Source organism: Teleopsis dalmanni, chromosome X, assembly GCF_002237135.1.
Source record: "Teleopsis dalmanni isolate 2A chromosome X, ASM223713v2, whole genome shotgun sequence".
NCBI classification, from domain to species: domain Eukaryota; kingdom Metazoa; phylum Arthropoda; class Insecta; order Diptera; family Diopsidae; genus Teleopsis; species Teleopsis dalmanni.
The window spans coordinates 43,331,345-43,475,523 of NC_051848.1; the positions used below are offsets into that span (position 1 = coordinate 43,331,345).

At 27.8% G+C, this 144,179-nt stretch overlaps 7 protein-coding genes and 1 long non-coding RNA gene across 12 annotated transcripts; 4 read left to right on the forward strand and 4 right to left on the reverse strand.

Annotated features, from left to right (window-relative positions):
* Positions 1–9,984: 9,984 nt before the first annotated feature.
* LOC119687167 (protein timeless) lies at positions 9,985–62,522 on the reverse strand. Its single transcript, XM_038101383.1, has 17 exons — positions 61,914–62,522; positions 42,474–42,707; positions 41,610–42,386; positions 40,655–41,543; positions 40,446–40,587; positions 40,097–40,384; positions 39,814–40,034; positions 38,139–38,337; positions 37,938–38,065; positions 36,903–37,056; positions 36,687–36,830; positions 34,982–35,156; positions 34,512–34,712; positions 34,148–34,430; positions 32,472–32,600; positions 18,857–19,426; positions 9,985–10,301 (listed from the first exon to the last, which is right to left on the reverse strand). The coding sequence occupies exons 2-17, from the start codon at positions 42,568–42,570 to the stop codon at positions 10,208–10,210; spliced, it is 4,491 nt and encodes a 1,496-aa protein (XP_037957311.1). The 5' UTR covers positions 42,571–42,707; positions 61,914–62,522; the 3' UTR covers positions 9,985–10,207.
* Positions 62,523–78,931: 16,409 nt separating this feature from the next.
* LOC119688347 (trypsin-1) lies at positions 78,932–79,928 on the reverse strand. Its single transcript, XM_038103026.1, has 3 exons — positions 79,862–79,928; positions 79,604–79,805; positions 78,932–79,487 (listed from the first exon to the last, which is right to left on the reverse strand). Exons 1-3 carry the CDS (start codon positions 79,926–79,928, stop codon positions 78,932–78,934), a joined length of 825 nt encoding a protein of 274 aa, XP_037958954.1.
* A 2,844-nt stretch (positions 79,929–82,772) lies between these two features.
* Positions 82,773–88,322, reverse strand: LOC119687562 (leucine--tRNA ligase, cytoplasmic). The gene is made up of 8 exons (XM_038101910.1): positions 88,160–88,322; positions 87,408–88,001; positions 87,107–87,348; positions 86,478–87,049; positions 85,953–86,411; positions 84,651–85,891; positions 83,450–83,681; positions 82,773–83,381 (listed from the first exon to the last, which is right to left on the reverse strand). The coding sequence occupies exons 1-8, from the start codon at positions 88,160–88,162 to the stop codon at positions 83,176–83,178; spliced, it is 3,549 nt and encodes a 1,182-aa protein (XP_037957838.1). The 5' UTR covers positions 88,163–88,322; the 3' UTR covers positions 82,773–83,175.
* A 2,755-nt stretch (positions 88,323–91,077) lies between these two features.
* Positions 91,078–91,928, forward strand: LOC119689026 (thioredoxin-like protein 4A). The gene is made up of 2 exons (XM_038103760.1): positions 91,078–91,442; positions 91,502–91,928. The coding sequence occupies exons 1-2, from the start codon at positions 91,365–91,367 to the stop codon at positions 91,850–91,852; spliced, it is 429 nt and encodes a 142-aa protein (XP_037959688.1). The 5' UTR covers positions 91,078–91,364; the 3' UTR covers positions 91,853–91,928.
* Positions 91,929–93,921: 1,993 nt separating this feature from the next.
* On the forward strand, positions 93,922–94,887 carry LOC119689095 (thioredoxin-like protein 4A). The gene is made up of 3 exons (XM_038103833.1): positions 93,922–94,087; positions 94,159–94,578; positions 94,646–94,887. The coding sequence occupies exons 1-2, from the start codon at positions 94,010–94,012 to the stop codon at positions 94,507–94,509; spliced, it is 429 nt and encodes a 142-aa protein (XP_037959761.1). The 5' UTR covers positions 93,922–94,009; the 3' UTR covers positions 94,510–94,578; positions 94,646–94,887.
* A 3,795-nt stretch (positions 94,888–98,682) lies between these two features.
* LOC119689169 (thioredoxin-like protein 4A) lies at positions 98,683–99,719 on the forward strand. Its single transcript, XM_038103934.1, has 3 exons — positions 98,683–98,936; positions 99,009–99,428; positions 99,496–99,719. The coding sequence occupies exons 1-2, from the start codon at positions 98,859–98,861 to the stop codon at positions 99,357–99,359; spliced, it is 429 nt and encodes a 142-aa protein (XP_037959862.1). The 5' UTR covers positions 98,683–98,858; the 3' UTR covers positions 99,360–99,428; positions 99,496–99,719.
* Positions 99,720–101,745: 2,026 nt separating this feature from the next.
* Positions 101,746–102,551, reverse strand: LOC119689950. The gene is made up of 3 exons (XR_005253518.1): positions 102,465–102,551; positions 101,938–102,032; positions 101,746–101,855 (listed from the first exon to the last, which is right to left on the reverse strand). It is a non-coding gene; the product is annotated as an uncharacterized LOC119689950 (long non-coding RNA).
* LOC119689948 (general transcription factor IIE subunit 2-like) lies at positions 102,511–112,461 on the forward strand. Of its 5 annotated transcripts, XM_038104897.1 has the most exons (11): positions 102,511–102,636; positions 102,691–102,798; positions 110,004–110,111; positions 110,218–110,325; positions 110,432–110,539; positions 110,646–110,753; positions 110,860–110,967; positions 111,124–111,286; positions 111,344–111,634; positions 111,694–111,781; positions 112,269–112,461. In XM_038104897.1, the coding sequence occupies exons 1-11, from the start codon at positions 102,575–102,577 to the stop codon at positions 112,457–112,459; spliced, it is 1,443 nt and encodes a 480-aa protein (XP_037960825.1). In that variant the 5' UTR covers positions 102,511–102,574; the 3' UTR covers positions 112,460–112,461. The 5 variants fall into 5 exon arrangements, with proteins under 5 accessions (XP_037960825.1, XP_037960828.1, XP_037960826.1 ...); XM_038104898.1 differs by lacking the exons at positions 102,511–102,636; positions 102,691–102,798 and adding an exon at positions 109,788–109,954; XM_038104899.1 differs by lacking the exons at positions 102,511–102,636; positions 102,691–102,798; positions 110,004–110,111; positions 110,218–110,325 and adding an exon at positions 109,788–109,954.
* Positions 112,462–144,179: the final 31,718 nt, after the last annotated feature.

Here is a 144,179-nt window from a genome sequence, read left to right on the forward strand (position 1 = left end):
ACTTCCAACTCTATGAATCCGCTTCTTTTCATTTAAAATTTATAGAAACTTTATAGACAACACATCAATAAAGGGTTTTCCTAATCGACGTATGAAATTTTTAATAGGTGTCATTACTGGAAACACCTATTTATAAAAAGTCGTAAAAACGCATTTTGTAAATGGTAAAAAAAATTTTTTGTCTTTGGAAATGGAAATGATATCTCCATTTAAAAATTATAATCATATTTTATACTTTTATTTTATACTCAATTTAAAACGAATTGAACTTATATTTCAATAATAGTAATTAAACGAAATTATATGCAATATTAAATACTTTAAATTTCCTTCATATTTTTTTATTATATATGTTATTATATATTTAACTTAAAGACTTTTCCACAACATATATTATTATTATTAATTTTATTATTATGATATTTTGTTATTATTTTTATATATATATATTTTTATTATTTTTTGTCGATTTCTTATGACATTTTATAATTATGACATTTTTGTTATTAATTTTTTATTAATTTTTTTTTTTTAATTTTTAATTCGTAGTTGGTTCCATTATTTATTGTGTTATTAATATATGCCATAGTATTAACAAAATTTTATTAAGATAATAAACACACAACAAATGAATTAACAATTATATAAAAAATTGTCTAATGTCAAAATACTAATAATTAAAAAAAAATAATTTAAAAACTGAAAATTCATTTAATGGGAATATATTTATTAAATTAATTATCTTAATTAATTAATTACCTTTGTATTTTTAATCAATAAAACTTCACTTAATTTTATGTAAACTGCTACTGCACAATTTAAATTTTTAATTTGTTTCTAATTTTGCAATTAATTGATTTATTAATTTATCAAAAAAAAAATAAATTTTTAAAGTATTGTTTAATTTTGAATTTTTTTTTTCTTCACGCAACAAGGACTCTAGAGATAATGCAAGTCATAATCACACTAGTCACTAAAAATATACGCAAAATCAAAATCAAAATGAAACGCAAGGCAACGAGGCAACAAGGAACAAATCGTGTTAGCAGCTTCCTTTCGAGCCGACAAACCGTTCGACCGCTTTACGAATTAACGATACACACTTGTTGAAGCCGTTTGCTCCACTGAACCACTTTTTATGCAACGCAGCGCAAAAATAAGTACGAAAATATCAAATGGAAGAAAAATAAAATTAATATAAAAACAATAAAAAAAATTCAAACAACAAACAAACAAGAGCTTAGTTGAACGTATGCGCTGGCTTTGTGTTAACTGCTGACAGCCTCCTAAATAATGCCAAAACGCAGTCGCAGCGACGCAGATCTCAAGATGCAAACTGAGACGCTGCTGAGCCAACAACAATAACGTCTGCAGTGCCAACTTCTCGTATTTATGTTCGTATTCGTGTTCGAGTTCGTGTTCGTTCATTTGGCGCTTGTCGTTGGGATTTCGATTCGTCGTGTTCGCTGTGCGAAAGCAGCTCAAATGATTTATAAATATTAACTAAGCCGGTAAATGTAACAATGTGGCTGCTGCACTTATAAGTACACAGTTTAAATGGCAACAAAAACAATAAAAGTCAAATGTATGCGCATGAACATGAAATAACATTGCTACGCTTATACTTTAATTGGTGAGCTTTGCTTAAATTAAGCATTGTTGTGCGCTTAAGAAAATCTATCTTAAAAGCGCCTATGTTCTTTACTTTAGCCGGTCTTCAGTTTTGTCACCACTAAGTACGACTTGGTTAGTATTCATTTATAAACAAACTAAACAAATGTCTTAACGTTCACTTACTTTAATGAGGAAATGTTTTTATATATGTATGGTAAGTGAAGTGCATATTTAATGAATATTTAATTTATTAAATGCCTTCACTTCATTAATTAAAATTGAGTTCATAAAGCTTTTCATATAAATTATTAAATTTAAATTTAATTTAACTTAACTTAATTTAATTTAAATTAATTAAATTTAATTTCATTAAAATTTAATTTAATTTTATTTAATTTAAATTCAATTTAATTTAATTTAACTCAATTTAATTTAATTCAAATTCAATTTAATTTATTTTGATTTAATTTAATTTAAATTAATTTAATTTAATTTAAATTTAATTTAATTAATTTTATTTTATTTTATTTTATATAAATTAGTTTAATTTTATATAATTTAATTTAATTTAATTTAAATTCAATTTAATTTAACTCAATTTAATTTAATTTAATTCAATTTAATTTAATTTAAATTGAATTTAAATTTATTTTATTTTATTTTATTTTATTTTATTTTATTTTATTTATTTATTTTATATTATTTAGCAAAAGTAACAAAACTCCAGCAAAAATATGCGAACATAAAAAGTCAAGTACGGCTTTGGATCAGTTGGTTAAGGTGCGCTGATTCTGAGCTTCATATTTGGCAGGACCCGAGTTCAATTCCTGGTACTTGCAGTCTCAAAAATAATTATTTACGAATAATTAAATATAAGAATTATTTCCAAGACCACTGATGAAGGGTATTTGACAATACTCGAAACAGCTGTATGGTCAGCCAAAAATTCAATTAATTAAAATAATGTAAAAAATAAATTTTGGTTGTTGTTTCACTTCTGTTCGAAAACCTCTTTATGTAAATATTATTTAATGTAATATAATTTAATTTAAGTAAGTTTTATTTAATTTAATATAATTCAACTTTACTTAACTTAACCCTACTTAACTTAACTCCATTTAATTTGATTTAATTTAATTTAAAGGGATTTAAATAGCAAAGAAAAGACAAGATCAAATATTTATTTAATCTATTTAAATTTGGCTGACCATACATCGCTGTTGGCAATACTCGAAACAGCGTTTAGTTTAATTTTAGCAATGTGCTGACTCAGAAATCTATAACCCAGGAACCCAAATATCTGTCAGTCGAGGGGAATAGGATCAGTGTTACAAACTGAAGTCCATGTGATAAATTTGTTTAGTAAACATCTACTATCAGAAAGCTTAAGACACAAAAGAAAAATCCTTATGTCAGATTTGATACTAGGATTGAACTGAGCCTTCACTCTTCACCTTCACAAAGTTGTTTGGATATCAGTAAAGTGGTGGAAGACTTGGCTACGGGAGCTAATCCATGACAACTATATAGACTGAAGCCAATACTCCGTGTTAGCAAAAATTACTTTAAATGTAATTTTATTTAATTTTTTATGATATTCATTAATTTACTCTAATTTTTAAATTAATTTTTTTTACATATTTGTTCTTACCTGATAACGTTATTTTAATCCATCGGTACATAGCAAAGTCTTCATCTTTTACGTAATTGAAAGTTAGACCATACGAATTTTTTTTTTTATCATGAAAATTTGTATACTTGAGTTTCCTGTCACCAAAGTTTAGCATTCATAAATTGTTATGATCCATTCTCAATAAACATATGAATGTAATTAATAAAAATAAAGAGTGATTAGATACAAATATACGTACCGTGCAAAGTGTCATTATTTATGGTTTATGTGAAGCTAACAATGTCGGTTACATTTAGGTCTATTCTTACGTGACAGCTTTGAGCTCAGTTATAAAAATATTATAGTAAACATACAGGTATCTACATAAATGTAGAGGATTGGCTCGACATTTGAAGACTCAGTTGCAACAATATTTAGTTATGCAAATTACTCGGATTTATTGTACTTTTTCATTTAAAATTTAATTTAAATATTTGCCTTTTAAAAGTAATAATTGCTTCTAATATTATATATAAACAATTAATGTAAAGTATGTATGTATAATATTAAGTACATAAACTGTACACATTATTCAGAATAAGAAACAACGTATTTGAAAAGTAGATGCTACTTTTTTTCGCCTTTTTAGGTTTAATTTCCTCGCTTTGAGGACTTTAATCACATGTGACGCTATTGTTCGCAAATCTGAGGTATTATTCTAAATGTGAGCCGCCTATTACAATAAAATAAGGTGAGCTCTGCCTCGTCACAATCTCCGCTGCCATAAAAGCAGCCGTGTAGAACACCCTTTTTCATATGGTACAGGTACTTACAAAAATATCCATGTCCGATCGAAATCTGAATGAGATAGTATTTTATGTCTCCCGATTTCCGTTTGAGCCAGATGATTATGTTTTGCATCAGTCTAAATGCCCATCTTCTTTGAGTAGTGTTATTCTATCTTTGTTGCCACATTTCGATGCCATTTGTTGACAATAATAGTCTATTATTGATTCATTCCATCTAACCATTGTAGTTTATGGTATGCAAAACTGTTTTCATCTTAAAACTCTGTTCTTGGTTAACTTAAAAATTGTCATATATTAGATAAACAATTAAATTGGGAATATATATAAGACAATGAAAACAATGATTTCAAATTGGGTTTACTTACATTTTATTAAAGATGTTAGCAGCTCAATAAGGAATATTGGTTAAAATTGCTTAAATAGCTATAAAAAAGTCAATATGTGACAAAAATATTTTTTAATTTATATAACAAAACCATTTAATATTAGAGAACTCAATATTAACCAATAGTAATATAGGAAAGGATACATCCCGCATAAAATTATATCCCTGCATTTTGAATGGACTCACAGCACATGAGTCCTTCAACAATATTGAATCCATATACAATATTGCACTGTACTTGAAGTAAAAAGAATCTTGTGATCCATAACCAAAAGCTACTAGAGTGGGACCTCAACATCCTTCACATGTGGGCAACATTGAACAGAATCAATCATTCATACGCTCACACAGACTGGCTGTAGAATTAGAGAGACTTATAATAAATAGCGCTTATATAAATGCATAAATTTGCATACTTATATATGTAGTCATATCCATAGAGTTCTCAGAAAATTCAAAGCCAAAGCTGAACTTTGAAAAATGTAATTAAAAAATATCACGCTTGATGATTTTTTGTATAAAGGGACTTTCACTGTGTTTTAAAAATCAAAACACATACTATATTTGTTTATTAGTAAATTATGAATTTAATTATTCCGATGTTTCCACATTATTATTATAGTTAAATAGATTAAACATATACTGTCTGTGATACTGTGTCCATTATTGGTCTATTGTGTCCTGCACTTATTCACTTAAGATTTTTTTTCGCTTTATCTATGTCCATAAAAGTCTTAATCTTTTATTTGTCGTTGTTTGATCACTCTTATTCGTGGATTAATTTTTGTAGAACAATTTTTTTTTTCTGTATTCAAAAAGACTTTCTTCAAGAGTTTAAAGAAGTATTTCTGTATCTTCTGTTTGTTTAAAAAGCAGTGACCAGTTATTATAGAAATCAATGTTTATAGATTTGATCTATTTAAATTAAATAAATATTTGTTTTTTTTTTCAAAGTATTTTCAGAGAAAAAATTTAACGTAGTATGTTCCTTCCCCGTAAGACTATTTATAATTAGCTTTACTTATAAAATTCAGAATACCTAAGCATTTTAAGTAATATTAGCTACCACATGACACCCAGAATTGACTCCAGTCCATATGGTGACCATAAATCGGCATCTGTAGACAATTCGTTTACCACTTCAGGGTCATCAAGACAACTGTGTACAGGTATAGAGTGTAAAATTACTTATTTCCTAGTAGCAAGGTTGTGTAAGGTTCACTTCCAAAACAGTGGAGATTTTGTAGAGGTCGGTTGCCATGAATCAACTTCCGTTGTCAATTTCTTCAACACTTCAGTGATACCAAAAGAACTGTGTTCAGGTATCGAGTTGAGAGTTTGTTGAGGTTGAGTCTATTAACCTAATGCTGTAATGGCAGCCTGACTATCTGGCATGAGGATTATTTTTTTGGGTCTTGAGTTTTTTGATAGTATCTATTTAGATATCTATCTATATCTACTACACATATTTATAGAATCGATTTTAGTTTGAAATAATGAAGGTATTCTTCCTAGACTGGAGGATACTTAGTACTCTGTAGATTTCCAAGCTAGAACCTTGTTCAGTTGTAGAACCAGCTACGTACTTAACAATAATATTAGTTCCGATAACAATCAACAGAATATATTTAGATATTTATATTGTGATTTTTGCAAAATATATTGTTTTTTTTTTCAAACAAATCATTAAGTACGCCTTTTTGTTTGGTATTTTAAAGTTAATTATTTTAGAGCAGAAAAGTCTCGCTTTTGAATGTAAACAAATTATTAATATAATGTTCTGAGAATGCAGATTTCTTAAGAAAATGCACTGCTCACTGGGTTTAAAATAGTTTCTTGAACAAAACTATAAATTCATTGTTTTTTTGTTTTGTTTTTTTGACTTCACGCAATCTCAGAATGGTAATAAAAATAAAAATCAACAAAGTTCAGATTAATTTGCAACTCAATTTCGCGTTCTCCACGACTTCGCCAAATTTGGCAGTGGGTGCATCTTCGGTACTGGCAATTTGTTTGGCATGTAAAAGATGCAGTAAATTGTATTGCTTCGATTTCGTTTCCTATTGATCTGAGGTGTGGTTCTTGTTGGGCCCCTGCACATTTATCGATGTTGACTGAAATGCATTTATTTACGGATTTAAATATTTTCGATTGCTTGATGCAACTGTATCTCATAGTTAGAGGTTTGTAGTTATTCGGTTTTATATTTTTAAAAATCATTTTTTTAACAGAGAAAAATGTGTTCTATTATGTGTGATTGACAGCTATTAAAAGCTATGCCAATGAAATATTTTATTTTTAATTTTTAAACTTTATGTTTTGTGCGGCCAAATAGAAAAACTCAAAAGGCGTGTCATCGAGCTGGTAAATTCAATTATTTTTAAAAGTATTAAATTATCAATTCAAATAACCATTTAATTTTAATTTTAATTTTATTTTCTAACCAAAGATATAAACCGATTGCAACACTAACACTACAATAGCAGGTAGAAATTCAACAAAGATTTTTATTTTTCAGTGGGTAAATTTAAGTCCACTGTATTTGCTGATCGTAATTTTTGCAATTAATATTTTTGCTTAAATATTTTTTATTTACCTATATATGTATTAAAATTTTCAATATAAAATCCATGAAGAAAATCCAAACTGTTGACGGTACCTCATTTCTCTTTATCTAAAATAGTATCAGTTGAATAGTCCCTAATCTAAATAGTTCTCTATATGAAACTGTTTCCGGTGATTATTAGCTGCTAACATATTGGTATATATAAGTAAATTTTCTTAATTTTTTACATACTTAACATATATTAGCGGCCTATGCTATTCCTAGGAGTTCAAGAATTAAATAAATAAATATATATTTTAAAATATGTTTATAAATATGTATATATTTATTTGTACATTATTATATTCTATGTGTGTATACATTTTTATTATCCCATCCTACTCAGACTGCAGATACTTTACAGAAGAGAGAAAAACCGCATACCATCTGCAAAGGAAGTGCCCGGCACTCTAATCCGACTATGATAGTGTACTATTCTATTTTCATAATAATAATACATAGTAATTAATAAAATTGTAGAGATTTTTATAAAAATAGTAAATATATTTTCCTCTTATTACTTATGTTACAAGTATGTGGCCCTAAAAGTTGTAATTTTAAGTACTAGGCTTATGAGCTATAGTCTCAGGAAGCAAATCTCTGAAGTGCAGCAATTTTTATTGGTATTGTAATGTATGCAATATTCTTGTTATTTTTAGATATAATTCATACAATTTCGTCTAACAATAATGGACCTATTCTGAATACAAAAAGAAATAATATATCATATATATTAAACTTATATGTTGGGGTTTAATAATAAATAATTGTATACTCAGAACCACCTTCATCCTTCAAGTTTAGCCATACATTTTCTAATGTACATATATTCTATTTTTATATGCATTGTAAAATTTGTAGATTTTTTGTTGATAAAAGAAACAGTTAGTCCGCTTTAAGAAACTATCACAGCAAAATAGTGCGTGATAGCAGAAAAAATCATGAGTACGAAATATTTGTACGATATTAGCATGTTAATTCTCAGACTGTAGATACTGTAGAGAAAAGAGAGAAACTGCATACCATGTGCTTGAGGAGTTCCCGGCACTGATGCACAACCGGAAGAAACACCTAGGAGGGTGTTTCATACACATCCAAGACTAAGAAAGATAGGCTCTATATTGTTTTTCATTAAAGAAATCCGACTTCGAGAAACACTCTTATCCGACTAAGTGCTACAATAGATCCTTTAGGTCACAGTGCACTATCCCTTCTTTTTAACAATAATAATAACATTAATATACATAAAATGACGAGTAAAATATTATAAAAAATTTGAGAATAGTATTTTCGTAAAAATGTATGAAAAATTAAAAAAAAAAATTTAATTTCAAACCGTTATAGCTTTTAAATCAAGATTTTTAATTAACTGAAAATAAATAAATAAACACAGTTTTTGGAATAATTAATGTTTAATGACTACAAGTTTATTTCTGGAATAGCCAGCTTTAACATACTGAATCTCGGTTAATAATAAAACGGGACACCAGTCAAACCATTTTTTCCGAAACACACTACATATAATAAATTTATTTAAATTAAAATTAGGAATAATATTTTTAAGGTAAATAAGGATAATTATTTAATAAAATTAATACCAATAATTCAAAGGTATCGTATTTAAATTAATCATTGAATGAAAATCAAGAAGTTATAAAGTTATTATAGTTTCGTTATCTATAGATGTCTTAATAAATTATATTTACTTGTAATGTATATCAATTATAAGTTGTTTTATTTAAAATCACAATAACTTCATTTCATGAAAAAGAGGGGTCTCAAGTACCTACTTTGAAAATATCTTGAACTGATGAAAATATACCTATAAGTAATGCAAGTTTTTATTCATATAAGTGGCAACTGGAACATATTGCTGATGTCCTGTTTTTAGAACTGTTACCATTAATTTTAATCATATTATATCTAATAAGACTTTAAATACTCATAAGATCAACGATGCACTATATAAGTATACTAGAATTATATGTCCGATTTCTAATAATATCTTCATTTATATAGTATTCTTCTTAACTTAAAACAGCACTCATATTTTCTTTTACTTAAAACTGTAAAGATAGTAAGGAATCCATGGAAAATTTAAGATTTGACTTATAATTGACTAATATTTTCTGTTTCATTATAACAAATTATTCATTAAAAGTCTCCAAAAAAAGTATCATTTTTCTTTATAACAATATGTACATATACAATAATATATGGGTACGGATCTGACCTCAGACTAAGTTTTTTGCCATAACTACATAATATTTTGAAGTTTCTTTAAGTTTTAAGCAAAACAAATATTTCAAATTGGGAAATTAATATTTACTATTTATAATTAAATTAAAATTATAGTAAGAAAATTTTTACATTGGTGTTGGCAAAACTTATTTAAATATAATTAATTTAAAATATTAGTAAAATAGTATTAGTAAAATAATATTAGTAAAATAATATAATTAAAATAATATTAGTAAAATAATATTATATGTGAAAATAATTATTGAAAAATAAAACACTTTGAAATTTTTTTATAATATAATATTATTATTGTATAAATTTATATCCCTCATTGTGTTATGTTGAATAATTTTTTTATAAAATTTTTAATGCAAAAGCAGTAATGACTTAAAATCGTTAAAACGATATATAAATAAATCTAACATATAACGTATTAATGTATGTGTTTACATCAGTAATAGCCATCATTTTAAATTCATTCTACTATACATAGTATTTCCCATTTCACAATTGTTTAATTAATAATTTTAGATTTACAATCTTCTAATAAAAAAATATATATCTTACATTGATAAATTTAATTTTTTGAAATATTTTATTTTTTAATTATACCAAATTATACCAATTTTTTGGAACAATTTCAATTATTTGAAAAATAATCATTATCATAAAAAATACACACATAAATAATAATTTCCATATTTTTAAGCCAATAAAACAAAAAAAAAATTAATAAGTAAAAATATTTACTCTGTAACGAATTGGAAAAATATTTTTAACAGCAATTACAAGATGGCATCGCCTATCTCACATACAATTTGACTATTTTTACTATAATAAATTTTACTGAAGGCAAACGGTTCCTTGTACCACGATTTCAGATATTTGTTACATTTAATATTAATAATTAACTTTTGTATTCATAAATAGTAAAAATGTCCTCAATGGAAGTGCGTAACTTGAAATTCTGGCTTCTCATCTTCATCACTGACGTACATGCGGGTCAAATCTGATGCCACAGATGCACTATCACTACTGCAAAAATAAACAAAATGTTGTGAATTAGTATATTTTTATATATCACATATTTTATATATATATATTCAAATAAAATTAAAATTTAAATTCCATATAATATACCTGCCAAAAATATAGAGCGAATGCTCTATATTTGAAAACTTGTACTGCACGCACTTAATAAACTTCGAGAGAATATTCAAAAATGAAAAGTTTCTATCTACTTTTGCATCATTTACATATACATTTATTAAAAATTTCAATATAAATACCATGAACCAATTCCAGATTCTTGATGGTACCTCATTTCTCATTATCTGAAATAGTATCAGCTGGATAGTCCTTAAACTGAACAGTTCTTTATATGAAACTGTTCATAAAATATGTTTTCTGCCTAAGACAAATATGAAAGAGAGAATTCCTTCATCTCCGTCACTAGTAAACATATTACCGATTTCCTAATCCTCATAATTTAATGACTAATTTATATTAACATAGCTTTGTTTTGTACTTTGTACTTCTTGTCAACAAGCAAATCTCCTGAGCGTCTTGGGAACCACGTCACTGTCGACAATTATAAGTCCGAAATTGTGAAAGTCCGACTTTGTTTATTTTGAAACCAGCTTAAACATTAAAAATTACGTCAGCCTAGAGATTCAACGAAGGATCACTCTTGCCAAGAGATGTTATTTCGGGTTAAGCAGGCAATTGAGAAATTAAGCCCTCTCCTGACAAACAAAAGTCACGCTCTACAAATCTTTTAACATGCCTGATATTAGGAGGATTCGAGAGCAAAATTTTTCGAAAGAGGTATGGTCCCTTGTCGTGCGAATAGAAGAAAGTGTTCCGGTTAGAACGGAGCTTGCCACAGGTAGAAAATATGATAGAGGACATTCGCATCTTCGGTGGAAGGACCAGGTGACCAACGATTTGAGGAGCGCTCGGTACTACCAATTGGCGACAGTAAGCAATAAATCAGGCTGGCTGGCGGAGACTACTAGACGCGGCCAAGGATGACTCACGTCTCTAATGGCCATCTAATGAAATGAAATAGCTTAGTATAATCATTATAAAAGTTTATACTTTAAATCAAATATCTCAAAGACCAGACTACGTTAATATATATACCGTAGGAAAAAGAGTTCCTCAGAATACTAAGCTCTACAAAACTATTTACCGAATTGCCGCACTTAGTAAATTATAATTATACTCATTTTGTAAACCAAAATTTCGAAAAGTTAGCTAAGTCTATCGAGTGAAAAAAAAAAATATAAATGAAGTGATCTTAGTATCTGTGGTGAAGAAACTTTTTAATGGTATCAGAAGTTTTTTTTTCAGTTATAAGTATCCTGTTATAGGAATGTCAATTTCGTTTAAAACTTTCTTTGGTACTAGATATAGAGATATATTCAAGTTGAGATATTTTAACATTCGAGGGCTCTAACAATATCAAAGGCCTGTACCAGGTATTTTTTAACTGCTTCACCTATACGATCAAATACAGTGTTGTTGTCTTATTGTTTATCATTTCATATCATTAGTTTTATTTTATAGTTAAAATATAGTTGAAATGTGCATTCAATCAGGGTTCGAGGTTACTCTATTAAAAACTGTATGACGAACACAATACTGTTATAGAAAACATCTTATTTACCTAGGCAGGTAGGTAAAGTTGAATGAGGATCCAATCTTCTTCAATTAACTAAGAATTATTAGTGAATTGATTAGCACTTTCCACATTTCTCGTAATTGTACGTAGAATTATGGGCATTCTAAAACCAGCCGGACGCATTAATAATTGCAAGTATCTGATCAATATTAATGTTGAAAATATCAGCGAGTGTATTAAAGCATTGGGCACCAAAATGCTTCAGCCTGGTTTTGAACAAACCTGGACAAAAACATAAAAGGTGCTCTGGTATCTCTTTTTTAAATGCCGGTAGGTATGGATTACAAGAGGTTCGACAGGGCAGGCCGAGTTTGACTCCATGACTGTTAAAATAGCTTTAATAGCTGCTTGACTATCAGTGAGAATATAGACCTTCCTTTTATGAAAGACCATGCTTACAGTAAAAAAAACAAGCGGGAAAATAGCATGGCAAAAAATTGTGCCTAAAATATTGAAGTAGAGTCGCCAAGGTAGTAGAATTTACAAATGCCTTGCTTTACGGTATAGATTTCGGCTCGTGTACATTTATCTATCTTTGACCCGTCAAAGACTCTCAATCCTTTCTTGAGTGAGTTCTAAAGGCAAAGCTATTATGAAAGTATGAACAAGGATATACATAATCCTATTCGTTATTCCAATTTCTCGATGAGAATGGTACTTCAAAATGTTAATCTTGAAATTAATATTTGTAGTGAAATCCCTTCTATATTAATGTATAAAATATTATTGAATGGCTATTACAATATTTCTTGCGAAAAAATTGTTTTGTAAATATTATATAAATTCCGCTTATTTATATAACTTATATATATAAATTTATATATATATATTTATATAGATATATTTATATAGGTATTTATATGGAATGAGCATAATTTGAAATTTTTCATAAAACTAGAAAAACACATTTTAATCGCACTTTTACAATTCGTACTGAAAGCCTTTATGTGTTCATTTTGACCTCATAAATTAAGTCCACACCATTTTTAGATTTAATTGTGTCGTATATGGAGTACAAATTATAATCAAATATTTATTTTGCAAAAAGCAATTCAAATGACAATTCCTATACTAATACGTACATGACCAAGAATATAATTTGAATGTAATTTGCGTCCAAATTTGGTACTTCATCAGCCAAATAAGAGATAAGTTATTAAAAAAACACTCCAATTTTAGAATTTTTACATAATTTTGGTTTAAATCGCACGCAATGAAAAAATAAAAAAAAAAATTGTTAATTAAGCTTTCCTTCAAAATGGATTCATAAAGTTTTATTGGCATTTTTTTTTAATCCAAACAATCTAGATTTCCATTAATCCAGAATGAGATGAAATAGCCAAGGCTAATCAAATCAATAATTCTAACGAAAAAAATCATTTAAGATTTAATATATCCAACACTTGAAACATGGATAAGACAGAGATAGAGAGATAAATTATTAAATTATTTATATTAAATTAAATAAGTACATAAATCTTATTTAATTAAGATTAATAGACCAGCCTATAAATTGGACAGACGACTAAAGTTGCTAGCAGCAAGCATATGCAATATGAATATCTAGTATATAACTAGTATCTCAGTTTTGATCTAATGGCATAAGAAAGCAAATAAATAGATAATTTCTTAATCTTTGAAGCTACATGATGTATGTATAATAAAATATATTAAAACTTTTAAAGAGAAGCTCTGATATCTCCACACAGATTGCAGATATTGTACTAGATGCATTTTTGGAAGAAACTCTAATAACAGAGTTAAAAGACAATAATAATTAAGAAAATAGGAACCCAAATTATTCTATACATATGATGAAGTCTAATCATCATAATTTATAGTTCTCTGTAAAAATAGAACATAACAATATCTTGACATACCTCAAGATAAAAATATACGAAATAAACAAAATAATAAAATTTGACTTGCATAGAAGGGAATGGCCTAAATTCGAAAAAAATTTAAAAGGATGTAGTAGAAGATACTTAATTTATATTGCAAGCTGTAAACGAATAAGTCAAAAATATATATTAATATAAAAATTATTATATAAAAACTATATATATAGCTAACATAGTAATAAGCGTAGGTTTTATTTTTTACAAATAAAAAACTTGAAATATATATCTTCCTTAGGGTGATTCCTTAGGAAAGCTAACTTTTGTATCGGAGGTGGTCTAAACTCTCAAGATAGATAAATAAATGAATGTGTTTATGTCATAAACCTTTTTATGCCAATATTTCGTTTTATAAAAAACTTTAATTTTGTGTGGAAAATGTTAATACATAGAATATGTCCTTATAATGTTCAAACAAAGTTTTATAATAAAAAATAATATAAGCCTCGTTCATATAAATATATATAATATCAGATCAAATAAATAAATAAAAATTATAAATAAATAAAAATAATAAATAAATAAAAATTATAAATAAATAAAAATTATAAATAAATAAAAATAATAAATAAATAAAAATAATAAATAAATAAAAATAATAAATAAATAAAAATAGATTTTGGCCTAAAACTGAACTTCAACGGTAAAATAAGGTTAAGTTAAGATAAGGTTAGACCATTAAGGTCCATTGCGATACCAGATCAGAGTCTCATTTCTAGCAATAATATGCATCACTCACAGAATGCACGTGGTATTACTAGTGAATTGTATTAAGAGTTCAATATAAATATAAATAAAATATAAATAAATAAAAAAAAATTCTATATTTACTGAAGTATTAGTATTAACTACTAACTCAGAAAATGATAATTAAAAAATCCGTGGAGCAGGTTTTTAAGATATCGATAGATATCAGTTTTTTGATTTGTGGTCAAAAGGAAAGTTTTAAAATCGTAACTAAATTTCCAATTACGAATTTGATTTAAACATAAGAAATACACAGTCAAACTTCCATTACTCGAACATGTGTAACTCAAATTTTGTGTAATTTAAACTAAATGGAGTGCAACAGGGTTTAGAGGCCCTTACACACAATTCTTTAACTCGAAGTATACATAATAGCAACCTTTTCTTTGCAGAATGGCATTTCGAGTTATGAGATTGTGAATGTATTTTGGTTTTTATATGAAAAGAAGAAAATTGAAGATTTTTATATAAAGAAGAAAATTATTTGAAATATTTTAGATTGCCTCTAATACGAATCCTTGAATTCAAATAAACATATTTAAGAACCATCAAAATTCCTAAGAGAAGTTATAAGGTTAGTCCAAATAAATTCTTCTCTAATCAGATTGTCAAATTGTCTTTATTAAATAATTAAAATATTTAATATTTTGTTTTTAAATAAAATAAATTATTATAATATAAATAATTAAGAAATTAATCAATAATTCTGTAGGTTTAAGAATCTTACTACGAAAACGATTGTGAAATTGGAAGCCTTTTTATATTCTCAATAATATGTGTAAAGTATTCTAGTTTTTAATTTTAAAATTAAATATATATATGAAAATGTCCAATTTGAACCGCTAAAATAATAGTTCTAGGTTTTAAATTAATAAACGATGTTTTAAGTATTACAGTATTTTAAATATAATTAATAATAAAAGTATATTAAATATAATTTATAATAATTCAAATATTATTTAATTTGAACTGATGTCTGAAAAATTCATTTTACTTCTAAGTTAAGGTTTATATAGCTCTAAAACGTCCTTTTCTTTCTTTAGTAAAGAAATTGTTGAGTTATAAAAGTTGTTTGACATAAATAACACTTATTTATTTTACTGACCATAACAAACCCTTTCTGTTTTCGATCTGACTTAGCATTTCTCTTCAGGCGCTTTCGCTATGTTTAGTATTATTAGTGCTGCCCAAACACCCACAAACATACAGGAATATGTGTTAATTTTTATACAAAATGTATACAAAATTCATAAATTTAAGGGTAAACATAGTATTACTCTCTGTTTACACTGGCTTAACTTTTTTAAATTTGTGCACATACTCTCACTTTTTCAATAGCACATACAAGTCTAGGTTTGCAGACAAGACTTAAAAGAGATACCCAATTTCGTTCGAACATGAAAATTTCCAAGGCCTAGCCAATGTAGATGCCCAGCTATTCTTCAACGAGATCCTAAATGTGAATTTTAAACTGATTATTTAACTATTTATTTAATTATTTCATAAGGGCATTGAAATTCCTTCAATCCAATTTTAAAATTTATTTTTAAACGCAAATTCTATAAAATTAAAGTCTCTTATAAGAAATTTAAATTTCTTCCTCGTTAGAAAAAAGTGAAGAAGACGAAAAACAAGGTCAATTGAGCACAAATTTGTATTAAAATATTTTTACAATTGTATACTCAACCTAGCTGATGTATTTATAAACCAAAGTGTTACAACATAATGAGAATTATAAATACAATTAGTAATCAATTTTTAATTGTATATTGTGAACTAGCTTTAATCTAGTTGAGGATTATAAATATATCATTAATAGTGTTTATTATATTAACACAATTTACAATAATACATAGATATAAATTTTGATTAATCATATATGTATGTCATACTTGTTCGCGTCAAAATTTTTTTTCAGTCTTGAATATTCAAATGTACATATATATTTAAACAAATTTATATAACATAATATGTAACTAAACCTTCATTTTTAATACTTCAGTAAGATTAGTGTGAACGTACAAAGTGATCTATATATATAAAAGGGCGATGAACTATATTTTTTTTTTCAAAAGTCCTTACATATAAAAACTAAGATGTTGAAGTATGTTTGTATAAGATGTTTATATATAAAATATTACAGATATTAGAAAAAGTAATATCTTCTTTTCGAACGTTGGTACACAAACATAATATATATAAATAAAAGTAGAATTCACATAAGGATAAATATCTGCTTTTAAATTAAAAATTATAATTAAAAACTATAATTAAAAATTATTTTTATCTCATCACAAAAAATCTGTAAGAGAGGGAAAAATTTTTAAAATTAAAAAATTTTTTCAAATGTTTATTTAAGTGAATACTATGGCTGCTCATAGAGCTGTTTCGGATATCGCCAATAATGCATCATCAGTGGCCTTTAAAAAATATATTAATTTAATTGTTAATATATAATTATTAATTATTACTATTAGTGTCAGAAATTGAACTCTATCAATTTCGAACCGTGGACTCGCATATTAACACACTAATCAAATATGCACTCAATTCACTTTATTCACATTTAGAATTTAACAACTTTATTTAAAATTATTTATATTATATACTTATTTATATACCATATACTTATTTATATACATATTAACAATTACTGTGTTATTAATTTGAACTAACGCGTAAACCACAGCTACACAAATTACCTTAATCGTTGTAAAATTGTTATTTTTAAAATTTGAACACTATAGTTTATAAAAATCATTTCTGCATATTTACTCTAGATCTAGATGTTTAAAGACTTCTGCATATTGTCGAATTTTACTGTCGTTTTTTGCGAGACGAAGAAGCAAGAAAATTATAACTTTGATAAACCAGAAAAATGAGGTATTTAACAAACTGTCAAAATTAAAACCAGCGTAGACCGAGAGTAATACCATGTTCACATTTAAAATTTCCTAAATTTTCTTGAGAATTTATATATGTAAGAATATAGCTTATAGAATAAGTATAGCTTAAGATGCTTTTTTATTAGTACTACCAAAAGTGGAGGTATGTTCGGTTCCCAGTCATTTCTGTTTGGTATTAGTACTAGGAACTTTGGTTGAAGTTAAATTTAGGTGAGCAAATATCATATATGGTGATGTTTAGTCCTTCCTCGCTTTGCATTTTCTTACCTAAAAGGAATGTTAGGTTATCGAGTGTTATCGAGTGATATTGTTAATTGATTACTATTCAACTATAGCTTGGCTATTAGGGTCATTGCGAAGTGGGGGAAGTGAAGTGGGGGGAGCCCCAATGCAATTCAAGGGCTGCTGTTCGGGGTGGTTTTCATCGTTCCACTTGTCATTATGCTGGCTAGTCTCTGCAGCTTTCGTAGCTTTCGTAGATGAATGATTCATATGTGACAATTAGCGTAGCAATAAAGGTGTATATCCAGTGGCTGAGTTTAGGATTTAGGTACCAGTGTTTTTTAATGAGGTTTGTGCTTATTAATAATGGTGCTCAGACTCTTCGGATAACGCTGTATATATAAGAATTCCACATTCCAGTTTTTTAGTATATAAAGAATAGACTTTATTTTGACATGATGAGAATTTATCGTTGTAAGCATTTATTATAGAAGGCCCTATGTACAATTTTTAAATTAACTAGACACGTATTTTAAAATTACATATATTGACCTTTGAATAACACGGATCGAGTGTTGATAAGTATGTAATTGCCTTTTTTATTATTGTAATTATTTATTATTGTCTTTTCTGATGTAAAATTCTATTTTTCTTTAGGATTCCATAAGATTTTATAGGAGACCCCAAATTTTTGTTCTGTTTTTGATTGTGTAGTTATAGTTTTACTATAATTTTGTCAGAGACTAATAGTGTTATTGTACATATTCCAGTCGGTTTGTAGAAGTTAAGTCAACATTAGCATTATTTTGAGACTAACGTATTGTCAAAAAGATTTAAAATTGTCTAGTTTAGCGCGGACTATGCTAATAAAACTAATAAAGACTGATTCGACAACTTCTATAAGCAAAAAGATAACTATTACTGTTTTTATTGCATCTACAGAACAGATATTTTACACCACTGCACAAAAATATTGAACCACTTCAAAAATTTATACAATAATTATTTAAATGAAAATTTATTTATCTACGGCCCAGGTAGAAACAAGTTTCATAAGTGCGGGGAGAAATGTAACTAAAATTGAATATGCGTTCACAAGGTAAGAGTGCCTTTCAGGAGAGGTGTACTTACTTGGCCATTTCGTTTTGATAGACCGATGCCACCATTGCACTGTATTCACTTTCCATAGTTGCGCTGCAGCCGCTACGTGTATAAAAGCCGCTTGAGCTGGAATCACGGCGTTCAAATGATTGCATCGCGGAATCATCATCGCTGCTAGTGCTTTGCCGTAGCAATTTAAGTTGTTGCTGTGTTAGCTGTTGTTGTTCTTGTTGATGTTCTTCAATTGTTGCCGGAATATTCAGTGTTGTTGCATTTAGCTTGTTATCATTTATATTGTTATTGTTGCTGTTGTTAGTATTGTTGCTTTTTTTGTCATTGTTGCCGCTGTTAACAACATCATTGTTATCGATGCCACTGCTATTGCTCTTGCTGTTGCTGTTATTATTGCTACTGCAAGATTTGTCGTTGCACTTGTTTTTTGTTACAATTATGTTGCTGATGGAAGTATGTGGTAATTGTGTTGTAGGATGTGTTATTCCAGTTGCAACTGTTGTCATTAAATGTGATGTCGTTGCAGCAACAGACGAAATTATTGCTGACAGTTCTCTGCTGTTGGGCATACAAAAGTCACCATCATTTCTACGGCAAAAAAAAAAGAGTAAATAGTTAGTCATTGTGTAATTGTGTAAATTAAAATATTGTAAATATAAAGGTTTGCTTTGGCTTAGCCGAAGTTTGAATACCCTTCAAACAAATTTATTTATTATTTATAATAATAAATTTTTTTTATTTATACGCTTAAATATATTTCTTAATATTGAAGCTACATAATAGAATACGCTAATTTTAACCATTAAAAAATTAAACCATTAATATTAAAACATAATAACCACAGTTTTTATCTAAATACCTCCACAAACAGTGACTTTGCTTGATTGCATCCGATTAGTTCAGAAGCTACTTTGAATATTTAAAGCACCTAGAGGGATCAATAAATCGATGCTGCTTCTCATTTTAGTTAAGTTTGTATTAGTACTATAGGATGTCTCGCACTGTGACGGATTTAATATTATATACATACGCTTTTAAAAATATGTATATAAAGTTGTCAAAAAAAATGTTGCTGACAATTTCAATTGCTTTTTGCGCTTCCTTTAAAAAAACAACAAAATTTTATTTATCTGCAAAATATTAAAAAGATGGTCAAATCATGTCTGAATATTATGTAAAATGCAAGCTTCCTGATTTCAACTTTAAGAGTGGTTATTGTGGAAAATTAAACTAACCCACGTTATGACAAAAAGTCATAATTGATAAATAAACAGCAATAAAATAATACTTTCATCTAGAAAGTATAAGTATATTATATAGAAAATATATTATATGTTTATTTCTTCATCAAATTGCAATATGCACAATTAAATTTCCCTTGAAAATCTCTATATAATATATACGAGTATAGACAACAGATTTCCCTCAAACTCAAACTTCATTGACCAAAATTGTTGAACAAATTCTTAGTGGATTTATCCCAGAATGCAAGTTTATTTGTATAAAATTCGATAAAAAATTGTCATCCGTTAATTTCAATAACAAGTTAAAATGAGCTAAGAATATATCAGTTTATACTATAAAACTCTTACTACTACTAATGTGTCTAGTCTTGTGAAATGTTCTTCTATTATTCTCTTCTCCTTGTAAAGCATAGGGCTACCACCATCCCTTTGTATCGAACTCTATTGCGTGCTTCTCGGCTGATGTCATTTCAAAAATAATTTACTGGAGATTTACTGGGGACTCCATTTAAGTGCTTGACGTGTAATGTTGTCAGGGGTCTGTAAAGGGTATGACGGGTCTAATACCATTTGCGCATGGATACTTCTTTAGAAGTTGCCATTTTTTTGGTGACACCCCAAAGATTAACATTGCTGATACGATAAGGCGACCAGATGTTGAGAACTTGAAGCAAGCATTTGTTGAAAAAGGTTTTTAGTTGTGTGTCGATGACGGAAGACACACGTCTGACATCCATAAAAGAGCACTGGTTTGATATTGAAGTTATAGATGGGTAGTTTGATTTTTACAGAGATTTCCAGAGAGAGTGTAGCGTTCTAAATTAAGCATAAATGAAGCTAAGCTTTCAATTGGACTTAGCCATATAACTTAGACTTAGACATATATGATATTTGAATCTCAAAAAAGTAAAACTAGTCAACTTAATTTTTTCCATTTGATCACAACCTAGCACCTCATCGAAAAATAATTGACGTTCTGACAAACATTTCTTAATCCATTTGCCTAATAAATTATCCCAATTTAATATTTATCAACCCAAAAAATTCAGACCGTAGCATTTTGAAAATTATTAACGTAACGTCACTAAAATGAGTTTGACTTGTAAACGTCGGATTATTATGAAGTTTTGATATATTCATATACTAGTTACTTCATAAAAAAAAGCCACAAATCGTAAAAACCGTACAAAAAAATTTTTTTCAATGGTATATCTAAGAATAGTGCCCTAACAATATATCTAAGAAATATTTTGATTATGCGATTTAGTAAAAATCTTTAATCAATTGATTTATAGTAATTAATCGCAGAGTCGTAGCCAAGTATGTGTTGATGACTCTCCTAAAAGTATGTCGAAAGGATTATTTAATAGTAGAAAAGAGATATGGAATGGAAGACGGAATAATGGAATAATAATAATATGGAGAAATGTGTAACTTAAATTTAATAAAGCAATGTCGAAGGTCGAAGGAAATATCTAATAATAGAAAAGTACTTATAGAATAATGAATGGTTAAAAAAAAACAAGAAAAATTAAAAAAGTAATTCCAGCATGGGGTTACAAATGTATTCTTTGATTTAATAGTTCTCTATAGAGAGCCCTCAACATAAGAATATTTTGTATTTGTCATTGCATATTTATCATATTAATTAATAATATTAATAATTATCATTAATAGGATACAAAGAAAATATAATATAAAATAAAATATAATATAATTTTTGCCGATTTCTATTAGCTTTTTTATTATGTTCATTACATATAACAATGAAAAATATATAAAAAATATCGCTTTGATTAGAAAAAAATTAACATTTAACACTTCAAATTTAGATAATACCACTTCACAAGCAATATTAAATTGTTGGTTAAGTAAACAAACAATACTCATCTGAGTTCCTGGACATAGGAGCATCGAAGGAAATAGAAAGCTGACAGTTTAACCCGTCCTGATGCTTTTCTCTTTGTGTCCACAGCGATACCGGATTATATTACTCTAAGGACCATTAAGAGAAGTACCTACTTCTACGTTATTCAACTTATGAATTACAGTTAAGTCATGTGCAACTTCCAGGTTAACATGGTCCATCTATAATAAAAATAAATCCGCGGAACTCATCTAAAGACACCGCGTGAACACTGCAAGACTTAGTGCAGTTCTTTCTGGTCTTTGGTGTATAGGAACCCACGCAAAGAAACTGCACATTCCTGACAAAAAAAAACTATAATAGATTTTTAGGAAAATACTTCTTCGACAGTTTATTAGACTGTTCATCGGTGAAGACAACAGACTTATTAAATTATCTAAATTCTACGGGATGGATTTAGTCTCTACTCTTCTATATTAGGGGTTCTTGCGAGGAATGTGGTGGCAAAATGGCGATAAATCGCTAATTGTGGTATGTGGGAGCTATCGAATGGCCTGCCACTGCAACCAACCAACCAAGTATGAATGTTTTGAATGTAAAATGATCGATTACCGTCATGGTTAATATTAGCGCGAATTGTTAACAAAAATAAAATCAAAAAACAACCATTAACCATTTACTTCTTCTTCTTCAATTATGTTGTAAAATATTTTAACCTTTATGCCGCAGTCAATGCTAATATTAAAACTCATAATGGTTTGCATGTAAAGTGTCGGTAAAGGCACAGAATACGTGACAATCGCAAGGAAATTGTTTCAAATAATTTTTAATGGCATTTTATTGCATTTTCATTACTAAGTAAATATAAAAGCGCTTCAAGAACAGAATCTAATAATAATAAATCTCGACACGATTTTGGTGCTAACACATGTACCCAAAAATGAAGAATGGTAGGTTGGCTACTAACTTGACTTACTAGAGGCAGCCAGCTAGGCAGCTAGGTAGTCAGGCAGCCTCTAGTAGGTTTTGCAATGTCAGCCAAAATGTGACCTTCTCGTTATCGCCTAACTTCTAGCCAAACTGAACAAATGGGTTTGGTATAATATAAAATTATATTATTATTTCCTATTGCAGTGGGAATTGCTTTAAAATTTATAAAGCAGTTGTTAGCTACGATTAATTTCTTATGCCAATAGAAATTAAAATTTGGGAAAAAAAAACAAACAAGTATGACGAAAAACACTTCCATCAAATTAAGGTATCAATCGGTCACACAAATTTAATTTAATTATAAAATAAGCAACACTTTGGACTCATAGTTTGGCTGCAATTATCTCATTTCAATTTATAAGCCATTGTTAGTGGAACTAAAAGCAAAAAAAAATATGTAAATACAACCAAATATGAGATATAATAGTTATATGAAACATAAAAAAGCTATAGTAGTGGATATAATAAATTTAATTTTTTATTTAGTCTCAACTAACACTAATTTAAACTTTAAAATTAGAAGTTCCAAACTGTTATTCTTTTCACAATGACATTGTATCTATTAGAATGGTTACGATCTTTTGAAACTTCCGTAATAAAAACTCTGACTAAAAAGTATCCAACAAAAGCAATAATACAAACAATGAAAAACCAAAATAATAAAACTATTGTGGTTTATTAAAATAAAGTTATTATAATGTATTATACTAAGTGAATAAAAAGTAAGACCATAAATTCATCATAATCAGGTTTTAACAACAAAGAAATATATAACATATATGTTTTGTTTGTAAGCACATAAGGAAGATTTGTCAACTTAAAGATTCTTGAGCGAACCATTTTCAAAAATAGGTTAAAGTTTCTTTTTGCTTATTGATAGCTTTGTATTCTTCTATTTCGAAATATTTCTTAAATCTTAAATTATTTCCAAGACCACAGATGATGGGTATTTGGCAATACTCGAAACAGCTATATGGTAAGCCAAAAATTCAATGAATAAAAATAATATAAAATTAATTTTTGTTGTTGTAGCTCACTAATATTCTAAAAAACTTAAAAACCTTAAATTCTTGAATCATTATGTATAAATATAAAATTTTATAAATATTTTAAAACAATTATTATTTTTAAGTTATTAATAACATTAATAATTTTTTGCAAAACACGAGTTATTCTATAAGAGCGGCACTTTAATGAATTTAGTACTTAACAAAACTTATTCACAAAAAATAATTGATCTTGATCAAAATTGTATTTCAAACCATGTTGTCATTCTCGAAGACCAGGTTCTAGTACTTGAGTTACAACAGTATTTATATTATTTTATTCCAAAATGAAACAGAGAAAAAGTGAAATGCATAATTTAAACAGTAATTCTCAGAGACATTTTTTTGAAATAAAGTTGCAATACTTTAGTCTCGCATGGGTTTAACATAGGAGGCATATGAACCAGTGCTCTCGCTAACAGTGTATTCAAAGAAATATTTCATAATAAAAACAAAGCCCACGAAATAATGGCCGAAGCCATTCACGACATCTTCCTAAACTCTCAATTTAAAGAGATCGGCAGACATGTAATGTGTGTTAGAAAGCAGTCATTGATTCTCGGGTTCAGTGTTCTAGTTGAGGGAGCACTCATAGTGGAGAATGTACAAGAAAAGATTAGGTGCGCACATAGCGAAAGCGCCTGAAGAGGAATGCTAAGTCAGATCGAAAACAGGAAGAGTTTGTTATGGTCAGTGAAATAAGTAAGTAAGTGTTATGTCAAACAATTTTTATAACTCAACAATTTCTTCACTAAAGAAAGAAAAGGACGTTTTAGAGCTATATAAACCTTAACTTAGAAGTAAAATGAATTTTTCAGACATCAGTTCAAATTAAATAATATTTGAATTATTATAAATTATATTTAATATACTTTTATTATTAATTATATTTAAAATACTGTAATACTAAAAACATCGTTTATTAATTTGAAACCTAGAACTATTATTTTAGCGGTTCAAATTGGACATTTTCATATATGTATTTAATTTTAAAATTAAAAACTAGAATACTTTACGCATATTATTGAGAATATAAAAAGGCTTCCAATTTCACAACCGCTTTCGTAGTAAGATTCTTAAACCGACAGAATTATTGATTAATTTCTAAATTATTTATTTCATAATAATTTATTTTATTTAAAAAGAAAATATTAAATATTTCAATTTCATTTTGTAAACAAAATTAAATTCCCTTCAATCTAATTTTAATTTTATTTTTACACACAAATTCTATAAACTTAGTTTCTTTTATAAGGTTTCCCTAATGAAGAAAACATTTCTCGAGCTCAATTCATCAAACACATTTGTATTAAAATAATTTTTTAAGTGGAGGTGTATTCAACCTAACTGATGTATTTAATATTCAGAGTGTTACAACATAATGAGAATTATAAATACAATTAGTAATTAATTTTTAATTGTATATTGTGAACTAGCTTAAATCTAGTTGAGGATTATAAATATAATTATATCATTAATAGTGTTTATTATATTAATACAATTTACAATAATACATAGATATAAATTTTGAATTTTGAATAATCATATATGTATGACATACTTGTTCGAGTAAAAATTTTTTTCCAGTCTTGGATGTTCAAATGTACGTATGTATATAAACAAATTTATACAACATAATATGTAACTCAACCTTCATTTTTAATAGTTCAGTAAGATTAGTGTGATCGTACAAAGTGATCTGTATAGATAAAAGGGCGATGAACTATATTTTTTTTTTCGAAAGTCCTTACATATAAAAACTAAGATGATGAAGTATGTTTGTATAAGATGTTTGTATATAAAATATTACAGATATTAGAAAAATGAAAATATTTTCTTCTTTTCGAACGTTGGTACACAAACATAATATATATAAATAAAAGTAGAATTCACTTAAGGATAAATTAAAAATTATAATTAAAAACTATAATTAAAAATTATTTTTATCTCATCACAAAAAATCTGTAAGAGAGGAAAAAATTTTTAAAATTAAAAAATTTTTTCAAATGTTTATTTAAGTGAATACTACGGCTGCTCATAGAGCTGTTTCGGATATCGCCAATAATGCATCATCAGTGGTCTTTTTTTTTGTTGATCTCTATAAATCCAATTTAAAGAAAATTTAATTATTTTGTATTTTTCATATTTTAAATAGCATTAAAGGATATTTTTTAAAATAAAAAACAATATATTTTGTTGGTAAATAAGATGGTATCTTAAATTATGGAACTCATTCCGTTTATTCAATTATTTTTAAGACCCGTTTATAAAACTCTTTTACCAAATTTGGTTTTCAATGTCAAAAACAAAATAAACTATAAACAAATTATTTATTATTAAGAAATACGTTTTTTTTAAGAACAAAATGTCCATTAAGTGATTAGTAACTTTACGTTAAACTTTTAAATTTAGTATAAATTTAAAAAATACGAAATAAAAAAAACATAATTAATTAATTCAATTATTTTACAGCTGGTTTATGATTTCGTTCTAATATAAACACAGCAAGTAAATTTGTTAATAAAACTTTCACAGAAAATTAACAAAACTCAACTACAGAAAAATGTGTGAACATAAAAGTCAAGTACGGCTTTGAGTCAATTGGTTAAGGAACGCTGACTCTGAGCTTCAAATTTGGCAGGACACGAGTTCTATTCCTGGTACTTGCAGTCTCAAAAAATTATTTACGAATAATTATATGCAAGAAATAATGTCAAGATCACTTATAATGGATATTTGGCAAGAAACAGCTGTACTAGAAACAGCTGTATGGTCAGCCAAAAACTCAATTAATTAGAATAATATAAAATGAATTTTTGTTCTTGTAGTTCACTACTCTTCGAAAAACCTCTCTTAAATTTTTTACTTATTTTGTACTGCACATAATCTTCTACATACTATAAATTCTTATTTTATTTCTAAATTTTTAATATATTTTTTAAAATATTAATAATATAATAATAATAATAATGAAGCTAGGATAAGAAATTATTGTCCCTATTACACGGTTAGTATATGTAGGCCCTATACTATGTTAAAAGGCTTTATTACGAGTTAATGGCAAAAAAGAGATATTATTTATATATTCTATTATTATCGAAATACTAACATTTAGAGCAAAGAAAATTTATTTTTAAAAGTTATACAGAATATACATACGAGTACTATATGTGTAATGAAGACTAACAATTAAAAAATCTATTTACGGAAATTACAAAAATATGATTGATTAAAACATTTCAGATAGAGGACAACGCAAAAGATAAATTAAATTAATAAAAAAAAAAAATTAATAAATTAGTATTACATAAAAATTTAGTTAGAAATGGTGTCAATTTTGAACTGGTTCCAAATTCGCCAATAAAACTGTGCGAATTTATAAATTATTTCTGTGTGTTACTAAATCTGATTAATACAATTCAGGCAGACAGCATTTGACTTTTGCTTTCAAGATTAAAAAATTCGCACGTTGAAACCAGATTTCTAACATTTCATAAAATTATGCTAATATGTGCAAAAATATAAAAGCAAATATTTGACAAAATAAAATGAAATGACCAAGAAACCTTAACCGAAACAGAAACAGAAACAGAAACCGAAACCGAGTCCAAAACTGAAACTAAATCTGAAAATGAAAGTAAAATCAACCTGACTTAATTCTGCGGACAAGAAACTTTAATCTTTTTGTAGTTTCTTATAAATAATATAATATAATCTATTATATTCCATGCACATATATGTACACACAACAATCCAATGCTAATTAAAAACATTGATAGCTTATTTGAATGCACAGTGCAATTTCTGCTCAGAGATACAGATAAAGTAGGGTTTAATATGAGTCTATTAGGGACACCGAACTCACATGCTGCAAGAGTTAGTGAAGCATTAAATTAGCGGCATTAAATTAGCGGCATTAATTAGTTTGACCAATCGGATATTTTATCAAAGCTCGTAGTTTGTTGCTTCCATACACAACCCGTGGCGGTATAAATAATGAGTTGAGTATCTTAATTAATTGTGCAAAAATATCTTTAATCAAAAGCAACAAAAAAAAATACATATATAATAGTAGAACTGCTAAAATTAAACACCAGCTCAATTGTGTAAAAATATTGAATTGCTACTTGCTAAATTTTAATTTAAAAAAAATTGCTTAATTATGCTAAAATTAATTACTGTTAATTGTACTTGAAAATAAACAAATTGTAAATTAATTTAATTAATTATTCACCAAATTATTGCAAAAGTTTTCTTTAATTCACACAAAAGCCCAAGTTTGAGAACAAAAAATACAGTTTTTTTTCGAAATATTTTTTCCTCTTATCTTGAAAATATTTTTGAAGTCAGTTTGAACATGAGTTTAGGTAGATTTATACATATTTGTATACAATATAAATACCTAAATAAGTTCTGAAATTATTTTTACTAAGCACAGTAAATATGTTTTACATTTTAAGTATTACTAAAAACGTTTTTCTTTTGGAAAATTATATTTCATGCTTTAATATAAAGGTTTCGCGAGCAGTAGTGAACTACAACAACAAAAATTCATTTTATATTATTTTCCAAGTATTGCCAAATATCCATCATAAGTGATCTTGGAATTATATCTTGTGTAAGTAAATTTTTGAGACTGCAAGTACCAGGAATCGAATACGTGTCCTGCCAAATTTGAAGCTCAGAGTCAGCGCTCCTTAACCAACTGACTCAAAGCCGTACTTGACTTTTATGTTCGCACATTTTTCTGTAGTTGAGTTTTGTTAATTTGCTGTGAAAGTTTTATTAACAACTTCACTTGCTGTGTTTATATTAGAATGAAATCACAAACCAGCTGTAGAATAATTGAATTAAATATTTATATTTTTAATTGTGAAATTTAAATACGAGTACTATTAAATATTTGTTTTAATATAGTATCATTTTAGCTCGATACACCAATTCCAACGATCTTTTAATATTTGGATACGTTTTAAATATTACTTCAGTTTTCCATTCCACCTCATCATATGATCCAAATCTCTTTCCCTGTAGTCATCTTTTCTAGTTTGAAAACAGGTAATAGTCACTGGGTGCCAAATCTGAAGAATACGTTAGGTGAGAAAGCAATTCGTAACGTAATTCATTTATTTTTGCTTTTCATTGTTTTCATTGACGTGATAACGGATTTTGGGTTTTTTTCTTCAACAGATGTGATCGTTTTTTCTTGATTCCCTCATTCAATCGATCCAATAATATGCAATAATATTCTAATGTTATTGTTTTTCCTTTTTCCACTTGAATCTCAAAATACGGAAGAAAAAACTTTTCCAGCCGATTGCTGAATTCGTGGTCGTTTGGAAGCAGTACCTCCGAACTCTACGAACTCTACTCTCGGGCTTGTTGTTTTCCCTCAGGTGTGAATCTATGGATCCACGTTTTATCAATTGTTATTACTGGACTCTACTCGCTCACAGTCAGCTAGATTGTGCATAAATATTTCCAAACAATTTTTTTTAATGACGAAGTCGTTGTCATCCATAGATATCTATATGCGTATCTATTTATTACATTTTCTCCTTATACAAAAATAGACTAAGCAATACAATAACAAAATATCTAAACTACGAATACAGCAATTGAAAAAAATGACAAAATAAATCATAACAAGGTGACTCAATTAAACTGGAACTAACTTCAAATAGCTCAACTTTCAAACTGTAGAGAACATTATGTCTTTATCTAATGATAACCGACTTCATTTTTTATATGTAGTGCGTTCCAAGTCCGTTGAGATTGGTTCAATCGACTTGATATTTCTGACTTAATATTTTACATAATGTCAGAGTACTAAGCATTACTACAAAATGAGCAAATTACAAAATGAAGTCACCAGAAGAATGGTTACAGGCTTCTTGGGGAGGTCTGAGATCAATTATTGCTTAATCAGATGAAGTGATAATGTGAATAATCCAGTTAAGGCTTAAAGAGGGGTTTTAAAAATACCTCGAGTTAAGAAAGAGTAAAACTGCTCAAGTGCCTGGCTCAAATACGAGTAGCTTCAATATAATAGAAGAATTAAAAAAAATAACGACCAAATTAAATTTGAGACTTGAGCTCTGTGGATGAGACTGCGAATATTCATTTTTAAATTTGAAATGATATAATTATAATATTATTGTATTCATATTCAAAATTATTTTATTTAATTTATATAATAGATATACATTTCAAAAATTTTTAATTTTACCGATGTTCAAATATATAAAAAAAAATTAGGCTAGGTAAAGCAAGACTAGGAGCACTTGAGATTTTATCAAGACGGTTAAATATCATATTTTCTGTTAAAAACAAATACTTTTTTTATAACAACTTTTAATTAAATAAATATTATATAATAGGTGATTAGAGAGATCATACGAAAATTTAGACAACCGAATGACCGTATATCAGAAACTCACTCGTACTAATTAAAATGTGAATACTTATGAAATAACTAACATAAATCAGTGGCTGTAATAATTAGTGGGTCCTTAGATTTTAAACAACCATAAAAACAATTTTGATAGTATCAGGATGTTATATTGTAAGCACAAATATGCTACATAATCGCATTTTAATTCCACAAAATATGTTTGTTATTTTAGTATATATAAGCTAATAACATTTGTAGTGAATTGAAATTCAATTAATATAGATTTTTACTTACTGTTACACCTGGTCTTGAATTCTTTTACAGTTAATAGTATTTAAAGGTTAACAACTTCTATCATAAAATATAGTATCTGGGCAGTTCAATTATAAGTTTTGTACTAACGCATTTCAAATAGAGTTCAATATGTACAAAAATTTTGATCAAATTGATAAAAAAAAATATCATAATATCGTATAACTTCTATTTTGATTTACGAGTATCGATTAAAATAACAGATATGAGTGTCAATAAATTAATAAGATTAAAAAAAAGATTTTTTTAACAATTCAATAACTGCAACGTAAACATACCGACACCAATGGTTCATCTCAGCCAAGCTCTCTACTATCTCATGACCCTTTCTTCACATTAGCAAATACTCCTTCTTAGGAGCGGGAAGGTAGAGCTAGTATATATTACCATAGGTAATCAAAATACCATTTATTAATCTTAGTTACTATTAGCTAGTATATGACAACTCAAATTTTAAAATAGTCTGTTTAAAAATATCTGCTAGTTTCATAATTTGTTTGTTTCTTTCTTATTTTAATTAATTGAGAACATAAAACATATGCTTCCATATACACCAACAGATTGCAAGAAAATATAAACTAATTTACACGAATTATTATTGATGATACATAATAAAATTTTTAACAGCAACTAAATCACTAAGTAAAATCAAACGACACACCTAGAATTGATTTATGAGGTATATTTTAGGAGCCTAAAATAACGAAAATATGTTGTGGACACATACTTGCTTTTAAGTCCAACAATGTTTCCAGCTACTTAACAAAATCGAATTGCAAAACTTTGCACCTTTTTTATTTTTCAAATATTTGCAAGGGTTATTTTAATGACCCCGGGCATTAACAGAATACATAGTAGCGACTCATATGTTGGGAGACCACAGACATAAAGTATTTATTTGCTTTGGCCGTAATTTCATTTTTTTTAATAACAAAAATTGACTTCATAAGTTATCGCATTTTAATTGTTCATTATAATGTTATGAAACGAATCAAAAGAATTATTTTTAAACATTTCTAGTGTCGTTATATGAGACTATGTATATATCAGATTTAATGACCCCAACTATGTAGGGCTATATTATGCAGACGATCAAATAACCGTCGATCTTCTTATTTTTTCTTGTTGTTTTGAATTTTAATTCAAATTTCAAAAAAAAATTAAAAGAATTGGAAGAAATGATCAAATATGATGATCGACAACCATTTGATCGGCAACGAAATGTAAGCCTAAGTAGTCATAATTTAATCAGAATATATTTCTTATTATTTATCTATAAAAATATATTAAAATTTTCATTTATTCAAATTGAAAAGCAGATATCTTCACTTATTGTTCCTATTTTACTGCATATTACTTACTAAATTAATATAAATAGAGAGGTTTTGAACAGTAATAAACTACAACAACAAAAATTTTTATTATAATTTTTTCAATTAATTGAATTTTTGACTCATCATAAAGCTATTATGAGTATTGCCAAATACTCATCATCAGTAGTCTTAAAATTATTTACGGATAATTAAACACAAGAATTATTTCCAAGACCACTGATGATGTGTATTTGACAATACTCAAAAAAACTGTATGGATAGCCAAAAATTCAATTGATTGAAAAAAATATAGTTATAATTTTTGTTCTTGTAGTTTACTACTATAAATGTAAGTAAAAATAGTCACAACTGTCTTATTGACGTAAAAATTAAATCAAAATATTAATATAAATAAACATAGTGTTTTTATGGCATATATATATTTTTTTCTGAAATTATATATTTACCTTTCATTTGGCGGAACTGTTAATAGAGTTGGGACCGCTGCAACCATAGGTGGTGGATTGCATTTGCTTCGCATAACCAATTGCAACCAATTCGGTACAGACGGCGTTGAGGATGGATCTGGTGTAAATCTAAATAAAAATATAATAACGTATAATAGATATATATATATATTTATAAATTTGTTTAAAACTCTTTTGTATCTCTTTTAAACTTAATAATCTTACAATCGATATATTATAAAATCACTTTCTGTTTTATTAGTTCCTTAATGTTGTCTTAACATTAACATAAATGTCTTAAACCCGAGGATGGATTATTAGATAAATAAACTTGTTAAATATGTGAAGTCTATTGCAGCTAAAGTACTTATAATGTTGTTATGCTATATTCAAATACATACTTTAACTTTACGTTTGTGAAATATTTGGAAAGTGGACGTACCAGCAACTGATAAGCTTTTTGTAAAGTTCGCATTCAAACATTGCTTTCCCCATGAAAAAATACCAATAAAGCAAAACAATGGCTTTATAAATTCTACAAAGACTACCTGTTAAAAGTTTTGATATACTGAGAATTTTAAGACTAACGAACAAACACTGATTAAGCTAAACGTTCAGGTGGCCCGAAACCATTACATTAAATCTAAAATTATCGTGAATAATAATTAGATAAAGTTCAAGAGATAATCAACTTCATAAATAATACCTATTTATGATATTTATGGTATTTATGATTTTTTCTTTATGAAAAAATCAAGTTTTTCGTTTGCGATAAACAAAAACAGAGATATTAGAAATTCTCCTGATGAAGGCAAAAGCAAATTTACTAAAATACGTATAGAAAATATATATATAAAATATATATACATAAAGCACTCTTTCAGTAATAACCAAATTAATACAAGTTATCACCAAATTGTTCTTCCACACAGCTTCTTCCTTAAATATAATCCACAGCAAGTACTATTTATTTCTTAATTTAAAGGGGCTACAGGTAAAAATATTTGGCTCGAATAAAAGAATGATCTCTGAATCAATGGTCTATTTTAGTACACAAGAGCGAGCGATTAATATAATATAATTTTCTATATTCTCAAAAAATGGAATATTCTTTTATATCTTAAAGTAACATAGATATTTTTAACTTTTACTAGGACTTCTGTGTACCAATACCAGATAGAAATGACTGGGAACGGAACATACCTCCATTCGTTGGAGATAACCATCTGTGGTACACGGATGGCTCCAAAACGATGGAAGGAGTGATGGCGGAAGTCTATGGGGTTAAACCAAAAGAGGAAATACGGAACTATGGAACTGAAGTAGGTGTGTCACAATAATCCTCAAAGGACACAATCACATGGTGACATAGTTCCCAACCCTTTCAAAATCTATCTATCTAACTATCTGACATAAATGTTTTTGAAATTTTTCCTTTGATTATCTCTTACTATAACATTTTCACTACATACTAAATCCATGCCCCCTAATAAAAAAACTTAGTTCGTATTAGAGCAGTGAGAGGATTACCCAAAAAAAAATAGTATTTAAAACCACGTCAACTAGCACAATATTCATACCGATATATACAACATAAACTAAAACTCTTAACACACAAAATATAATTTTCTCACTATCAATCACAAAATATTTAGTTTTAGGTGGTATATATTTACCTTATAATTGAATTACAGTGTTTATCTTTTCCGACTGCGAAAATTTCATTTGTATGCGCTTTCTCAAACCTCATATCCAACGCCAATAATGGTGGTAAAATAGCAACTTCATTAATATCATCACTACTTTCAACTGGAATATGATCTGTATCAGAAATTTCTATATCTAAGCTCGACAAAGAACTCAGAGACGGACGCGAACTACTTGTATTATAGCAACGTGATGTACTAGCTTCTAAATTTATTTTTTCTTCTAATTGATTAACGTCGAATTTGATGACCACTATATGACGAGAAGTTATATTTTAGGACGTTAATAGATGCCCCATTTTCTATGATGAATTATTTTCAATTATCAACTTACATTTATCTAAAGGTCCCAACTTTTTCGCTAAACTATACATCATATCTGCTGTCCAATAGTCCGGTATGCGTGCAAATACTGAACCAGCATCAGCTGGTAATTGAAATCCTAACTTATGTAACAGCAATACAAAAGGTTGATAAAGCATCATTATAGCTTGATCATTATTCCATTGCACGACTGGAATCGATTTATTTTTCACTGAAAATTATATATAATATTTTAAAAATTTTTACCTATAAAATATAAGTATGTATCACTTTAAAATATAATAATTTATTATTTTAATGACCAAAAATTTTTAATTTTCGTTAATTAATTTTTTAGTTTTAAATAATATAATTTTTAATTTTAATTTTAAAGCCCATTTAAGAACAAAATTATTATTTGAAATAAAATAAAATATATTTATGAGGTTATATTGTAAAGAGCATATATATACAGGTATTTAAATGGAATATGATACTTACATATACAATGATATGATACTGGTTCCATGGTATGATTTAAATTTAAATTTTTATTATTTTCCCGGCGTACTTTATTCTTAAGAATTAATTTGACATGACAACACTCTAGTAATAATTTCTGCAGCCAAATTAAATGTTTGCCCTTATTTTCCTTTATTATAAGATCCCGAAGTATCTAAAAAATACAAGTTTATATTAATGTATAACAAGCTTAATTTTAGTTCTAAATAAACTCAGCGAATATCAAATATTAGGAAATAATTTCAAATTTCATCCACATACATTGTTAAAAGGAAGGATTCTTCAAATCAACTTTAAAGACAGGATCGCTATTTCTGTGGTACTAACAAGAGAAATTTAAGAGTTTAAATAAAAATATACGTATTCTACTCTACGAAATGTTTAAAGACAATTTAGCTAACGAACACGTATATATACTTATTTTATTTGCTAGGTGTCTGCTAAACTAGCTAGAGAACCATAATAAAGTACTAATTATAAGTACTCGTATTAAATAACATATAAAGGGATTTCGTTTGAAATTTAAGTTTTCGTTAATTTACGTTTAAAAGTATGTTTTAGTATCAAAACAAATATAATAATTAAAAAATACAAATTTATAAGTTTAAGTGTTGATTAAAAATATAATAACTTTATGTAATAACTCTAACAATGTATATTATCCGTTCATTATTAGGCCCATTTTATGTAGAGTGCCACGGGCACGTCAAAATTGTTGTTGTTTTCAATGCAAATGATTTATTTATTTATACATTTATTTAATTAATTATATATATATAAATTATATTTTTTATATTTTATATTGTATGGATATATCACTGGGCAGAGTCCAAACGTACCTTTCTTTTTTTTTTTTTAGATCGTAATAATTATAATTACGATTTATAATTATAAATATCACTTATTGTCATTCATACCATAGAGACTGTACTAAATTAAATTAAAAAAAAAACAAAATCTGATGTAAAATAGTTTGCCTGAACCGTACAACTCCTATGTTGTGTGAACTGCTACGGACACGTCAAAATTGGTTATTTCGGGTGGCAATCAATCAGTTTGACAATCACATCAGTATTTTTATTAATACTTTTGTACCTTTTTATTGTGCCCAAATTTTAAAGGAAATACCATGTATACATATAACACTACTTTGATTGAGTGGCAAGGTACAGACAGTCTCGGCTCTCATGACCGAATTTAAACCGACATTTGTGAGTACATATATATATATATATAAATAATATATATAATATATAATATAAAATATAAATAATATAATTTAAACAATATAATATATAAAATAGAAATGTGTGACCTACATATACATATATATAACGTCTTTCAAAGTTTTTCATTAAAGAGAATGGATATTTTCTCACTTAAACTTTGATGTGATTTTTCAAAAACCCCCTTTAATGTCTCTCTATAACCGCCTGCTTTTTTGTTTTCTCAGCAGTAGAGGATTAAACTGGTTAAACAAATCCCTGATTCTGATGTATTGTTTTCTCAGCAGTAGAGAATTAAACAGGTTAAACAATTTCCTGATTCTGACTTAGTGTGGAACAATAAACAGCGATTAGGTTTAGGTTTCCTTTCACATTAAAATTGATATATGTAATTAAAGCTCTGTTAGGTATAGTGACAATCATAGTCATTTTTGATTTGCAATAAATAGTCGACTAACTTGTATATCATCTGAAGGCATTGCATCCTTAATGTCTATGCCGGACTCAGTCGTGCTGGAAGTGTTTGTAGTTAATAAGTTGCGTTGATATTCGGCATCTTCAAATTTCATCAAATCGTCATACTCAACCAAAGTAATAATGTCCTATAAAATGAAACGAATTATTTATAGGAATAATTAATCAAAAAAATTAAAATAAAGTCCTTTAGAACTTACTTGTTGCAATAATTGTTGTATTATGGAAATCCGTGATTTTTGTTTATTGCCATTATTACTGAATAATTTCACGATTTTGCCAACGATATCGTTATTCTTTTTACTCTGCACATAGTACCAATATAAGGTGTCCTTTTCTTCTTGAGTCCAAGAACTGCAGTAGTGTTTAAAATTTAGAAAATATAAAAAGAAAAGTTAATAACAATCTAGCAACTGTTGAAGACAACAGAACCAATGAAATGTTTAAGTATTAATTTTAAAACCAGTATATCAAAAATTTATGAATTAAATTAATAAAATTAGTTAATTTAATTAGTTGAAAAAATATGAATTGCAAAACTTTTTACATAAAAACTTAAGTTAGTTTTTTTCAAAAAGAACAACTAAAACACAGCAAAAAGGAACAAAAACTAGGACCATAAATTATATTAGTGCAAGTTAAAGCCTCCTGAATTTTTAGGTGAAGCACCGGTTTTACAGAGTATAATGAGAGGGGATATGACTAGCAATACAGTATCATTTTCCTCATTGCAAACACAGTGAGTATTCAACATATACAACACAAATGGCGAATAATTTTGCGATGTCAATAAATTGCATGGATAAGTAGATGAGTCCTTTCTGCAATGATGTCAAAATCACAACTTTACAGAAATTTGCTTTGATTTTGAATTTATTTTTAATTTGAACGTTAATATTTTAGATTTATTGGTTTGAATATACTTATACACTTGTACGTACGTATTCAATTTATTTAATAAATTGTTAGAATTTTGTTGCCAATTTGGTAAGAATTACCAAGCAAATAATCTGTATTCTTCAATCTACAAGAGATGAAAAACTGAAAATGGAAAAACTTAAAAATGTATTGATTTTAAATAATGAGAACACAATAAACATATAGTACATATATATCTAAAATTTTGCTATATATACATAAAAGCAATATGTGATGTGAAAATGTAAAGCACATAGACCATTAATAGCATTAAATCATCCAATAATCTGAATAAAGATTATTTTCGAAGTACATACCAAACAGTAGTTTCTAGATTATGTTCTTTAGTAAGCTCTGTTAATGATGTTGTTGGTAAGCTTAATGCACTCTTCTGTGGTGTATTCATAAACTTGTATATTACATATTCAATTAAATCGGACCAATCCTAAAATATTATAACAAAATAAAATGTTAATTATTTTTATCAAACTATTGTAAAGACATGTCTTTTTCCTTACATCGCATAATTCATAGTCGGCTTCCCAAATACGTGAATAGGTCTTTAGTATTACTGGTTGGAATAAAGTACGAATCTGCCCCAAGTCGCCACCGATATGATGCATCATTGTAAAAATACAATCGTTCACAAATTCACCATTATTACTGAAATCTTCAAGGAGCATACCGTAGTAGTGCATCACTTCTAAAGTTGCGAATCTACATTAAAAAATGCATATATGTATATAGTGTGTTTTTTGCTAATATTCTAACGTTTTTAGGTATATCCAAAACAGTGGATAAAGTTTTTTTTAAAAGGTTTTTACTTATAACAATTTATAAGCTAAATGAGCTGCTTGCATTAACAAGAGATGTAGTTATGCGAACGGAAGCCACTCCAGCTTTAACTCAATAACGACGTTCGAGAATAGGAGGACGAAAAAGGACCCAAGTAGTTTCGTGGTTTACTTCGGCTAATTCTTCACTTCAGTGGGGCCACAACAATTTATTTCTTGGTTGATTACTAATATGCCAGTCATAAGCAAATTTAAATCAATCCGTTTAATTTTCAATATCAATAGTTTGTTTGATACTGTTTATTTTAAATATACTGTGTATATTCTGCAAGAGTTTTCTAAGCTAAAACTAGTATTTGAACAATTAAGTACGATATAGCAACATATAGCAGACATGGCCGTCGCAAGAAGTGTACTTGCCACTTGGTGTTGCTACCAGATAAAATGCTGGATCGATTATAATATTGTGTAAGATTTACTCATGTTAACATACATTAATAAACATATGTGAATATATAGTTATTTGATTCATTTTGGAAAAAAAATCTCTCGTCTTTTAGTCTCTTTAGCCTGCGCCATCTCTTTTGTCTACGTGCCTAATAATGGGTATAAACTGTTGCGGCGATTATATACACATAAAATTGTATGAAAATATCTGCCAGCTAAAGCAAAATGGTCACTCATTAAAGCACTAAGAATCTATCACAAAAGAACTATTATTCTCCAAGGTTTACTAAAGAGTTGAATTAATCTTTTCACGTTTGTAATTACAGGTCATTGCTTGATAGTTATGCATGTGACGAGATTAAATGTCCGCAACAGACAATTCAAAAGTAGTTGTCAGTATAAGTATATGGACGACACTGTCTCCAAACAAAAAGTCAACTCCTTCAGGGTTTTTATTTCTAGAAATTGTCAGAGTTATGCACGGTCGAAATGCATAACAAAACTGTCGAGGCTTATCATGGAAACCAAATAATTCAAAAATTACTGAAAAGGAGGTTAAATTTCCCCTGCGACATTAACCCGCTGCGAGTGTTATGGAGAAACCCTCCGTACTTTGGCTTCATGCGTAAAAGCAGATATAAACTGTACTGTACTATTTGTGGGCGATTATATAGAGCACATATTATGGAGATAATAAATTCAGATATTATGTTACAAACATACATACCTATATGAAATATTATTAATTTATTTATTTTCTTATTTCTTTTCGTTAATTTCAAAATTTATAACAAAACTTCAAAATTTATGCTATGATTGGAAGATCGTAGGGTCTACGTCTCGGAGCCAGGCGTCGTATAAAAAAAAATAAAGTTCCCATTGTTCAAATAATATCAAATTCAATTGAACGATTTCAGTTGAATCTAAAAAAATAACTGAAATCAAAACTTACTGTGCTAAATGGTCGATCATTTTGACGCAGCTATTGTTATCTGACTTCGTTACGCTATCCAATATTAGCAATAAGATATGATTCGTCACTACCAAATCTTGCAGATATTGTTTTGTATGTAAACTAGGGTTAAATCGTCGCAGCAGCAACACAAATAAACAACGTAGATCTTCAGTACTACTGATTTGTATTTGTAAACGTCGTAAATGTTCACGGTCTTCCTAGATATAAAATATAAAATTATTATATATGTTTATTAGATGAAAAACGATTATAATCTTACTTCACTCAAATGCGTTATTTTTTTGTAAGTTTCAATTGCTTGTAAGAATTCGCGAATTGCAGTAACAACCAAATGCATTCGTCTGAGATACGGTTTGACATCACATCCTTCCTGTCGGGAATTCAATTCAAGTTGTTCACATAATGTTACACCTTCATAGGTTAGATAGCTTATAACATCGTAGGTAAGAATTGAATTAATGTGCTCCATGTCAAGTTCGAGTTGTGCAGCAAACTTAAGAAAATAGGTCACCAACCAAAAGAAGTGCGAAGTATCGATAGATATTTTCTATAATTGTTAAAACTGATTGTTTTTTAAATGCAACTAATAAAAAATTAGTCATACAAACCATGTTCGACAACAACTGGGAATGTAGTTCTTCGACTAAGTAATCATAACCTTTTAAGAGGAAATCAACAGTGAATTCCTTTAGCAGATTTGATATGTCCTCATCGGTAGGTGTATGCTGCACTAAGCCCTTCATGTTAATACTGAATTTATTTATAATTTTTAATTGATTAACTATACTTCAAACATTGTTTGATCATTTATACTTACAGATTGCTTTTACTACGTTTCACCAGTTTCTTCCGTCGTAATTCTTTTTTGTCATCTACGGTCATGACTGCGCGTTGTTTATTACGGGGTTTGGAGTTGCACGGTGGCTTTTGATGTTGTGGCTTATTTTGTGGGCCATCATCATCATTGCTGGAAGTTGAAATAGATTCCTGATTTTCAACCTGCGTGCCATAGCCACAATCTGAAAGCTCTGATTGCGAAGACGGACACTCGCGTTTTTGAGGACAACATTTTCCTTTTGTCAAATTTAACTGCCCCGAATGTGGCACCTTTTGACAAGATTTAGATAAATTATCCAATTTGTCTTCTTTTTCCACATTTATATTTTTAGTTGCAGGGGCAGCGTTATGTATATTAGTAGACCGAAATGGCTTAGGTGGTGGTGGCACAAAAATAGCTTTGTCTTCATCTGTCTTTTCAGTTTTGGAAGTGTTTTTAACATGTTCAGCTGGTTGAGTTGAATCTTTTGTGTGACATTCGTGCTCTGTTTCTTCTTTAATAGTATCCATGACAGTCACATCTGATAAATTTGCATCATCATCATTTGTACCTTCCATGGGCTCATTTTTTATTTTAATTGTTGTTGTTTGTTTAATTGTGTTATTTGTTTTTTTGTCGACCGCAACTGCTGCCGCAGCAGCTTGCGCAGATGTACAAGGTTTCTCACAATCATTTGTGCTTTCAGTTACTACAATTGCAATTTTATCGGTCGTTTTTGGTTTACTCTCTTCACCTTCTGTTGGTGTACGAAGAATTGAATTTTGATATTCATGACCTTTACGACTAACTTCCTGCAATGTTGCTTCAGTTTCCTCATGCAATGCATGACGGCGATCTTCTGAGCTTTCTATTTTACGACCTCCACTTCCTGTGGGTAGATAAACATATTTGATATTGTTGCGCTTCTTAAACATTTGGCTACTTGGTAACTTACCATTATCTGAAGAATCCGATGTTGGATCAGAAGTTAACATAGGGCTGGAATCTCCACTGAGATCACCACATTTTGGGGGAGAAGTGTTGCTTTCATTATCCTCCGAACTTTCCGACAAGGAAGCTTCAAACCACATATTAAGTAACTTCTGCAAAGTACTTACATGTTGATCTTTGTACATGAGTGCAATTAGTTGCACCATGGTCACACCCCAAAATGCTCTTTGTGGACATGTCATCAAATAAAGCAACAGTTTGTCTATGCTTTGAATGAAGAGATTCCACAGTATTGCATTTTGCATGGAAGCTACATGTGTGCCATTTGCTTGTGACTGTGACATTATGAAGGTGCCATGGGTCTCCGGAATATGCAAAATGTTACGTAACAATAACAAGCAATTATTGATCTTATCACATTTTTGTGACGATAATTTCGAATCTGATTCCAATATGTGCTTCATATACTCAACAACCGATTTAGTGCTCTTGGGATCTGTAAACGCTTCTTTACTTGTGTACAATAGCTTATTCAATTCGAAAATCGTATGCCTGCCCACTTCAGTACGATACATAACATCGACTGAAAACAGACATTCAACCGGCACCGTAAGATTGACGAGTATGCGAATAACGGAATCTAATACATCTTCATCTTTCGCATTCTCTAATAACGGTATAAGATCCGAACGTACATTTTGGCCAAACCCAATCGCCCGCCGATATGTACGTAACGTTTGATCTTCGTAAGTCAGTTTGTAGTTTATTTCCTCCAGTATTGCTGTTTATAAAAACATTAAAATTAAAAAAAGAAAGAAACGTGTTTAATTAATTAAAGAAATTAATTTTTTTTTTTTAATGGACTTACCCAGTGCATTAGGATTAACAACGTATGAATCGCCCTCGAAAGAGCCCAACGATGAAAATACGCTATGTATTTGTGGTGTTGTCAAAAGCCAGTCCATTACAAGTTGAAATCTTAGTACTCCTCGTACTCGTCTGTTTACGTTTTTAAAATGTAGTTTTCGTCTTCTGGACTCATTTGGTCAGTTATTTTGGATGTACTAGTAAACGCGAATCGAATATTTAAGTATAAAAAATCCTAGAAGTAGAATTAAATTTAACAAAATTAAAAGTTGAATCGCCATAAACAAATGTAAACAAAAGTTATGAAATTATGACTTGTAGGCTTCCCAAATGTCAGAAGGATTTGTACGACAAGGATATGCAACTGGAAACCAGCCAAACAGTTGTCAGTGAAGTAATATAAACAACCATACATTTCTTTATTGAACAATTGGTTAAGGAAGGATTTTTCAACTTGTGTCCTGCTGAGTGCATTTTCCTGACAGTTCGCATAATAAGTGAATAATCTGCTGAATTAAATTACATGCACAATATATAAAGGAAAAATATATTTGAATTATAAAAAAAATTCTTTATATGTATTTATAAAAAATGAAAAAATCAATTATTATACGAGTATTTAAAGTCTATTGCAATATTTTATATTTGCATGTAAAATATCTAATTTGAACAAAATATGAAAATCAGTTCAAAAATAATAATGGATTATTCCTACTGGATTCTTGCTTCCCTGAAACTATCAACACACACGTTCATGCAAAATCTTTGACCCAGCAGATTATTTCGTTTAAAAGTGCTTTGACACCGAGAGAAGATTCTTTGGTCTGAGAAGCAATAGAAATTTGTTCATTTTTAATATTAACTAAGATGCAAAGTGTCAAAAAAAGCATATATCTATGTTATATTTTAATAATTCTAAATATAACAATATTTATATAAAATATGAATATTGAAATATTTATATAAAATGTTAATATAAAAATTTAAATTTTTAAATAAAATTGTGTAATAAATTCAATAGAGAGATTTCGAAAAGAATTGAACTACAACAACAAAATTTTATTTATTTTCAATGAATTGAATTTTTTGCTGCTCATTTGAGTATTGCCAAATACCCATCAGCAGTGGTCTTCGAATTATAATATTTAATTATTAATTATATTTAATCAGTAATTAATTTTTTTAGACTGCAAGTACCAAGGGTTGAACTTGTACCCCGCCAAATTTGAAGCTCAGAGTCAGTGTTCGTTATCCAATTGATCCATTGCCGTACTTGATTTGTAGGTTCTAACTTGAAGTTTTGTTAATTTGCTGTGAAAGTTCATTAACAATTTCACTTGCTGTGTTATATTATAACGCATAATTGAATTAATTAATTATATTTATATTTTTAATTGTAATTATTTTAATAGATTTATAACGCATAATTGAATTAATTAATTATATTTATATTTTTAATTGTAATTAATTAATTAGAATAATAAAAAAATAAATAATTCTGTGGTATATTCATATTATTTAATTCAACGGACATATCCTACGCATTCACATGATACAAGGTAAGCGATTAATTATTGCTTTTAAAAATACTTTTACAAATAATACCATTCTGCTAAAATTAAATTTTAATTAAAATTTATTGACAAATTCAAATTAAATATGAAAAATTATTATATTTAATAATTTTTTTTTTAATTTGATTTGACTGAAATTTAGTGAAATTTAATATTTTTAATTACTTTAAAAATATTATTTCAAAATTTCTATTTTTAAATAAAATTTAATATTAAACCCAAATTAGAAATAAGACCCATTTCTGTGATTTAATTATGGAAATTTTATTTAACTTAATTTTAATATGTAGTAAAAATACTATTAAAAATAATGGTATAGGCAAAATTAGAGTCTTTTAATAAAATTTCATAATGAATCAAAATCAAACCTATAATATTAAAGATACTCAGTTTTAAAAAACATTTTTTTATTAATTACTAATCAACTTTTTTCACTTTACTAAATTAATATTAGTACATAAATATAAACAATTTTGATTGTTTATGTCTGTAGTAAAAAAATTAATTAATTATCTATATAGTGCAAGAGATTTTAAGTCCCTATAATATATGTACAAAGCCTGCAAAACGATTGTTTACAAATTGGTCGAAAGTGCAAATTCTCAAAACCCCATGGATTCGTTGATCACAACAATAAAATTTTTAAGTTTATCCTCAAAAATCCTAGTCATTTTTATTTCAGAAACAAAGTTCATAATTTAGTAAAATTAAAGACAAAATTAAAGGTCTTTTAGCTGACATTTTATAATATTACTATTTTAAGTGCTAATGGGGAAATATCAAAAAATCATGAACTAAATATTAACTTGTTAGATGAGGATCAGTGCTATACATTTACGGATATAATGTAAAATATACCAAACATCGCTTGATTGATGGAAAATAATTTGACGTCTATTCAAATAAATTCCTGCATTTACGTATTAACTTATGTTTTATTATTTGTTAAAAGAAGAATATATTAATTAACAGAAAATAATCAGAAAAAACCTATGCCAGGACAAAGGATATTATCTATACTATAATAAATATTCAATTTCACTTAAGGTTTGAATAACATCTAATGATTTTAATAACATCAGTGAGAGTACTAGTGAACATTTAAATTAAATATCATTCAATTGGAACATTAAATTTATATTTTAATCTTTCTAAGTTCCACATAATCCCTATATTATTACAGATTTAGTATCAGATGATTAAAAGTCAAGAAAATAAAGCACGATCGACTCAGAAACTAATATATGGTGTTAGTGAATATTGCATATGTTATAAAATTATATATTTTTATAATATATAATGCAATATTTATAATATTGGATAATTAAAAATTAAGTTTAAACGTGAACAGTAAATAAAATTTTGAGGTCACATGTATGTAAGACTCCAACTTCTTTTTGCATAACAGATGAAATTTGTTTACAAACAAAATCTCTGCCGACAATAGCAACATTTTAGTTTTATATTTTTCAGCTTATATTGGGATAGAAGTTTCTGTTCTGTTCTTCCCCTCAACAATCTGTCAGACTACACGTAAGACACATCCACGTGTATTTGTAGCGTGTACCTTTACGAGTACTACAATCCAAAAACGCGCATGCCTTAATACACAAGGTTTGTGATGTCCGGATGAGTAAACCTTATGCTTGAATAATTTATTACTACCACTTCAATTTTAAAACACATATAAGAGAAAGCTTTCTAAATGGATATTATATAAAAATATTAGTTTAACACGAAACACAACGTTTGAAGAACCCTAGCATTTAAGCATTGATTAAGCAAAACATTGCTAATAACGAAATCAAACTATTAGGCTTAGATACTATTACTCTTCTTAAAGTTTCAAAGAGCTTTTAAAAGAAATATTTTCTTTTCTTCTATACAACTTCAAGTTGCTTTCTTCTAGAATGTTTAGTGATTAATGGCACATAAGTACTTGAGAACTGTTTACGAGTCGTGAGTATTATAACAAATATAGTTGTACTAGAAGCGGTGGTCTATCAGCTAAGTTTAATTAGAAATGACATTACAGTAATTTACAGTACAATATTTAACCATTTAACCAGGGACTAATCTATGTATGCCTAATCTATGTAGTTTAAGCACATGCATTCCCTGGTGCTTTAAAATCCAAACCTATAATATTGTGCATTGCTTACTTCGCACTGCTTACTTGGTAAAAAAAAGTTTTTGTTAAGATCTTTAGTTCTCTATGACTTAGCGACGACTACCGCTACCGAATGCACCACAAGCTACACGAGTTTTATCACGACATTGAGGTAATTTAACGCATTAACATCCAACGGCTTCGCTTGGGTCGTCATGTCGTGAGAATGGATGAAGATGCTCAAGCAAAAATAGTATTTAAAACAGTAGTTGGAGGAAGAAGGTGTACAGGTAGACCGTGTCTCCGGTGGAATGATTTAGTTGAGGATGGACTAACCGGGTGTATAAGTGGACTTCCATTAAAATTATTTTGTATATAAAACAACAAATTTCTACAAGCACCAATAATAGTTAATGAACCGCTAAACCATTTGTATCCTCATCATCTTCAGTGCCAGGACAAAGGATAATCATAAAGAAATTAATATGAAAAATCTTATATGAATTTTTGATAATAAACTATTTTTTTTATATGTATATTATAGTATCATTTATTTATATAATATTCACGTTAAGTATTTGACAACGCATAAAATTTACGCAACAAAAAATTACACACTCCTTTGATAAAGCACTGCCAACGTGACAATAGACCCAAATCTGTTATCCAAGAATGCTTTAGCAGCGTAAAATATACGACAATACAATTAAATGGAATGCGTAGGAAAGAGATAATCAAATTTTTACTCCCGATTGTGATGATATAATTCACGATCCAAACAAATCAACATAAAATTTGGTTTAAGATTTATGTGTCCATATGCACCGAAACTTGATTACAATTAATATTGGACAAATTCTCGGTTTGATGAAATAATCCTACATCATTGCAAATAAGTATTGCAGACGCTTAAGTTCCAAAAACAAAATATATATTTTGACATAGTATCTTAAATATTTTATGCGGATACTACCCTGGTTTGATTGTTAAAACAACTAATGGCTTTATAGTGCATCTCTGTTGTGAAAAATTTTATAATCGTAACAAAAAATGTGGAATAAATTATTATTTTAAAAAACGTTCCAAACTTAAAGTCAAACTTCAGAAATATCTAGAAATATCTAGTTTTTGTATAATCAGTCAACCAATGCAAAAATCACAACGTCATCAATCACACTAAAAAATAATAAAAATGATCCCAGTACTAACCGGCATACTTCTACGTATGGACTATATAATTCTGATAGTATAATAGTGGAAAATAATAATAAAACTCTTTTATATAGATTTTTAACAGCTTGCGACCCTCCAACCTAGAGGCGTCATAGGAAATATTACTAAGTATTTGAGTTCCACAAGATATGATTCTACTTTTAAAACTCATCTATAATAATGTAACACGTTTTGTTCTCCATACGAAAAAAAGAGCTAAGTCTTTTCAATAAATGAAAGAGTTTGACAGAGCTGTACCACCACTTTACTAGCAATAGGAATAGGAATAAACAGGATATACAGCTCCCAATGGATTGGAGCACTGCGACCATGGTTAATCTTTTGTGCTGCAACAGACCCTAATCGAACAGAAGACATTCTGCCTTCCGTATGAGCGCCAGAATATCAGCCGTTCTCTACGCAGTGACCTCCTCCTGGCCTAGATGAAGTCTGGACAGTCACAAAGCATGTGACTGAAAGTCTCGTCTGCTTCTAAGCAGAGTCGATAATCTATCTCTTCGAACAGACCCATTTTATTAAGTTGATAATGCAGTCCATGGTGACCCGTTAAATATCCCACCAGCAAACTCAACTCTGTATTATCATATCATATTAATATCATATCATAATATCATAATCATATCTACAATTCCAACAAATATGCATCGAATCGTTATTGTGTTATCGGCTGTGAATCGGCTGTTGTGCACAGTGCAACTTAATGTAATCTACACTTACTGTAAAATGTTAACAGTTCTGTTAAAACATATGCAACTAACACCATTCAGAAACCAGTGGCAAGGGCATGTGACGAACAGTATCGCAATTCCTACTAAACGAAAATATTGGATACGTAATTGTTGGCGATTGGCTTGGCGGTGGTAATGAGTGTGCAAACAGAAAATCGAAGCGGTATTTATGCACTACACGTCATGTGCACAGACTTACAGATGCATGTACTGCGTATTATTAGCTACTGCAAACGGTGGCAATATCGGACAAAAGTCGCAGAAGGTTGGGAAGCAGTACAAACTACGGCATAATAGATATTTTTAGAATTCAGTGCGAAGGTGTAAAACTGTTGGCAAATTAATAAATTTGATTCTGTGGTTCTAATTTTTATGCCACTAAAAATAGAATAACTGTTAACACAAAGGATTGCAGAGAAGTTATAGTAGTGAAAATGCGTGTCCTCGACATGCTTGCTGTTGGGTAAATATATATAATCTTTCATTGAGAAGCCAATATAATGCACGTTACATTTTTATATAAAACAAAAGTGATTTATTATGACTTCTCCCGACACATTTTTATATAAAATAAATATTATTTGTTTTGAATAGATTTCAACCTTTGGAACTACGTGTTTCACTCATTAGACGAATATAACATATGTATTAAGGCACAATATACATAAGACAGGGAATAAATAACTAAATAATTAACACCACTTTAACATCGTAAACTTTACAATATCTGTATAAAATTTTACTTTCCGATATGGTATAAAAATACAAAAAAGTTGGTCTGAGACATAAAATGTGCTAGTCTCTCTTATCGTAGTCTCTATAAGCCCTACGCGCCCTAAGAGTAATCTAAACTCACTGTACGTAAGTTACTTAGTTGCTATCGTTAAAATTAGTAAGAGAAAAGTGTCTTCGACCTCTTATTTATTCTGAAGAACTAGAATGTGTGCAATCAATGGAATATCTCACAAACATTATAACAAATAAAAGTGGACTAAAGATGTTATTTTTAAAATCAAAGAGTTAAGGATGTTTTTATAGAACTTAAATCGAAATAAAATATTTACATCTATACGAAAGTTCGTTTTATCCACACTATATAATAGGAGTTCTAATTTACGAAAATAAAATATAAAAAAGTAACAGCTGGCCAAACAGGGTATTATAAATAATCAGTCGAACACCTGAAAAATCTGGATATATTGTTGACATCATGCAAACATTAGTTGAATTATTTATGTGTTAAACAATTTAATCTGTATGCAAGTTGGCCCAGTTTTACTAAAACAAATCCAATACTCTTATTAAAATGCTCCATAAAAACATCAGTCTTATGGTAGGTATGCCGACAGGATCTGGGAATCATGCAAGAAGATTGAATCTCCCATTTAATCATTCCTGTTACAGTTGTGGAGAGAGAGAGAAATAAAAGTGATGTTTGGTATGCGCGGCGCCAATTAATTATTTTAGGGGTTTCCTTTTTTAAAGAAACTTGGCCAGCTCCAGAACCTTGCCCTAAATTGCATTTTAGACTTTGCTGAAGGTTCAAGGTACTTTTTAAATTTCTAAGTTTTTTATATGGTATACAATAAGGTAATAGGTCTTAGTGGATTCGTAGAATATACCGTATAACTAACACTGCAATGCTGAAATGCAGAAATTACCACGAAGAAACGAAAATAGAGTTCATCAATTGCTTTCTATACATTTGCATCGGGTGTTCTTTTAGAATTCCATAAATATATTTTTACATGATTGATGATCGGTATCATTATATTGAAAAAAATACTAATTAAAAAACAACATCCTGTAAAATTATTTAAACACACATTCAACAAAATTGTTCTAATCATAATGTAAATGCATTTGTATTCAAAATAGCAGCTTAGAAATTAAAATAATTTTGAGTTGTAGTGTGAACACCACAATTACCCTATGAATATTATTAAGAATATCATTTCGCCAGAATACAACACTATATATTACTTAATATTGTATTAAATTTCACTGTGCGATATGATTATAAATTTCAACATAATATCATTTCAACAGAGTATATTGTTTAATATTGTATTAATTTTACTATATGATTTTACTTTACTATACTTCAACGTAATGCTTCTCTCATTTACTAAACCTAATTAATAATTCATATAAATTTCATCAGCCATTTATGTACCTAACAGAAAATTTCTTTCATATAAATTTCCAATATATTCACAACAATTATCTATGTGGGATTTTTTTTTATTTAAATCACTATTTTCCTACATATAGATTAATTATTCAGTCATTATTTCCATAATCGTATGTTTGAGCACCTGCAACAGCCATGTGCTATATAGTAACTATTAATTTATTGATCCAAATTTTAATAGTTTTTATTTATATTATTAATAGAAACTATAAACTATTTAATTATTAATTGATATAGTTATAATAAATAATATATGTTATATTCTACAAACTCAATTCTGATTGCCTATCACAACCCTATGCAATAAATGAACTAAAATGAATGAACTAAATTAACTAACGAACTAATGAACTAAAATTGAATTAGTCGCAGCTTTTACTAAAATTTTTCGGCTACTCTTTCTATCAATAATAATAAATGAGAAGTAATAAATACTTTATATCATCGATGTTATGAAAGTGACTTTTATTTGATATGAAATTAACTTTTATATGATTTTGCTTAATTACAGATTAATATTAAACACTGTGTGAATTATTTCCGCTGTTTAGAGTATTTTGAAATTATGGATTATTATTAGAATTGAGTTGTAATTAAACTAAATATTCTTATTTTAAAGTTTCTCTATTTTTATGTGAATTATGAACTAAAATGAATGAACTAAATTAACTAACGAACTAATGAACTGAAATTGAATTAGTCGCAGCTTTAACTAAAATTTTTCAGTTACTCTTTCTATTAATATTAATAAATGAGAAGTAATAAATACTTTATATCATCGATGATATGAAATTAACTTTCATTTGATATGAAATTAACTTTTATATGATTTTGCTTAATTACAGATTAATATTAATCACGTTTGAGTGTGAATTATTTCCGCTGTTGCGAGTATTTTGAAATTATGAATTATTTTTAGAATTGAATTATAATTAAACTAAATATTCTTATTTCAAAGTTTCTCTATTTTTATGTAAATTAGCATTTCGAAAATTGAATGAAGTTTATTTCATTCTAATAAGCTTACTACTACTTTTCATTCAAAATCAAACGAGTTGGGTTTTCAAACAGTTTCGATTTCTCCACATCATATTTTCAATGACTTTTGACAATTCTATTGAGTGTTCTTGGTGTAAACAGTGCAGTTAGTGTTAACAATATTATTTTTGTTCCTAATGCAATTGCTGAAATGTATTTGAAAGTAAGATAAGTTATTTGAGCTGCATAATATGCATAGATAAGCAGTTTTTCCACTTCAATTGCATAAGGTACAGTAAACGGTTTCTCTATCTCAAAGTCTGTACTCATTGCAACTGTCACCGGAAATTGAATTTAGGTTAAAAATAAAGCCATAAATATATCTAGTTAAGAATATAAATTTATTTTACTCCTTTGCCCCTTTATATGATTTTAATTTCATTGCCATTATGCAATCCCTTAACAAACTCAGTGAAATTCTATTCGCCTTAGTTAAGCAATTAAGACTTTTAATATTTTTTGCATAACTCAAAATGCAATATTCTCAATATACAGTCGAAATTCCGATATCTGAACTTGTTGCTATGCCATTATCTAATTTCTTACATAAAAGGTCTTTGGCGCTAATATATATTATTAAAAAGAAAACAGTAATATTTTGTGCTCTAAGCACTTTTAAGTGCTTTTTTTAAATGAATTTAAAAACTTACATAAAAGTCCATACACGTAACTTGAAAAACTTAAAAACTTATATTGAATAGATAAAATTAAATTAAAGTGAATCACGTCACACATGTATTATATTTCCATAATAGGGACTTTATATTATACAATGAAATACAAGTTGAAGGCTTATGCAATTATAACTGACTTTTAGATTACATTCTCTTATAGGTGGTTAATTTGAATTGAGTTCCATTTTAAACCCATGTAAATATATACTAGTCTGGAGTGTTAAACTTAATGATAGAGTTTAGTAACAGCTTGTGTTAGCCTAGTTTTGTAACATTAGCTGTTTGATAAAGATACATTTATATAGAATCATAAGATTACTATATCGTTTTATATAGAATCATAAGATTACTATATCGTTTTAATAAAAAGAGCAGTGCCTTCAATGCCTTGCACTGATGATATCGGATAGGGGCTTTGAGAAAGAAAATTTGGTGAAAATATACCACCAATATATACAATACAATACACAATATAATATACAATATATTACATAATAATAATAATATAAAATAATATTTATATATATACATTATAAAAAGGTTTTTCGAACAGTAGACAACTACAACAACAAAAATTCATTTTATATTATTCTAAATAATTGAATTTTTGGCTGTCCATACAGCTGTTTCGAGTATTGCCAAATACCCATCATCAGTGGTCTTGGAAACAATTCTTGTATTTAATTATTCGTAAATAATTATTTTTGAGACTGCAAGTACCAGGAATAGAACTAGTGTCCTGTCAAATTTAAAGCTCAGAGTCAGCGCACCTTAACCAACTGACCCAAAACCGTACTTGACTTTTATGTTCGCACATTTTTCTGGATATACAATGTAAATCAAATTTATATCAAGTACCTACTAGAAAGTGAAATCCCGATATAAATATCGAAATCTTCTCAGACAACCAAGCTGTTACCAAATCTCTGGTCGTCAACAAGCTACTCTCTGGCTCACATGAGTACATGAATTTAGGGACTTTCGGATATAGAACATTTTGGACAACTGTAGAACAGACAAATTTGCCAAGGTCATCCTGAAACAAGAAAAGTACCAGTCAGTTGCTTCAACTAAGGCGTAACCTGTTCAGCAATATGTTATCGGTACTGTTGAATCAATACGTACTGCGAACACATGTTGTAAGACTAAGTCTACCCCAAAATAACTTTTGTCGTGGTTGTGACTTTACTGATGAGAAGAAAACTTACTCCACCTATCTTACTACAGTGCCTATCTTTGCAGCTCCTTTTCTTACCGATTTGACAGAGCTATCATCCTGCAATTCAGGACTGAACTAGGTTTATAGACTCGTCAGATTGGATCATTTGCACTTGAATGAAGAAGTCGTTATTTTCGACATTGTACGTACGCTGATCTCTTGTCTGCTCTCATGTCACAACGCTAATCCATGGTAACACAATGAGCCATTATTTTTGCCCAAATGCGCTTTAAGCACAAAGTCGTCACATTAAGTTATCAGGTTAGGTTAGGCTAAAGTTTAGGACAATTATATCAGTTATTCTTCTTCTTGAATTCTTAATATTTTATTTGCAAAACTATCATAAGCTTGGCAGCAACTTAAACTGAGTAGATAGATATAGATAGATAGTAGATATTAAACTGAGTAGATAGTAGATATAGACATAGATATTCAAATTTTAAATTAATTTAAAATTAATTTATTTTTATTAAAAAGTCTTAAATAACACTTTTACTCAATATGGAGTATTATTGTTGTTCTATAGATGCAATTATTCAACAAAATAATTATTTTTAAAATTACTTTGATCAAATTTATATGCATGTACTTCCCCAATTAGAAAGGTGACAAATAATTTTGAAAACCATATAGAATTCTAATTTACTTAAAATAAGAAATTCTCATTTATACATTGAAATGCAAATTTTATTTTTTATTTATTCAAAAGATTAAAAACTATTTCTACATGAAATTATTACATAATAACATTAGCAAAATATACATACATATGTTTGCAAAAAAATTAAAAAAAAAATAATCATAAATTATTTATTTATTTAATTTCCATAATTTGTAAGAATTTTCTAAGAATAATAGACACTTTGGTGTTAATTGTGGCTTATCTAATAGATAAAATGTCAACAATAAAATGAACGAGTCGTTAAATGTATCTAAGGCAGCTTAAATAGATATTCTATAGCGGCTCATATTTATAAAAGTCTTATTGACAACTAAAAAGTAAAACAATTATGTAAATGTATAATTAGTTATATTTATAACTATAAATAATAAAAATAAAGTGATTTAAAATTTAATTTAAATATTTAAAAATGTAAAACTGATAAGAAACGAAAACTAATCTATAAAAATTGAAAGTACTTAAAAATATCAGCATTTTTTTTTGTTTTTTATTACAGAAATTTAAGAACAGAATTTATATAAGAAAAATTAAATTAAATTAAATTAAAAATGCAAAATTAAGCAAAAATTTAAATTCATAAATTTATTTTAAGTAATCGAAATGTAATGCCTTATTTTACTCAAGAGAAAGGTGCTTAAAATGAAATTTATTAATTAGTAATCAATTTTAAATAATTCATAAAAAAACTTTGTTAATATTAAGCAAGTCTAATTTTTTGTAACAAACCGGTGATTTTGTAAATCAATCTATATGTTTTATATCTTTAATTTAAAACTAATAAAAATTGTATCTAATAAAAATTGTATCATATTCTAACGATTTTCTTTATATGTTTTGAAATTATATTTTTAATTTAAAACTAATAAAAATTGTATCTAATAAAAATTTTAATAAAAAACTAGTTTAAAGCAAATCATATTCTAATGATTTTCTTACATTTGTAATAATAAATAATATTATTAATATTTATAATAAATCAATTTATATATTTTGAAAATATATTTTTAATTTAAAACTAATAAAAATTGTATCTAATAAAAATTTTAATAAAAAACTATGGTAGTTTAAAGCAAATCATGTTCTAACGATTTTCTTACATTTATAAAAGTAAATAATATTATTAATATTAACAATAAATCAATCTATATGTTTCGAAGATATATCCTTAATATAAAACTAAAAAAAATTGTATCTAATAAAAATTTCATATTCTAACGATTTTCTTACATTTATAAAAATAAATAATAATATTAATATTTAAAAAAAATCAATCTATATATTTCGAAGATATATCCTTAATATAAAACTAAAAAAAATTGTATCTTATAAAAATTTCATATTCTAACGATTTTCTTACATTTATAAAAATAAATAATATTATTAATATTTAAAAAAAAATCAATCTATATGTTTAAAAAATATATCTTTAATTGAAAACTAAGAAAAATTGTATCTAATAAAAGTTTTAACAAAAAATTAGTTTAAAACAAATCATGTACTAACAATTTTCTCACATTTTCTTATTAAAGTATTACAAGTGTTGAGAACTCTATTGAGAAAGGCTAACAAGACTTTCACAATCCAAAATGCTTTTAAGGGCTTACAACCTAAGACGCTTCAAAGATTGCATAGCACAATCAAAAAATAATCTAAGAATTATTATGGAATTATTGACCGGTCACTGTAGATTGAATAAGACTCAGACTGTAGATACTGTAGAGAAAATAGATAAACTGCATACCATGTGCTAAGGAAGTGCCCGGCACTAATATACACCCGGAATTAACACCAAGTAGGGTATTTCATGGATCATTGGGATTCAAGAGTACAAAAGATAGATTGTATACTGTATTTAAATAAAAAAATCGGACTTGGGCACAATAGATTCTTCTTTCTCAATAATAGTAATAATAAGAATTACAAGTATTTAAATAGTAAAGTATTTAAATAGTACATTGGCATATTTTTACATAGAGGATTAACGTAGGTAAGTGACCACAAATGATTTCTTCATACGGCACAAGTTAATTAACTGCTAAGCCCTCATAAGCCCACACGCTCTTCACACTACAAACTTAACATTTCTTATGGAAAAAGTCTAATGATATTTATCACATTGTACGACGAAATTCTTCAATAGATTCAAGAGTATATTTCTAATATGGTCTTCACACTACAAACTTAAGAGTTCTTAAGGTTTCAAAGAGTATATAGCTCATCTAAGTCCAATTGTATGACGAAAACAGAAATTTATAATTACAAAAAATAATGGTATGTATTTTTCCGCTGCAACCACAAAAAAGGTGTCCCCTCTCTAAGTTCCCTCTCTTTATCAGCATGTTTCAATCAAATTTTTAATTGCCACAGTTTTGAAACAAAAAAATTCAGTCTTTATCTAAATTTAAGACTCCTTCCGTAAGGATTCTAAAGTTTGTAGTATGAAAAGCATATAACGTGAAGACATAAGTAAAATATACAGACTGCTGGATTCAAAATCCGAGCTCAATCTCCATATAACAAAACTTATACGTATCTATTACTGTACTAGTCTAGACATGTAGGAGACAAGTTTTAGAGCAGTGCTATAAGTTTTAATATCAAAAAACCGCATCGATTTAAATTTAAGACAAATTACGCAAAATCATTCAGTTATGACTAATAATTGTATCAATAGAGATGTAGATGTTTCTCATATAGAAGTTATGATTAGAAATTATAGTTTTAAATATATATTGATATTCAGATGTCTGAGTTGGTGAATCAGCACCTTTACTCTATTTTATCTGTGGACAGTTATAAGTCACACTAAGAATAACTGAATGCGGGGCTTTATAATATGATGGATCTGATGTCTTTGTATCTGTCTGTGTTCATCAAATTTCTTTTTAGGATGCTGAGAGTTGGATTATTGTGACTGTCAATTATATTGAACAGTTTCAGAGCACGATCTTTAATGTATTTTTCGACTGAATCGACTCTCAGATCTCTGTGGATATACGCTCCTCTTACGTACTATGGGGCGTTAACCAGTTTTCTCAAAAGATAAAGAAATCATAAAAGTACACTACTTAAACTTGTGATGTACAAGGAGTTTTGATATTATACATATCATATAGATATTCCAGATACATCTATTAATTTAAATACCTGTATATAATTTTTAACCTGCAAGTTTTTGAAAATGCCTCACTATTTTATGTCTATTTCTATATAAAATGGACTTTTTATCAAACACGAAAATACTTATATGGTACAATCTAAATGAATTGTTAATTAAATGACAACGACAAAATTTTTACACACTACAGTTATGTTCTGAACAATTTATGTAAAACAAATGAATCTTTTTAATTATTCCGTTACGTGCAGTTCAAGGCAGTATAAGTAATCATTAACTTTAGCTATTAAATATTAGACAGGTGCTCAGGTAATTAATAATTGTACTACATCTCAGGCGCGCAGCTGGTTACTCAAATCAATCAGATTATTGTATAATGCAATATATATTGTATAATTAAAATTTCACTCTCTTCAAGTATCTTATATTGTAACCAACCTAAACTGCATGCTCAAGTTAGCCTCCGACAGCTTTCAGACGGATTCTATGGAATGCACACTTAAATGAATCACGTCTTTAAAGACTAACTAAACATGTTATCAAAAACTTTATTTAACTCAACAAAACACATCCGTGCACTGCAGTGTCACGAATGTATTTATAGAATTTAGAAATGTCTATCATATTAAGAAATATTCAGTAGTGATTGATCTATTCGTTGTTACGCTTCACGCCCCCTTCAGACTTTACCACATTGTCGAATATTATCAATAATTTCTGAGTATGCTTCACTAATTAGAGCGTGGTGAATAATCAATGTCTTATCAAAATGGTTTTTGCAATACTCTTCCAGTTTCTTATTATATATTATCTTATTATACCTTTCCTATTATTTCTTAATAAAAATTTTCATTACAGTTGTTGAAAATCCAAAAATTGAGCGTTTGTATCTTAATGTAATTAAAAAAATCTAGTTATAAATAGACTAAGCTTTTATTGAATTTATTTCAATTATATATTATAGAAAATTAATACAGATATAACTCTTACCTTCTAAATTTACAAAAACCAAGTCCCAAACATCTTATACTAAACCCTCCTATTTTTCTGTAAAATATTTGAAATGACTTTGCCATCCATTGTTAGAGTTACAAAATGCTTGTATCATAAATTATGTTAAATGTTAAAGAAATTCTAGGGCAATATTTTAAGAATTTAAAATAAAATTTAATGACAGCCCTTTAAAATTTTTTTGACTACAAACATAACATAATGTAGTAAAACTTCACAAGCTTGGCCCGATTGCCTTAGGGTTAACCTCGTATAAATACTGATTAATGTGTACTGAAAATAAACTTACCGTTTTGGCGACAGTTACTTCTCCAAAAATAGCTGCCTCCAAAGTTTAAAGGGGACTAAGATAAATTATACAATACTAACTAAGGTCACTTTCACTCTAAGTCGAGAAACTTGATCATGTGTTAGAGTAAACGGGTAGTATACACCACAAAGCAATCAAATGGAATATCCAAACATAATCCTTAATAAAAAATTGATATAAAAAATTTTTATATATCCAAAACGTGAGGCACTTAATACTTTAATATGTTTATGACCAAAAAATCGGAACTTACAAATATTAATAGACAGTAACTTGTGAGGCGGTATATTAATCATTGAAATCTTGCGAAGATGTCAATTAAAAATATTAATATTAATTATATTTTGTCATGAACCACTATATTCGCCGTGACTATAAAATCAAGTACTCATACTTTTCATCGCATATACTGAGGCTTTTAAATCATCCTAACCTCTTTATTGGAACTGACATCTCACCTACACACCTGCACATCGCTTAAGATAAGTCCGCATATCTTTCCGCTAATATTATATGATCAATTACAAAAATTCTGTGATGGATGGCATTGCAATAAGCATGGATGGTATTGCTTAAGTATTACTTATTTCTAATTAATTCTAATAAAATACCAATAAAAGTGAAAATAATAAAAGAGAACAATGTATCTTATATTTGTAATATTTCTCTATCAAATATATAACGAAGGTGGAAAATTGTGTTGTGGAAATTTCCAAAAATATGTGTAATTAATGCTTTTACGTCAATCCGAGTGTTATATAAAGTAAGACACCGACACCTACTTCGGTGACGACTGCAAAGTCGAAGTACATCCGCAAAGCAGAGAACAACGAAAATTACCAGACAGGATACGTTAGCTAACACATGCAACCAAAATATGTTTTGTGGGTTAAGTGTGAGAAGTGACGTACGTAAAAGATTTCAAATACTGTTAACAAGACATAGTACATCGAAATAAATGGATGCCCAAAGCGGTTATTAAATATTAAGTAAACAGTTTTTTAAGATTATTCACATTTACTACTTAACACCTCGGAAAAAAATTTTTGCAATTAAGTTTAAACCTTAAATACATGCTGGAACCAATTAGCACCAAATCGTTTTTTAAATTGAAAATTTTATAACCAGATGCAATACGGTTATTTTCTGAATAGTGTCTTATTAATGATTATACAACAGAGATATGTATTAATATCTATTTAATTACGTGATAAAGCGAAAAATGACGCAATATCGCAATATTGACAGACAACCAAGTGCCTAATAAGGCACTAAACTCACATCAGGCAACTTCAAAACTGGTGCACGAAAGCCTTGAAAAGCAAAACCTGCTCGGCGAATGAAATCAGGTGTTGATTCTCTGGGTATCGGAACATACTGGCGTACGCGGAAACGAATACGCAGCCAAACTTGCCAAGAAAGGAGCAGCCACACCGATGATGGGCCAGAACTTTTTGTGGACAGTACTCTCCTATCTCTCATAAAAGTGAACGAGAACCAAAACAAAATGAATTATTGGGATAATCTGTCAGGATAAAGATAATCACAATCACTTATTGGTACCTATAATAATAGGAGGTACCAGGATTGTATAGACTAGTTTCTTTAGAAAGAAAAACTAAGAATCATCACAGGAATCCTAACAGGGCACTGTAAATTAAAATACCACCTTACAGGACTGTGTATATATACGGATGCAAACTGCAGATTCTGTGAAGAAAATGATATGTCAGCCACGCATGTGCTGTTAGACTGCGCAACGGTTATGCACATACAGAATAGGTTCCTGGGAATGGCAGTATTTTTCCTGTAGTGCTATTTACTTTATTCGGAAGTAATGAATCATCTGTCTTTAAGTCCTGATTAAAGTGTGGATTTAAGAAGAGAACTTATTAATTCTTCTGAGAACTTATTAAAAACTGGGCTTAACATACGTCCTCACAAGTTCAATTAATCAAATATGAATTTGTTTGAGCTTAAAAAGATATACGCAATATACAAAAGATGTTCTTAACTACATATTCTGTACTCTCCATATATGCGTAGAATAGCACCGCTGTGATGTTTCTTTGTGTCACTCTGTTTCAACAAATTAACTAGTTTGATAGGACACACACATCGTCAGTTCTCGCCAGACTTGATGGCGCATGAACCACAACACTTTAGACATTATACCAAGTCTCAAGTCTCGAAGATCATCATAAAGGGAACATTTACAAACGAGACAAATCTAGTTCTTTGAGTAATTACCACAAACGTAATGACAGTTATAATAGGATATAATAATAGGAAATTATATATATATATAATATATAATAAATATATATAATATATTATATATAATAAAGGCTTCTCTAAATCTATTATTTTCGATCCATTTGAATATTGAATCTTGATCGAATATTGTTTCCTCATTCGATGTAAAATGCTTATCTAGATAATACTTTCATTTATTCATAGTACCAGGCAAACTTCAAGCACGTGCTTTAAAATGTCATTGAAGTTCGACCCCTTAAATCTGCAAGTTCATTTAGTCAAACAAGCTCTAACTAATATTTATTGTCGGATAGTATATTTCACGTGCAACAAAACTAAAGTAGTTGCAACGTGATCAACCATTTATAGTAGAAGTATAGAGGGGTTTAAACCTTACCTCACCTCCCCCAAAAATAATTCGAGTTATTTCACATTACATGTGTAATGAATTGTTTTCAATCAAATGTTATCATATGAACTTGACTAACTTTAATTTCCTCCCTCTTCAATAAGTATATCTTTACTTCGCTAAATCAAAAATGAACTTGCAAAAAATTTTAGTAAGGTTTTACAACACAGGGGGTTAATATTTATTTTACTGATTATGTCACATTACATATAATTGATTGTTTTTAATTAAATGTTATTATATGAACTTTAGATCAACTTTTCGAAACTATTATTCGTTCCCTTTCCCCCTCTATATGACTCTCTATGAACCACTGAATATGATGTTGCAAAAACACCTTGTTAAAATTTTTCAACAAAGGGGGTACATAGATACTTGCCGACTGCTGTGTAAGGCAGGGCTGTCCACACCAAATAAGATCGCAGGCCAATTCAAATGACTCAAAAGACTGAAGGGCCGCAGAAAAAAATAAATATGTTCATAATTTTACCAGAGAAAAATAAAAATACAGCGATATTGTTACATTTAGTTTTATTATTTCTTCATTAATTTATCTTTAACTTTTCTATTAATATTAACATTATTAATATTAGTTGTTGTCATACGAAAAATAACTTATTTTTAATGTTATGACTTATGCGAGTTCTTTGAACTATTTGAAATATATACTAAAATATACTAAAACAAATTATTCGAAACAGTTTAATTCATTTATTTGGGATACCATAGAAATAAAATAATGTGATGTTCTTAAAATATAACAAAGAAAAATTTATTTAATTGTTGTAGATCAGAAACATGTCGCGGGCCATGTGAGGCCCGTGGCCCATGTTTTGGACAGCTCTGATTTAAGGTATAAGCTTTACATTTCTATAATTAACTTACCAATTTCGCGTGTAATTAGTGTAATATAAGTGTTTAACTCTTGTTTATAAGGTGAAGCATTTAATTTCTTTAAAGATTCCGATTTCGATTTTTGGATATCAATTATAACTTTGACTTTGACTATGCTTTAAATGTAATTATCACTCTTTTAGTTTCTGTTTTGCTTCTAATTGATTATCTAAACACTGACTTAATTATGTTTGCAATTTATTCACCTTTAACTCGGTCAGTTTATTGATTGTTAAAAAATTTAAGTGCCACAAGTATTGATTTCGAATGCACGTTCATTTATCGCATATGATCATAACACAAATACGAAAAATTATTTTTTATCCGCTCCGATTGTTGCGAAGGGAGCGGGAGTTTTTCATACACTTTAATTGCCTATCAATTAGGAATTTTTTGCTTATTTGTTTTGCTTTTTATATAATTGCGCTCGCGAATTAGAACTGCAGTACTCGTTTTCGCACAGTGTAAACTTAATTTTTTATTTTTTTCGTTTTTCACCACATGAATGTCGAATGATTGTTTTGCAGTTTCACATGTGTATGTGTATGTGTGTGTGTTTTGTTGTTTTTGTCCAAAACATAATAAAAATAATTATGAATAATTTTTTATAGGTTTTTTCGTTTAATTGATTAATTATTCATTAATCAAATAATTTTTTATTGAATAAAATAAAATAAATTCATTAGTTAATATTTTTGCGTTAATTGCAAGACTTCAACATTACACAAATTTTTTTTTAAATTCAACGAAATAATATTATTAAATAATATCGGTAATCACTTGTTTGCTTCCGATTTTTACATTAATTTTATAACTCAAGCACATCTGCATACGTCGATGGTTTAATTGAGAATACTTGTTGTGTTTTGCATTTCACAGGCCAACTCTGCCGCTAAAGCTCCGGTCACCGTTTGTAAGCTCTTCGTTGTTGTTGTCATGCTATAGAATTCACAGCGAAAACACGTTATGAAAAACGTTCTGTTATAGGTTGTGTAAATTCTTGCCGTTCGGCTCACGTGTAAACGCACGTGCGGAGAGAACTTTTTATTTAAGCAACAACAAAATTTGCGACACGAAGCTGTAGCAAGCGTAACAACAGAATAGATAAGAGCAATTACTAAACAATTTGCGCTAAAGCGCTTAAAGTTAAGTGAGTGTTTTTGTTTATTTTGCTTATTTTGTTTTCTGTTTTCTGTTTTTGTTTTTGTTTTTTCTGTTTTTCTGTTTTCTGTTCAAGTATTCGAGTATTCCAATTTAGAATTGTTATTGTTATTGTACAAAAGTCAAAAGTGGGCAAGTTTGACACTGATGCGCTACTTTTTTGCGCAGCTTGCTTGTTGCACACAAAAGCACCACAGAGCTTATCCCTACAAATGTGAACAGAACTACTGCACATGTAGTGTGTCCACTGTTTTGACAATGCTTAATGATAAGTTGTTTTTTATTTTAGTTTCTCTCTTTTGTTTTTCTATTACACTGACTGTTTGTTGTAATAGTTATTATATGAACAAATGTTGTTATTATTGTTGTTGTCTCCACAATCGTTGTTTTTTTTGTATAAATATTTGATGACGTTTTCGTTGTTTTGTGTCTTCGCAGAGTGCAAAATATTGCATTGCATTCATTATCGTTAAACAAAATGTGCAATTTTTATTTATGCGAGTATGCATATCGCGAAGTTACTCAACCAATATAATTACAGTAATCCCTCGGTATAACGAATGTCAGTTGTAGCGCATCCTCTATATAGCAAACGATCAAATAAATGTTAATAAAAACTATCAAAAATATTCTCTTTAAATAACAAATGTTAAATAATATATATATTTAATATGACAAAAAATATTGAAAATTTATCTGTTATAATTTGGAGAGTCTACTGTACATACCGCTTATAAAAATTATTTATCGTTTCAAATTATTACATGCATAACACTTATAAGAATGCTATTTGGAAAAAATTATCAGAGAAGGTGCGACCAACTCACTTTCAATATAATATATAACAACGATATAAGATCCATTTTTATTTTGTAAAATATCTACGTAACATTGTCCGGTATGAGTCATTGCACTTCTTTACAAAAATGGTGGATGGTCAAAAAACTGCAACCCAAGAGCTAAAATCTAAAATCACATTTTATAACATTTTGGAAAAATAGCATATGCTAGAAAACGTTTTCATGACTTCATTTAAAGAAAATGACAGAATTTTTAATACTTCAATATATATAGAATACGTTATTTTCATAGAAATATAAAGTATAACTAGACTTAAGACTCATTGTCATCATCATCATCATTTCCTTTCTGATCATATATATTATTATAATTATTATATTTTTTTCGAATCGGTACAATGCATAAAGCATAAAAATATATGGCATAACTAAACTTAAACGCTGTCGTCATCATCATCATTATCACCATCATCAGCATCACCATCATTATCATAATCAGTAAACTATTATCTAACTCCATTCCTTTCTGATAATGGATATAAATAAATATTATATTTTTTTCGTGACTAAGGCCAGTGAAATAAGCATCGAAAATATTACAACGAAGATGATCCTTTCCGAACGAAAAAAATATGATCGGAAAAACCGATAATTACGATGAATAGCGAAGCGAATAAATCTAACCGAAACCAGGACGCAGGGTAACGAATAAAGTAACGAATACATAACAAACTTAGGGACTTAGGGATTTAAAATATTTTTAAGTCAATTATTTTCCGCAAACTGTGTTATCTAATTAGGTACGGAGGTAGGTACCATTTTTGCATACCCCTACTACGTTTAAATATGCATATATGTATATTTGTCGGAAAATGACTATTAAAATAGGTGAAAACATATATTTACGTAATTTTATTTCAGAGAAGACTTTCTTTGGTTATAAATTGTACAGTGAAATTTGTCATAACCTGACACTAACCGTCGCAATTTTTTATCCAGTTATGAAAGATGTTCGCTTGTGAGAGGGAGCACAAAAAATTATATATAAATTGCACCCAAATAATATTTTGAATGAAGTTGAAGTTTTAACACCTTATCATAGGATGCTATGGGCTCACTTATTTCTTTATTAGATTCTTCTTCTGAACTTATATCGATAATATCGGTTTTTTCTTTAAATTGAATTTCGATATTGTTGTCTTTAGTGCAGATATTTTTGTGTATTTACAGAAAAACGTCGAAATCATTTGCCAAATCGAGTCCCTCCCTAAATTTAGCATAGATTGCGAATGGAATGTTATCTTCGGGATCAAAATCGGTAAGGCTATCATGCACTTTTGAAAATCCTGCTATACGAAAGCAATTTTCGATTGTTGTTATTTCTACTTTATGCAAGATGCTTTAAGAAAATAAACAGTTTCAAGTACCTTAATAGATTTCGACAGCTCTGAAATTGACCTTGTAGTATCACGTTTACATAACAAGTGTTTTCGAAGTAAGATTCTATTAAAAATGATTCTATTAAATATTTTGGATTATCCCTTGATCAAGGGATTGGCTTGCTGCCGTTGTGCGGCGACTTAACATTTGGGAAATCTCCTTTCTTGAGGACCTGGACCAGTTACAGGACCTGACACTAACGGACCTATTCTGTGCACTTTATAAACTTGTCAAACATTGACACTTGTCAAAATTGACTGCTGTAAAGGTTTTGGTATTCTGTGACATAAATAAAAAGCTCTTTTCCTCTTTTCCTTAGTTGTAAATACTACAAATGCTGTTGACAACTATAAAAATATGCTCTTTTTAAGCATTTTTTATTTTTTGCATGCATGACAAATATTCTTAACTAAAATATACGCTATTTACAAGCATATTTTTTATTGTTATTTGAATGCATGAAAAATGCTTTTGGCAACTTAAAATATGTGCTCTTCACAAGCATTTTTTACGAACAATTACGAACAGTTTTCTATGCAAAACACTTTACACCATAGTGTGGTGAGAAGCACTATGTACTTGAGCTTTGAAATTGGTCAAGATGTGTCCAGAATACCAAAAAGTTTTCTGCTTTATAAAAATTAAAAATTTTATTAAAGAATTTGACAAATCTGTCAAGTGCACAGAATAGGTCCGTAAATAGCATGCTTCGCCAAAGGTTCTAGGTGGTTTTAAGCCCTGAGTTTCTTCTCCTATATATATGATAATATAATGGGCCATTTGGCCTAAGTGGATCCACTAGGGATCGCCGGTATAACCTAACCTAACTTAGATTTCGAGACGGACCAAATTATGAAAGTGCTATTGAAATCCACTACAAGGCATAACGTTTGATTACTTTCCCATGCAAATAATTAAATAGGCGAGTCAGAGAAACAGCACTCCAAAGGAGACTACAAAACCCCATAACTACTGAATGATTAATGTTATTTCTTAAAAACAAGATTAGGGTTATAATATTAATCTACTATATTCGTTTGATTGTATTTTTAATCGTAATGTAACTATTATATGATATATACATGTAACATTCAATGTATAATTATTGAGTGTTATTTGCTGATTGATAATTGCTTTTCACTGTAAGTTGAATGAATTACCAAGTGCCAAAAAGTCAGTACTGTAGCAAATATTAACTAATATATGTATTATTTATTTCAAATTTCTTATGAAGTTATTTTGAACTTATTTGTACATTGAACTTATTTGTAATGTATATTTAATGAAGTTATTTTATTTCTTATTGTAATTAAAACGTCATATAAGCACTTAAAATGATGAAAACTCAACACTCATTTTATGAAACGAATTGCGAATCGAAGATGAGTGCACTGACATCGATTAAAACTGTCCATTCAGTAGTTTTCTGGTACTAGGTCATGGTTTACATAACTTTATAGATCACCCAATGATGAATGAAACTTTAAACTGCTGGAAAGGAGACATGTTTTTGCTTGTAGAACAAAGCAGTAGACGTGTGTACCGGGAACCGATTAGATATTCTATGGCCTTTTGCTTGGTAACTTCGTGAGTTGAATTCGCATTTAAATTTGCCACATAGATTCGTTAAATGATTTCATTGTGTAATGCGGTTTTTATTTGCGTGGAAAAAAAAGCTTAGATAAATTCTACTGTTTTATTTAGAAATGATCTTTACGTAAGTCGGTTCGAGACTTTCCAATAAAAAAAAGTTTCGTATTTCCTGTACATACATTGAATACAAAATAAATATATACATAAGTATATAAATGAGCTTTATTTATTTTTTGTTACTGATCGCATATAACATTTCTTTTTTCTCAATTCTATTTATTTGATATTTATTTAATAATGTGATATATAATATTTTCTTCAAATGTAAATTAAAATTAATTAAAATCATAACTAAAAATTATATGTTTTAGAAATACTACGGTTTAAAAACCAAATATAACATACAAATTCATATCGCCAGCAACGACAATCCAAGCAGTATACTAATAATTGGCGAATAAAAGTGCCTTCAGGGTTAAAAATTTCTAACATAAGATGACATAACAAAAGACTTCGACACAATCGCAGATTTTTACTGGAATACGGGCACTATACAAATCACCGACACATTCAGTCTCCATGACTTGAACGTCAAATATCACATTATGATATTTTACCTGATTATTTGAAATTGTCTTCCATAAGCACCATACTTTTGAATTAAATAGGCGTCAGGTATGTCAGCATTTCTTTAATAACAGATGAAACTATTTTCAGTTAGGTGGCAGGTTTTTTTTCAACGAAGTAGTGAAAAGTGTAGAATGAGCGACAGAAGAAGCGGCCACCATATATGCGGATTACTTTAATCTGGATTAAAGCAAGGTGGATATGACAAAACATATCTTAAAACATATAACCTACAAATGTTGATAAGAACAACCTTTTAAGTTTAGGGTTTAAGAAGAAAAATAAAAAATCAAATTACTTCTTAAGAAAAAACCGAAGTGAATAAATTTTTAGAATTCTAATTAAACATTTTTTATTACATTAAAAATGTTAAAATATTTATTTCATTTAAATATATTAAAAGGAAATTAACAAGAGCCTGTATTAAAGAGTGCGAAAACTATGGAGGGACGAACAGTTTTAAAGAGATCTTATTGGAAGCAGTCATAAACACTGCTATGAATCTCTTTACAAATCTCTTTACAAAAATTGTTTTATATAAATTTTTTTAAGGATCGTTTAAGAAAATTCTTTAAAAACACTACTCGGCTCTTGAATCTATTCTAAACTTATGTGCGTCCTGCATATTATAAAATTAGTTCGTATTTTTTTCTATACTTAATAATATAAGATATTTTTATAATTATAAAAATCCGTTTAATTATAATTTTATAATTAAACGGAGTGTACTGATCACCATTAATTAAAAAACTTCAAACTGAATTTTTGTATATACCTCCATAAATATATTTATAAATACGATGGTCTAGAATTTTTTGTGAAAAATTCACTTCCTATGACTCTTTACAATGGTGCATTATCATATAACAAAAACTAATTGCATAGTTTTCAATAATCCGACTGAACTCGTCGACTTGTGAACATCTGACTTTCTGCAATGAATTCACTGTGCTCTTCTGAAAGCATAATTTTCCGCTTCTGATTTTCTAGTAACTCTTAAGCTCGAAACACTACGTGTCACCTTCAATGACTGTAATACTTTACCGGTTTCTTCAGGGCATTTTCAACATGTTTTTGCAATGCTGAATTCTCTAGTCCTTTCGACCCTCTATCAAAATATGTGGCATATGACGCATACAGACGTTTTGTTTATTCAAATTTTCTATTAAAATTCGAAAGTTTTCTGGAATTGAGCATTCTTTTGAAATGCGAACAGGTGTTAGTCGCTAAAGTCTAGTTAATTTAATTATTATTGCTAGTAACTTCTGATACGATACATTATCTTGATAAAAGAGCACATTATTTTCGTTCGATTTGGCAATATTCCTATGACTGCAAAGATAATGACATCTACTATTTGTCATTTGATAGTTTTTACCTTTTCAAGGAAGGCAGATTCCATTACATTGCCTTGATTCCGTTCCCCAGTTTATATCCAATCAGCTGATCATGAAATTATATTACATACGATTTTTAAAAAGTATTTAATATTTGCGGTATGAAAACAGTATTTAGTGCTGTAATAACTCATTGTTTTTATATTTCCTTAATTTTCTTCATTTCATGTGTGTTTAAAGATTATTTTTGCTAGACATTTTGTGTAATCATAAATATAATTGATACTACGTACTTTAACTATATAAAGAGCAAATCAATTATTTTTAATAAAATACTTACACAATTAAGTAAAGATTGTATTTATTTATAATCTATTTGTGATTAAATGTGCGAATCATTTCGGTATATTTCGTTCAATGACTGTTAAAGTGGTTTAACACAACAACCAAAACAATGTCTGTTTGTTGCAATATATAAAAACGATATATAAATAAGTATCTTTATAGGTAAGTACTTAAAACTTGGCTATCTGACTTAAATTAATTCTTCAATAGATTACTTAAAACCAATTTTGAAAATCAAATGATGTGTTCGCAAAATAATTTTTATATGTGGAACTATCTGTCATTTTATCATTGTGTTAGTAAATTTCTTTATTAATTAAATTTGGAAAATAATTTTCATTTAAGGGTTTTCGAACATTAGTAAATCCCAACAACAAATTTTAATTCTAATACAGCTATATCGAGTACAGGTACAGATCCATCTTTACTGGTCTTTGCAAAAATTTGCTGAACTTGATTTTACTGAAACAAATATGTAAACTGGAAGTATAATGATTTGAACTTATGCCCTGCCCAATTTGAGGCAATGACACGTATATAAGCCAACTGACCCAATACCGTTCTTGACTTGTGTTGATCTAACCTGATTGAGATCTGACCTGAATTTTTTTTTATATTTGACAACATATTGACTTGCTGTGTTATATTAGAATGAATCATAAACAACAGCTATACAACAATTGAATTAATAATTTATAGTAATACTCTTTTCCTAGAGATATAATAATTAAATAATTAAATATAAGAAATAATGTTAAGACTACTGATGATGAGTATTTGGCAATACTCGAAACAGCTGTATAGTTAGCCAAAAATTCAATTAATTAAAATAATATAAAAAGAATTTTAATTATTGTAGTTCACTACTTATCGAAACCTCTCTATAGTTATAATATACTATAATATATAATGATTAGAAGAATCTAATGTCGTTTCAAATGGGTAAATGTGGAGCAAGTTTACAAATTCAGTTTAACTTATAGTGCAATTTTCATTTTCGATTTGTAAAAATGTATATTCGAATGAATATTCGAGCGAAATGTATAACACTTAAAATAATTTATAACACTCTAGACATTTAACCAGAGTAACAAGATTACGCTGAAATTAACAGCTGTTTTATATGACTTGCCTGCTAAAGTGTGATTTGATTCGACATATGTATTTATGAGGAATGTTAGATTACTCTTAAAGTGTTCGATCGAGCAACAAAATTTCAAGGATCGAGAGTAAATCTAGATTGAATTCAGATTTCAGACCAATCGAAAGTGCCATAAAAATACATTTCGCTGTTGACTTTAGTTCTGAATAGTTTTAAATTATTTCAGTTGTAAGTTTCATAATCTCATTTTCAATACCTTATATACTTTACGTTAGAATAAAAACTGGACTATATATTAATTTATGTCCAATTCTTGCCTTTTATACATAATACCAACATTACTCGTATTAGTCACCGTGGCTAAAATAGAATATTCTGTCTTATATCTCATATGAATTTACATATCCTCAAAACAATAAATAATACGAAAGAAGAGAGTATCTCATATCTCTAAAATAGTTTATACATTTTTTTCAGAAACTCTCATCTATCTCAAAATTTTGATAACATTCTTTTGTTTTTCCTATAATGATAGATTTTTACTATTTTAAGTATATTCTTTTGAAGAATATAAGTATGCGTTATATGGTGTTACATACCGAATGTATGTATGTAGGTGTGTTGAAGTATTTTCAAACCATCTTCATCGATATAGACAAAAGCATCAAACACAAGTCATTTTATAATAAAATTTGTTTAACCGGTGAAACTTGACTTAAAGCATCTCAATATCTGCAGACGTGGCTAAGATTAATTGATGAATTAAATGGAAAATTAAAGACAACACACGAAAATCCGCCGAAGTTACGATCACATTAAAAAGAGAAATCTGTGCACAAGTTAGATTTGATAATACTGTAATCCCGCAATATGATTTTATGAAATACCTGAAGAAATCGTATAAAAGCCAAACAGATTAAACTCAAACCAAAGTTCTTAATTAAGTATGGAGAAAAGGGCTTTATTGTATAAAGTCATGCTTAAACTAGTTTGGACATTTGCTATACAACTTTGGGGCACCGCAATTACCTCCAATATGGATTAAAAACCGTACGAAATATTTTCAAACCTCCATTGTACATATTAAATTATTTCATTAATCAGGACCTAACAAGAGAAGAAATCCGAAAATTCAGTAAGAGATACATAGAAAGGCAACACAGGCTTCCAAATGAGCTAGTTGTGAATCTCCAAAACAACAGACAGTCTACCGGACGGTTTAAGCAGTTTCAGGATCTGAATATACTGAATAGAATTTGGAAATAAATAAAATGAAGTAAAAGTAATAGAATATATATAAATTAGACAAGCATGTTCTCTTAGTATAATAGGTGGGTTTGATAGTATAATAGAATTTGGGAATAAATAAAATGAAGTAAAGTAATAGAATATATAAATTAGACAAGCATGATCTCTTAGTATAATAGGTGGGTTTGATAGTATAATAGAGTTTGGGAACAAATAAAATGAAGTAAAAGTAGTATAATATATAAATTAGACAATTATGTTCTCTTAGTATAATAGGTGGGTTTGATAGTATAATAGAGTTTGGGAACAAATAAAATGAAGTAAAAGTAATAGAATATATAAATTAGACAAGCATGTTCTCTTAGTATAATAGGTGGGTTTGATAGTATAATAGAGTTTGGGAACAAATAATATGAAGTAAAAATAATAGAATATATAAATTAGACAAGCATGTTCTCTTAGTATAATAGGTGGGTTTGATTGTATAATAGAGTTTGGGAACAAATAAAATGAAGTAAAAGTAATAGAATATATAAATTAGACAAGCATGTTCTCTTAGTATAACAGGTCGGTTTGATAGTATAATAGAGTTTGGGAACAAATAAAATGAAGTAAAATTAATAGAATATATAAATTAGACAAGCATGTTCTCTTAGTATAATAGGTGGGTTTGATAGTATAATAGAGTTTGGGAACAAATAAAATGAAGTAAAAGTTATAGAATATATAAATTAGACAATTATGTTCTTTTAGTATAATAGATGGTCTCAGTGGATATAAACTATTCCTGTAATTAATTTATTTTAAAATATTTACTTATTGTTAACTATAAACAAAAAAAAATTTTAATATTAAAATAAATTTCTAATAATATTTAACAAATGAGATAGGTAAGTGAAATAATTTAAATTTATTTAAATTTATTTTTATCATCTTTTAACTGCCGTTGAGCATTTTAAAGAAAAAAGTACTTGACTCTAAAAATTATTAAAGTGTATTAAATTCAAATTAAGCTATAAGAAATCGCTTTAAACAAAATATTGCACTACAATTGTAATTGTGAGTTGTTGGGGAAAATGCATTCAAGTCGCATAAAGTGAAGAATATAAATATTTTTCATTATTTCCAACATTCTGGTATGAATGGAAAAGCATTTGCGTCATTAGAAAACTGCAATTCTCTGCATGGATCTTATAATAAACTTATTTTTCAAATATTGGCCACTTACTAATGTCAACTATTGTACGAAATTGAATCTGCACTTGGCTTTGACATTGGCCTTACGATAGACCGGGCGCCACAACACGTCTTTCTCTAAGCCGATGTACTCACTCCATTCTCTAATCGCTCACTACAACTATTCGCAAACTAAAGCGCATCGAGCACCGATTCACTCCTCCCACAAACTGAGAGATTGAATGTAACAGGTGCCAAGCAATGTGTGTTACGTTTGCGTGCTCCTAAGTGGCAAGCAACGTGTCCCATTAAGTCTCTTGTTTGCTTCACAATCAACATGTAATAAAGGATTTTTTAATTCGATTTCACCGTAACAGTGAGATTATTTACCACACTTGCATCGAAGTGGGACAATATTCAAAGGGCATTCACAGAGTACTCAGAGCATAGAGTACACAGATGGCTATAGTTACTGACATAAACAATGCATCTATAAATAAATATTATACTATTATTGCAGGTACTCCGTCGTAGATTTCTAGACAAGTTAATTGTTGCATATCATCTTTTTTTTTTTTTCTTTAAAAAAATAGAATTAAATATTTCATACTGAGATGTACGAATATAAGGAACGACTGCAAACCAATATACTTTCCCGCATCAATATTATTGCCTGATTTCGGGTGGAAGTACATGAAATTTTTTTTGCAGTCTACGTGGGAGGTTCATATCTGTTTAATGGTAATAACAAAATAGAGAGTACGCTAAAAATAAATTTTTAAATCTCCTATAAATAGATTTTTTAAACCAAGTTGAAAAGCAGGCATTGCAACAAATCATAACAATTACATACATATAGTATTATGTGCATTCTGAAAATATTAAATCACAGAATCAGGATATTACCAATCAATTACATTATCAAGAAAAAAAATGAGTTTTTCAATAAATTTTTGAAAATTAAAATTGATTGAGTTTCTTACAGGATTTTAACAAGCCGGTTTGACAATGGACTTTAATAGAGTCAATTATTTTAAGCAACTTTTTCCACTACACTATAAATCGATATAACTTAATTTTTGGGATATCGAGATTTAAAATTGACAACGTTATCAGAATTATCTTAATAATAAACAATCTTCTTCTTTTTCTTCTTTTATCCACTTCTTCCACAGGAGCATAGGACCTCCACTATTCTTTTGTATCGGATTCTATTACTTGATTCTCGGTCGATATCACTCTAGGAATAATTGGTTTATCTTAGCGCTTTCTCAATTGTCCTCCTCCACATTCTAGCTTGAGAATTCCACCTCAAAGCTTGGCGTGCAATTTCCTCAATCTTCTCATTGAATCTACGAAGATTGTGACCTATCCTGCGCCATTTGTGTTTGCAACAGTCGTAGGCGATTGATTCGTGATTCTTTTTTGTTCTTTTCCATGTCTCATAAGCATAGAATAACACAGACCTTACATTGGTGTTGTAATTGCGAACTTTTATGCGAGTGAAAAATTGGTTAAAACAGAGCACGCAACATGCCCAATGCAGTCTCAAGTTTGGTTAAGCGAGAGTCGATATCTTCGTTAGCACTGCTTTTAGTTGTGACTATGCTACCTAGATAATTAGTACAAATTGGTTTGTAGTCGGGTCTTTTAGAGTACAAACTTTGAATAAAATTTTAATTTATCAATATTTTTGCGTCGTTCTCAACCTCAACTGTATGATGTGACCCGTCAGATTCATATCAAAAGAATGGTAACTATGGTATAGGAACTGAAGTAAAATAGCACTATTCATAAGAATTAAAAAAGCATGCTATACAACAGCACTTAGAAAATGTAGTTGTGCACAAGACGATTTAATTTCTTTATAAAGCGATCGTAATGGTTGTAGATTGTGAATATCATTTCAGTGTTAATATATTATTTATAATTATATATGATCATCTTTTGAAACAATTGCAGACGTCAGAACTATAATCAGAAGAAAATAAAGAAATATTTTTTAATTCATTTCCATTTGTGTTGTAATTTAATTTATTTCAATTTTTCAGAAGGCAGCGGTGTTGGGTTTCTAAACTTAGGGACTTTCCCCTTAAGTTCAGGGGCAAAAATAGCTCAAACATTTTTTAGTACAATAAAATGTTAAGGGATTTAAAAAAAATTGTTGATGAACATTAAAATTTATATTTTTTCAATTTAAAAAATTCTATCAATATATATAGTTACGAAAAAATAGACCTATTATTGATATTGCTTTCAATTCGTTATACATTTTGATTTATAATTTTTTAATAAATATTAAAAATTTTTTTGAGATTAATAATAAATGTATAAACTTTATATTTGACGAATTGCAAGAATTATGCCAATATGGTAGCAAGAGACTTAAGCAAGAGACTTAAGTAAGAGACTTAAGTAAGAGACTTAAGTAAGAGACTTATTATTTTCTGCACTTTGTAAGAACATTAATGCCAAATTTTCTAAATTCAAGAATTTACTTTTCTAATTAAGTTCTTTGTATAAAAAAAATTGTTAATTTGAATTTCTGCTTTTTGTCATGTGTGAGCAAAGAAAATGTAATTAGGTAAATAAAGAATATTATTTTTTCTATTATATTTTAAAAAAAGCGATTAATAAATTAAAATTATATAATATTGATTGATCCTGCACAAGTAATTGTGATTTTACACATTTTATTCGCTTAAGACCTGTTCACACAGCTAATCATACTTTGATTTGAATTCATTTATGGTTACACTCATTAATGAAAATGTGGATTATGGCAGTTATATTTTGTTTTGGTTTATTTTGTTTTATCACAATAGCATAAATTACAAACTAAATTTTCAATTTTCAATTTATTCAACCATTTTATAAGGTATTGGATATTTTTATAGAATCAAATTACAATTTTAACTTCATTTGTAAACATAGCGATTAGAACAAACCGAACGAGTAAAAATTGAAACTGATCATTTTCTCTTTGCTGTCAAAATACTTGTTTATGAACACCTAGTTTGTGTATGAATAACATAATCTTCAAAGCTTAGCCTAAATGGTTATTCACTAACTTTAATCAACCCGCTTTTATGTGATGTATGTGAAGCATCAATCAAGTAATGATAATGTATTCAAGCAGTTTGTACTTTCGTACTGCATGGACAAATATTAACGGCAACACAAGCAACTGATAGATGAAATATCAAAACGTATTGATTTTCTATCCATCATTTATTCATGCAGATTGACTGTACAAGGAGCACAACGAGTGGAACAAGTGGTTTATATTTATCTTTACGTGGTTAAGCTCTTAAATTAATCAAGTTAAGTCACAACTACTATGATGTGTGCTTATATATACACTATATCAATCATTAATAGTTTTTTATATAATCCATAACTGACAATTACTAATTACCAATAGTTTTTTTATTTTTAAATAGATAAATGGCAATTACAACGTTATATAGCCATAAACATATATATGTATATAGAGTGGCGATTTTTATAAAACTCTATCTATCAGCCGCATCGCGTATTTGGCGCAATAATCCAAGCATTTTACAAGCTCTTCCAAGTTATTTCTTAGTTCAGATTACAGTAAGGTCAGTAAGGTCCTTCATAAAGTGTACAACGAGTTGTATTTGAAGGAACCCACTAGTAAAATTGACAAATAATTCAAAGCATTTGAAAGATATATGTTACATATACAATAGCGAAGTCAAACAACACGGAAGTAGAATAATGCGTACCAACTCACAACCGGACAGACGGACAAACTTATAATGAAACAGTATAAATAAAAATAAACAGTGATAAAAATATATGGATAATACATAAAACCGTTCAATTAGCAAAGTCTTAAACATTTTGAGTTTTATTAATGCATATATGAGGTAATTGATCAATTTTATGAAACACATATTAATTTAAAATGATTTATTTACGATAACCGATATATTGGAACTATTAAATAATGTTTATGAAATTAAGTGCCTGGATGAACTCATCGACGAAGAGATCAATTCTACGTACTTTTTGTCACCGATAATGATATAATGTCACTTGGTTACATTATTTATTATTATAGTAAATATTGTTTTCCCGAAAAAATAAAAAGATTCAAAACACATGCACAGATCCTGCGCACTACAAAAAAAAAAAAACCTGTCTACGACATCGTGACAGGTGACGAATCATGAATCAACTCCAATGAACCTCGAACAAAGCAGCAATTCACTATTTGGATCTTTCAGAACCTGACAAAAGTTGTCCGCGAACAGAGCAAATCCTGGCAAATGGTTGCATGTTTTTTCAGAAAAACCGGTCATGTCATAACTGTATCACTTCAGAAACGTAGAATAATCAATTCTGCGTGCTACACAACTATTTGATTGCCAGAAGTCTTCGGAAAATTAAGGAAAACCAACCGTCGAAAAACATCATCCTCTAAAATGACAATGCGAGCTTCCATACATCAGCTCAAACAAAAGAATTTTTGAGCAGTCAAAACTTTGATAAGTCGGGACTTCCTTACAGCCCCGACTTAGCACTTAATGATATGTTCTTATTCTCAAACATTAAGAAAAAATACGTGACGAGCGTTTTCTACAGTCTGACAGGAATATACAAAACCCTGGTTTTGGAGATATTAACTTTGGAGTGGCAGAACTATTTCGAAAATTGGTTCAATCGAATACAAAAATGTATTGATCATCATGAAGAATGCTTCGAAAAATAATAAACACTGCGTTTTCATTCTTCGGCACAAGATTTAAAAAAGTTGGAAAATCTGAGAAACTCAAAATATAATAGGTACATGGTTATATTTTTTAACCACAGTTCTTGTAATCTGGTCAATTTTCTGTGGTTAACCGTTGATTTATTGGAAATTTTACAATCTTTACATTTTGCAGAAAATATATTGAATTGACAATTTCATAAAAAAAATTACAATACCTGCTACAGTTTTTGTTTATTATCGGTTAACTAACGGGAATAAAAAGTGAATGGTCGCATTATACAATTTTACTCTTGTTCTTTACTCAGTTCTTAATATACCAAGTAAATACTCAATGATTTAATATATAACTTTAAACCAAAATAGCAAATGTGAGTAATTAAATTAAAATAACTTACTAGATTAGTGATGGTTAATCTATGGCTCGGTTTGCCCAAATGGCACACGACAACATCTGTAACAAGGTCTAGATTTTTATATAGTATACCCTTAATAGAATAATAGTATGATGAACTGATAGCACAGATGCTAGAAAATATCGGAAAAGTGTTGTGTTACGATTTTAATGTAACGTCCATTTTTTTAATATTTTCAACTAAGTATTTAGACCAATATCCTGGAAAGCCATAATTTTAAGAATATATATTTTAAAAACTTAATGTCTATGAACGATTCGTACTTTTAATAAAGTCACCCGACATATATTTAAACAGACTTAAATGTAGAATTCTCTTTATTTCATAAACTTTCATATATGGAATCTACCGTTCATCGTAATGAGAGTACAATTTGATTATATGTTTTAGTTTATATACCATATACAGACCATCCACTGTGACACCACTGTAATGAATCTTTGCTGATTTGCAGTTAAATGACTAAATAAGAAATACTATGTTTGTAACTTCTCTATGGTATCTTGGAAAAACTTACCAAATATCATAAAAATGGAAAAATTATATTTTTTTTAAGGATAACCCAAATGCATTCAAAATCTTGTTCATTTAAATTAATGCTTCCAGTTAGGACTTCAAGACCATTATGCCCCGTACAGGTGATAATACCATTCATTTACTGAATATGGTTGTCATCTGTGTAGCGCATCAATCTTGAAAAAGCTAACAAGAATGGAAGGAACAGTGAATAAATTTATTTAAATGAGATTTAATTTAAATTAAATGAGATTTTAATCTTCTATTTGTAATCTTTCTATTTGTCTCTCTCTATTTTTCATTTTTTATTAACTATTCATAGAACTTACTAATTTTTATTTCAACTAAACATATTTATTAGCAAAAAATTTTTTATATTTAGTTTAAAACCTTAACATTAAATCGGTTAATTATAATTAAATTAAATTTTATTTTTACTGGTGTCCGATTTTTATAATGAACATTAATTTTTTATCTATTCTGCAATTATTTATGTATTTTCTAACGTTAGACTCCACTGTACTTTTTAATCCATTCTCGCGCAAATGTCACACGTGAATAAACACCTGGATAATCAGGTTTCGCACAACCATAACCCCAAGAAACTACACCAATTAACACTCCATCTTTATTCACTAAAGGACCACCAGAATCCCCTTGGCATGCATCTTTGCCCCCTTCTACATAGCCAGCGCACAGCATACGTTCCGTTACGCCACCAAACTGAGCATACTTTTCGGAACACAATTCCTGATTAAATATTGGCACTTCAGCTTGCCGTAACCATTCGCGAGATTCAGTATTATTTTGTGTATTACCCCATCCTGTAACATAACATATATCGCCATCAAGAAACTTATCCTCTGACTCAGGCAGTTTAACTGCTTGTTTATTATCGTCAAATTGCAATTCCTTTTCCAAGCGCAGCAATGAGAAGTCATAATCCACATTTGAATAGTTAAATTGTTTGTGCTGGACTATCTCCTTCACATGCAATATTTCACCACCCTTCGCTGATATGGATGAACCAAAGCGCACTCTTAAACGATCAGCGGTTTTACCACTGAAAGCAATAAAATAGATTGGTTAATTGGTTAACAGAATTGTTAATTGTTTAGACAAGACGAAACTATATTATGAAACTATATTACAAATAGTGTCTATATATTTGATACTTACGCTGTGCAGTGAGCGGCTGTCAAAACCCAGCGACTGGAAATTATAGAGCCACCACATATGTGTCCAGTAAACGTTTGTAATGATATTTGATGAGGTGCATCCGTAATATTTATTTTATACCCTCCTACAATACGTCCGTCCAAACGAGGTTGTTGTATCACTTCAAGAGAGCGGGCGCCTAAAGGCTTAGGTATAAGACAAGCTATACGAAAATGTATGTTATTAATGTATTATTTATTCCAAAACAAAGTTTTTTACCTCCGCCATGCACAAATGTCAATGTGGCGAATATTGCGAACAAACTGAGGAATATACGCAAACCCATGTCAATTTCAAATTAAAGTTTTTGATAGTTCTAATCGGAACTCCAATAAGTGCCAAAGAAAGAGATGTACTTAACTTATGTGGATATCGTAGTTGCTTTTATAGTCAAAGATTGTTCGACAATACCGTGTATTCTACTCATCGATCACCTGCTGCGCGTTAAAGTTTGAGACTTATCGGTAATGCGCTATTATAGCCATAAATTAGGCCAATGGAGCGCAGAAATTAAGTGGCACACTTGACTTAAATACCAATGTGCCTTTGTGGAGCATAAACCGCTTCAAAGTAGACAAGGTAAATCAAAAGTAGCCCCACATTGGTCGGTAGGTGTTTGCTTTACGCAGCTTGTACTGATAAAGTAGAACAAAGAATCGTTGCAACTAATTTTACTCAGCAAATAGTTTTCAATGAAATGGAAAGTGTGTTTAAAATTAATTTATAAGTTTAATAAATATATAAACATTATTTCTCGTAATAAACGTTATCAATTAAAATTATTGCAGGTAAGTAACAAAACACCATTTACCAGTTAGTACACCGTTCGTATTTTTAATTCTCTAAACTATTATGCACTAACTGACTTTTATCATTCCGCACCTCAACTATCTATTGGACTGCCTTGATTTTTTCTAATCTAAAATTTTAAACTTTACTTCTTTATAGTGGTAATAAAATTTCGTACACCCACGTTCAACCTTAAGCTCGTATATACAATAAATTACAGAAAGGACATACACTGATCAGACGTTTAACTTTTCAATTGATATAAGGAAGATTCGGACACATAGCATAACTAAGTACAAAATTATAATATACTACCGATTAGAGATGAAGCTTTAGTGGAGCCACATTGACATATTCGGCTTAATAATCTACTGATGTTACTTGAAGCTAATAGTTCGCTACACAAATTTTTTAAGTTAACTCCTACTGCGGCTATGCTTTCTCGTCATAGGTTGTGGGTTTAAGTACTCTTATTGGAGTCGTGTAGCTCTTTTGGTCTGTGCGTTTATGGTTTGCTATTAAAACATAACATTCAATATAAAACAACATCATCCATAGACAATACAACAGTAAATCAAATCAACTTATCTTAGCAACGCTAAAGCTAAAAGTTCCAGGTATAATAAAATAATTTTTGCGACCTATGCTCCTCGTAGGAGTTAAAGGATTCAATATAAATGATTCAATATATAATAAAATTTAAACCCATTACATTTGATACTACTAACTTAGAAACGGTACCGTAGACGGTTTTTCGAAGTAAAAATTTCATGTTGACTGGATAATATACCAAAACCATAAAAACGCATAGCAGAAATAATACACTGAAGAAAGAAGACTGTGATAAACCTAACAACAACAATTCCTAAACTGCTATTTAAAATAGATACAAATTGGACTAGTCCAAAAATGATGCCGAAGACATGAGCATGTAAAGCGTCTGTTCCATTTTATTTAAAGACATCTAAACTGATTTAAAGCTGCTGTATGATTGCCCACAATCATAGGTCGTACACAGGTAAAGACAGGGGGCGACTCTTCAAAATAAAAAATAACTTAGAAGCAACGCTCCATTTGATTCCTTGCAAGAACTGTGCACGGATACTGCTGACAGTTATACCAATGCTCTTGACAAAAGCATCAAGAAAAAATAATACTCTTGTTAATTTCAGTAGAGTATTTGATTCAATCTAACACTATAACATCTGGAAACAGCTTACGTGCACTTAAATGAACTTCAGTATATTATCTTACACAAAGACTATCCGACTGTTCGGAACCTATTAACTCACAAAACAGCATCAGATGAGGATACATTCTATCACCAACTCACTTTTTGATCGTCATTAACGTAAAAAGCAAACCTACACAAAGATGGGAAAACTTACACAATGGAATGGGATAGGGAAAGTGCTAGGACTCAATAGGGCACAAATTTATGTGTACATTTGGATAGAAAAAGAGGTGGGCGAAGTCGTAAGGAAAAGAAGTGCAGTATATTATGAGAGGCACAGATTGGGTGTTAACGTATTTACGTGTGACAAGTAACTCTAGGAGTTTAACCACAATTGAAATAGCACGAGAGTGGCATCAGATATAGCAGGTAATGAATGTTTAATAAATGTTTAACCGACTTAAGTTTGCAGCGCCATGTATGAAAAAAGACAAAAAAAATATCAAGTGTGACTGGGTGTCATCATTTACAGCTTGTTTGTTGAATTTACAGAGATTTTGAATTCATTGATGTGCTGTCAGGGAAGTAAAGTATTCATATTTGTTTACATCTTTTATTCGACTTATAAAAATACATGAATTTTATTATACCTAACATTATTTGATATTTATAGAACCACAGTCACAAACGAAAATATGATGAAATTTTTTTATATATTTTAAATAATTTTTAAGAGTCCTAATTAAACAATTTAATCAGCGTTTTATAAGTTTTTGTCTTATAAAATTTATATGCTTTAAAATCCATAATTTGTACATTATTAGAAACATCTAATAATCTAAAAAGAAACTCCATTTCAAATTATTAAATGTAAACAAGTATATGTACTGATGTTACAAATATTATATGCAGTAATACTAGTAATTCAAAATATTTTGTTAAGTGTTTCAGTTCGGTCATAATAGCGTTTATTTGATTTATATATAATCATATTAATTATAAACAAATAATAAGCATAAACACTAACCATCTTTTGAAGTATCTTTTATGTTATCACAATATAAAACAAAAGTATATAATATCTAATACACGTCAGTCTTAATATAAAAAAATTAATTAATTAAAAATAAAAAAGAAATACATTGCATTTGTATTGTTTAAAAAGATTTTATTTCACATTTTGCAGACAACTTAAGAATAATGTTTGTTGTACAACTCATAAGTAAGAAAAGCATCTACAATCATTTTTTTTTTTTGATTCGCATCTAACCAATTATATTTCAGCAATTACTATTACAAATTCTTGTATTCAACAAAAACAAATTACATTATTGTAAAGATTAACAAAAGTAATGTCTATGTATTAGTTCAACTAAAACAAAACTAATGCTAAAATACTTATATTGGTTATTTGGTTATTGAACTGATGATTAAACACTGCTTAAAAGAAAATAAATATAAATAATATTTCTAAAAGGATATACATATAAAAATTTGCCTTTTTCCAAAGAGTATTTAAAAAAAATTTTTTTTTTATATTTAACAATAATTATCATTTTTTAAATTTTAACTACTCGACCACATAAGCGAAATTCCTGCCTAGTTCAATGTTTTCACCTTTAATTTGAGCACTAACTTTCTTATTTTCAACATCCAAAATAAACTCTCCTTCCTGCAGTTCACTTTTACCAGCTTTGAAGTCTTGGAACGAAGGCAATTGACGTGGCCCCAATATTGGATCATTGTAGCGCCATATTTTCAGTAGATTTGTATCGCCTAATAATTTAAAGAAAATATTTTAATTTTTATTCTTTTATAAGACAAAAAAAAAGATTTCCACAAACCTTTCAGATTAATAATTTTTGCTAGTCTTTGTCTCAACGTTTCCACCGAATCACCTTCAGATATAACTGTATTTACTTGAAACAATCCAGAACGTTCAGAAGGATTAACCAACTCAACCAATACGTGTGGTGCAATACTGAATATTATGAAGGGTGAACCTGGACGAACTTCTTCTCTTGTTTTTTCTGGTGCTGAGGAATCGTCAGTATATTTTACTTCGAGTTGATCCAGCTACAAATGAGAAAAGTTTACACATTATACTGTAAAGTAACTCACAAACATATAACTAAAATAAATAGTTATATTAATAATAGTTAACATGTTTATGCAATGGTTTTCTCAACAAATTTATTCTAATTTTCCTGTAACTTCTTTTAATATATAAAATTGAATTTAAGTGAATCATTAATTGCGTACGTGAGGGAATGTAGGGGTTTGGTTCGCAATCAATATGCATTAAATTTAGTACTATAATTTATATATACCGTTTACTGACTGACATTAATTGAGAAATTATTATTATCATTACATAATTTGTAGTCTATGTTATTTTTATATATAGATTAATTTACTATTTTTTAATATAATTGCATCAATTTAAGACTCAATTCTAGCAGAACGGATCTGGGTACAAATCTCACTTATGTCTTGCTTGGTAACGCTGTCTCAGGATTGAAGCTTAAAGCGCTTCTTAGATTCACGAAAATGGATACAAATATACCGGGAGATTTAGCTTGATCTGATATCCAGAGTTTAATAGATCTATGCATGGTAACCCATGAGTTACCATGCAAAGCCCATAGTGAGCTAGATTTTCGATACCTAACGTAATTAGTTTGGTAATTAAGGTGTATAAAATATACTTGAAAATAACAAATACTTAATTTAAAAAACCAAATTATGTTTTTAAACACCACTGATGAAGAATATTTAGCGGTACCCGAAAACGCTTGATTAACAGTTAAATTTTGAGATTTAAAAATTCCCTCTTCATTATCATTTTTCTATTCAATAGAATAGAATAGAAATCATCTTCATTTTAATTAGAATTATTTTAATGCAAATCTAAATATCCATACAAGTTTTTGAGGACACATCTTATAATTTAAAATTTTATGATTTAGGATGTAAGTCCGAGGATGTAAACGTATTAAATCTAAATAAAATGTACAGTTAAAATTAATCACATTAAATACTTACGTCAAGCGTATGTTTGAGATACTCTAAATTACTTAATAGCACTTGTCGTTCATCAAACTCCAAATTCACTGCCATTGCTGCTATGCCCTTGCCGCTCTCCGCCTTTTCACGTATCATTTGAGCAAAGGGCATAACTCGTTTCATATACTTTTTCAGTTCTTCTTTCTTTTGTAATGTAGCTGCAATTACTTTGTTTTCTGGGAAAGCGTTTGATTTTGAGTATAATTCTCGCATTGTATCCAATATGCAGCATTGCCATGGTGGATATGTTTTTGCTACCCAAATAACAGCACGATTTGGTTTGGCACTACTTGGATCAACAGCTTTTTCCTTGCCGCCTTTGCCTTTAACGTTTAACAAATTTTTAAAACTTAATCGAAAAGCGTGAGCTGCTTCCATTAAATATTCGGAACACATAATGTTCACATCATCAACTGCGCCAGCGAAGGGCCAACGTTCATGAACTATGGATTGTTTGTTCTCCAAAAGTATCCAGACATGCTCCGCTACATGTGGGCAAATCGGTGCCATAAGAAGGGATTGACGACGTATAAATTCAAAGACCAAGTCCTCGTGCATACCTTGTATGCCACAAAGTTCACGGTACTTATCTCTAGCGATTTGCAATTCATAAAAACCAGTTCGGAGTGCTTCTTTAAAAAGCATTTTTCGATAATTTTCATCTGTTTGTTGTGTTTTCAAATTCATTTCGCTTATAAAAACTTTGTCGTTAAAAGTTTCAGGCGCACCTTTACGAAGTGTGCCACGAGTTGCTATCATTTCTTTAACCCATTCAATAAATGTATATAAACGCAATATGCCTGCATCAGCTGTACTTTCCACAAAATTGGCGTCTTCAATGCTGTCACCAGCATCTGCTAGACAAAGCCTCATACCATCGGCAGAGAATTTATCCACTGCTTCATGTAATGTTAAAAAGTTGCCATCAGATTTAGACATCTTAGCGGAATTGAGCATTAGATGACCATTTACACGAACTCCTTTAGGCCACTTCGTTTCATCATTTGGCCATATAGCAGCATGATTATAAAGCATAAAAGTTAAATGATTCTGTATAAGATCTTTTCCCGAAACACGTAAATCCAATGGATACCAATAATTGAATTCGCGTCGTAATATTTCAAATGATTCTTTTGTTATTTTCGTTGATTTGGGGTACGGAGCATCGTTGAAGAAAATATAATCCCAAACTTCATTCGACAAATCTTTAGCAGTAATACCTGAAAAAGAAATACAAAAGTAAGTGATTGAATATTCAATATTATGTCAGAAATTCATTACCAAGTGGACTTGATTTTTCTCCTTTAAAGGAACCATTTTGTAGTAAATGTACAATTGTATAAAATGCCATGTAAATTGTGGAATCTGATAGAGATTCAATAAGCCATTGTTCATCCCAAGGCAACTTTGTGCCTAGGCCATAAGTACGCGAGCATGCGTACTCATGCAACCAATCTAAACAATTTTCAAAATTATTACGACATTCCTCATGAAAAGTTTCTAAATTTTTTAACATTTTTGATGCTTGTGCCCTCCATTCGGTTTCACCATAATTTAAATACCATTGATTACATAGTGCAACAACACATTGATCTCCCGAACGAGATATAATAGTCTTCTCTGGTTCATAATATATTTCGGCTTCTTTTGAGTCAATTAGCTTCTTTTGCAGGTCTTTCTTTATGTCTTGCACTTTTCGACCAGCAAATTCACCAACTAGCAATATACCATCATAAAAACCTACATAAAAACACAGATGCATATCTTTAATTATGACCATTTTAACGTACTACCAAACATTCTTACCTTTCAGGTAGCACATTTCTTTTGCCTCTGCTAACTTGTCCTTATCATTCTGCGATTGGATTTTAAGTTTTTCGTAAGCAGTAACAGCACAAAGGTTACCTAAAGTTGGTACATCAATAATTGGAATTGGTACGAAAGGTAGCACCATTTCATCTGTAATGCCATACTTTTGCCGGAAAGCTTCTTTTTTCTGTAAATCAACCAATGCAGCATAGTCATCAGGTGAGTCCGAAGGTACAGATGTAACTACGCCAGTACCTTTATCATCTTTTATTGATAACATAGGAAGCGTATAAATCGTTTTATGTGACGTTAAGGGTGCTGATAGCGGAAGTCCCAATAGTTCTTGCCCATGCAACTCAGCTATTTCGACAATTTCACCATCCTTAGCTGTGAATCCTTGATAAGCCATATTACGAGCTGCTCGTCTCGTACTTATCCATACTTCGTCACTAAGTGCCGTTTTCCAAGCAATATATTTGATATCTGGATGAAGCCAGCAGTTTGTTTGACCGTACATAGTTTCTGGACGTAAAGTAGCAGCAACTAAGTAAATAGGATTGGCTACTGATCTATAATTAATATAACAAATTATAATTAAATCTCTAAATATGAAACTAAATAATTACTTAAGTTTCTCAGGCTTCGCTAACAACTTCATTTTAATGAGTGTATATTCTTGCGGTCCAACACCTTCACCAGTTGAGCGATCATGGTCCATACAAGGCTGTCCATCTTTTGGTGAATAAATAGTATAACGTTTTCCATACATTACCTTACCTCGGCTTTTTAAGTGTTGGAATTGCCAACGTACAAATGAATCAAAAAACGGATTTACATCAGTTGTAATAAATGTACGACGCCAGTCAACCTTCATATAAATAAATATAAGAGTCATCAAATATGTCAATATGTTACAAATATACTTACATGGACACCAATACGCTTTAAGTCCTTCACAGCTAGCGGTGGAAAGTAGCTAAGCCAATGTTCGCTTTCAGCAAAGTTTTGTATTTCGTCATCCTTGAGTCCAAGTGACTGCATAATTTGCCATTGGTACTTAGCACCACCAGTTTTTGCTACGGCTTTACTCTTCTTCCCTTTAGACTTATCTTTAGGTGCATCAGATTGCGATTCACTTTCTACTACTACTTGGTCAACTGCCACAGGAAATATTGGTGGACAACCAAATTCCTCAATTTCACGCTTCAGTTTATCAGCGCAAGCTTTTATTGGCATGCCAGTGCAGTGAAACCCAAAAGGCCACATTACACGGCGACCTTTTAAACGATGGTAACGTACTGCGAATTCCGCTTTAGACAGAGAGAAAACATGTCCCAAGTGTAGTCTCCCATTCATGTATGGAAATGGAAAGGTCACAAAGAATTTTTCATCTTCACTTTGACGTGGTGTTATTGGTGCATTACTTTCATGAAGACGTTCTGTTTCCCATCGCTTTTGCACAGTTTCCTCAATTTGTTGAAGGTATTCCACCTTAAAGGTACCCTTACGTTCCATTGCGGCCTAAACAAATACCAACACACATATAAGTAAAAGATACATTAAAAACAAATTTGCTGATGCAATTCGATTCAACTATATTTTAATTGTTTAAATTACAAATATCGCAAATTATATTCTTTGTTATGAAAAATATTTTATGTCAACGCATTGTTTTTTACCATTTAAAAAAACAAAATACTTTTAAGTTTTTAACAGGTTCCTGGACAAAAATTCCACGGAACTGCGCGAATCCAATGTAAACTTAACTCTGATTCAGTGCAACGTGTTTTCGCCTGTGCTACTTTGACAGCAAAAAAAATAAGCCGTGCGTATGTTCAGTTAATGAAAAAAAAATGTTTACATACAGCTACGACCTAATAAATATACTGGTTTATTTTGCACATATTGGCCGCATGCGAGTTCGAGTAAATTGATGGTAAATTAAGGGAAATAGTATATTATGTCGGCATGGCAGCGAATGTTGTTATTTACCAGAAATTTGAGTAAGGTAAATTAGATAAAAATTATGTAAATTAGGTGTTGCCATTGTGTCAATTTTAAAATATGTTTAATAAATAATTAATAAATTTGAAAATTTATAACCAAAAATAATAAATAAGTGCAATATATAAATAAATAAATATGTACATAAGTACAGTACAAAAGAACCCTAGGAAATTTCTATTTACTTTGCTTCAATTTACTCGAACTCGCACACGCCCATTATACACTTCAAACTAAATGTTTTAATTTTTATACAAGCAAGTCAAACATGATTGCATAAAAATGAGTTATTGATATTACATATCTTTGATCAAATAAAGATTCATTTTTCATTCTTGATTTTTTTTCTATTAACCACTAGTTATAGCTCATGCAAGCTATACCATTAATTACAATGAAAACTCATTATTTTAATAAATGCAATGAATTTACTATTGTAGATCTAATATCGCAACATACACTACGTTTACGCGAGTCTTAAAATCACTTTTAAAACTGATTTTAAAATTTGTTCTTAGAGCGTTTACGCACAAAAATTAAAAGCACTTTTAAGGTAGCTGTCAATCAATCAGCTGTTTAACAGTAAACAGAAATGTTGATTTTAAACAATTTTAAAATGAATAGAGTAAAACTACAAATTGTTTTACTTTTATTGCAAAAAAGAAATATAACCAAAATTGTAGAAAATAATAATGAAGCAACAATGCAGATTTTTAAAACATCTCGTAAAAAATTTACAAAATTACGAGAAATGCGATTGCAGCTCTTTAATAAAATGGCAATAAGTTCCGCTAATGAGGCTTTAATGAATGTAAATGTTTTGACGATGAACAATGGATTGCTGATTTTAGAGTGAATCGACAAATATTTTTCAGGCTTGTAGATTTACTTAAGGATAAAATGGCACCAGCAGAAAATACTTTCGTTGAAGGGTTGAATATTCCCAACCTGAACATATGTACAATCGACAAAATTTGTCGTCCGGACAACTTATGCGAGATCATATATGCGCGTACTTGGCGAGAAAATTTCCACTTCTACATAGAAGCAATTAAAAAAATAATGTAGAAAAAACCAATTTTAAATTAATTAATTTATAATTTTTTTTATAACTAACAATATAATATATATAATGTAATATATTTATAACAATTTGTGCTTAATGACAAATTTAAATAATTGAAAATAATAAACTTAATTTAAACTAAACTAAAATGTTTTAAATATATAGTTATCATTACGGTAAAGTTAAGATTTTCAAATAGAGAATAAAAAATAAACAAGTTTAATTAATTTAGATTCTGGGATGCAATTAGGCTTTTTCTATATTTTTTGCCGTCTAACAATTTATTTATTTGTTTTTCTGCAAATATTTTAATTAAACATTCTTCCTCCTCTTTCATCCAATTTTTTCTTTTCATTTCCTTTTTCTCCATATTTTTAGTTATTTGGTTAGTGTTATTTGTAATAAAATTCAAATTATTTGTACCTATTTACTGTTAACAGCTGACAATTCAAACCTTAAACTGCTTTTAAGGTGTTTACGCAAAGATTAAAAGTGACATTTCTTACTAAAAGTGATGTTAAACTACATTTAGTAAGCTAAAAGTGCTTTTAAGCAAAATTCAATTTAGGGTGTTTACGCGATCTTAAAATCGATTTTAAGAGCCTTAAAACAACTTTTAAGGCTCGCGTAAACGTAGTGATATACTACATTCATAGCCATTCAACCAAGTTTCTACTTAAAGTTTATAGGGATTTAACACAAAACATATTCAATGAAAGCATTAAACAGACTTCATTATTATATTTTATATTTTATTGACATATTAGTCGCATTTTTTTTCATTTAGAGCAGATACAATAACAAAGTTCAATATATCAAAACAATATGAAAAAAAACGCCCTTCTATTATTTATTTTGATTTCTTTTATTTAAATGAAGTAATTTCTAATATGCACAATTTTTATATATCATATTATACACAACATAACAAAAAACATGTCAAAAAAAGTATATGACATATTTTAAGTGCTGCCAATTTGTTTGTAAAACAATAAAATACTGTTATTACAGCCTTTATGTACCCTTTCTTTATTTTTAATGGGTAAATGATAAAAACTATTAATTATAGAATAAATACATAGGCCAGTAAAAAAAAGTATTACCAGGGCAATAAGCGAACTAATGTAAACCCTTATTGCAATGTACGCAAAAATACAAACAAAATTCAAAAATTTCATAAATTTGAAAATTGAGAAAAAAGAAAAATTTCAGTGCTTTATATTGAAATTTTCAACATTTTTGCCATTCGTTTTAGTTCTGCATTAATTTTAATTTTCAATTCATATTAATTATTTATTTTTATACCAAATGTAATTTGATTCCATTATGTTTTTTTGCTGTTTGCCAAAACGTAACACTTGACACATTGAAATAGTGATGCCAATGTCTCTCGTAGCCAATGTAGGCCAGCATGGATTTTTTGCTATACCTGCGAGCTACCGAAAAGGCCTGTTATTCAAATATTCCACATTTAATGTATACATATCATCAAAATTTATTAATTCAACATTTTTGATATTTTAAAATATATATGGGCAATATGTATTGAACTTTAGCAGCGCTGACAGTTGTTTGCCATTCATGACGTGACTGCAATCAATTCTAACAAAGCCAGGACGTACACAAAGCGCGAGAAAATTTTCATGACAGCAAGTCAGATAGTCATTGATTAAACATACTGATCAGAAGAGTCACTCGAAATTTGACATTTAGCCGCAATTTTGTTTTGATTTATGCTTTTAACACAAAAAGTCTGATTGCGACAAAATTATTATTATTAAACATTAAATAGTGAATAAAATTATAACTTCAAAATGTCTTATATGCTACCACATTTGCATAACGGATGGCAGGTGGATCAAGCAATTTTATCTGAAGAAGATCGAGTAGTGGTACAACATACATAATAAATTTTTCATAATAGTACAATATTAATAAAAAAAATTTTAAGGTGATACGTTTTGGACATGATTGGGATCCAGCGTGCATGAAAATGGATGAAGTCATGTATAGCATTGCCGAGAAAGTTAAAAATTTTGCAGTTATATATTTAGTGGACATAACTGAAGTTCCAGACTTCAACAAAATGTATGAATTGTATGATCCCTGCACAGTTATGTTCTTTTTTAGAAACAAGCACATCATGATCGATTTGGGTACTGGTAACAATAACAAAATAAACTGGCCTCTTGAAGACAAGCAGGAAATGATTGATATAGTTGAAACAGTTTATAGAGGTGCGCGTAAAGGTCGTGGTTTAGTGGTTTCACCGAAAGATTATTCCACAAAATATAGATATTAGTGAGAGTACATAATAATTATTAATATAGTAATGATTAACTAATAATATCAAATATAAGTAAATGTGAAAAAATAAATTATTGTCTAAATAGTAATTTTTATCTCAGTACATACATGTGTTGTATTTTAATTATCCATGAATTTTTGAATTCAGTGTGTTATTTTTTGATATAAAATTTAACTACCATTGATGATTAGAATTTTAAAATATATTCCATTGATCTTAATACCTTTTTTCTTTGAATTTCGAATAGTTGATTATGTTTATTATTTAACTCTGTGATTGTTTTGCCACACTTATATGATTCAGACATATTTCAAATCTGTTTATTGATGATGTTTAATACCTGTTTTGAGATTATTTAATTAATGTCATGAAATTACTTGAAGAAAGGATACGCACATTGCCAGTTGATATTAGAAAACAGTGTGATTGCTAATCAAGTTGGAATTTCTTTTATGAGCTTTTACACTAAAACTTATTTTTGCATATTGGCTAACATTCTAATGCTAATCATATTTTGTTACTGCTCGAACATTACACCAATAATAGTAATAATAGTAGTAAACTGTTATGAAAATATAATTAATAGCTATATAACATACCTATTATTTGAAGGTATATAATACATGTCTAATTAATAGATATATCATATACATACATATGTTTATATAAGGGTAATGATAATAACAAAAAAATAAATAAAAATATTGTAATTGTGCCAAGTATTCGGAATTCAGTAACATAATTATTCATCATTTGCGACTTTGATTCATTCGCTGTAAATAATTGCAATACAAGTAATTACCAAAGTAGTTTCTTGGTTCAAAGATGTGAACCATTAGTTTCTTTAAGGCATGTTTGCACTCAGCAATTCTCGTTATCAACTTATATTTGGTCGTACAAACATTTACCTACAGGCACACGTTGACACGGTCACTTTCGAGAGGATTTTCAACGCCACATTTTAATTTACCAAAAGATGAACATTGAAATTTTTTGTATATCTGATGTTAAACACACATCTAACCAGACTTAAAGCTGTGATTATAGATTAACAAGCATTAGTGGGTTTTTGATAAAAAATTTTTTCTAGTTTTTTTGTTTCTGATCACTATAGTGCCTGGAAATGGTAGTTTGATGAATTCTTCTTTCGTGAGTTAACATAAATATTGTTAATATAAAAACATGAAGTATTTCTTTAAGATATAATAACAAGAATTGATATGTGACGTCTATTCTTCATTATCATACTTATGGAGAAATGCAGACCAAAAACAGTTACAGTGCTACGATATTAACAAAAATAAAATGAAGTGGTTTTCTATCTAGCGTCTCTTCAAGAGCGTTAGGTTTTTAAGATTTAGTATAAATATCTCAGAAGATTATATTAAAATCAGCATAATATGGTTAGAGTCAGACATATATCATAATTATTGACTTACTTGTAAGCAGATATCTTAAGATTATGAAAATTCATTTTCATAAGTTAATTTTTCGTTGATGATAAGGTTTTTCTGTGACCTTAACGACTTTACGCATACCTCTACTTTTTCTTCCCATCTAGAACATAAGTCTATTCAAATGCAATACATCTACTCTAATAAATATATGTATATTGTATATAGCAAATGTTTTTGATTATTATTGAGTCATGATTATCACATAAATTTGGGATAAAATCATATTTTTATATAAATTCGTTATCCAAAAATTGTACTTTTAATAGATAGATAGATAGTTAATAATTGATTGCGATGTAAATATCTCGGACTTAAGCAAAATATGATGATTAAGAATATCATCTACGATTGAATCCTCAAAAGCGTCTAATTCTGCTATGTGTGTATACTTTTTAAATAATGGTCTAGTATTCTAGTATTTAAACATAGGAACCAATGAAAAATTATGTTCAAAAATAACTTCTTGAAATTTATTACCAATTACATGTCATAAAAATCTACATACGATAATTTTTCATGTCATTTGAGATTTGAAATTTAGTCGAAAACAACAATTTGTTTTGTCTTGATTTGATTTTATTTGATTTGATTTAGAATTTAAATATAAAAACACTGATTGCACTAAAAATATTAAAGCAAAATATCTATTATTTGTTATTAAATAGTGAATAGTGAATAAAATCGTTCCTTCAAAATGTCCTATCTTTTACCACATTTACAAAACGGATGGCAGGTGGACCAAGCAATTTTGTCTGAAGAAGATCGTGTAGTGGTACAAACAAAAAAAAAATATTTTAAAAAAGTTTTCAATAATAGTACAATATTAATAAAAGAATTTTTAAGATGATACGTTTTGGACGTGATTGGGACCCTGCGTGCATGAAAATGGATGAAGTCTTGTATAAAATTGCCGAAATAGTTGAAAACTTTGCAATTACGTACCTGGTGGACATTACTGAAGTTCCAGACTTCAACAAAATGTATGAATTGTATGATCCCTGCACAGTTATGTTCTTTTTTAGAAACAAGCACATCATGATCGATTTGGGTACTGGTAACAACAACAAACTAAACTGGGTTCTTGAAGACAAGCAGGAAATGATTGATATAGTTGAAACAGTTTATAGAGGTGCGCGTAAAGGTCATGGTTTGGTGGTTTCGCCGAAAGATTATTCCACAAGATACTGTTATTAGTGGAAACATATACGTAAAACAAATACGTATATTCAAATATTACTATTAACTAATTAATTAATAGCAAATGTAAGTAAATGTGAAAAATGAATTATTAACTAAATAATGATAATGATAATAATGATTTTTTTCTAAGACTTTTCCCGCTTAAAATTTGAAAACAATGTAATCAATATCAGCATTCAAACCAATTTCGAGTTCTGAAATATTTTAAATTAGTTGAGTCTTTTGTGTGGATCCATAAAGAGAAGAAAAGTGATTGGATACCGTATGTAAAGGACATTGACTAGTTAATTATTTTAAATTTATTTAAAATGAAAATCAATAATAAAAGTGCCTTTTACTTAATTCTATTCTAACACTCAATGAATTAATATGTTTGAAATTGACTAAAGCCTCTGGAAGAGGGTAGAAGCAAATGACAGTCTGTGTCGAGCACCTAAAAGTGATGACCAGCACCTCATGATGAAGTAAAATAGTTCTAACAAATGATAACAAATGACATTTTCTATAACTAAACTCGAACTAGAAACTCGCAATGTAGCCTTGTAGCTTTTATTAAAAAATAGTTGAACGTATACGATACATTTGACTGGTGCATTTGTTGGACTTAGTGCTGCAATTCTTCGCAATCCTTTCAGCGTCTTAATTTTATTTAAAATGAGTTTATAGTTTATATGGTAGTTCGGTGCTATATGCTCCAATATGCTTCAATATACTACAATATGAAGTAAATGATAAATATATACCATAAGACAGATGAAGTGACAAAAAATTTAAGTTCGACTCTAGTTTCTAGTTTATCGTAGTGTCTAACCACAAAGGTTTCTAGAGATGGTAATTTAATTAATTTTTCTTTTGTGAATTATATATTTTTGTGTAGACGATTTAATATATTTTGAGTACTTTTTAATTAATCTACACAGATGGATTCAATCTGCTGTTATTGTTATTATTGTAGCTTGAAGAGAACTGCGAGTTTTGTTCTTGTCGGAAAACGTGAGTGAGAATAGGTTTTCTTTCCAAACGAGTGGCTCTCCTATCATCTGTGATCTACGCAATTATAGATGAAGAAAGAAATATAGATTTTTATAATTTATACATTCCCATGATATTATTTATTATAGACGAAGATGAGCTTAAATCGTCGTGTAAATGCAAAATTGATTAATTGTTTGATGTTATTTTGAATAAATAATTTTTCTTTTTAAATAAAAATGAAAAAAGTTGCTAGATATGAAATCCTTAAGTTTCCATCTGAACACCGACTCATTTGTGATTTGTGATTTAGCATTTAGCATTTGGTAACTGGCAAATTGGGAATTAGCAGTTGGAAATTGGCATAATAAATAATTACAACTCATTAATAATATCATAAAGGTGTGCACAATAAATTTTTCAAATTCTGTATTTCACTTAAGTTCTTAATTTGTGTACTTCCTACAAATAGATAGATTTTATCTATAGATAGTTATAGTTAGATAGATAGTTAATAATTGACTACGTTGTAAATATCTCGGACTTTAGCAGAACATCCTGATAAATGTTAAATTAACTACTTACATTTCATATTTAATACAATTGAATTGTATTGAATTGTATAATAATGAAATTGTGATATGCGTATGAGTTGAGTGAGAAGAGAATAATAGAATACCTACATAAAAGTATGGTTGAAAGTAAGCCATTATATATAGTAGATATATGTACACAATTCGAAAAAAACATTCGATATGAGAGAATATTACTCCAGTACGGACAACATTTAATATAACAAATAATCATTATTAATATATAAATCTCTATAGGAAGATATTACATTTGGTCTATGTACTCCTACATACTATAATTCAGTTGTTTTAAGTAGTGGTTTATTATATACTTTATTAATTTTTTATTTTGGTTTGATATGAATTTAGACAATTTCATAAAGAAATATTTGTATGATTATTGTTAAATTACTCTACATGTTCAGCGACTTCAACTTTTATTTGAAGATTTTTAAAAGCCTTAATATAATGACGTGTTTTGATGATTTCGATAAAAAGCCTTATTCAAATGCTTATACAATAAAAGAAGTTGCAGGATGAATTTGTTGCGATTGAGGTTTTAGATAGATCGGATATTATTATGCTTTGCTAAATAGAAACTTATATGAATGTTACCCAACTCTCTCTCTCTTTTGCGAAACCAAAGACGTTTAATCTTTAAATGATTAAATAATTAAAATTATTATTTATAAAGAGCGCATCTTTAACTACATTCACTACACCTCCTAATTCCATACTTTCATCTTCATATCCTTCTAGTATAACTGCAAATTGTTCATTTCCTCTTCGTCTCTTGAACCGACCTCTTTTGAGTATTCTTTGTGGGTATTCTTTTTTCTTTTATTTTCAAAAGGCTTTTTTAGATTCGGATCTTCTAAGTAACTTATACCTATCAGAAATAAAATATCAATTTGACTATACAATACTTAATAAGACTGTCAGTATTCACCACTCATCCTCTTCTTTTAAGTGTTTATTAATTCTTTTATCACATTAATAGAATATCAAAGTTTTCGAATATCTTCGTCAACCTTTTTAAAATTACATAAATATATAAATTATTAAATCGATAATATCAGTTCATAATAAATAAAGTAAAAGGAATTATTTTAGAAAGTAAGATAATAATAAGTAATTATAAATTATCATAGAATTTAATTATCAAAATTAAGAGAAACAATAAATCTCTTGAAAATACAAATTAAGTAATACTACTTCCGATTTCTTTGAGGGTAATTATTTTTGCAAAATTTTAATAATAAATATGCAGCGAACAACAACAGCAGAACATAGCGAAATCAGTAGCAGGCAATAACAACTTAGAAGAAAGCTACACAGTATGCACTCAGAAGTCAGTTATCCCGTTCTATAAAATCCGTATAAAAGGAGAAGCAAAGAAAAACACAGGGACTTGGCCACAGCACTTCGAACAGTGCACATCACCAGAGGTTCGATCACAGGTCGTGAAGCAGAACACTTCACAACGTAATAACAGAGGTAATTATTAAGTCATAGAACTGATTCCTAACAACACAACCCTGTCGGTAGTGTTGTTTCCTAATCCCACAGTGTAGCCCAGTCGGTAACACTGAACCTAGCAACACAGCCCTGTCGGTAGTGTTGTCTCCTAGCCTACCTTTAGTCATTCTTTTGTGTTCTCTTATTTTCAGGAGCATATTAATTGTCCGTAATTATAATTACAATAAAATATCATTAGTACATAAGTATAACTATAAATATTGTAATAAATTTACTTTGAGAAAAAATAATAAAAAGCACGAAACTAACGCAAATAGCCCGTTTTTTAATTACGAGAAGATTCAGGGTTACAGAGAAAAAATATTCTTGTAACGACTCTGGGATCCGGCGAGTAAAACCTTGGCTTAAGAAAAAAGGTTCTTTACAATATATAAGTTTTTACCTTTATACAATTTTCAATACTCTTACTTTGTTCAGTTTCCTTCTTACAAAGTATTTCTTCCAAAGTCAAGAAGAAATCATCTCCATTATGATAGCGAGTTTGCATATATCACAATTTTAATTAAATCGCCGAAACGAAACAAAGGTGTTTGAGTTGCTTTTTGAATATAATAAATTAAATATATATAAAAAGTTGGTATAAATTGTATTATATTATTTTTAAACATTAAAATATAAAGAATAAAAGGTTATAGAAATCAATATATTGTAAAAGTAAATACTTTTACGTTTTCAATGGCAAATCATTAGAACAAGCATCTTTTTTCTTCCGCCCTTCTGCCAGACACTTGGAAGAGGATGCAGTATCATTCCCATCTCTACACATAATTGTTTTTAATACTCCATTTTTCGCTCCCATTTTCGACAACTTTTGTCCGTTTTTACACGCAAATATCAATTGTGAAATCAATTGCTGTTGAAATTGAGTAAATGTTGGGCTCACGGTGTTCACAATACTCGTTCACAATAGCATGGAGTTTAAACATATGTGTCGTGCAATTACGAATTACTTTTTAAATAATGGTCTAGTATTCTAGTATTTAAACATAGCAACCAATGAAAAATTATGTTCAAAAATAACTTCTTGAAATTTATTACCAACTACATGTCATAAAAATCTACATACGATAATTTTTCATGTCATTTGAGATTTGAAATTTAGTCGAAAACAACAATTTGTTTTGTCTTGATTTGATTTTATTTGATTTGATTTGATTTAGAATTTAAATATAAAAACACTGATTGCACTAAAAATATTAACGCGAAAAATTTATTATTTATTATTAAATAGTGAATAGTGAATAAAATCGTTCCTTCAAAATGTCCTATCTTTTACCACATTTACAAAACGGATGGCAGGTGGACCAAGCAATTTTGTCTGAAGAAGATCGTGTAGTGGTACAAACAAAAAAAAAAATATTTTAAAAAAGTTTTCAAAAATAGTACAATATTAATAAAAGAATTTTTAAGATGATACGTTTTGGACGTGATTGGGACCCAGCGTGCATGAAAATGGACGAAGTCTTGTATAAAATTGCCGAAATAGTTGAAAACTTTGCAATTACGTACCTGGTGGATATTACTGAAGTTCCAGACTTCAACAAAATGTACGAATTGTATGATCCCTGCACAGTTATGTTCTTTTTTAGAAACAAGCACATCATGATCGATTTGGGTACTGGTAACAACAACAAACTAAACTGGGTTCTTGAAGACAAGCAGGAAATGATTGATATAGTTGAAACAGTTTATAGAGGTGCGCGTAAAGGTCATGGTTTGGTGGTTTCGCCGAAAGATTATTCCACAAGATACTGTTATTAGTGGAAACATATACGTAAAACAAATACGTATATTCAAATATTACTATTAACTAATTAATTAATAGCAAATGTAAGTAAATGTGAAAAATGAATTATTATCTAAATAATGATAATGATAATAATGATTTCTTTCTAAGACTTTTCCCGCTTAAAATTTGAAAACAATGTAATCAATATCAGCATTCAAACCAATTTCAAGTTCTGAAATATTTTAAGTTAGTTGAGTCTTTTGTGTGGACCCATAAAGAGAAGAAAAGTGATTGGACACCGTATGTAAAGGACATTGACTAGTTAATTATTTTAAATTTATTTAAAATGAAAATCAATAATAAAAGTGCCTTTTACTTAATTCTATTCTAACACTCAATGAATTAATATATTTGAAATTGACTAAAGCCTCTGGGAGAGGGTAGAAGCAAGTGACAGTCTGTCATACAGAAAGGACGACCTACTTATGTTATGACGAGCACCTAAAAGTGATGACCAGCACCTCATGATGAAGTAAAATAGTTCTAACAAATGATAGCAAATGACATTTACTTTAACTAAACTCGAACTAGAAACTCGCAATGTAGCCTTGTAGCTTTTATTAAAAAATAGTTGAACGTATACGATACATTTGACTGGTGCATTTGTTGGACTTAGTGCTGCAATTCTTCGCAATCCTTTCAGCGTCTTAATTTTATTTAAAATGAGTTTATAGTTTATATGGTAGTTCGGTGCTATATGCTCCAATATGCTTCAATATACTACAATATGAAGTAAATGATACAATATATACCATAAGACAGATGAAGTGACAAAAAATTTAAGTTCGACTCTAGTTTCTAGTTTATCGTAGTGTCTAACCACAAAGGTTTCTAGAGATGGTAATTTAATTAATTTTTCTTTTGTGAATTATATATTTTTGTGTAGACGATTTAATATATTTTGAGTACTTTTTAATTAATCTACACAGATGGATTCAATCTGCTGTTATTGTTATTATTGTAGCTTGAAGAGAACTGCGAGTTTTGTTCTTGTCGGAAAACGTGAGTGAGAATAGGTTTTCTTTACAAACGAGTGGCTCTCCTATCATCTGTAATCTACGCAATTATAGATGAAGAAAGAAATATAGATTTTTATAATTTATACATTCCCATGATATTATTTATTATAGACGAAGATGAGCTTAAATCGTCGTGTAAATGCAAAATTGATTAATTGTTTGATGTTATTTTGAATAAATAATTTTTCTTTTTAAATAAAAATGAAAAAAGTTTCTAGATATGAAATCCTTAAGTTTCCATCTGAACACCGACTCATTTGTGATTTGTGATTTAGCATTTAGCATTTGGTAACTGGCAAATTGGGAATTAGCAGTTGGAAATTGGCATAATAAATAATTACAACTCATTAATAATATCATAAAGGTGTGCACAATAAATTTTTCAAATTCTGTATTTCACTTAAGTTCTTAATTTGTGTACTTCCTACAAATAGATAGATTTTATCTATAGATAGTTATAGTTAGATAGATAGTTAATAATTGACTACGTTGTAAATATCTCGGACTTTAGCAGAACATCCTGATAAATGTTAAATTAACTACTTACATTTCATATTTAATACAATTGAATTGTATTGAATTGTATAATAATGAAATTGTGATATGCGTATGAGTTGAGTGAGAAGAGAATAATAGAATACCTACATAAAAGTATGGTTGAAAATAAGCCATTATATATAGTCGATATATGTACACAATTCGAAAAAAACATTCGGTATGAGAGAATATTACTCCAGTACGGACAACATTTAATATAACAAATAATCATTATTAATATATAAATCTCTATAGGAAGATATTACATTTGGTCTATGTACTCCTACATACTATAATTCAGTTGTTTTAAGTAGTGGTTTATTATATACTTTATTAATTATTTATTTTGGTTTGATATGAATTTAGACAATTTCATAAAGAAATATTTGTATGATTATTGTTAAATTACTCTACATGTTCAGCGACTTCAACTTTTATTTGAAAATTTTTAAAAGCCTTAATATAATGACGTGTTTTGATGATTTCGATAAAAAGCCTTATTCAAATGCTTATACAATAAAAGAAGTTGCAGGATGAATTTGTTGCGATTGAGGTTTTAGATTGATCGGATATTATTATGCTTTGCTAAATACTCGTAGTAGTAAATTTGAGAACGTTGAGAAACTTATATGAATGTTACCCAACTCTCTCTCTTTTCCGAAACCAAAGACGTTTAATCTTTAAATGATTAAATAATTAAAATTATTATTTATAAAGAGCGCATCTATAACTACATTCACTACACCTCCTAATTCCATATTTTCATCTTCATATTTTTCTAGCATATCTGCAAATTGTTCATTTCCTCTTCGTCTCCTGAACCGACCTCTTTTGAGTATTCTTTGTGGGTATTCTGTTTTCTTTTATTTTCAAAAGGTGTTTTTAGATTCGGATCTTCTAAGTAACTTATGCCTGAGAAAATTCAGAAGCAATACAATCAGAAATAAAATATCAATTTGAGTATACAATACTTAATATGAGTGTCAGTACTCACCACTCATCCTCTTCTTTAAAGTGTTTATTAATTCTTTCATCTTTCATACAAGGTACATTAATAGATTATCAAAGTTTTCGAATATCTTCGTTAACCTTTTTAAAATTACATAAGTATATAAATTATTAAATCGATAATATCAGTTCATAATAAAAAAAACGAATTTACAGTCATGTTATCATCTGTGGGATCTTTACAAAAAAGAATTTTCTTTTAATCGAAGGGACGAATTCTAATTATTAATTTCCTGGCGTAAGCTTTAAGAATTTTTATTAATATGACTTCAATGACTCTTCAACCTCATCAACCAGAACTTCACCCAAGTCTTTGTTAAAATCAGTTGTTAATTTAGAGTTTTTATTAAATTTATTATGTGTTACTTACTTATCTAAACGAATATAGCTAAAATACATGAAAAACACGCTGAGAATTCAAAAAATGTTTCGCGCTCAAGTTAGTTTATTGAAGTCTCTAATTTTTGTGGTAATATCTATTGTGAATATTTATGATACACTATTGTAACTTACCTTAAAAGAATTTGACATTTGCTAATTGACATTTGCTATTCGACATTTGCTGTTTGACGTTCGAGTTTTGTCATTTGTTGTTTGTTCATGAAACGGTGAAATTGTTAAGGATGGATCCAGCGTTGTTAAAAGAATTTAAAGTATTTAAAAAAAGTGCTTTGGAATTACCTACGTATGTATTGCAATAAATAAATTAAATTTTACTCATGAAATGTGTTAATTTTAGAGTCGAAAAGAAGAGTAAAGTTGAGACTGCTGCACCATCAGCACCAAGCAAAGATGACTGGAAGAAAAAAATGCGTCCGCCAAGTGCGCCAAAATTGGATGCTAATACGTAAGTATTTTTTTGGATTGTTTCTTTATTCAATTTTATTATTTCGAATATTGCTAATAAACCATTTTTCAACATATTCAAATTACATATACAAAATAAATGTAGCTTACGAAAATTTTAATTTAAAAATACATAATAACATTTTTGAAAAGATATAAAACAATGGCTGGAAGTTCACAATATCGTTTTGGTGTATTAGCTAAAATTGTGAAACACATGCGTACACGCCATCAGGATGGAGACGATCATCCATTGACATTGGAAGAAATACTCGATGAAACAAACCAACTCGATATTGGTCAATCCGTAAAAACAGTAAGAAAATGCTAACATTTTTTTTTATATAATATAATTTAAATTATATCATCTATAGTGGTTGGCTGGTGAGGCTCTCATCAATAACCCCAAAATCGAAGTTACTTCTGATAATCAGAGATTTTGTTTTAAGCCCGTGTATAAAATAAAAGATGGCAAGTCACTTCTGCGCTTATTAAAACAACATGATCTCAAAGGTTTGGGTGGAATTCTTCTTGACGATGTTCAAGAGTCATTGCCACATTGTGAAAAAGTTTTAAGAAATCGTGCCAATGAAATTATATTTATAACGCGTGCAATGGATAAAAAGAAAGTGCTTTATTATAATGATCGCACAGCTAATTTCACAGTAAATTTTTACTACAATTATTTTATTATGGCAATATTTATATCCTTGTATGTTTTTTCTAAAGGTTGATGAAGAGTTCCAAAAATTATGGCGTTCGGCTACCGTTGATGCGATGGAAGATAGTAAAATCGATGAGTACTTAGAAAAGCAAGGTAAATTCTATACAGTGAATGAATGCTTTGTATTTTTATTAAAAAACACTACACGAATACACTAAATAATAACACACTATATTATATAGATATAATATAGTGTGTTTTCATAAAATCAAACATTTAAAAGTTTTTGATGTTTCCGACGTGAGCAATACATTACGATATAGTACTGTTTACTGTCGTTCACTGGTGCTCATATAATAATAATATATAGTATACATATAATATAATATATAGTATATATAATAAAATATATAGTATATATTTATCTGACTTTGTGTATCATCGAGTTTTACTTTTATTTATTTACAGGAATACGGTCAATGCAAGATCATGGACCGAAGAAGCCAGTTCCAAAACGTAAAAAAGTTCCAATCAAGAAACGTCAATTCAAGAAACCAAGAGATAATGAGCATTTAGCAGATGTATTGGAAAACTATGAGGATAACACTTTGACAACAAAAGGTGTAAATCCTCCTTAAAATAGTGTAATTATGTAATTAATTAAGTAATAATAACAACAATATAATAATAAAGTAATCAAATAAAATAATAATGAAATAATAATAAAGCAAGAATAATATAATAATAATAAATTAATAACCAAATAATAATAACGAAATAATAATAATAACGAAACAATAATAAAAAATTTATAAAATTATAATGAAAATATAATAATAATAAAATAATTATAATGAAATAATAAAATACAATAATGAAATAATAATAAAACAATAATAAAATAATAATAAAATAAAAATAATAATAAGAATAAAATAAAAATAATAATGAAACAATAGTAATAATAAAACAATAATAAAATAATAATAATAAAAGAATAATATTAATTAAATAATAATAAATGTAAGTAATGAACATAGATAATAAATATTAATAATACATATAAATAATGAACATAAATATTAAATATTTATAACAAATGTGGATAATAAATATAAATAAATATAAAAATAAATAAGTAATACATATAATTATTAAATATAAATAATAAATAAATTATATTATAAGTTATATTATTATATAAGTTATAATACCCCCGCTTGGGTACTTTTAATTTAAATCATAAATAAATAATATAAAAACGCAATTAGTAACAGACAAATACGAAAACTGAATATAATGCATACTGGCAAAAATTTTTTTTGTTATGTTTTCTTGAATATAAGAAAGTAATAAATTAGTCTACATGAAGTGGTGGAAATTTACATTATTACGTAAATTGAATGTTCGATATATTCCACGTAAAACTAAAATAATCAATGATATGTATAAAAGGTTTTATTTATGTTTTTTCACATGCCTCAACACTGTGACTAAATTTACTATTATAGCAAATAACTACCATATGCCTGCGCACGATTAATGAAATGCAGTTATTCTAAGAAAGATTATTGTTTAATAACTATATTATTAAGATTTTCGAAATTGTAATTCAATTTATGATTTGTTTATGATAAAATTTATAATTTAAGTTATGTATAGAAAAAGAATCCTGGCAGGTATAAAAGTAAACTTCATAAATATGGCATTTACAATAAATTTCCACGAAATATTATTGCAAATTCAAAGAATATAAAGAATGAATAAATAAAAATATACAAATAAAATCTTTTATACAAATCAATATTAGTTTTTAGTGAAACTCTTGCTCTACCAAAATTATTAATCCAATTTAATATAAACACCGATTTAGTATAAACATAACATTAATAATTTCGTCAGCGCATTTTTTTTACATTATTCACTTTTACGTTTACTTTGTCTACAGTTTTAATACTAATTCTTATACTTAAAAATACTGTATCTATAAGCGTATATTTTTATTACACATATTTTTTATATAGGAAACTATGCACAGAGTGCTTAATTTGTAAGAAGTGTAAGAATAAGAATAAATATACAATATTTTAATAAAATGTTAGAAGATAAAATATTTTTGTTCATTTAAATATTATTGAGTGTATATCTGTTAAATGGGTTTTAAAAAATTTATAATTTTCAATAAGTGATTACAGAAGATTTATATTATTAAATGGGTACACTATATGGTAAACCACAACTCTGGTTCGGTCTATTATGTTAACGTCTATATCTTCCCCGATCATTAGACTTTTGATAAACTTGAGTACATTTAAACATGTTCTTTTGTTCCAAATGTTGTGAGTAGCGAAATGTCTGGAATGATAAGTTTTTTGTTGTGCAGGTTTGGGATTTCTTAATCAATGTGTGTAGACTTTTCAACCGCTATGGTTGGCAAATACTAGTCTCTGAAATGTCTATAATATTCATTTCACAAATGGGGCAAATATAAGTCTCTGTAATGTTTATTCATTGTCATTGAGACGTTATCTCACTCTGTAGTGCCTTATCAGAAACCCGGTAAGAATTCTGTTATTCTTTTCACTCAGTGCAAGGAGACTATTAAGGACAGTCTTAGTGGTGTTGATGAATCTAAGCCAGTCTTTTACCTTTATAGTAAGGGATTCCTTACAATATCTGAGTTTTTATTTTCATTATGTGTAATGCTGTCAGAATACACCGTTGAAATATAGAAACCGAAGAACAGGGTTGACTGAAACATGAAACATATAACAATCTTCATTCAACATAAACCGAAGAAAGTAAAACAGTATAGGTAATTAAATTCATTTTAAAAGCTGGGGAACTATTGTCATGTATGTATTTATATTACACAATTCTACGAATTACTGAATGGTGTGATACTTTTATTTTCTTTCATTTTAAATTATTAATGTTCATTTAGTTATTTCTTTTAAAGTATAGTAAATCTAATTATTGCAACTAATAACTACTATTCATTCAATAGTGTTTACAAAAAAAAGCGAAGGGTGACACCTTCTCAACGTTCAGAGGCTTTAAATAGGGCTCTGTATATGCTCCAGTATTCTTTCCATTCGAAGGTAGCTAGTTGTTGTTGTTGTAACCCTGGCTGTAAAATCCCTAAATGTCATCGAAATTTATGAGTAGCTCAGGGACGTTGATCTGACCGTTCTTGGAACCAAGGTAGACTGTAGTCAAATTTGGTTTCTATGTTTGCTACTGCAGTAGTCCATTGTGCAATGAAACTTAATGTTTATAATTTCAACTAAGTCCAACATTTTTTAAATATTGGTAAACTACTTTGCTGACCAAATGTTTCTGTTAGGACTAAAATAAAATTAGAAATAATGTACTCGTAGCATTGTATTTCAGTGCAAATAATCAAACATTCAAGGTTTGATAAATCCCTGACTTGGTGCAGAATTGAACCTTAGCGCTACCAACTAGAGCTGGAACTCTAAGGAATGCTTATAACTTTAGTCCTAAGACAGATCCACTAGCATTTTTAAATGTTTTTTGAAGGCCTTTTTTATTAACTAATACATACCTGGATTTGAAACCAAATCTTGCCCGCTGTTGTTTCAGCAAGCTTTCACCTTGCTTTTAGCGCAATCTGGATTAGTGCTGTTCGTATTCGATGCCGTTCATATTCAGTGCTGTTCATATTCGGTTTTACGTAGTATTCGGAGAACTCGATTAATCGGATAGTATATATAGATAAATAATAAATATAGATAGATAATAATAAAAATATGTTTATAAAGGCTTAAATATTGTTAAAATCTTACATATATTTATAGATTTTATTTTATGGACGTGTGCGAGTTAGGCTAAGTTGATGCTAAACCAAATGGAAGAATTTTTGGGATTTTTTGCACTGCACACATTTTGCCATTTATCAACACGTATCGACACATCAATACATTATCGACACCACTTAGAATTTCCCTCATTTAGAACGCAACTTAGCCTAACTCGCACACGACCTTAGCCTAACTCGCACACGCCCCTAGTAATGTATAAAAAAAACTTTGTGATTTTTTCATGTTGGCAACCACTGAACGTACTTCGTGTATTATTCGTTGTATATTCTCAAAGTAATGAATTTTGCAAAACGAACTAAAAATTTAAAGATTCATGAGAATGTCAAAAATCTATTTACAACTTAGTACTTATATTTAATGTGTAAAATATATTTTAATAAAAACTTAAAACATGTTGAAATAAAATATTCATATAAATAAAAAATCCCTAAATAAACAATAAGTTATTTTTAGCTGCGTTTCAGCAAACATGATCCGCTCAATGATCTGTTTCATCTTTGCTGAAACGATACGGAGCACGTTTGAAAATAATTGGCAACGCATGAAATATGCCAGTTGGGTTTGTGCACAAAATTTTTTGATTTATGTGAATAATTTTGGCGCTAAAAAAATAAGTGAGAAAATTTTGAATACAAAAAATCTAAAAAAATGGAAAATAAATAAAATCTGTTGAAATGTCTGAAGTATGAAATATAAGTTGTTATTTAGTATTTACTTAAAAACTTAAATTTAATTCTATAGTAAATAAATGAAAATTGCAGATGTTATTAGAATCATCGAGCAAAACTGACTCTTCCATTCCCTTTTTACTAGTTCAAGTGTATTAAGCTCAAGGGATGAGTGTATCAGCATAGATATAAAGGAAGTTTTGTGGAAACGATCAATAATTTTTTCGTTAAAGATTATTTGATTGGTATTTGCGTATAAAAAATACAATTGCTATATATTAATTATGTTTCATATTTTAATAGATTTGTTAATAAATTCCAATCAGCAAATGCAAAATAACCGTGATGATCACAATCGGACGAGAGCAATGAAGGAATTTTATATATTTTTGTGGTATATGGAAAATATGAATACTTTTTGCGAATTTGGTATTTGTTATGGCATACCAAGAGCTTCTGTATGGAGAATAATTGAAAAAACTAGTGTTTAGCTTATATCAGTTGGACACTAATTTAAAATACGCACTTGCTAATAATGCAAAAATGGAAGCTTCGAAAAAATTCCCGTTCGTAATTGGTTGCATAGACAGTACAATTCTAAAAATAAATGCACCAAACCATAGCAAATAGGCTTATTTCAAAAGAAAGCATGACTATGGCTTAATCTTGCAGGCAGTTTGCGATGAAAATGATTTTTTTATAAACGTGTATGTTGGAGAGCCTGGTTTCTTATGTATTGTTCTGTTTTAATTAAATAAATGTATTTAACTTAATTTTTATATATTCATTTCAAATTAATTGATATTAATAAATTATCAAACAACACTTTTTCAATAATAATAAAACGTAAATAATTAAAGTAATAATTTTAATTACATTGATAATTAGAACGTTACTTTAAACAAAGAAATAAATAATAATGACATATTAATTAAATAAGTACATAAAATAAATAATAAATAAATAAAATCAATAGTAAATAAATATAAATGTAGATTTGTTTAAAATTTTACTGCACCGTGCATCGCATTGCCAACCTTATTTGCATTAAAATACGTTCCACTTTTATCTTTTACATACATTCCACATTGAGCCAGAAAGTGAACCAGATCAATTGCTGGTTCACCCCATCGTTTTTGTTTTGCATGTAAAATTGAGCGGATCATGTTTGCTGAAACGCAGCTTTTGTATAAAAACCTTAAAATAAGCAAAATTAACTAATTGAAATATAACGATGGTAAACATTTTCTTAATACTTTGTAAAAAAAGAGAAGAAGAAAAATATTATTTAACTTCGTCAAATTCACTACACAACGATAAATGTTATAGATTAAATTTTGTTTAAAATTAATTCTTACTTTTGTAGTTTTTAACTAAAACCCATTATTTTGTATTACTTACTTATTATGCAAAATTAGTTAACTTCGTCAAATTCGGTACACAATGGCATATAATAAAGATAAAATTTTGCATAAAATTAGTTCTTGCTTTTATAGTTTTCATTAAATTTATTATTATGCGTTACTTACTTATTATGCAAAATTATTTAACTTCGGTAAATTCACTACACAATGTTAAAGGTTAAAGATAAAATTTTGTTTAAAATTAGTTGTTAATTTAGAGTTTTTATTAAATTTATTATTATGTGTTACTTATCCAAACGAGTATAGCTGAAATACAAGAAAAACACGCTGAGAATTCAAAAATTGTTTCGCGCTCAAGCTAGTTTATTGGAGACTCTCCTTTTTTTGGTAATAGCTATTGTGGAGATTTATAATACACTATTGTAACTTACCTTAAAACAATTTGACATTTGCTCATTGACATTTGCTATTTGGCATTTGTTATTTGAAATTTGCGGTTTAGCGTTCGAGTTTTGTCGTTTGTTGTTTCTGCATAAAACGGTAAAGTTGTAAGGATGGATCCTGCGCTGTTGAAAGAATTTAAAGTATTTAAAAAAAGTGCTTTGGAGTTACCAACGTATGTATTGCAATAAATAAATTAAATTCTACTCATGTGTTAATTTTAGAGTCGAAAAGAAGGGTAAAGTTAAGACTGCTGCACCATCAGCATCAAGCAAAAATGGCTGGAAGAAAAAAGTGCGTCCGCCAAGTATGCCAAAATTGGATGCTAATACGTAAGTATTTTTTTGGATTGTTTCTTTATTCAATTTTATTATTGTATTATATTATTGTATTGCAATAAATAAATTATATTCCACTCATGAAATGTGTTAATTTTAGAGTCGAAAAGAAGGGTAAAGTTAAGACTGCTGCACCATCAGCACCAAGCAAAAATGGCTGGAGGAAAAAAATGCAGCCGCCAAGTATGCCAAATTTGGATGCTAATACGTAAGTATTTTTTTGGATTGTTTCTTTATTCAATTTTATTATTGTATTATATTATTGTAATGCAATAAATAAATTATATTCCACTCATGAAATGTGTTAATTTTAGAGTCGAAAAAAAGAGTAAAGTTAAGACTGCTGCACCATCAGCACCAAGCAAAAATGGATGTAAGAAAAAAGTGCGTCCGCCAAGTATGCCAAAATTGGACGCTAATACGTAAGTATTTTTTTGGATTGTTTCTTTATTCAATTTTATTATTGTATTATATTATTGTATTGCAATAAATAAATTATATTCCACTCATGAAATGTGTTAATTTTAGAGTCGAAAAAAAGAGTAAAGTTAAGACTGCTGCACCATCAGCACCAAGCAAAAATGGATGTAAGAAAAAAGTGCGTCCGCCAAGTATGCCAAAATTGGACGCTAATACGTAAGTATTTTTTTGGATTGTTTCTTTATTCAATTTTATTATTGTATTATATTATTGTATTGCAATAAATAAATTATATTCCACTCATGAAATGTGTTAATTTTAGAGTCGAAAAAAAGAGTAAAGTTAAGACTGCTGCACCATCAGCACCAAGCAAAAATGGATGTAAGAAAAAAATGCGTCCGCCAAGTGCACCAAAATTGGATGCTAATACGTAAGTATTTTTGTGGATTGTTTCTTTATTCAATTTTATTATTTCGAATATTGCTAATAAGCCTTTTATCAACATATTCAAATTACATATACAAAATAAATGTAGCTTATGAAAATTTTAATTTAATACATAATACATAATTACATTTTTGAAAAGATATAAAACAACAGCTGGAACTTCACAATCTCGTTTTGGTGTATTAACTAAAATTGTGAAACACATGCGTACACGCCATCAGGATGGAGACGATCTTCCATTGAGTTTGGAAGAAATACTCGATGAAACAAACCAACTCGATATTGGTCAATCATTAAAAACAGTAAGAAAATGCTAACACTTTTTTTATATAGTTGGTTTTAAATTATTTCATCTATAGTGGCTGGCTGATGAGGCCCTCATCAATAACCCCAAAATCAAAGTTTCTTCTGATAATCAGAGATTTTGTTTTAAGCCCGTGTATAAATTAAAAGACGGCAAATCACTTATACACTTATTAAAACAATATGATGACAATGGTTTAGGTGGAATTCTTCTTGAAGATGTTCAAGAGTCATTGCCACATTGTAAAAAAATTTTAAGAAGTCGTGCCAAGGATATTATATATATAACGCGTCCAAATGATAAAAAGAAAGTGCTTTTTTATAATGATCGCACAGCTGATTTCACAGTAAATTTTTATAATAATTATTATTATGATATCTATATCCTTGTGTAATTTTTATAAAGATTGATGAAGAATTTCAAAAATTATGGCACTCGATTACAGTTGATGGGATGGAAGATAGTCAAATCGAGGAGTATTTAGAAAAGCAAGGTAAGTACTATAGAGTGAACGAAAATAAATTGTAAACTAACGAATACGTGGTATTGCTTTGTATTTTCCTTAAAAAACACTACACGAATACACTAAATAAAGTCCAAAACACATAAAATCACACATCAAAAAATTTTTATTGCTTGCATTCATAAACAATGTTTGGTATTTTTTAAATGTTTTTAATGTGCATTGCTGTTTCGTTTACATAAGACGTGGAAAAAATTTGTTTACATTCGTATTGTATATATTTTGTTTGTGTTTTATTTACGCTTATTTAATATTAGTAGATATATTATGCAGATATTATATAGTGTGTTTTCATAAAATGAAATATTAAAAAGTTTTTGATACGTTTCCGACGTGAGCAATACATTATGATATAGTACTGTTTACTTTCGTTCACTGGTAACATACTATATATAATACATAGTATATATTTATTTGAATTTGTGTATCATCGAGTTTTACTTTTATTTATTTACAGGAATACGGCCGATGAAAGCTCAAGAACCAAAGAAGCCAGTTCTACAACGTAAAAAAGCTCCAATCAAGAAACGTGAATTCAAGAAACTAAGACATAATAAGCATTTAGCAGATGTATTGAAAAACTATGAGGATGAGACTTTGACAACAAAATGTGTAAATCTTCCTTTGAAGATAGCAATAATTAAATAATAACAACAATATAATAATAAAATAATAATAATAAAATAATAATAATAAAATATTAATAATAAAATAATAATAATAAAATAGTAATAATAAAATAATAATAATGAAATAGTAATAATGATATAATTAATAATGAAATAATAATAACAAAACAATAATAAAAAAATTATAACAAAATTATAATAATAGTAAAATAGTAACAAAATTATAAACAAAAAGAAATAATAATAAAACAATAATAGCAATAAAATAGTTATAATAAAACAATAATAAAATAAAAACAAAACAAAATAATAAAATAAAAATAATAAAATAATACTAAAATTATAATAATTATAAAATAATAGTAATAATAAAATAATAATAATAAAATAATAATAATAATAAAAATATAATAATAAAATAATAATAAAATTATAATAATACAATAATAATAAATAAAATATAATAAAATTATAATTATATAATAATTATAAAATAATAATAAGAGTTAAATAATAGTAAAATAATAATAAATGTATATAATGATCATAGATAACAAATATTAATAATATATGTAAATAATGAACATAAATATTAAATTTTTATAACAAATGTGGATAATAAACATAAATAAATATAAAAATAAATAAGTAATACATATAATTATTAAATATAAATAATAAATAAATTATATAAATATATAAGTTATATTATTATATAAGTTATAATACCCCCGCTTGGGTACTTTTAATTTAAATCATAAGTAATTAATATAAAAACACAATTAGTTACAGACAAATACGAAAACTGTATGTAATGCATACTGGCAAAAGTTGTTTTTGTTATGTTTTCTTGAATATAAGAAAGTATTAAATTAGTTTACATGAAGTGGTGGAAATTTACATTATTACGTAAATTGAATGTTCGAAATATTCCACGTAAAACTAAAATAATCAATGATATGTATAAAATGTTTTATATATGTTTTTTCACATGCCTCAACACTGTGACTAAATTTACTATTATAGCAAATAACTACCATATGCCTGCGCACGATTAATGAAATGCAGTTATTCTAAGAAAGATTATTGTTTAATAACTATATTATTAAGATTTTCGAAATTGTAATTCAATTTATGATTTGTTTATGATAAAATTTATAATTTAAGTTATGTATAGAAAAAGAATCCTGGCAGGTATAAAAGTAAACTTCATAAATATGGCATTTACAATAAATTTCCACGAAATATTATTGCAAATTCAAAGAATATAAAGAATGAATAAATAAAAATATACAAATAAAATCTTTTATACAAATCAATATTAGTTTTAAGTGAAACTCCTGCTCTACCAAAAAAAGTATAAACATAACATTAATAATTTCGTCAGCGCATTTTTTTTACATTATTCACTTTTACGTTTACTTTGTCTACCGTTTTAATACTAATTCTTATACTTAAAAATACTGTATCTATAAGCGTTTATATAAGCGTATATTTTTATTACACATATTTTTTATATAGGAAACTATGCACAGAGTGCTTAATTTGTAAGAAGTGTAAGAATAAGAATAAATATACAATATTTTAATAAAATGTTAGAAGATAAAATATTTTTGTTCGTTTAAATATTATTGAGTGTATATCTGTTAAATGGGTTTTAAAAAATTTATAATTTTCAATAAGTGATTACAGAAGATTTATATTATTAAATGGGTACACTATATGGTAAACCACAACTCTGGTTCGGTCTATTATGTTAACGTCTATATCTTCCCCGATCATTAGACTTTTGATAAACTTGAGTACATTTAAACATGTTCTTTTGTTCCAAATGTTGTGAGTAGCGAAATGTCTGGAATGATAAGTTTTTTGTTGTGCAGGTTTGGGATTTCTTAATCAATGTGTGTAGACTTTTCAACCGCTATGGTTGGCAAATACTAGTCTCTGAAATGTCTATAATATTCATTTCACAAATGGGGCAAATATAAGTCTCTGTAATGTTTATTCATTGTCATTGAGACGTTATCTCACTCTGTAGTGCCTTATCAGAAACCCGGTAAGAATTCTGTTATTCTTTTCACTCAGTGCAAGGAGACTATTAAGGACAGTCTTAGTGGTGTTGATGAATCTAAGCCAGTCTTTTACCTTTATAGTAAGGGATTCCTTACAATATCTGAGTTTTTATTTTCATTATGTGTAATGCTGTCAGAATACACCGTTGAAATATAGAAACCGAAGAACAGGGTTGACTGAAACATGAAACATATAACAATCTTCATTCAACATAAACCGAAGAAAGTAAAACAGTATAGGTAATTAAATTCATTTTAAAAGCTGGGGAACTATTGTCATGTATGTATTTATATTACACAATTCTACGAATTACTGAATGGTGTGATACTTTTATTTTCTTTCATTTTAAATTATTAATGTTCATTTAGTTATTTCTTTTAAAGTATAGTAAATCTAATTATTGCAACTAATAACTACTATTCATTCAATAGTGTTTACAAAAAAAAGCGAAGGGTGACACCTTCTCAACGTTCAGAGGCTTTAAATAGGGCTCTGTATATGCTCCAGTATTCTTTCCATTCGAAGGTAGCTAGTTGTTGTTGTTGTAACCCTGGCTGTAAAATCCCTAAATGTCATCGAAATTTATGAGTAGCTCAGGGACGTTGATCTGACCGTTCTTGGAACCAAGGTAGACTGTAGTCAAATTTGGTTTCTATGTTTGCTACTGCAGTAGTCCATTGTGCAATGAAACTTAATGTTTATAATTTCAACTAAGTCCAACATTTTTTAAATATTGGTAAACTACTTTGCTGACCAAATGTTTCTGTTAGGACTAAAATAAAATTAGAAATAATGTACTCGTAGCATTGTATTTCAGTGCAAATAATCAAACATTCAAGGTTTGATAAATCCCTGACTTGGTGCAGAATTGAACCTTAGCGCTACCAACTAGAGCTGGAACTCTAAGGAATGCTTATAACTTTAGTCCTAAGACAGATCCACTAGCATTTTTAAATGTTTTTTGAAGGCCTTTTTTATTAACTAATACATACCTGGATTTGAAACCAAATCTTGCCCGCTGTTGTTTCAGCAAGCTTTCACCTTGCGATTAGCGCAATCTGGATTAGTGCTGTTCATATTCGATGCCGTTCATATTCAGTGCTGTTCATATTCGGTTTTACGAAGTATTCGGAGAACTCGATTAATCGGATAGTATATATAGATAAATAATAAATATAGATAGATAATAATAAAAATATGTTTATTAAGGCATAAATATTGTTAAAATCTTACATATATTTATAGATTTTATATTATATTTCAAATAATATTTTAAAAATATTTCAATGTAATTTTTTTAATATAAATCATAAATATTAATATTAGTTATTCAAAATGTAAATTTTTTATTTTGTAATAATACTAACTTTTTTGAGTGCTAAAATTACAGTTTTAGTAGTTAGTTAGTGTCACGGCAACAAGAACAGTTTTGAAACAGAAGCGCTTAAAAGTATGCTATACTTATTTTAGTTAATTTTGTTGAAATTTTTATTTTTATTTAAAATCAAACTTTAAATAAATTAAAGAAACTATAAATTCTGTTTTTGTGACTAATTGATTAATTGTAGCGTGGTTGTCATTATGTTATATCTCTCTGCGGATTAGAAGAAGGGGAAAGAAACAAAGAAATGTCTTATTGTCTGCATCAGATTCTTCTACAAACTGCGCCAAAAACCGTACTTTTTTTTGCAGTAAATGGAAAGCATAGAAAACCACAGTGTGAGACTTGAACCCACTTAGGAATGATTGTGGAAGATTATAACCACGTTTAGCGGATGCAACCCTATTCCAATAATGAAGTGCAAAGAGGAGAGCAGGTAGACTTAGTATCAGCTAACGTCGATTTATCAATCAATGGTGATCTTATTCAAAACTGACAATAATAGAAAATGGCAACTTGTCAGGAAATCAGAAAACAGATAAATCTCAGTTTAGAGTTATTCAAAATTTCATTGAAAAACTGAAGACCAGTAAAGAAGACCAGTACGTGATATCAATGATGAAAATTAAACATAAGCCGTCAGTGAAAGTGTTAGAAATTATTTAAAGAACGAAACTTCAGATGGGATTAAATTTTGAATGACATGTAATTTACCTCAAGAAAATTTTGAAGACTTTATTGTCAAGTGCATAAATGTTCTGAAATGGTATATGTCCATGATTTTCTTAAAATGTGATTGATTTCGAAAAATATTCCAAAAATTATGCCAAATTTGAAATATTATATAGAACAGAGTTTCACTGAAGAAAATAAATGATTTGCAACCATAATTAATTGAGTATTTAGTAAATATTATTGAAAGTTGCTTATGATATATAATAGGAGATTTGTGATGTAGAATTATCTTCAAGTAGGGACCATTGGAAATTCTTTTGAACTCTATAATAGTGTTATAGAGATCTTATATGACGAAGATACCTGAATTTTAATTTCTCTTAAAAATATCATCTAAACTTTGAGAGAACTGAAGTTTCTTATATTCTAAACAAACATTTTTTACCAATCTATAGTATAATATGTAATCAATTGTAGCTTTATCTCTGTACATTAAAGTCACTTAATATTCCCATATTTAGTGCAAATATATCTGGGGTTGAAAGACTTTCCAAACGATTCTTATTCTACATCACATTTTATATATAAACTTCTTCGGATAGTATTCTTCACTGATTCTGTGCAACTTTAATTTATAGTTTATAACGTATACTGAAAGTAAAAAATATTACTATTTATCGATTATATCACTAAAAAAGATGCTAAGTAAATATTCTAGCAAATAGTTTTTACTGTCGATAATATTAGAAATGATTATAAATTCCTTTGTTACATCGTTTTTGGTATTAGTTGCATGATCGGATATATAATATTTATGTTGACCTGCTATGTGATTGCCACTACCACATTCGATATGAACATGAAATTTCCGAATCAGTTATGTTAAAGATTCAGTTTATTTCGACTGAATCTAATAATATTAATTAGTAGTAATCTGATAATAATAGTTAATTATTACGGCTTGACGGCATTATTACTGATAAGATCTGCTACATTATAAATTGTTGCAGAAAATTAATTATTAAAGAATTTATATGCATGATAATGTTAATACGCGGTTTCAATGATGATAAGTCCAGAACCTTTGTGCGGTCTAGCCAAAGCAACTTAAAATCTTTTTATGAACGGTGCACAGGAAAAGGAAAGAAAACTATATTGGTAAGGGTTACTAAAACTATCACAATCACAAAATGCTTTTAGAAACTCACAACCTAAAACGCTTCAAAGATTGCTTAGAACCAACAAAGAGTAACTTAAGAATTATGACGGGAATACTAACAGGTCGCTGTACATTGAATAATCACCTAACAAAGTTAGAAATCCAATCCAATTTAGACAAAACTCAGACTGCAGATATTGTACAGAAGAGAGAGAAACCGCATACCATGTGCTAGGCGAATGCCCGACTCTGATGCACAAGCGGAAGACATATCTAGGTTGGTGTTTCATGGAACATAGAGATAAAGGCTAAGAAAAATAGTCTATATACTGGCTTTCAATAGTTAATTTACACTTAATCCGACTAATGGATCTTTTAGGTTGCAGTGCACTATCCTTTATCCTAATAACACTAATGTTCATAATATGCACCACTTTCTTGTAGTGTTTCACTTGATTTTAAGTGAAATTCTATAATTTTCTTCATGGATGATAAATTATAATTTTAAATTTATTAATTATGTATTAAATTTTTCTATGGTTCATCAGAGACCTGTAAATTTGTGCAAGACCCTTAGTGTCTTTTTTGTAGTTTAATCTCTGATTGTCCGGAATTTCAATGATGTGTAACATTTCCAGCATCAGTCTACGTCTATAATTTGACTCTTTGTTGATGATCTGTACTTCTTCAAAATTTGGAGTATGGCTCATCATGGAGCAATGGGTTGCTAATGCTGTCTTTTGGTCATTGGCAGTTGATCTGCTCTTTATATCGTCTTTGTGACCAGCGATTCTCGTTCTAAGTTTGTTTTTTGTTGTACCAACATATACCTGCTGGCATATGTTAGACCAGGTATAACATATCTGTAAACATCTGTAATTAAAATAATTCTTCAATTTTTTTAATAAAAATTAAATATAACTTAATATTTAACACTGTTTAAAAAGTGCAATTTTTTATTTAATTTAAAAAAAACATTTTTATTAAGTAATGTGTTAAATAAACGACCTAAGCCTGGTTAAAAATATAAAAACTAAATAAATATTGGTCGTAATAACAATTTTTTAAGTCTAATAAACAAATTTATAATTAAAAATCAGTAAACCATAAAACAACCATTCATCGTATATATATTAAATGTATATAAAAAATGAATTCAAGGCATTTGCTATCTCAAGAAATTATTTACGAATAATTAAATACAAGAATTATTTTCAAGACCACTTGAAATACTAGAAACAACTGTATGGTCAGCCAAAAATTCAATTAATTAAAATAATATAAAATGAATTTTTGTTGTTGTAGTTCACTACTGTTCCAAAAAAACCCTCTTTAAAAAATAAATTTATAAATTATATAAGAAAATTTTTGTTGTACCCGAAACTGTTTATTTTATTATTGCAGAAAACTAAACGCTGGCAACCCTGTTACTTAAATTTTCTTTGAAAACCGCGAGTAACAAGTGCATTCGTTAATGGGAAAAGTTCTTGGTATGCTCCCATTGGGGCTTGAGTGAATTTGCTCTTTCTCTCTTTAACACTCAATATTTCTCCGACTGGAGAAATATTGGCAAGCAGCTGTTGCACAGGTACAAATCCAAAAAATTGGCGCTTGCCTTCAGTTCGAATTTAAATTTGTAACGAGCAACGTTGGATGCGCACGGCGACGTACAATTTATTTGTATATATTCTTTGTGTTTATTATTGTGCGGGTAAAATACTTAATTTTTAATGTAAATAAAATTTATAAAAATTAAAAAGCAAAAATTTAAAAAAAAAACAAAACAATTTTAACTATAAATAATAAAATAATAAAATATGTTTAAGTGAATGTGTACGGAAAGTGCATAGAATACAAAAGCAACGTTTAAGTGTAAGAACACAAAACGCAAAGGTAAAAGGCTCAACCCAATAATGTTGTTGTTGTTGCTGCTTTTTTTTTGTAACAGTTTTTCGTGCTCAACATGGTACGCATACGGTATGGAGCTCTCCGCTGTAGCTGTTGCTGTGTGCGGAGTGTGAGTGTTCTTGTTGCGTGTTGGTGTTGGTGTTGGTGTTGGTGTTGTGGCGTTCATCTCAGAGTGTTTGTGTGTATGTGTGTGTCTTTATGATTTTCTCTGTGTGTGCTCATATCCTGTAACAACTTCTTCACTCAAGGATAGTTGTAAAAACACAATATTTGAAAAAAACAAAAATTAAAGAAAAGAAAAAATTAAGTAAAAATGAAATAAATGCAAAAAAAAGTCGTTCATCAAAGAAAGGATATTTTCATTTCAAGTAGTGATGTGCCAGTTGTAGTGTTGCCAACTTTTGCATTTTATCAGTAACTTGTGTTTTAAACACAATGGTGTAATGTGCATAAAATTGAAATTTTTTAAATTAATTATATACCTTTACCCATATAAAGGTTGAGAGTTAAACGGAATGTATATAATACATTCGTATATATAACGTAGAACTAAATAAAAAATCACTTCTAATTATTTCAAGAAATAGTGCTGCATCAAATAAATAATATTAATAATTATTTAATTAATTAAATTAACTTGTAAACTTGTAAATTTTAAATTTTTCACGTAAACCGAAACATATACGTATATCGATATATATGTGAACTTATGCTGTTTATGAAATTGAAATTTGAAATGGAAAAAAAATTAGGAACATTAGATTTCCTTCTAATAATTTATCTTATTTATCTAATTAAATGGTGATAAATTATTTTTCATTTAATTTAGGGAATTCGTACTTGCAAATAGAGCTACGGAAAAAACGGTTTCAAAATTAATTAGGCTTTATTGGTTAATATAATATAGAGTTGTTATATAAACAAATAATATTATCTTTTCAATAATTGCTGGTAATGATCCTTGAAATATTGGACTGCATAAAGTAGTAATATTGCCTTTTGATTTTCGGATGGATTTGCTTAAAGTTCATATTAAATTTATTCTGTAATTTGTTTTAAATGTGTTAAATATATTTTTATTTTCATATTACATTGTTGTATAGAGATAGATTGCTTCAGGACTTTTTCTCAAACCAAAGTACTTTCTTGTGGACTATAGAATTAGAGTATTATTTCGAAGTTGTAAGGGAGATAAATTTATCTTTAAATAATAAATAAACTAATGAATTAAATTTAGTAATTTATAGATGAATTTATTTATTTTTTCAATGAAAGCGTAATGTTTTTATTAAACTAATAAATAAATAGAAATATATAGCTTACTGATTTTATCGAAGTTATATATGGTAGAGGTCTACATTTCACAATAACGTAAAAATAATGACTATATGTTATGACATTATTATTTCTTTTATTTCAACATATAACTTCTATAACAAACGTATAATTAATTAAAAAATACAAAAAGATGTTCAAATTAAAAATATAAATATAACTAAAATTAAAAAAAAAAATTATTATATATATGTAAATAAATTAATCAACAAAAAAAGTGTTTTTTTTTTCAATAAAATTAAATATGAAATTAATTAATGGAATAAATTTATTTAAAAATAATAACATTTAAATTTATATAAAATTTACTACAATTTAATACAAATATTTCGGACTACTTCATAGACCAATTTCAGTGCACAAAGTATAATATAATATAAAATTAATAAGTGAAAACAAATAAAGTAAGCGATATTTATATAGAGGATTTTATATAACAATAAAAACAAAAACTGATTTGGAAGGTTTTAATTTATTCACATTAGCCTTTTCAAAAAACAGAATCAAATCAATTTAAATATTTTTAGATTTTTTAATTTAATCCGTGATAAGAAAAAGTTAAAAAAAAATAAAAAAAAAATAAAAAAATAAAAAATAAAAATATTGATGTTAAAATATTAAATAAAAAAATATTTAAAATTACAACATTTTGTTATAATTTTTCAATATATATATTTTCCATATATCACATAAACCTATAAAAATAAAACTGTATAATTCAGGAAAAAATAATGTTTAAAAATCATTCCAAAAACAATATACAAAATAAGATAATAAAATGATTAAAAGATTATTAATTAAAAATTATAAAAGAAATTAAAAAAAAATTTAAACAGTAAAAAAATATGGTTTGTAAAATTAAAAAAAAATCATATTAAATTCTTAACTTATAATTATAGATTTTAATAATATTATGAAAAAGTTCTAAGAAACTGTGAAATGTCAGCGATATTTAAATAAATATAAAAATTATTTGAAATTGAAAGGTTATGTTATAATATTTCATTAGCGTTCATTCAAATAAACGTATAAAAATGAAACTAAATATTACAAAAAAAATTATTTTTAAAAATCTTTAGTAAAATTATAAAAATAAAATTCCAAAAAAGAAAAAAAATTAAAAAAGTTAATAAAACAAAATTTAAAAAAAAATTGTAACCAGTAAAAAATTGTTGCATTGTAAAAAATTTAATTAATTGTTCAATAACCAAATTGTATTTATATATATTTGAACGGACGAATTAGTAAATAGTTTAAATAATACACAACGTTTTAAATTATTATTAAAAAAATATATTTTACTATCACCAATATTTCGACTATAGTCTATATATTCAAGGTACTGACTATAGTCTATTATTATTTTTATGGTACTGCCTATAGTCTAAAGTCATCTTTATGGTACCGACTTTAGCATATAGTCATATACAAGATACTGTATATAGTTTATAGTCATCTTCAGGGTACTGACTATTGTCTATAGTCATATACAGAGTACTAACTATTGTCTATAGTCGTCTTTAGGATACTGACTATAGTCTAAAATCATCTTAAGGGTATTGACTTTAGTGAATAGTATTCTCCAGGGTACTGACTACAGTCTATAGCCTCCTTCAGAGTACTGACTATAGACTACAGTCAAAATATTGGTAAAAATAAAACATATTTTTTAATAATAATTTATAAAGTTGTGTGTTATATAAATAATTAAACAATTAATCCGTTCAAAAATATCTAAAAAATCGTAATATGTTCAATTTTAAATTTTAAAAGTTATTAATTACTCAAGCTCCTAAAATCTTATTTAATTGACTCGTAGACATTTATAGTATGAATGATATAGTATGATATGAATGATACAATTTATTTAGTACTTATATGTGCTTAAACAAAAGTAACGAACAACCTTAGTTGTTGGGTTATGAATTGATTTATCCATATTTAATATAAATAAAAATCAATCAAATTTTTCAATAAAATTTTAAGTTTCCTACATTTTCTTGTGTTATCCTATGAAAGTGATACTTTAACTAGCTTATAATCATATCAAAGTGAAAATAACTTAACATTAAAATTAAGTTTTCCAACATATAATATTATATAGTGAAAACGATAAATTTTTACTAATAATTTAGGAACTCTTACTGCAAATTTGCGTGTGTTATACTAGTATTTTACTAGTTCATACTCCACACACTACACATAGTATATTCATACTTTTGGTAATTTATAGTTTAATAATGCAGATTTCAATGTGTTTTTATAGTTTATATATATACATAAATATTTACTACATATTTTTTCTATATATTTTTATAATATATTTTTACTATATATTTCTAGTAGTAATTCACTAGTTGAAATTGCAGATTTCTTTCTATTAGTAATTTACCATTTTATACTGTAGATTTCTGCTCATAATTTACTAATCCATAGTGCAAATCTTTAATAGTGGTTTTTTAATTAATACTTAAAATTTCCATTAGAATGTCATTACTTTGTACTACAAAATTCTATTATTAATTTACTGGTTCATACCGTACTTATCTACTATTAATTATACTACAAATTTGTACGAGTTATTTACTAGTTTATACCGCACATTTCTGCCAATAATCATCTATTGAATCGTATATATAAATATTGCAAACTTCTGTTAGTCTTTACTAGTTAACGCAGTAAAATTTTTACTCATATAATAATAATCTAATATAATAATCTATTTACACTAATAATTTAGTAACACTTAATGAAAATTTTAACTAGTAATTTAAGAGTTGAGATGCAACTTTTTACTAGTATTTTAGTATAATTACCTCTTTATATAATTACCTCCAATTTGTAACTGAGTAATTTTCACTAGTAATTTACTAGTTCTAACTGAAAATATCTTCAAATTATTTTATAAATGAAATAGCATATTTTTGCTAGTTATAACTTATAACTATTCTTTTAACAGAAATTAAATATTTGAACTAAATTATTTATTATAATTATTATTCCTAATTATTTAGACTAAAGTCGAAGTATCGATGAAATGAAAATTATTGAAAAATAAATCGTGTTTTCTTTTTTTTAATGTTTATTTTTAATAACAATAAAAAATTTGGCCAATTAGCCTGCAAAATTACTTTATTAAAACTAAAAGATTTATTTTAACACGAAATTAAAAGTGTTTCCTTATTATTAAAAATAAAATTAATTATTATTTATAAATTACAGATTAAAGATGTTTTTCGAACAGCATTGAACTACAAAAACTAAAAATTATCTTATATTATTTTAATTAATTGTATTTTTGGCTAACCATATAGCTGTTTCAAATATTGTTAAATACCCATCATCAGTGGTCTTGGAATTATTTCTTGTATTTAATTATTCGTAAATAGTTTTTTTGAGACTGTAAGTACCAGGAATCGAACGCGTGCCCTGCTAAATTTAAAGCTCAGAGTCAGAACTCCTTAACCAAGTGACCCAAATTATGTTCGCACATTTTTCTAGAGTTTTGTTAATTTGCTGTGAAAGTTTTATTAACAAATTCATTTGCTGTGTTTATATTAGAACGAAATCATATAATCATAGATTATAAATTAAATAAGATGAATTTTTTAGTATTATAAACGTTTCATTAATTTCTGGTGTGTGTTTTTCCCAAAGATGATTTACAGTTCTTGTTTTAATGTTAATTTTAAATAAGAAAATTAATAAAATAATTTAAATAAGTTACTTAACAAAAAATCCTTTTCGAAAGTAATTTAATTAAATTTTTTTATTATTATTCGATTACTGAAATATTATATATAATGTTATACAATATTATAATATACAATTACTGAGACAATTCCTTTAACCAATTACATTACATTATTGTAAATACTTCCCACAAAGACAAATTAATTTAGTTTAATATCATTTCATTAAAGAATCTGAATTATTAAAATTATTCGCATCTAAAACATTATTAAATATTTCAAATTTATATAATAAATAATTAGAATTTAAAGTTAAATTCGTTAAAAACTATTCAGTTTTTTTGTCAGCAAAGATAGATAAACTATGTTAAACTAAGTCTGATATAATAAAACGAATTTACTCTATTCAATATAATCAAAATCATAAATGAACTTATAGATCATCTGCTAAAAGAATAAAAGTGGATTAAACACTATCTCTAGGATGAAAACACAAGAGGATATTGTGAATCCAAATATTTAAGAACAAAAACGAAATTTAAGTTTAAATATATAAACAAAAATAAATAAAATGATTTTACTGTGGTGTAAATATTATAAACATTGTATAATCTTTCTATTTTTTATAACCTCTAATTTTATTATTTAAAAGTCTATATAAAAAATTATTTTAAGTAAACTAAAATTGTGAGAAAAAATTGATTAAAAAGTAAAAGAAAAATATTGAAATAAAACGCAGATGTTAGTTTTTTATAATTAAAATAATAACTACTAGACATTAAATGTTGAATATATAAAATAGCAATAACATAATTGTTTAAATATCTATGAAGATTGGGGTACCAATAATAATTGAAAAAATTAAAATTAAAATAAAAAAAATATAAACATACTTTTTAAAAATATAAATTAAACTAAGCGAAGATTTAAAATCTTTGGGTCCGTTTTCTTATCGACCTTATAGAGCTGTCATCCTACAATAGATACTTGACTATGTTTATAGAGTTGTCATGTTGATTCAATATTAATGCAATGGGAGCGTTGTGTTTTTCGGAGGTATTCATATACTGATCTTTACCTATAAAGAATAAGCCTTAACAACTACTCTAATTTAGCACATCAGTTCTTATAGGTCAGGGTATATGCTTTCTAATAATAATAACTTCTTCTTTATTTGCCAATTCGTTTTCGAATATTAGTGATTATATAACATAAAAGTAAATTGTTTAAAATTAATTTTGAAAAAACATAATTACACAATAACATAACATAATTTAATAAATAAAAATTAATTATATAATTTTTCACAATTTCTGCATATTGTTCTCTCTATCTAACTATATTTATAAGGTTGCCAACATCTTGTATTCGAGTCAATTGACATATATATTGCAGCCATGGAAATTGTTTCCTGCAATTACCGTGTTACCCTTCGATTTTTCCCTGAATAATCATTAAGAGGAGCATTTTGGATTTCTCATAATATGGTCTAGGTGGAATGTTTCTCTTCTCTTTATAGTTGCTAACCATTCGCGATCACAGTTTATTAATCGTAAAATTTATTTGTTTGTAACATGGTCCGTCCAGTGAATTTTGAGTATTCTTAATAATAATAATACACTCTACTAAAAATGGCAAATTATTATATTTAGTAGCATTAATTAAAATATATAAGAATAGCCTTATATACTTAACATAAATTTATTTCTTATAGAGTTATTAACAATAATTTAATCACAATTTATAAATTCATTTTTTATGAATTATTGATTTATGATTTATTTATGATTTAATTTTTTATATTGTTATAAACAAAATCAATGTTCCATATTTTTTATTAAACAGCAATTTAATATTTATTCTTATGTATTATTTCTTAATAATAACATAAATTATGTAAAATTTTGAATTGTTACAAACCCCTTAGCCGCATAATATATTTTTAATTAACTTATTCTTATTATTATATGTTTGTGTATAATTTAAAGAATAATAAAAATTTTAATTAAAAAATCACATAAAATTTTAATTCTCCACTCGAACTTTAAGCTTCGCAAATCAGAGTTAACTGTCAGTGCTCTTTTTTTATTACTATTTTTTAATGCACTCAAAACTTTTGGCAACGTTGCGTATGAGTGCTCTACACAATGCGTTACACAAAGCACTCATGCTATTTCTGCTCTTGTTTTGTTTTTTATGCTCGTTGCCATGCGAGGCAAATGAGTATATTTGCTAGGTTTGCATATTCCTGTTGATTTAACAGATGTTGTTTGTGAAAAAGGCTCAACTTCGGGTGTTCGTGTGTTTGACTAAATGAAAATTGGAGTAGGTTAAGATGAAAACTGTGGGGAATAGAAATGAATTTCTTTTCTTTGCTTAAGTGAATTTTAACTTATATCATTTATTAATTTTAATTATTTGTTTAGAAAAATATAATAATTTATGTTAGTATATTGAAGACTAATATATTTAACCAGTTAATGAGAACGTCATTCATTAAGTGTGAATAATAGTTGTAAGAGAGTAAATCGTAATACACTTTCTACTCAAATGTGCTAAAAATAACCAGCCAATATATTATTGCCTCATATATTTGTTAGCAATAGTTGATATTATACGCAAGTCAGTATAAATAAAAATACTGGGATTTTACTACAGTCAAGCAACGAATTGATAGCGTAAAGGAAATGATGAAATATTTATCCATGCATTTTCAAAATAACCACACATGACGTCTATGTGTAAGTTGCTCGTAGTGTGCGTTATTCCTTAATAAAAGCAGAATGATTTGACATTTTGCAGTTGAAGGCTTAAATAATGGTTTTTGTTTTTGTAAATAAATTGAATTTAGTTGTAGCTATTATATATCGCATTCAATATATTGAAGAATTAATAAATTATTTAATATAAAGTATTTCTATTTATTTTATATTTCTAAAGTAAAGTATAGAAAAGTTATTTTATTTTAATATTTTACAAGTTAGGATTCTAGTTCCACAGTATAAAAACGAACCTTTTAGTTTTAGCTTATAATACAACAAAATCAAAATAAAATTATGTATATAAATAACACATATAATATATAAGTTACCAAACAGATAATATTATATAGTGGAAATGGCAAATTTTTACTAGTTATATTTTACTAGTAATTTAAGAGCTCGTATTGCAAATTGCCATTAGTTTTACTATTAATTTACTACTTCATACTACACATACAAATACTAATAATAAGTAGCATATAATTAAAGTATTACTTATTAATAATGAACTTATTAATACTTATTATTACAGTATTACGATAAATTTCCATTAGTAATTGACCATTTCTTACTGTTGAGTTTTGCTTATAATTTACTAATTCAAATTGAAATTCCTACTAATTGTTTTTTAATTAATACTATGAATTTCTAATAGTAAATTAGTTCGAAATAAAATTTTTAAAATGAAACGTTTTTATTATTATAAAAAACAATATAGAAAATAAATAAAAAAACAATAAAAAATTGGTTTGGTGGTTTATATGGCCATTTTATCAAAAGAATACTAATTATCTCTTTGGAGTTTGGAGAAATCTATTCAGTTATTTATTAATAAAATTGCAGTAAAGGATCCAGTAATAATGTATTTCAAATGTAGACTAGACTTATAACCTTTACTCTCTGATATTTTAATATAATTAAAACTGATGTTAAAAGTAATAATTATTTTTACCTTACATCATATTTATATATATTTTAAATTACAATTTATTGATGGAGAAAAATTTTAAATTTTTAATTCTATCGCCTTACGCTTTGAGAATACATACTTTTTCTATTTTAATTTTTTATCCAGGAAGATTTCTAGATTTTTTATTTCAGTGCTTTTTAGAATATTGATTTAGATAATTTTTATGTGTAGAATAAATTCTCGATTAGTGAGAATATAAACTATATATCATTGGGCTTGATTGGCGAATTCATCAAAAGCGTGCTAATTATCTCTTTATCTTCTCTGGAGTTTTGAGAAAGTTGCTTATAGACAGTTATTTATTGATAAAATCGCAGTAAAGGATCCAAAAGGGAAATTTCTAGATATTTTATTTGAGTGCTTTTAGAATATTGATTTAGATAATTTTTATGTGTGAAATAAATTCTCGATTAGTGAGAATGTAAACATATTTAACTATATATCATTGGGCTTGATTGGCAAATTCATTAAACGCGTGCTAATTATCTCTTTATCTTCTCTGAAGTTTCGAGAAAGTTGCTTATAGACAGTTATTTATTGATAAAATCGTAGTAAAGGATCCAATAATGATGTAAAGCAAATGTATACTGGAGCTTATAATGCTGCTCTATGATAATTCAATATAATTAAAACTAATGTTTAAAGTTTTAATTATTTCTAACTTATATCATTTAATATTATTTATATACACCGGATTTGAGAATCGCATAACTGTTTTGTTTTTAAAAAAATTTCTTTATGTTCTAAAGTCACTCGTGACGTATGAGTAATTTTAAAAAAAATTTTATTTCATCAAAAGAATACTAATTATTTTTTAATCTCTCTGGAGTTTGTAGAAAGCTATTTTTAGATAGATATTTATTAATGAAATCGCAGTAAAGGATCCAGTAATGATGTAAAGCAAATGTAAACTAGGGCTTAAAATATTGCCCCATGATATTTCAATATAACTAATATTAAAAGCTTTAATTATTTTTGACATATCATTTATCATCATTTGTGTATACTTGATTTGAGAAATGCATAACTGTTTCGTTGTTATAAAAATCTCTTTGTATTCTGAAGTCACTCGTGACGTATGAGTAATTGTTTGAAAAATTGGATAAATCCAAATTTGTATGTTTGGGACATCAGTAATTTATAATGAAATGTTTTGTGTTATCTGTTTGTTATTTATTATAAATAAATAAAAAAATAAATTAAAAATAATTAGTCAATGTTTGTTTATTTTGCTAAATATTAAACATTTTCTTAGCTGTAGCAAAAAAATAAATTGCTTTAAATAAAACACAAGAAAAGAAAACAAATAAACTTACTAAACTTCAAATTCAATTACGTTTTTTAAATTCTAATAAAAAAGTATTTTTAAAAAACTCGCGACCAAGTTTAAATAAATTAAATTTAATATGTTTTTGAGACAAAATAAAAAATGAAATATGATTAAATGACGTAAGGAGGAAATTCTGTGCGAAAGTTAAGTGAATTGAAAGTTTAAAATATTTTTTTTATCTTCAGTGAAACAATAAATGCTGAAATCTTGCATATCAAAAAAAAGTTTAAAGAGTTTTAATAACAAAAAATTTAATATTTTTTTTATAAAAAAATTTTAAATTGAATCAATGTGAAGTGTGCAGCAGAAAAGAAAGTTTATGATAGTTTATCCTAACCATTAAATGCAAAGAAATTTACAAGCCAAGGAATTAGACCAGCTCTCATGGATTTAGCAGAAATTGCAAAGAAATAAAGGTAATATGATTTAATATAAAAAAAAAATTGTCTATATTTAAAATTTATACAAACAATAGAATTATTTGATTATAAAATAATTATACTGAACAACAATTAATTTTAATATAAATACATATTCCACTTAATCCTTTTTCAAATGCTTACATTATCGTACTTGACTTGACCAAGTACATATATTAGCCATCTATCTATATATGAACATTGAATGTTAATTATTAATATATATTTATTAACAACACTTAAACTACTAATTTAAAGTGCTTGACCTAATTTAACCTAATTTTATTAGTATATTATTGGAGGACGGGGGAAGTGATGCCGGATAGATGCTTCTTGTGTGGTGAAAATGTTCACTCATTGTCTGTATGGAAACAATTAGTGAATTCAGTCAATAATTTCGCAATTAAAAAAAATAATATGTAGATTTATTTATTTTATTATATTTATTTTTTTTTTGAATTATTTATTTTAGTAGTTTGTATATTACAGAAAATAATGGAACGTTTGTTTGAAGGATGATATTCAACTCTTTTTTATTTCTGGACGTATTATTATTATTTATTTAAAAAAAATGAAAATTCACACCAAAAGAGATGTGTTAAAAAAGTGTGTTGATAAACGTAAAGTTAGTAATAATCATATATTGATATTATTTTTATTTACAATAAATAGTATATTTACCATACATAAAATTTGGTTAGTTTTTAGACAGAATTAATCAAATTTGAACATTTTTATTAAAATAAGTTTGCTAGTAAAGAAGATATGATATGATATGAATATGTTTGATTAACTTTGATTTCCAGTGTACTTCTATTTATAATACTTTTTGGCTTAATTTGAAAGGTTTTGTTTTTTATACTCAAAAGAATAAAAATATACATATTCCCCGACAACCGGAATGGAACAAATTCGGGTTTGAAGCCCTGCATTATTTTTTGAAAAGGTAAAAATCATACAGTACCAAATAAGTTGAAGAGCAGAAGTGAAGAATAGCTCTCGCCATTAAAAACATATATTTTTAAATCTTAAAATTAAGAGTAAACTATATTTAGCAGTAAATATTATTTTGATAAAAGGCGTTACTTACAGCGGCAAAGCTTATTAGCATTCTAATTAAAATTTCTTTATACTGATTAATGTTTATATTAACAATTAAACAATAAAAAAATTTAGAATATACTATAATAATTAATCTCATATTGCCAACTTTTCAAAATTTTTTAATCTAGTGTGACCTAGTCCGAAATAGTTTAGAGGACCGCCCTTTTGTATTCCCTTTTAACTGTCATGAGCATTTTAAGAGCACAAAATTCAGAGAAATTTAGGAAAAAATATTTAGTTTGGGTGTGCCGAAGTGAAAATGGGATCAAAAATCTGAAGATATTATGTTAGGGAATTTTATTTGCGACCTAGAGATCTATTGTGGACCATATAAAGATACATAGATATATAGATAAATTTTAAACAGATTGGAAACTTGTCACTACGGCACTGCATCCTTTGAGAATTATTGTGACACACCCACTTTAGTTTAGACACAGAATGTGTTCTGCTGTTTTCTCTTCTTCGCAACAAGGTATGCAGCTATCATTTTTTGTAATATCTAGGTTTGATAGATGCCCTGTGACAAATCGGATACCATTTCTGTTCAACAACCCTGGCATTTGATGGTTTTGGCATGAATTCTTTAGCTTGTCTGCATTATCCCAATTACGTTATCTCAATCAGTCTGAGAATTAAAAATCATTAATTTTAAGTTTAAAAACTTATAAGGATACATACTCGTACATCCGGATTTTGTTGTTTGTTAACTACTCCCTAAGTAATAGACCCCCAAAAAATTTTTTTTGTTATATTGGTACACCCTTTCTTGACATATGGTACAAATTTGAGCGCCATCTGTCAATTAGTTTCTTCACAGCAGCTGTTATTGTGAGACAACTGTGTATTTAGCGATTTTTAATATGGAAAATTCTTGTTGTAAGCGATTTTTTGACCAAACACGGCACCATTGTCATCGCTCAGGCACCATATTCGCCAGATCTGACACCGTGTGACTTTTTCCTGTTCCCGAAACTCTAATTGCCCCCTTCGTGGTAAGCGTTTCGAGTCGATTGAATCGGTAAAAGAGAATTCGCTGAAGGAACTAAAAGCCATACCTACACGGGCCTACGAAAAGTGTATGGAAGATTGGGTTAAGCGTTGGCATATGTGTATCATTTCAGAAAGAGCATATTTTGAAGGAGATGAAATAAATTTGGAATAAAATTTAAATTTGTGTTATTTACAAGATCCGAGTACTTTTTGAGCAGAAGGTATTTACTAAAATACTGTTTTGAACTATAAACTATAGTACGCTTTTAAGTATATATTAATATCTTTAGCATTTCATTCAGTACTCAGATAATATTTACTTTATATACATTCAATTATTTCTTCATATCGATAATATAATTTTTAAACTAAAATCTGAAAATATTTTAATATTTTTAACCTTAAAATAAGAGGGGAAGTAATAATTTAAATAAAATGGAGAAGTCCATTTGAGTTGTAATATTTTGTATAGATTTTAAATTTTATTTTGAATGACTAATCTCTTGAAATTGCACAATTTCCTGGCTATAGTCTTCGTTCGATACATTATTGCTGCCCATAAATAGTATATTGAACATAAATGCATTTTTAAGATAATTGTATTGTAAAGCTCGAGTATTTATCTCAGAAATATTTTGTTGCAAATTCTCTTTCAGATACAACTATAAAATTTACAAATCCATTTGCGTAGGCATTAACAAATTGTATATTACTGCGAAAGAATATAAAATAAAAATTTTTATTGTATTTTTATGGGTTTCCTTCGATTATTGTGCATTCATTAAAAAATGCAATGTATTTTGAATTTCTGAATGAAAATTCAAACTCAAAAATTATGGCAATCAAAAGTAATTCTTTTAAATAAAATCTCTTCTGTTAGTGAGACTTACTATGTAGATTAGCTGTTTATGAACAAAAATCAAACGGATCGATGAATCCGTTAAATAGTCACTTAAATAGTTATATGACTGTTAAAAGATATTTATATATTTTGAGTAGATAAAAGGTATTACTTAACGTTCTAGATACTTTTCGCTACAATTAGCGAAATTAGTGTGTGAAATTATTATATCCAGGTATTTACTATATTATAAGCTAAACAAAATAAAATGTAGTGAATTAAAATTGAAAAGTAATCAATAAATATTCTAATCTCAAGTGGAAATGAAGTCACATTTAAACAAAGCAAAGATAATTTCCTTTCATTTTACACTTTTCGAAGGTGTAAAATCACGCTTAATATCCGTATTTAACGGAAGTAAAGATTACGGCCGTTTGTCATAAATATTGCAAACGTGCTACATTCCTAAATAAGTAAAGAAATTAATTAAATGATATTATTTAAATTTTACAATTGAAGTATGAAGAAGGATTTTACATGTTAAAAAAAGCTACTACTAATATCTAACCGTAGTATTAAAGTATTTAGTATTAAATATTTAAGTATTAAAGTTAATTCTTTTTTTCTGAGGTAAGGTGTATTAAACCTATTATCGGCCGTCAGTATCATTGTCATAATACCGGTATGCCAGACTCTTACCGACTAAACACTATACCTCTTCATCAGGGAGTCCTTTGTTTGCTAATAGTCTGCATCTAGACTTCCGGATCATCTTTGTTTGCTCACGCTTTTCTGCGTCGAGAAATATCTTCTTGGTTCTAAGCACGTGTTTAGCGAACCCCGCTACAGCGTCCCAAACATCTTCACTTTACTACATTTTATTTACGATATTTTCTGCAGTGCATTCTCAGACATTGTGCCACTGCGAGAAATAAAAAAACACTGAATATAGATCTGATAGCTGTTGTCTTTTCTATTCTATTGAGGTATATTGCAGTTGTGCAGTTAAATTCGCCAAATTTTCTGCTCGTCCATGCATTTATGTCAGGAATCAATTTCGCTGTCCACCTGATCTGCTCATCATCATCGTTCTTGTGAAAGCTATAAGATTCCACTTGTAGCTTCGCTGGCATCGATGTGTTCGTTGTTTTGTATCGCTACCCATCATCTTTTCTTTTCTCGAGCTAGGAGATCGATTGGCATGTTCCCATATTTTACTAGCACCGCAGTTTCTTCGACTTAGTACTGCTGTGCCCTGTAGGTTAGCTTTGAATCTACTCTGACACCTAGGTACTTAGATAATTTTTGTGTTCTTATGGTGATTTTGTCAACTCTCATCTTAACTTCAAGCTAGATATGACGCATTATCAGAAGCAGGACCTCGATTTTCTCTGTTGTGAGATTCAATCCGTGCCATTAATTCATTAATGTTAAATTCTGACGTAGACTCCCCTTTATAACGTAACCGTTTATAATTTTTTCTTTCATATGGAGTGAATAATAGTTTTTATTATTAACTCTTAACTTTTATTAAAAATAATTTTATATCACTGGAAGAAGATTTAATATAATATATCTATTTTATTTAATATTTAACAAATCCTGGTCAATGTTAATTTGCATATATAGGTTTGTAATAGTTATATGCTTTAAGAAAATAAAAACTATTTATTTTTTATATAAAAAAAACAAATAAATACACCAAAAATGATATTGCATCTTATAAATTTTTACAGAAATTTTTGTAAAATAAAACTTGAGAATATATATGAAAAATATAAACAACCAACATATAAATTTTTTTATATGCACTAGGGACGGACAGACAACAACACACTTAGCGTTATAGAAACGCTAAAGTTAAATACTTGAAAAGTTTATTTTGCTAATCGAAATAATATTGCAATAATTTTTTTTGTATTTATTTTTGTATATATAATTTATATTCTTCAGTAATGTATATCTAGTTTTTTATTTTTGTGTGGACTTCGTTTATCCATCGGAGATTACCTTTGCTTTGCGCTGTTCTGTCATTGTGTACTTGCTAGATAACTTTACTATATATAACTTTATTAAATAATTCCTATTTACAAATTAGTGATTAATAATAAATGTTGATAATAAAGAATTAACGATAAATTAAAAAATTAATATAAATATTAATTAAACATAATTAATAATTATAATTTCCAAAAAGGAGATTACACATAAGTCTTACATTCTCAATTTTTGCCTCACGTTTGAAGAACTTAAAACTGATCTCATTGGAAGTTGTAAATTAGTTGTCTAAATGTACTATTTATACAATAAAATGGAATTTCCGCTTAATAACTAAGAATATTCATATTATATAATATTTATAAATCAAATATTATTTTTTCTACTTTCCTTAAATTCTCTCAGCTTATGTTCTCACTTGTGATACTTGCATATATATTACTTTGTTCATATTATTAACTTCATTAATGTTAACAATAATTAGGACGAATGCCATCCTCAGGGATCTCAAGATTGATCCTATCAAAAAATACATAAAGGATAGAGCCCTGAAACTATTTGCGAAAACTGACAGACTTACCAACACCGCGTTATCAAATCTCAGAATGGTTACAGACTCCTCGAGGAGGTATGCAGATCTGAGGTCAATTATTGCTTAGTCTGATGAAGTGATAAACAATAATCCAGTCAAGGCGTAAAGAGAGGTTTTAAAAATACATCGAGTTAAGAAAGAGTAAAAGTGCTCAAGTGCACTGGCTCTAATAGAAATAAATAATTAATATATTCTACTTTTGTTTAATATTAAGTAGATAGTTAATATATAATTGAGAAAAGTATCTAAATAAAAAATGTTTATGTTGTATTTCATGTAAAATTTTAAAAAGTTTTGATACTGTTACTAAGGCGTTGTTGTTGTTTGGTTGATCTATGAGGCTAGACTGGTATTACTAAAACTATCACTTGATTTTAAATATAGAGCTTTCTTGGACCTCACTTAATAATTGTGTGTACATTCTTTAATTTATTTAATAATTAGGAGTACTAATGTTTTCATATAACACTTGTCGTTTCGGATTTGATGGGTGTCTTAGGCATTTTAGAGGGGTTTGTTGTGCTACTATTAGGATATGCATAAAATTGTTAAAAAATAAGGATATACCTATGTTATTATAGGTATTACTAAAAATTGTGAATATTACTGGTATTTTAATAATTGCTATTGTTTTTAAAAAACTACTTCTTTTAAATGGTTATTTTGAGTAAATATTACGAAAAGTCTTTATTATTAACTTCTTTCGGAAAAATTTATTTAACGTTAATTGTTATGAAAGTGACTATTATTTTTAATATGAACTAGCATAATTAGTAGAGAGATATGCCTAAAAAAGAATAATATAAAAGCATGCCACAAATAATGCCTCTACAAACAGAATAGTATTAAAATTTAACAATTAAAAATGAATATATTATTAATTAATTCAATTATTCTACAGCTGGTTCATGATTTCGTTCTAATATAAACACGGCAAGTGAATTTGTTAATAAAATTTTCATAGCAAATTAACAGAACTCTAGAAAAATGTGCGTACATAAAAGTCAAGTACGGCTTTGGGTCAGTTGGTTGAGGAGCTCTGATTCTGAGCTTCAAATTTGGCAGGGTACGAGTGTAACGCTTAGTACTACAATTTTCAAAAAAAATTAATTACGAATAATTTAATACAAGAATTATTTCCAAGACCACTGATGATGTGTATTTGGCGATATTAGAAATAGCTATATGGTTAGCCAAAAATTCTATTAATTAAATTAATATAAAAAAAAATGTTGTTGTTGTATTTTTGTAACCTCTCAACAATTATATTTTTAAATTTTATCATTATTAAAATCTGTTGTTGAAATTATTCCATTATACTTGTTTGCAGTAGTAAGAACTCTTTATTCTACCATAGTTAAACAGAAGTTATCTCACTTTAATTGTATAGATTTTCCTGTTCTACAATGACGTTTTCAGATATTTTATCTTATTTTATAAGTGTGTGAATGTTGGCATATCTTCCTTAGTTGAGAAGATTTTATAAATACAATATTTCAATAATATTTGCGTGATATTTTGATGCTTATTTCTCTCATTAACAAGTTTTAACGCTTTAACTTTGATTTACTTTTTATGAAATAAAACTGTATAAAGTAGTTAGTAGGTTGGTTTGGCTTACTATAGAAACGTACGACTCATTCCATTTATATATATTTAGAGGGTACTATAAAAGGATTGATTAGTTGCAAAATTGTATTTATTTACTGCAATGAAGTATGTTTGAAACTGTCGTAATACTTTATATTTACATTTCATTCCTTTGCAATTAGTATTAATGTATATTTATATTTCATAAAAGTTTTCAATTAATTTATAGTAAATAAATTAAATTGAATGTCAAAACATAACCCGGAGATAAATACAATTCAGTTTTTATACTCAAAAGATATTTATTTTGGAATTCTTAATGCATTTGTGTGGATGTAATATCCTTGACTTAAGGGAAGATTAAGCAACTCTTATTTGTATAAAGTGTAAGTGTAATTAGTTCATCAGTTTCTTTTATAAAATATATATAATATAGAAAAAGAATTTATATATTATGAATATTTATAAAACTTTTAATTATATTTAAATTTTAAAATTAATTTTAATTGCTTGCAAATATAAATTAAAACAACTTTTTTTAGTTTTAATTAAAGTTCTACTTTATTTATACAATGCAGTATTATTAAAATATAAACTTTATTTTATATTAAATTGCACTTAAAAATATTAAATATACTTTATTTTAATTTAGTTTTAATAGTCATTATGTTTGCTATTATTATGTTATTATTATATCTATTATATTATATTCATTTGAAATATAATATAATATTATATTATATTCATTTTTCTTTTTGTTAATAATGTATTTAATATTTTTTGTATAAAAGATGAAATGATAAATTTAAAGTCTAGTGGATAGCATAAGAAAAAGGATGAATTGTCGTTATGATTGCCTGTTTGGCTGTCCTTTACTTCATTTACTTCATAGTATAGAGATGCTACAAGAAATGATGCATGTACTCCTTTTATTGGGCCAGCACCCTTCTGTGGATTAGACTCGACTACGCTGGAAGCAGGCTCTTAGTCCCAAATCAAATAGGTAAAATTAAGCCAACAGCAATTACGAGATTTATAAATAGTCTAGAATTGTTTTAATTGGGCCTTTAGGCGCACAATAGATCTTTTAGGTCGGGGTGCATTCATAGCCTATTACTTAATAATAACAGAGTTGCTAATTTATAATATACGTGTATTTTATTACTAAAATACGTCTACCATATTATACGATTTTAGTGAATTATATTAGATACATAATATAATATGGTAAATAAACGATTTGTAGTTATAAAATTCTTAAAGTATTAAAAATTAAACAATGAAATATAAAAAGGATTATGCTTTTTTTTCTTAAATAAATTAACTATTTTATTAGATAAATTCATTAAAATTTACATTTAGATTTTAATTGAGTTACATATTATCGAATATCAAAGTTCATTGCACAAGCAATAGAGTATAAAATTGAATTTTCATGAAATTATATAACAAATATTACAAAAACAAAAAAAAACAAAAAAAAAAACAAAAAAATAAATAAGAAATAAATAAAAAAATAAAGAACAAAAGTCAAAAGTATGCAAAATTAAGCGTTAATTTGTAAGCATCCTGCGTAATATTGCTCCCGTTTCGAGCAGGCCAAATTTTTTTGTATTTTAAATTACTCCAACTTCTAATCCCAGTACCACCCAGTACAGCTCAGAGATGAAATTGCAGATGAAAAAGGGAAGCAAAGTAGCTTTTAATAAAAATTGGTGCGCTTACTTTATAAATTTTTAATATATTTTTATGTATCTGAGCACGTTGATGCGCTATACAGGAACGCGTCCGTCTATCTGTAGAAGCATCACATATGTTCACCTGCCAGAATATACACAAAAGAGTTTGAAATTTTGAATTGAAAATGTCCAAACAAAAGATACAAACCTAAATCAATAATTTTAATGCATTGTTGAATTTAAGGGGGAATATAATGTTTTTTTTTAATTTCATTTTCAATTAAGTTGAATCCATACATTATTGTAATATAGCTTAAAAATAATCGGTAAGGGAAAAGTAAAATTCGATGATTTTTTGAAAATCATTCGCAAAAATCTAATATGTATATAACTTTTTCAAGTCATATTAATAAAAATAATTTTTATTAATTACTTGCTACTATAAATTTTTTTAAAGCTTTTATATATAACTTTTACAAGTCTTTTTAATAAAAATAATTTTTATTAATACTTACTATTATAAATTTTCTTTAAAGCTTTTATATATAACTTTTTCAAGTCATATTAATAAAAATAAAATTTATTAATTTTTTACTGCTATACATTTTTTTAAAGCTTTTATATATATTTTTTACAAGTCTTTTTAATAAAAATAAAATTTATTAATTTTTTACTACTATACATTTTTTTAAAGCTTTTATATATAATTTTTTCAAATCATTTTTATAAAAATAATTTTTATTAATTACTTACTACAATAAATTTTTTTTGAAGCTTTTATATATAACTTCTTCCAGTCATTTTAATAAAAATAAATTTTATTAATTATTTACTACTATAAATTTTTTTAAAGCTTTTATGTGAAGAACTACGTTATTATATATTCTTATTTTTAACTAGTATTACGGTATATATAAATAATTATATTGTTAATTTGTTAAACACACATAAAAGATACAACTCCATATTTCTTCTTGTAAGTTGCAGATACTGTATTGTCGTGCAAGATTTTAGCTCGATCAATTGCTCATGTGCTTACATTAGTTGTTTTTTTAATTATACCCGTGAGTGTTCTGCGATGATATAAAGTCATTGTGGTGCTATAATGATTTTAATCATAATTAATAATAATATAATTAATAATATAATTAATATAATTATATTAATATAATATAATTAAAATAATATAATTAATTTGTACTTATGACATTATAATTCATAGATGTATTAAGCAAAAAGGGGGACTCAATTGAAGTTCAACTTTTCAAAATGCTATGTCTTTTTTATTTGAAATTAAATTTTAACTCAAAATTTAAAGGGCGTGGCAAAGGAGTCTAAAACTAAATCTTACATTTCTTTTGAGATGTGGATTTTATTATTAAAAAAAATGTTAGTTTTATTTTAGGATAAGATAGTCTTAAATCCTAAATTACTAAATCAAGGCCCCATACAACTGAATACCAACCTACTGTGCATATTATCAGATATTATTCTACAGTTAGAAGTTTCAAATTTATAGAAAATATTTTATAATATTCTATAAATATTCTCTATTATATTTTAGTTCTTCATAGAAAACATTTTGTTTCATCGAAATGTAGTTTAGATATACATATCTAATGATTAGCCATAATTTTTTATTTGTGTATAAAAATCAATATATTTTGGTATATAAATATACTATGTAAATATCTAAATATAAATTTAATATTCATATATTAGAATATCAGCAACATATTTATGTGTGCATTAATTAATTATAATTACTTTTATAGATATTATAACTCTTATATTGTGGATTACAGATATTGATAGTACCGTAAGAGTTATTATTGTTTTCAAAAAATCTGTTTGTGAGTCCTAATTCACTTATTATTGAATCCCAACTGATATTTCATAGCTATTCTACATTTTGTATTTACACTTATATTTATCTGACTATTCGTATTTATGGCAGAAAATAAAATGCTTTGAAAGTCACATTAAATAATTTTTTTAAATAAAATCTAAGACTGTTTACTGCAAAGAAAAGTTTTAAAGCTGAAATGTCATAATATCACCGCTTTAATGTAGCTAACTTAAGTTCAATGCTAAAGTAGGATTATCTGAGAACTACAAAAAATATCATATCAAAGACTTACTAGGAAGATTTAAAACCTTTTAAAAATAATTTATATTCTACTATTTATTATAAATCATTAAATGTTAGTAAAGCATGAAAAACGTTAAGAGGGTTAAAATGGCTTAATTTAGCAACTTAATAACTTACTTATAGCTCTAAAGGCCCAAAGAAATATAATTTCACTTCAGAATGCGTTGTTGAAAGGGTTTGTTTTAGTTGAAAAATAAATCAAAAAAAAAATAAACAAATTTTTAATAGTATGTAAAGGAGTTCATTTTGCTGTTAATCGCTGCCTACTTCCGTCTTCCATGTTTTTGTTACTGCCTTGTTGCCAAGCCATGACCTTAATCCCATCATACCATGACTAACTTCCATTACTGGAGGTATTTTATTGGCATACGTGTCATGTTATTTGTTACTGAGCATGCACATTGGTGTTGTGTAGCGCCTTGAAAAGGAAACACCGTAAAAATCCAATTTGGTAGACCATTTCGCTCCTTGCCAGTTGGCACAATCAGACGCATTTGCCGAGATAGTTTAGGCAGCAATTGAAAACTAAATTTGTAGCGTCATTTATTATTTTCGTTGCAGTCGTGCAGGAAAGTTTTTGGATTGCGCAGATTTTAAATGTCCATTTATACTTTCATTGAAGCCGGGAGCCAACAGCGATAGCGATATATTGCCACAGATATTTTGATTTCATTTCGCAATATTTTTTCTTTCTTTCCATTCATTAAGTTATCTGCTGTCTTGCTTTAATATTTTTCTCATCTAAAATTTTTTCTGAATTTTTCATATTTTTCTAAACTTCCTATGCAATTCACTTGTACGATGTAGTCTGTCTGATGTAGTCCATTCAAAATCACTGCTAAGGAAGCATGTGAGCAGAGGTAGATTGAAATTTGTTGCTTGTCCGAGAAATCGAGAGAAAAAAGGAAAATCCGTACGCCAGTGAAAGTAAAATATGTTAGGATTAAAATTGAAATGGATTCATTTTTTCATTTTGAGAATATTGCAGAGGAGCTCAAATTTTTTCTCATCCATTCAAGTTAAATTTCATATTGCGTTTAGAGTTTAAGGGATTGAAATAAGAAGTAAAGCTGGCAATTTTGTATAATCAGATTGTCATGGAATTACAATAAATATTTCAAACACAATTAGAAAGGATTATCAATACTAAAAGAAATTGTGGTTTCGATCTGTGTATTTTTTGTTATGTTACCTAAGTGCATTAATTTGGTTAAAACCTAAGCTGTTCTGTTAACTTTTATTGGTTTCTTTTATTAAATATCGTATTTGGGTAGAAGTTTATAAACAAAAACCTTAGCAAACAAAGTTATAAATTAGTTTTCTTGATGCAGGATTTTCATTTAAATACTAAGCATTACGAATGTATATAATCTAATTATGTCAATGTTTATTTTGTTGAGTAAATTAAACTAGTAGATTGTATTTCTTTTAACAAGTTTAAAAAAATGTTGAATAATGCACTGAAATAAAGAAGAGAGATTACAAGTGGCTTGAGCATACATCAAGCAAACCTTACAATGTCACAACATTGAACCTACATTACAGAATATACTTTTTCCTATATGAGATGCCCATCTAGGTTCTGAACAAACTCCTATCGTATGCTTTTAGACGTATGTTTTTTATATAGATGTATATTAAAAATTATTTTGCGTAAATATCATATGAATATAATAAAAAATCTAAATGAATAAATAGACCTATTGTGGATCTATAATAAAATTATTACTATTATCATGGATATGGATATGTTAAAATAAAAAATAAATTATTTAAATACCAAAAAACAAAAACTTTTGTGAAAATAAATTAATAAATTTGAACTATAAAATAAAGTATGCTATACGTAATATAAATCGATATAAACCGAGTCTGTCGGATTTGTAATTTATAATTAACAAATTAAATTTAACTCACAAAGACTACTATTCTAGTCACTGCTATAAGTTCTTAGCTTATAGTATATATAAAAATGCAAAATGAATAAAGATGATTATTTGAATAACGAACTCATACTACTTATGTATGTATAAATATTTGTTAGAGAAGCATTTAAATAATTGTTGATACAACCCACATATATATTAATACATAAATTTAATTTTTAAATTTATTTTAAATAACTAAAGTTTTTATTAGTTACTTTTTGTGACTTACTATTACTTAAGTGATATGTAAATTGAATAATTATCAGTACTATAGGCTGTACCGATTATCCAAAGGGATCCACTAAGTCCTATGGGCCCATTGTATTAAAATTGTCAGTATTATAAGAATAATTAAAGTCTTCATTTTGCGAATTAATTAATAAAAGTAATAATTTTAGGAGCAGAGATGATTGGCATAAAATTGATAACTTTTAAGACATGAGAAAAGTATTGAATTCAATATAATTAGCGGACATATTAAGCTACAGATCACATTATGTTGAAAAAAGCATGAATATATACATATAGCTTAATTCAGGATTTTTTGTGGAATCAACAATTAGCTCTATCTGTAAACTTACTTTGCTGCATTTTTGATATAATCTGATCAAAAAACAAAATATATGTATTATAAACTTATGTCTACATATATAACCAAAAAATTCCTTTAAAAAATAATTGTTTTTTTTAAATAAATTTTATTAATGTGAATAAGCAGAGCTGAGATATTTAATGTATATCAACATTAAAGTAGATTTATTATATGATTATATAAAGCAATGCCTTAATTTTTGATATAATCTGATTAAAAAGAAATATATATGTATTATAAATTTATGTCTACATATATAACCAAAACATTCCCTTAAAAAATAATTACCTTTTTTAAATAAATTTTATTAATGTGAATAAGTAGATCTGAAATATACCTTAAATTAACATTAAAGTAGATTTAATATTTGATTATATTAGTATAAAGTAATTATTTGTAAGGAAAAATGCTATATATATAATCTAAAAAATCGACGGACGACATCGTGTCACAGTCGCTATTTTAATTATATTTATTTTTATATTTATTTATATATTAATTTAAGGTACAGCATATTGTAAAAATGAAATTTAAAATGAAAATAAATAAACATACATACATAATCT

Bases quoted from the DNA above. Each gene is read 5' to 3' on its own strand.
- LOC119689169 (XM_038103934.1), top strand. From the start codon at position 98,859: ATGTCCTATCTTTTACCACATTTACAAAACGGATGGCAGGTGGACCAA. The intron at 98,937-99,008 runs GTACAAACAAAA...AGAATTTTTAAG, and splicing joins CTGAAGAAGATCGTGTAGTG to ATGATACGTTTTGGACGTGA.
- LOC119689095 (XM_038103833.1), top strand. From the start codon at position 94,010: ATGTCCTATCTTTTACCACATTTACAAAACGGATGGCAGGTGGACCAA. The intron at 94,088-94,158 runs GTACAAACAAAA...AGAATTTTTAAG, and splicing joins CTGAAGAAGATCGTGTAGTG to ATGATACGTTTTGGACGTGA.
- LOC119687167 (XM_038101383.1), bottom strand. From the start codon at position 42,570: ATGGACTGGCTTTTGACAACACCACAAATACATAGCGTATTTTCATCG. The intron at 42,387-42,473 runs GTAAGTCCATTA...TTTTATAAACAG, and splicing joins TGTTAATCCTAATGCACTGG to CAATACTGGAGGAAATAAAC. The intron at 40,035-40,096 runs GTAAGATTATAA...TTTTATATCTAG, and splicing joins AAATAACGCATTTGAGTGAA to GAAGACCGTGAACATTTACG.
- LOC119688347 (XM_038103026.1), bottom strand. From the start codon at position 79,928: ATGGGTTTGCGTATATTCCTCAGTTTGTTCGCAATATTCGCCACATTG. The intron at 79,806-79,861 runs GTAAAAAACTTT...ATTTTCGTATAG, and splicing joins GACATTTGTGCATGGCGGAG to CTTGTCTTATACCTAAGCCT. The intron at 79,488-79,603 runs GTAAGTATCAAA...TATTGCTTTCAG, and splicing joins ACAGCCGCTCACTGCACAGC to TGGTAAAACCGCTGATCGTT.
- LOC119689026 (XM_038103760.1), top strand. From the start codon at position 91,365: ATGTCTTATATGCTACCACATTTGCATAACGGATGGCAGGTGGATCAA. The intron at 91,443-91,501 runs GTACAACATACA...AAAAATTTTAAG, and splicing joins CTGAAGAAGATCGAGTAGTG to GTGATACGTTTTGGACATGA.
- LOC119689948 (XM_038104897.1), top strand. From the start codon at position 102,575: ATGGATCCAGCGTTGTTAAAAGAATTTAAAGTATTTAAAAAAAGTGCT. The intron at 110,540-110,645 runs GTAAGTATTTTT...TGTTAATTTTAG, and splicing joins CCAAAATTGGACGCTAATAC to AGTCGAAAAAAAGAGTAAAG. The intron at 110,968-111,123 runs GTAAGTATTTTT...ATTTTTGAAAAG, and splicing joins CCAAAATTGGATGCTAATAC to ATATAAAACAACAGCTGGAA.
- LOC119687562 (XM_038101910.1), bottom strand. The intron at 87,050-87,106 runs GTAATTATTTAG...TATTAATTATAG, and splicing joins GCGAAGCCTGAGAAACTTAA to ATCAGTAGCCAATCCTATTT. The intron at 83,382-83,449 runs GTTTGTGGAAAT...TTAAATTATTAG, and splicing joins AAAAATTATTAATCTGAAAG to GCGATACAAATCTACTGAAA.